Here is a 109,191-nt window from a genome sequence, read left to right as displayed (position 1 = left end):
AGAAACCAAAAATATTTCTTGAAGCAATGTTTGTCATAATCCAAAACTGGAAGCAATCTACATGTGTCCTGCTGTTTAAAAGGTTGGGGAGGTTTGCGTATGCCGACCTGAAAAATCTCCAAGATGTATTATTAAGAGAGAAAAGCAAGCACAGAATGATATATACAATAGTATATCACTTATTTAAAATAGTATCATCACTTATATGATATATACAATAGTATATCACTTATTTTAATAGTATATCACACACAAAAAAATCTTGGTGTCTTCTACAAATCTGTATAAATTTGTGTGGCTGCATAGAATAAGAATTAGACAAGGTTTCTCAACCTGGGCACCACTTGGGGCAGGATAATTCTCTGCTGTGGAGGCCGTCCTGTGCTTTCAGAACGTTCAGCAGCATCCCTGGTCTCCACCCACTAGATGCTGACAGCACCACTCCCCCAGGTGTGACACCAAAATGTCACCAGGCATTGCCAAATGTGCCCTGGGGGGGCAAAAGCACCCCTGGTTTAGAACCACTGGAATAAGATCTGGAAGAGCCCATTTCAAAGAAATAAGATCAGTTACCTCTGGGGGGTGTGGGAAGGACTGGGATGGAGATGGAGGTTTTTCATTCATCACTGATTCATTCATTCATCTATTTCATACATTCTGATTCTTTGGTGGAACCTGACTGATTCAGGAAGGATAAATGAAATAATACTTAGAAAGTCTGGCACATAGTAAATGCTCAAGAAATACCAGCACCATTGTGGTGGCTTCTGTCACTCCTCTTCCCTCACCTAAAAGGGCAGATCTCGTCTTGAGGTCATTCTGAGACCAGCAGACATGGCTGAAAAAGCACTGACCTGGGAGCCAGAGGACATCAGCTCAGGCTCACGCCCGCCCCCTTCCTAGCGAGATCTCCTCTGAGCCTCAACAGCCTCCATCTGTAGAATGTCAGTAATCTTACCCCTCGCAGGCTTGCTGTGACTAGATGCCACCCTGACTGTATAACACCTGGGACACCAGAGATGGCTGATTAAGCTTCGTGGTTTCCAGGTGTGTTTATTTACTCGGCATATCACAGGCACGAATGCATTGTACTAGGTATTGTGGGGGATTATAACCCACACAGAAGCCGGGGTGTCACATGGCTCAGTCTCTGAAGGAAGACACATCTTCACCCTGGAGATGCTTGGACTTGAGGGAGCCAGGAGGGAGGGGAGCTGCAATGGGCCTGGATGAGTCTGTGGTGGGGATCACGATGACCCAGTAACTTTCCTCCAAGATCAGTGTTCTTAGGATTAAGTCCTAATCATCCATCCACCCACCCACCCACTCTCCTTCCCTCCTTCTCATCCATCCATTCATTGAACATTTATTGAAGACCTACTGCATGTCTCCACTGTGAATAAGGGACAAAGTGGGGACCAGACAGGACTTTCTCAGCCCCATCCTCCCTCATTCCTGCTTCTTTCCTCTCCTTCTCCGGAAAATCCCTGTCCTGGGAGATCCAGGGACTAGGAGGAGCTGAGGGGGTGCTGGATCAGGGCTCATGGTGTCTCTCTCAGAAGTCCTGGCCCCTCTCACCACGTGGAAAAAGTGAAAACCTGTGGTTTTCCTCCCAGGACTGAGGCCAGTGGGGCTGGGCTCCTGGAGCATTGAAAGTGAAAACGTGGGTGGTTGGGACTTCCCTGGAGGTCCAGTGGTTAAGACTCCACGCTTGCACTGCAGGGGGATGCAGGTTGGATCCCTGGTCAGGGAACTAAATCCCGCATGCTGCGTGGAGCGGCCAAAAAACCCCCGAAAACAAACAAACAACCAAAAAAAAAACATGGGTGGTGAAAACATTTCCTCCGGGAGCTTCCGGGTGGGAGTGTCGGGGAGAGATAGCAGAGAGCCTCACACTGACCCCAGCCCCCTGTCTGCCCAAGGGGCTGCCTGGGCCCACCTGCTGTGTTGGAAAATTCCTGCAGGTACAGTCAATGATGGGTTCCAATCCCGCCATTGTGCATGGGGTCCCCCAGTGATGTGTCCCACATCCCCCCTTCCTCCTGCTACCCCATCCTCCAGGGAATGGATACTCTGTAGTCTATTTAGCCTCTGGCCTCTCCCCAGTGGAAGGACATTCTGGTCACACATCCCCGTGACTGAGCCCCAGCTATGCCTCAGGCGACTATAATTCATCATTCATTTCATGTCACCACCAACGCCCTTGGGTGGTAGACACCCATGTTGTCTCCATTTTACAGACTTGGAAACTGAGGCACAGAGAGGCTAAGTCCCTTGTCCAAGGTCACACAGCAGGTAAGCAGCAGTGCTGGGACTCCAGAGCCACATGTCACCATCATCTTAGTGGAAGTAAGCTCATAGAGTAGGACGGGTCTCAGCAAGGTGTCCACGATGGACACGAGAGGAGGAAGGGGGACTTTGGGGCTCTGGCTTCAAACCCTCGCTCCGTGGGAAACAGCTACAACTTCACCTCCTCCCTCCCACGTCCCCGGCCTGTCACCACCCTGTTCATCTACATCTCTCCCGAAAGCCCAGGTTTTCCTTGTTGCTCACTGTGGCTCCAGGAATTACATCAGCCCATGAAGGCAGGACCTGGTCTGTCCAGTTCAGGGCCATGCATGGCCCAGGCCCATGTCAGAATTCAATACATTTTGGGCAAAGACCTTTGGGATCAGTTGTCAGTTAATCAGTCAGTTGCGGTCAGTTGCAGTTGTCAGTTAATCAATCAGCCCCAGTGCTGACTCTGTGAGCCTAGTAAACTACATTCCCCCACCACCCCCCACGAGCCTCCCTTCCCTCATCTGTAAAATGGGCAGTGTAAAGCTTACCTCTTAGGTCCTCCTACAAATACTAAATGCTCAAGCAATGGGCTGGAAGGGCCATAGGGTCCAGGGTTGTGAACTCAGACATCTCAGCACCCCAAGACACAAGTGAGAAATGATGGAGTGGGCTGGCCGCAGACTATGATAGCCCCTAGTCAGCTCCAGTCACCAGCTGCCAGATCTTCTCATTTCTCAAGAGAAGCCAGAAATCTAGAGCTTATGAGAAGTTTCCCAACTCTTAAGTGCTGGCAGCTAATCTAAAACATTTAAACGCTTCTGCGGGAAGGATGTGACTGCAGGCTGTCAATTTGAGACCCCTGATTAATCCAACCTCTTGTGCCTCAGATGTGGAGATTGAGGCCCAGAGAGGGTGAGCCACCAGCCCCAAGTCACAGAGCACAGGAAGTAGAGGGGAAATGGCAACCTTTATCCCCCAGCTGCAGCCCAGCTGCCCAAGCCTAGGGTGTAGGCGGGCCTGCTCGCCACGATCCCAAGGGAGGCAATGCAACCTTCACCTCCCAGGCCTGGCAGTTCTGGGGTGAGAGAGAGAGGTCACGGTATCTCTGCCCAACCTGCCTAGACCAGGCTGTATCAGGCTATGAGATCCAGAGAATAATTCCAAGCAACAGGCTGGCCCAGGAATCAAGACCCGGGGTGGGTTGGGAGTGGAAGGAAGTATGTTCCTTCCTCACTTCAGTGACTTGGAAACCATTTCAGCCTGGGCAGAGCCAGGCAAGGGGCAGGTCTCGGTTCAGCTCCTGTCTGGAGAAGTATGTTCCGCTGCTGAGGCTGGGACCTTCAGCCTAGCACTGCCCTTAGAGGTCTTGCTGAGAGGACAACAAGATGTGCCAGGCCCATCTCACCAGAACTCACCTGACACCCCACGATCTCCCTGAGCCCCCCTCCCTCCATCCTCCCATCACAATGGCTGCCCTGCTGTGCCTGCAACATACCAGGCATGCTCTCAGCTCAGGGCCTTGGCACTTGTGGGTCCCCCCACCTGGCACACGTTCCCCCATTATCCATATGGTTCATCTCCTCACCTCTTTCAGGCCACTGTTAAATGTGACCTTCTCAGGGAAGGTCACATTTTAAGCAGGTTGAACCTGCCTGTTCACCGTGCTTAAAATTGCAAACCATCCCTACATTCCTTAACCTCCATCTGGCTTTATTTTTCCCCACAGCACTTATCACCACCTAACATATTATATGTTTCATTTGTTTATCATGTATTAGTTTCCTGTTGCAGCTGTAACAAATCACAATTTGGTTGCTTAAAACAATACAAATATATTATCTTACAGTGCCGGAGGTCAGAAGTTCAAACTGGATCTCCTTAGGCCAAAATCAAGGGGCAGGGTTGACTTCCTTGGGGAGATTCAGAGAGAGAATCTGCTCCCTTGCCTTTTCCAGCTTCTACAGGCTGCCTGCATCCCTTGGCTCGTGGCCCTACCCTCCAGCTTCAAAGCCAGCAGAGGCAGGTCTGGTCTGTCTGATGCCGCATCCCTCTGGCTGTGACTCTCCTGCTTCCCTCTTGTACTTACAAGGATGCTTGCAATTAAATTGGGCCCACTGGATAATCCAGGACCATCTCCCAGCTCAAGGTCAGCTGCTCAGCAACCTTAATTCCACTGCCACCTTAACTCCCTATGTAACTAGCATATTCACTGGTTCCAGGGGTTCAATGGACGTGGATGGGGGTGGGGGGGCATTATTCTACCTACCACACACACACACAGACACACACACACACACACACATGCCAACAGAGCTCCAGGAGGGCACAGATTGTTATCCGTCTGGTTTACTACTTTATGCCTAGTGCCTGGTGCTTAATCAGTGCTCAATAACATTTGGTGACTGGATGGGTGGACAGAGCAGAATGTGGTGACTGACGGAAAGGGAGGCCCAGGAGGTGACTCAGACACCCCAGGGGTACTCCCCATCTTACTCATGGGACCTTGGCTCAGAGGAACCCAACACGCCTAGGGCTGGGGCGCTGTGATTTAGCCCCTGGCCTCGCTGTACCCGCCAGAGCACGTCCCACTCTGTCATCCTGAGCCCACAGAAAGAGGACGGATGTGGGTGGTCCCACTCTCTCACCACTTAGCTCATCCCCTTCCTGGACTGAGCTTTCCATTTCTCTGACAGGCCCTGGGCTGCATGTGAGAGGCCCAGAGAAAAGGCCTGAGCTCTGGGCGGCTCCAAGAGGGGATAGTCCCGGCCCTGACCCCCTCTCTGCCGGCGCCCCCCACCCTCAAGAGCTCTCCTCCCAAGGCCGTGCCAGGTGGCGTGTGCAGACAGCTGCCCAGCCCCAGCCTGTCCATCTGGTGGGGGGGGACCCAGCAGGACCTAATTAGTCACGTAACAGCTGGAGCTCTCTCCTCCTTCCAGCGGTGCAGGCCCTCCTGCCTTCAAAGGAGACAGGCTCAGGGCCCAGGTTTTCTCATGGCAAAAAAATGTTCCGCCCCAAAGGACATGAGCAAAAGGCCTGCTAGGAAGGCAGTGGAGATAACGGTGTTTCAGCGTAGCAGGAGACACTCATCCCCAGCAACACGCAGAGACCTTGGAAACAGAATGTTGAGTGAAAGAAGTGAGAAACAGAAGAACTTGTCTGTAAATTAAAAACACCCACGTGTAAAATAATATTACTTGTTTTACAAAGACACATACATACCCAGAGACAGATGTCACAGGCTTGGGCATTAAGGATGAAGGGAAAAAAATACAACAAAATATAACAAAGTAAAACCATGGAGTTCCCTGACACAAACCAACTGATAGCATGCTTAACTCAACAGATAAAAGGTGTCTGCTTCACTCTCAATTTAAGAAGAGAGGTTTAAACTATACTAAGATATCTGCTTTCATCTATTAGAGTGACCAAAAAATCCAAAAGTTCATAATACACAGTATTGGCAAGTTTGCGGGGAAAGAGGCAGCCTCACATATCATTGGTGGGAGAATAAATCGGTACAATCTCTGCAAAGTGCAATTTGATCATACAGATCAAAATGTAAAATGCACAAATGTGTCATAAAATCTCACACACAAAGAAAGATATTAAGGAGAAAGACACTTACTACGGTATTATCTGGTAAGAGCAAAAAGCTAGAAATAACCTAAGGGCCCAGCAATAAGTGAATGATTAAGTAAAATACGGTCCAGCCACATAATGGAATACTATGCAGCTGTGGAAAAGGATGATGCAAGACATCATCATCCTATTTGATGAATTAGGAAGATCAATAAGATGTGTCAAGAGGAAAAAGCAAGATGCAAGACATGGGTTGTATTATGCTTCTATTGGTGTAAATAAAGAGTGTCTGTGGTTGTGTCATGGTCCGACTTTCTCTGGAGGAGCCCACGTGAGACTGGAAACAGGGTTGCCTTGGAAAGACAACTGGGAGAGCTGGGAGTCAGGGTGGGGAAAAGACAATTTTCACTGCTTACCTTTATGCGCCATTTGAATTTTTATCATTTACGTGTCTTGCCTATGTTTTGAATGTAAATTTTTTACATGAAAAAGCAACACTCAATTGATCACAAAATTTAAACAATGAAATACAAACAGTATGAACCAATTGTCCCTAACCCTCCCCCTAAAACCACTACTATTAACCACTTTCCAGATTTAATATAAGATCTTAAATTTTGACATGCTTCTGTATTGTTTGAATTTGTACGACAGGCTGCATGACTTGAAATTAAACATGAAACTGCTTTCTTTTTAACTCAAGAGACCAGCAAGGAAGCAGCTGTAGTTGTAAAGGTGAGAAGAGATGGTGACCTGGACAGGCTGTGGAACAGTGAAGTGGCCGGTTTCCGGAGACGAGTATAAGAGTCAGACGAGAGGGCAGGTAGGGACAGGAGGGAGGATGTGCCATGATCTCATGTCCAAGTGGACACCAGTGTGTCGGTCCCAGACAGGACTGGGGAGACTGGAGGCAGAGTCAGAAACTCAGTGATGGGGGTCACGGAGTACCAGGAGTGGGTACAAGGGTCCCGGATTTTAGGGGCTGGGACTCTTGAGGTCAGAGCAAGAAGCATGGATAATGGACTCAGTTTCAAGAGTTAAACTCCATATTTACTTGGAGTTCTTGGGACTTCCCTGGTGGTCCAGTGGTTAGGACTCTGTGCTTCCACTGCAGGGGGCACAGGTTCAATCCCTGGTTGGGGATCTAAGATCCCACATGCCTCGTGGCCAAAAAACAAAAAAACAGATTTACATGGAGTTGTGGAGTCTGGATTCACTGCTGGGAAGTTTGGAGTGAAGTGATGATTATGATGATCCCAACAACAAGAGTAACAGAGGCCAACACTTTGTAGCACTTACTAGAAGCCACGTGCTTTACACGTGTTAACTCCTTTAATCCCACAGCCACCCTCTAGAGAGGTGCTGTCATCCCCATTTCACAGATGAGAAGACTAAGACACAGAGAGGTGAAGTAACTTGCCCAAGTCACACAGCTTATGGGCAATGGAGAAGGGCAGGGTGCACCACTGAGCAAAAAGGAGGTCCCTTCCCCCCAGAGTCCCAAATTCAACCTTCCTCAGTCCCTCCATCTCTCCTGCCACCACTGCATGGACAACTGCCACAAGCCCCTCCTCAGCCTCCCTGCTTCTGCCCTCACCCCCCCAGCCCCTTTTCCACCAACTGATCGAAGTTAACATAACCGATAAATGATAATGACAATCAATAATTATTTCAATAACTGGCCTGTACTCCTCAAAAATTATAAAGATTAAGGACAGAATCTGTCAGATTAAAAGAGACTAAAGAAACAACAAAGTCCTATTGTATAGCACAGGGAACTATAATCAATATCCTTTGATAAACCATAATGAAAAAGTATATGAAAAAGAATGTATATATGTGTATAACCGAATCACTTTGCTGTACAGCAGAAATTAACACAACATTGTAAATCAACTATATGTCAATAAAATAAATTTTAAAAAAAGAGAGAGAGACAGAAGAGACATGACGGCTAAGTATGACGCACAATCCAAATTAGACTCTGGATGGAGGGGGGCGAGGAATTGCTATGAAGGACACCACTGGGACAGTTGGCAAAATGTTTATGGGCTTTGGGTAGCATCTCTAGTAAAGCTGCTGAATTTGATGGCTACAGGGTTGGATAAGGGAATGCCATTGTTCGTAGGAAATACACACTAAAATATTTAGGGGTAAAGGACCATCATGTCTGCAATGTATTCTCAAATGATTCAGGGGAAAAAAAAAAAGATTTCTCCAGAAGAGAGAGAGAAAGAGTGAATGATAAAACAAATGTAGCAAAATGTGGTTAACAATTGGTAAATCTGGGTAAAGGGGTTTTTAGAGTTCATTATACCATTCTTGCAACTTTCATTTCTTTCCAAATTAAAAATCTTTTCCAAAGTCCCTAGCATCCCCCTGTGGTGGGTAAACCCTCCGTGTCATGAGCCCAGCCTACACTGTTCAATTCCTCTCTGCTTGTAGCCCCTGAAGGTTTATTTCCCTTCAATTCTGCGAGCCCAGCCGTCCCTTTAAAAGGCTCCTTGCCATGTTTTATCCAGAATCCCTAGGTGTCCTGGCGGAAGGGGGTCCCCATCCCTGACCTGTCCCAGTGCCCAGCCTCTCAGCACTGTGAGGGCAGGAATGCGTCTCTCTCACTCCCAGGCCCCTGGCACAGACCATGGGCTTGGCAAATATATGGCAAATAAACAAGCTTCAGGATACAGGCTGGGCTCAAATCACAGCTCTTTACTCACCCATGGGAAAGCCACTTCACTCCACCAAACCTCCCTTCCTTCATCTGCATGGGGACATGTCTGTGGTTTGTTTTGTTTTGTTTTGTTTTAATTTTTTAAATAAAACACAAATACAGAAAACCACACAGTACAGACATATACCTTAATGATTTATGGTAAGGCAACTAAACTTCCTTGTGACCACCTCCAGGTGAAGAAGCAGAACTTGGCCAGTTACCCCAGAAGCCCCTGCAGGAGCCCTGGCCTACTCCGGGACAGCCCCTCCCTCCTTCCAAAAGGAACCACGACCCTGACTTTTAGCGTTAACTCTTGTGTTTCTTTATAGTTTTATCACTTCTGTTTGTATCCCTAGGCTATATTTTTTCTCGCCCATTAAAAAAAAAAATATTGATTGAGAATTCCCTGGCGGTCCAGTGGTTAGAACTCCGCACTTTCACTGCTGAGGGCCTGGGTTCAATCCCTGGTTGGGGAACTAAGATTCCACAAACCGTGTGCAGTGTGGCCACTCCCCCCACAAAACTGAAATGTTTTCAGTCTTAATTTCTGTTTCCCCTGCCATTTGTTTCTTTTCCTTACAGTTCACCTGTTGCAGAACCTGGGCCGTCTGACCTGTTGAGTTCCCTGGGGCTGACTGTAACACAGCACACTCTAGCCTTGGCATTTCCTGCAACATGGCAGCCAGATTCAGATGCTTGATCGGGGATATTTGTGAGGAATGAGGACGGGAGAGGAGCCTGGCACCAGGGGGCAGCCCCTGAATGCAGGATCCGAGAAGGTTCGGGTGCCCATGTAACCTGACCACAGCTCAGCCAGGCGAGACATCCAGTCTCAACAATCCATCTTGGCTTCTCTCCCCGACTCAGACCAAGCTTCCCCACCTCAGGAAAGTTCCAGGACCAAGGCTGGCTCGTCCCAGTGGGAGCTGGCAGCAGAATGGCCCATAATTTTAGCAGTTCCTCTTCCCTAAAATTATTTCCCATCTGGAAATGGATTCCAAACCCCGCCCAGGAAAGAGTTGGTGGTGCAGGGAACATTTTTCTATTAAAAACAACAAAACGAGACCAGACACCGAACATTGAGTTATTGTAGGCCAGGCTCTGGAGGCCTGGCTGGGTGCCAGCTGTATACCCTCCTTGAGGGGCTCTGCCAGGGAGGAGCAGAAGGTGAGAGGGACAGTCAGGCTCTGTTCCCAGGATCCCCCATCCCACCCTGGGCATAGACTCTGCATGCAGGGCCTGGGAGGGCCTGGATGACCGGAGGAGAAGGGTTTGGGCTGGGGTCGAGCTGTGGGCTGTTCTAGGTCGCATGGGGCGTCAGGTGTCAGAGAGGAAGGCAGTTTTCCCCACAGGGATTCTCTTGCACTGCTCTGAGCACCTCAAGGAAAATGCTTCCTTGCTGCTAAACAGCTCCTTATCATCTAGCCGACCCTCTCATTCCTTCTAACCAAGCTCCAGCAGGCTCTGCTTCCAGACTGGGCGAGCAAGCAAGCATCCGGCAAGGATGCAATGGTGTTGTTTAGCTCTTACTGTATTTATTTTCATCATTATCTTCAATTCATTACATAGGTTTTCCATTTCTGCTAATGATATATAGTTTCCTTTGTACAGAAACAGGTTTAGTTTAGAAGAAAGGCAGGTGGGCAGTCCCTTTAAAATATAGATTAAGGAAGGCAGAGAGCACAAATAACACAAAACTCAGAGCCGACTAGAGTTTGGGAGACTCTGGTGCCACAGTTAAGAGGGCAGACTCCAGAGCCTGAGGGCCTGCGCTTGAATCCTGGTTCTGACGCTTGTGGGCTGTGTGATCTCGGGAAAATCACTTGCCCTCTCTGAGCTCTGGGTTTTTTAATCTGTAAAAGAAAGGAAAATAATAGCACTTCCATCACAGTTATTTCTTTCTCTTTTTTTTTGAGGAAACTTTTAGGTTATTTTAGTAATTTTTATTGGAGCACAGTTGCTTTACAATGTTGTGTTAGTTTCTGCTGTACAGCAAAGTGAATCAGATATATATATATATATAAAACCTTCCCATTTAGGTCACCACAGAGCATTGAGTAGAGTTCCCTGTGCTATACGGTAGGTTCTCATTAGTATCACAGTTATTTCTGAGGATTCAGTAAGACATTGCTGGGAAAACACTCAGCACAGCGCCAGGCACACGAATGACTCAATCTATTCATTCAGCCAAAATTCACTGAACGTCGCTCCTGAGTTCATGATGTTTCCTCAAAAAGCAGGTTCAAATCCCAGCCCTCGGCTTACCGGCCAAGCAAGTTGCCCCACCCCTCTGAGCCTCAGCTTCCCCATTTGTAAGAGGGGGACATTGATAGTCCTTTGAGGTTCCTGCAGGAGGTGGAGGGTGGCCTTCTGAGACCCCATGGCACACTGCGTGTCCTGTGTCTGTCCCTGCCTCTCAGTCGCAGTGAATTGAGCCCCAACATCTACCTCATCCTGACTCCCTGCCGATCTTTTCTTTTAAATTTAATTAATTTTTTTATTTTTGGCTGCATTGGGTCTTCATTGCTGCCCGGGGGCTTTTCACTAGTTGCGGCGAGGGGGGGCTACTCTTCGTTGTGGTGCGCGGGCTTCTCACTGCAGTGGCTTCTCTTGTTGTGGAGCACAGGTTCTAGGCACACGGGCTCCAGTAGTTGTGGCACACGGGCTCAGTAGTTGTGGCACACAGGCTTAGTTGCTCCGCGGCATGTGGGATCTTCCCCGACCAGGGCTCAAACCCAGGTCCCCTGCATTGGCAGGAGGATTCTTAACCACTGCGCCACCAGGGAAGTCCCCCCCCCACCGCCCCATCTTTTTGATGTTATTTTAGCCAGACTTGGCTACTGAGGTTCCTTGAGCCACCGCGGGGCCTTTGTATACACTGCCCCTTCTGTCTGAAATATCCTCCTGCTTCCAGATGGGTAACTATTGCTCCTCCGGAAAAATCAGGTAGGCTTCCTGCCCTCCCCTGAAGCATCCCCTGAGGCTTCCCCTCTCTGGGCCATCCCAGCTCCCCAGTCCTCCCACAGTTTCTGATTCTCTGATATGGAGGGTCCATGAATATTTTAAACAAATAATTATGCTCTTGGCACAATGTCTGCCTCCCTTTTTTCACTGTGTGGATACACTCACCCCCTCCCCAAAGGAGACCACGCAAATGTCAAATGTGTACAATCATAGCTTATGATCCAAAGGCTCGCGATCTGCCTCCATACACTGAAGACGCATTGTGGAACAGCGTCGCCTCTGCTAGCGACCTCAGCTGTCCGGCCTCAGTTACCACCTCTGAATAATGGGGCAATAACAGTGCCCGCCTCATTCAGGCTGTCCTGAGGGCTGAGTTAACGTATGTGGGAAGCCCTGAGCACAGCGCTCGATGCAGGGGAGGAGAAAGGCATCTCTTTGGTAGGACAGGACCTCTCAGACCAGGGCTGGGACTAGGGTGAGGCAAGCGAGGTGCCTAGGGTGCGAAATGTAAGGAGGCGCTCACTCGCAGAGCCACGAAGACCCAGTTCTCAGGAGCCTCAGAGGAGGCCCAGATCTCTGCTGCCCCCTGCTGGTCACTCTGCAGAATGACACTCCTTCCCTCTGCTCCCAAAGGTCCCTGACCCTCACCCTCAGAGCTGGACGGGTGGAGGGCACCTTGCCAGCTTCGAGGGACAGGTCCTGCTTCTGCACCTGTGGGAGCCTCAGTTTCTTCACCCATAAAATGGGGTAGGAGAGCCTGTCTTACGGTGCATGGCAAACAGGAGGCACTCAATCATCTATGTCCTTCCTTCAACACCAGCGTTTAAGGAGCACCTACTATGTGCAAAGGACAAAGAAGGAGACTGAGACTCAAGTCCTTCCCTTCAGGGGCTGAAGGGGTGGAGAGGGGAGGAGGAAGGAGGCCGGGAATGGCGACTGAAGTACAGGACGGCCTCTATTAAGCACCCACTGGGCGCCACACACTGTTCTAAACACTTGTGGAGGAACGCATTTAACGCTCTCAGAATGCAATGAGGAGGGTACTGTTTTTACTCTTGTTAGGAAACTGAGGTCCAGAGAGGTCAAGGAGCCTGTCCAAGGTCACACAGCCTTGGTGATGGAAGTGAGACTAAAACCCACGAAGTTCTAGTGCGAGGTGGGAAGGGTTGTGCAGATTCATCCATTCATTCATTCAACAAATATTTGTTGCACACTTACTGGGTACCAGGCATGGTGCTGGATGCTGGAGAGAGATCAGTGACCAAACAGACAGCCTCTGCCCCCAGGGAGCTGTTCACATAGAGGACATGGGCAAAATAAATATATATCACTTGGTGATTCTTGCTGTATATAAAAAATAGGGTGAGAAGGGGGGGAAAGCAGGCTGGTGTCTTTTGATTTTAAATAGAAGGGCAGGGGCCTTTGGGGCCATTTAGGGACTTTGGATTTCTCTGTGAATGAGAAGTGGGAACCATGGAAGGTTCTGAGCAGGAGAGGGACATGGGGGTGACAGACAGAGAGAAGTCGGAGACAACTGACTCCCTGAGTGTTTGGGGGAAGAGTTCAGTTTCAGATGCGTCCGTTCAGTTGCCTGTTAGTGTGGATGTGGAGTTTGGGCTCATCTGGATAAAACATCTTGCATTGACCTGGCACACCATGGCCATGGGCAAGCGCTTGCTCGATACTATTGGCATTATTATTACAGGAATGCTGGAGGGATCATTTCTGAAGTCTTGGCTCCTCTGGGAGCTGTTGCAGTGCCTCACGAGGCCACCAGGTGGCACCAGCGCACAGTAGGCAGGCCTGAGGCTGCTTACCCGGGGACACAGCACCCCAGGCCAGCATCTCTCAACCAGCCAGGTTTGGACAGGCTCATTCTGTAGTGGCGGCTGTCCTGTGCACTTGGGCGTCTTTGGTCTCCGATCAGTCGATGTCAGCAAGCACATCCTGATGCCCCAGAGTGACCACTAAAATTGTCTTCAGACATTGCCAGGTCGTCTCCTAGAGGGAAAAATCTACCCCTGCTCTTCTCTCAACCACTCTGTGCCAGACACATTGGCCTCCTCGAAGCTCCTCCCACTCATCTGCATATTCCTGCTGTAGGACCTTTGCACTTGCTGTTCCCTCTGTCTGGAACTCTCTTCCCCCAAGATATTGGCATGGCTCCTCCATTTCATCCAGGTCTCTGATCAGATATCACCACGTCAGGGACTTCCCTGGTGGTCCAGTGGTTGGGACTTCGCCTTCCAATGCAGGCGTGCGGGTTCGATCCCTGGTCAGGGAGCTAAGATCCCACATGCCTGGCAGCCAAAAAACCAAAACATAAAACAGAAGCAATATTGTAACAAATTCAATAAATACTTAAAAAAAAAAAAGACATCACCACCTCAAAGGCCCCCTGTCCCAAACGCTCTCTATCCAATTACCTGAATATTTTTACAGCGCGTTATCACTAGCAGAAAGGATACTGTTGAAATGTTAATTCCTTTACTGTGGATCTCCCACACACAACAGACATACCCCTGCCCTCTTAGAGCTCAAGTTCTGGTGAGCCAGATGGTCAGGAAGGGCCTCTTTGAAGTGGTGACATTTGAGTTGTGACGTGAAGGATGAGAAGGGACTGGTTGTGGGAGAAACTGAGGAAAGGTCTCTCCTGACAGAGGGAATAGCAAGTGCAAAGGCCCGGGGGCTGATGAACCCCTAGAGCCTGCCTTGGAGCAGGCCTGTCTGCTCACTGGATGGTGAGCTCCCAGGCCACGCACAGCTGAGAGCACTTGAGTCGTCAGGAAGCCTGATGGTGTGGACAGGGGCTACACCTGATCACACAAAGGCTCATTCACGGCCAGATGGGAAGGACACGGGGCAGCCCAAGTGGGTGGCTCCCTCTTGTCAGTTCCCAGGAAGCTCTGGCTGGAAACAATTGAAAGTCTGGAGCTTCCCAGGAGACTCAAGTTTCCCTGGGTCGGGGAGAGAAACATGGGCAGCCTGGTCACTTGGACACACGGCACGGGGCAGCTGTGTAAAGGCTTTGAGGTCCCACGGCCCCATTCTAAGTCCAGACCCCCACCTCTCGCCAGCTGAGCGACCTTGGCCACATCATCCCACTCTCTGGGCTTCAGTTCCCTTACCTCTAAAATGGGGTGAAAAACAGGACAGTGTGAGGCCACGTGGGAACCAGGTGTTATGCGGTAGGAGCTTGATAGCAGGTGGCCAGCCGTGGTGGTCGGCTATGGTGGTACTAAGTATGAAGACCAGCAGGGGAGCATGGCATGGGTTTCTGGTTCAGCGAGTCCGGGTTTGACCCAGATCTCCTGCTTTCCAGCCTGGGGCAGATGTGATCTCCCTGCTCCCTGCCTCGGTTAAGGGATAATGAGAGCTGTACACAAGATGATGGCTATAAAGACCCCAGCATGGGGGCCTGTGGTTATAGATGGGGGTCCAAGGCTTCAGAGGGCAGCCTCAGGAGGGCAGGTGGGAAGTGTAAGGGCATGTTCCCTACAGGCTGACAACAGGAAGGGTTTCTGGAAAGGCCTGGCTAAATGGCTGATATGGCAGAAGAATGATGCATCTGGGTCAGTCTGCTGGGTTCAAGTCCCCCGTACTAGCTGTGTGTCCTCGGGCAAGTTACGAAACCTCTCTGTGCCTTGGTGCCTTCTTCTGTGAAACAGGGGTAAGATCATCCCCACTAGGCCACGGGGTAGGTGTAAGGTCCTGATGGGAGAAGGTTCAGACAAAGAACGGCTGACAGGCTGAGGGTCCGATTTGATGACCCATAACTGAGCAGGCATCAAGGCTCCAAGGAGCTGGGAGGGGAATGGGGATGCGAGCAGGGCCTGGAAGGGCCGTGGGGCAGAGCAGGCAACAGCCGCGTGTTGTGTGAACACACTGACGAGCTCGGCCGCGGATCAGGGTGAGAAGGCATATCTCAGGCTGGGGAGCAGCAAGAGAAGAGAACCTGAGGCTGGAAAACTACACAGTGGCCATGGGTGCTTCAGGTCCTACTAGAAAAGCTGGCTGCACCCAGAGAAAGGAGAGCGGACATGTGGAGATAAGGGGTGTGGACGCGGCCTGGGGCACTAGGGAGCCATGGAAGGTTTGGGAACTGAGGGCCCAACTGCTCTTTGCATGAGACTTGGCATAGCTAGGATCCTCCGCTTCAGCGCTTCATCCCCTGCACCCTGCTTGGAGCCTGCCACACAGTGGGTGCCCAGGGAAATGGTTTTGAATGAATAAATGAAATAATGAGTGCATGGGGAACCAGCCACTTAACAGCTGGCCCTTATTTTGCTTTTCCCCACCCACATAGCACTACATACCTCGAGGGACTTATAGTTCTAGAAAAGATTATAGTAGCTAACACATGTAGGGCATCTACTATTGGGTTTTAGGAAGAGCCAAGAACTAAACAGGTCTAGTCCCTGCGTCTGTGGAGCTCACATTTCAGTGACACACCAGGAACAGGTAAACAAATAAATGTGAGTCTGACGTGATGTGCTCTGGAGTGGATGAAACAGGAGTGAGACAGAGTGATGAGGTGAGGGTCAGGCCGGCCTCTCTGAAGAGGTGGCTCTGAGGGGATAGTTGAAGGAACAGCCATGGGAGTAGCTGAGGGAAGGACACGCCAGGCCGGGGGACCAGCAAGTACAAATGTCCTGAGGTGGGAATGAGCTCAGTGAGAGGCGTGGCGAGGAGGCCCTAATGGCTGAGGAGGGAAAATGAAGGGACAGGAGGGCCTGTGGGACAAGGAGACAGGACTTCCCTCCGTGTGCAGCGGGCGCCCCGGAGGGCTGTGAGCAGGGAACTGGCTTGGTCTCATTCGCCTTTTATATCCTCCTAGTCAAAGGGCTTCACCATTATCCCCATTTTACAGATGAGGAGACCCAGGCTCCAGAGTTTGCATGATTTACCTTAGGTCATATGGCCAATAAGAGGCAGAGCCAGGGCTCAATCCCCCGCTCCCCACTCCCCACCCCGTCTGTCTCTGGGGCCTGCAGGGCTGGAGGCGGATTGAAAGACACCTGCTGGACCCCACACAGGTCTCCTGAGTCACCAGGTTGGGCCCAGAGCTAATTTCTAGCAGCCAAGAGCTTCCCCGGGGAGGTGTCCCTCGCAGGGTCACTCCTTGGTGTCCTGCCCCAGTGGCTGCGAAGTGCAGCCATGCCCTCTTGATCCCCCGGCAGTCCCGGCTACACTACCTCAGCCCTCAGCGTGCGTGTTGTCCTGTGTGGAGTCCTGGCCCATTGCTGATACTGGGCCCAGGCCTGAGGGCAGAGGGCAGGACAGATAAATGAAGGCAGTGGGAAGCCCCTGTGGACCCCACTAGTCCAGACTCCTGTGGGTGAAGCAGAGGCCAAAGCTACCTCATCAGAAGCTCAGGGGCCCAGGTCCCACACAGATAGCATGACCCAAGAAGAGGGAGACTCCTGTGGCAGAACTTAGCTTCTATAAGAGAAAGAGGGAAGGAAGAGAGAAGGGGAGGGAGTGAGGGAAGAAAGGAAGGAGAGAAGGAGGGAAGGGATGAAAGAAGGGATGGAGGGAGGAAGGAAGGATTCTAGTGCTATCATCTCATTTAATCCTCATAGCAACCAATGATGATGATGATACCCATTTTACAGATGAGAAAATTAAAACCCAAAGAGGAAAAGATTTTGCTCAAAGTCCCAGAGCCAGGAAGGGGGAGAGCCAGGATCAAATCCAGGCCCTTCTCATTCCAGAGCCCCTTTGACTGGGCCTGGTAGCCCCTCAGACTCTTAAGCTTTCATTTTCTTCCCCACAAAGTACAGCACTCTGGACTGAGCCTCCAGGGGCCAGCCAGGCCTGGCTGTGGACCTTGGAGCAGGGCAGCGTTGGTCAGTGCAGCAAGGTGGGCCTGGGGGAGCCTGGTGGCCTCCCTGGGGTTGTTGGCCATCATGCTGGAGGCCACTCTGTCCCTGGGACCCAACCCACCCAGGAGGAGCCCATCTCAACATAGGAGTCATCTGGGGCCTGTGTGGCCCATTTTGGGGTGGGAGGCCCAGAAGTTCCCTGTAACTTGCCCAGGGTCACACAGGGGGAGAGCAGACACAGCCAGGGAACAGGGGGTGCAGTGCCCTTTCCTCCTGCCCACTCAGGATATTCTTCCAACAATTGCCTCTTTTGTGCAGCCTCAGTTTTCCCCACTCCCAGGACCTCATGTTAAAAAACATAAAATGCCTTCCCTTGACCCCATCACCTTACCACGAGCGCCCCTCCCTCCACTCCCCCCCCGATACCTGGTGAGAGTCCACACTCCCTGGCCCACTTCCACACCCTACCCCCTCCTCGGTGTCCCCCAACCAGGCTTCCACCCTCTGTGCCACCAAATGGCTCTCAATGTCACAATCCTTGTTGCCAAGTCCAATCGTGGCATCCATGCTCATTATCATTTCTCAGCAATGTCCCCTCCGAGCCCTGTCTTTGGACCCCTGCCGGTGGCGCTCCTCCCCCTCCCTTGGTGACCTCACTCATTCTGCTGCCTGAAATAAACACGCGTGATGAATCTCACATTCCCATCAGCATCCTGATCTCTCCCGGGCTCTGGACTGGAATATCGAATTGCCAACTTGAAACATCCTAGGAAGACATCTTGCATTTCTCCAAACACTTATTCCTCCCCCAGCCCCACCCCAAACCTCCAGTCTTTGCTCCTGGTGACACCACCCAGTGGCTCAGGCTCCAAAGGCATCACTATTTTTTTTTTTTTTTTAATTGGGGTATAGTTGCTTTACAATGCTGTGTTAGCTTCTGTTGTACAACGAACTGAATCAGCCATATGTATACACATGTCCCCTCCCTCCTGGACCTCCCTCCCACCCCACCCCCCAGGCATCACTCTTGATTCCTCTGTGCCCCTCACCGCTACCTCCAAAATGTGTCCTGAATCGTCCACTTCCACTGCCACCACCTCGCTCCAAGCCACCACCATCCTCACCTACAACCTCCTTGCTTGTTTCTCTGCTGCCCCATTGCTCCCTACAGCAGCCAGAGGGAACTTTATTTAAAAAATTTTTCTGGCCACGTCGCGCAGCTTGTGGGATCTTAGTTCCCCGACCTGGGCCCTCGGCAGTGAAAGCGCCGGGTCCTAACCACTGGACAGCCAGGGAGCTCCCAAGAGGGAACTTTTGGAAACGTAAATCCAAACATGTCACTCGCCTGCTGAAACCTTCCAGTGGCTCCTGGTTGCCCTTCCGCAATCACCAAAGTCCTCACCACGGCCTGCAAGGCCCCGTCTTTGCCTCCTCCTCTCCCCTTCAGCTGCTCTGGCTTCCTTCTACTTCTTCCAACAAGCCAAGTTCTCTCCTGCCTCAGGACGTTTGCACTTCCTCTTTCCCATTCCCCTGTTCTTGTCATAACTGCCCTTCTTTTAACCCCAGCTGAATTGTCACCTTCCCAGGGGTCTCTTCCCGACCATCCAATTGAAGGAGCCCCACCCTGTGTCCTGGTCATTCTCGACCCCATCTCCCTGTTTATTTCCTTCACAGTTCTAAGCACAGCTGGAACTCAGTCATTTATTTGTTTGTTTATTGTCCATCCACCCTTCCTCCCCAGAAAGTTGGTTCCACGAAGGCAGGGATTTATATCTGTCTTGTTCACTGCTAAAGACGGAAGCCAGGTACCCAGCACAGTGTGTAGCACAGAGTAGATGCTCAGTAAACATCTGTTGGACGGATGGATGAATTCATAAGCAACCGGAAAAATGAACCTAAACTACACATTTAATCTTGCCACTCTCCCACTCAAGAACCTTCCTTGGCTCCCCACTGTCTACAGACTAGACAGCAAACTCTTCTTTGTGACATTCAAAGCTTTCTGAACTGGTCCCACATTGGGTACTCACTGCACCCCCAGAAGATAAATCATTCATACTGGCCTGTTAGGAAGCGGATCAGTTAGCTGTCCGTCTCCCCACACCGGGCCAAGAGCCATCTGAGAGTGGGGTCTTGGCGGTCTTCATCTTGGTCTATTGGCATTTAGCCCTTGGTCAGCAGCATCAGAGACGTTTGATGAATAAATACAAGAATTAGTGAGTGAGTGAGAGAAAGTGGCCTCACTGTGACTTGGGGAGCCAGCAAGGGAGAAGGCTCAGACGCAGGAAGCTTCAGACTCAGAGAGCGGCGCTTTCCAAATTTAGAATATGTGAGTAGTTTCACTGTTTCAGGTCACTGCTCCTGGTCAGGGTTTCAAAAGTATGTAAAGGAGGGGCTTTGTGGAAATTTTGAAAACTACCAGCTATCAGCCCGGCAGTGTCTCTCAGGAAGGGATAATTTGTTTTTCTTTTTCTTTTTTTTTCCCCTAAATTATTTATTTTTGGTTGTTTTGGGTCTTCGTTGCTGCGCGCGGGCTTTCTCTAGTTGTGGTGAGCGGGGGCTACTCTGTTGTGGTGCGTGGGCTTCTCATTGCAGTGGCTTCTCTTGTTGCAGAGCACGGGCTCTAGGAGCGCAGGCTTCAGTAGTTGTGGCACGCGGGCTCAGTAGTTGTGGCGCACGGGCTTAGTTGGTCCACAGCATGTGGGATCTTCCTGGACCAGGGCTCAAACCTGCGTCCCCTGCATTGGCAGGCAGATTCTTAACCACTGCACCACCAGGGAAGTCCCAGGAAGGGATGATTTGAATGATAATTATCAGATCCTCCAATTCTAAGAGCTGTGCAGCATCAGATTAGTAAAAACACACTCTCATGTGATTTTGACCAAAACCATGAAGACCCACAGCCCTGGCAGTGAAGGTTGTTGGGACTTACGGTCTTGCTGGCGTTCTTCTGGTCTTTGCACACCTCTCAGACCCTTTCAAATCTCTTGATTTGCAGGTGGGATGGGAGCAGAGCTGTGATGGAGGAGAAGCAGCTATGCGAAGCCACTGTGGCTTAGCAAACTTGTCTTAGGTTACGTGTTTATCTGGAGTGGCTTTGGAGGCATTGAAATTATGGGGAAGAGACAAAGGCACTTCCCACAGCCCTTGATGCCAGCCCTTGACACTACCACTGACCATGATAACACCCCAGGCCTGACGTGACAGATGCCAGCGCTCCCTCCTAACCTGGCCCCAGGACCCCACGCTACAGTGGGGGTGAGCGGCTCCTTTAACGGTCATGATGGCTAAGTAACGATTCATATTTACCATCACCTGCGAATCAGCTTCAAGGGAAACCTGTTAAGGGTAATTTATGCCACTTGTGAAATGAATTCTGCTCCCCATTCTGGCAGAAAACTTCCTTGGGAGGTTATGAGCTGTGCAGCTCAGGAGAGCACAGCTCTGCGTCCTTCTCTGCCTCCCCGCCACCTTGCCCTGCCCCCCTCAGCTGCCCACTACTGCTGCATGTGGCCCTGACAGGCGCTGTGTGATTGATCTCCGGGACATTGGTGGGTGGCTTGGTGAAGTAGCCAAATGCGAAAGAGGTCCCTGCTTCGTGGAGAGGCGGGGGGAAGGAATAGGGGAGAGGGAGATGTAAATCTTCTGCTCTTAATTCTAGAAAGAAGAGGGACTGGGAAAGATGCTCTATAGCTGGATTCCACTTCTACAACTAGCTCCCCAGCTAGAACTCCACAGCCTGGGGAAGTCATTTCACGTCTCGGGGGCTCCATTTCCTTAGCAGTGGTTCATATTTTTGTAAGAAGGACAAATTGAAAAGCCAAGAAGCCTGGGTAGCTGGGTAGGCATCTCTGTCTCTCTCTCTCTCTCATTCAACAAATATTTTAAGACCATCTACTGTCACACCCTACCCTGGACGGCGAGGAGACCTGAGATTCTTGCCCTCCAGAAGTTTACAATGTAGAGGGGGAAGAAAGATAATAAACCAGCGAACACATAAATGAACAAGCAGATTCATCTAATGATGTGGTATAAAGAAAAATAACACAGAACTGGGACAGTCGGCCGCTCCAAACTGGGTGTTTAGGGAAGACACCTGAAATGGATGGAGTGCTCCCAGCAGAGGCAGGAACAAGGGAAAACTCCCCAAAGCTAATGTCCCCAGCGTCACCTTTAAATGCACTCCAATTCTTGACTTACTACCCTACCTAAGATATGCCAGATACACCTACAAAATTTAATCTTTTAAACTGAATTAATTAGGCATGAGGCTGGCAAAATTTTTCCTGTAAAGGGCTAGATAGTAAATATTTTAGACTCTGGGGTCCATACGTAGTCCCTGTCACAACTCAACCACTTGATTTTCCCGTTGTAACTTGAAGCAGCCGTAGACAATATGTAAACCAACGGGCATGACTGTGTGCCAATAAAACTTTATTTACCAGAGGCTGGCTGGCCAGAGTTTGCCAACCTTTGTCAATTTTTAGGCTAAAAGGTCTTCCTTGGTGGTCCAGTGGTTAAGACTCTGTGCTTCCAACACAAGGGGTGCAGGTTCAATCTCTGGTCAGGGAACTGAGATCCCACATGCTGAGTGGCGTGGCCAAAAAAAGAAAAAAAAATTTTAGGCTAAAAATTAACAGAAATATGAATGGTGAAGGAAGATCACAGAACAAAAAAGAAGTCCAGGAAAAATAAAGCTAACAATGGGTACTGGCCAGTTTATCACCATGTAACACGTAATAGCAATCCCGCAGAAGGAAATCAAACCGCCCAACAAGAATAGACAAACATGCTAAGCTCTGTCAACACAAAGGAAAAGGAAGTGACAGCGAAGAGTGACAGATTACACAGAAACACGGAAAAGCAAGCCAGATAGTGAAGAAAGGGTGCACCACAGGAAGGATGTGCCGATTACAATATTAAACTGTCCATTCCTTGATCCTGGCCCATGGCTGGAGAGAACTAACCGGAGATTTAGAGCAATGGGGGACATGGTGCTTTTGTCTGTCATTCTGTCTTTATGTCTGCTATTTTATGTCTGACAAACATTTATGTTTGTCATCTGAACAGATGATCAAAAACAGAACAGAGGCAAAAGATTTTTTTTTAATTTACAAATGGATTCAACAAATATTTAATAAGGACCTACTATGTTAGGGGCTACCAAGACTTAAAGTGGGGAAAATGGCAGTTCCTATTGGATGGGGTTATTGAGAAGCAGAATTTTATAATTATTATTTTTAAAATTTTAATTGTGGTAAAATATACATACTGTAAAAATTACCATCTTAACCATTTTCACATGTACAGTTCAGTATTGTTAAGTATATCCACACTGTAGTGCAACCATCTCCAAAACTTTTCATCTTGCAAAAATGAAATTCTGTTATCACTGAACAGCAAAATTTCATTTCCCCCTCCCCTCAGTCCCTGGCAACCACCATTCTAGCTCTTGTCTCTGATTTTGTCTACTCTAGGAAGCTCATATAAACGGAATCATTGAGTATTTGTCTTTTTGTGAGTGGCTTATTTTACTTAGCATAATGGCCTCAAGGTTCATCCATTTTATAGCATGTGTCAGAATTTCTTTTCAAGGCTAAATAATATTCCATTATATGTACCACATTTTACTAATCCATTCCTCTGTTGATGGACACTTAGGTAGCTTCCACCTTTTGGCTATTGTGAACAACACTGCTATGAACATGGGAGTACAACTATCTCTCTGAGGCTTTCAGTTCTTTTGGATATATACCCAGAAGTGGAATTGCTGGATCTTGTGGTAATTCCATTTTAAATTTTTCAAAGAAAGACTGTTTTCCATACCATTTGCACCATTTTACATTCCCACCAACAGGGCACAAGGGATGCAATTTCTCCACATCCTTGTCAACACTTATTGGAGGCAAAACAGTTTAGAACTGAAACCTTAGCTGTACCCTGTCACTCCCTAACATGATATATTGATAGATACAATGAAGTGGGTTTTGTCTGTGTTTGTCTTTCTCCCCAACTGGATTGGAGAATATGGACTCTGTTTTTCTCACTGCTCAATCTCCAGCACCCAGTCCAGGACTCGTATACAGCAGGACCTAAGGTATCACGTAGGTGCTCAAAAATTTCCTGAATGAACGAAAGAATGAACCATCTCAATTCGACATGGAAAATATCAGATGAGATAAGATGAATGTAGAAAGAGCCAGACACACCCATCTCTGAATCCCACTCAGGAGCTTGGGGCCTTAAGTGAAGTCACATTTCTCTGGTCCTGTTTTCTCTTTTGCAAAAGGGAGGTGACAGTACTTTCCATATGATGTCATTGTGAAGGGTAAGTGCAAAGGCATGTGAGTTACTTAGCACAATGCTTGGCACATAATAGGTGGTCAGCCGATGGACCCTCTTTCATAGTGGCAGCTTCACCATGAAGCGCCGTGTATAAATCTAACGTGTTCTTACTATTAGTAAAGCCTAATTCTTTTTTTTTTAATTTTTAATTTTTAATTCTTAAAAAAAATTTTTTGGCCACACTACATGGCATGTTGGGATCTTAGTTCCCCGACCAGGGATTGAACCTGCACCCCCTGCAGTGGAAGCACAGAGCCCTAACCACTGGACAGCCCGGGAAGTCCCTAGTAAATCCTAATTCTTAAGACCAACTTACCCCACAGGAGAAGTAACTTGGAGCCAAGATTTCTAGCTGGTGACAAGATCACAGACATTTCTGTCAAAAGAAAAATTGTAATGGAATGAAATACAAAATAATACAACAAAATAGAAAGATGCCATCAGATTTGTTTGCCTATCATTTAGAGATTTGTCTTTTTTCATAGTATTTTGGTTGTGAATCCACTGACTAATAAAAACATAGTTGCAGGATCATGAGTTGGTCGCAGCTAGAGGGAATGGTTCATGTTTCCTCTGAGCAAAAGGATTTGGTAATTCTGGAGATTAGACTTAATACTGTAAAGGTACTAAGACTTCCCAAACTAATACTTCAATGTCATGTCAATCATAATCCTATATCGATTTTTTAATAGAACTTGACAAAATGAATCTAAATTTCACTGGATTAAGAAAATACATAAAAATAGCCAAGAAATTTTTAATAATAAACAATCATGAGGTTATATGGATATGTTCACTCTAACAATTCAAAGAGCTATTCACTAATGATTTATGGACTTTTCCGTATGTATACTCCACTTCTAGGAAAGCTTACATTTAAAAGTTCAAGGAGGATATGGAAGATGAGAGATACTTGTCTTTTGAAAATATACTATAGGGATAAATATAAACTATGTAAAGCAGAATGAGACAAAGAACTTGGTGGAATGCAAGAATCTTGCTAAAGGGGACTTCTCTGGTGGTGCAGTGGTTAAGACTCCGAGCTCCCAATGCAGGGGGCCCGGGTTCAATTCCTGGTCAGGGAACTAGATCCCACATGCATGCCGCAGCTAAGAGTTTGCATGCCACAACTAAGAAGGCAGTGAGCTGCAACTAAGGAGCCCCTGAGCCGCAACTAAGGAGCCTGCCTGCTGCAACTAAGACCCGGCGCAACCAAATTAATTAACTAAAAAAAAAAAAAAGAAGAATCTTGTTAAAGAATTTAATGTATGAGACATGGTATTTCAAAAAAAAAAAAGAGGAAATTACATATTATAATAAATACTATTGGGACAATTAGCAGTCCATTCAGAAAAAAATAAAAATGTGCACCCTCTCCCCTACCTCATCTCATACACAATATCAATTCCAGGGGATTAAAGATATAAAGGGCACGGTCATTCATAGATGGTAGAAGGGTTAATTCAGACTTCCTTTTTGTAGGACAAATTGGTGTATTCCATCAACATTTAAAATGTGCAAATTCTTCGCCCCAGTAATTTCACTTTTTGGACTCTCTCAAGTTGACCTGCTTACATATATGCACCCAAATTTATGGGCAGCTGTGTTCACTGTGGTGCACATAATGTGATAGTGGAAAACTGGAAACAGCCTCCATGTCCATCAGGAGTAGAATAGGTAAATAAATTACATCCATCCATACTACATGTGACCATTCAAAGGAATAATATAGGTTTGTTCATTCATTCATTCAACAAATATTCATTGAGCACCTACTATGTGCCAGGACTGGTTCTTGGCACTGGGGATAGAGCAGGGAATAAAACAGTCTCTACCTTCATGGCGATTACATTTGAGTGGGGCCGACAGTCAGTGAACAAAGAACGAATAACCATATAGTAGGATTCAGAGTAAGAAATCTTGTGAAGCAAAAGAAAGGTGAACGAGGGCTGACACACAGTAGACTGGGTGCCCATGGAATGCTTCCCGGAGGGAGTGACATTTGAACCCTGAGACAGCTCTTCATTCACAGAGAAGAGGTCACCAAGAAATAGTAATATACAAAGCCAAAAGTAATACAATTTAAGTTTCTTTAAAAGTATACATGTCTTTATCTCCCTATACATGCACATAGGCATATAGGTACATACAGACACCAGCTAAACTGCTAACATTAAAGGGAGAATTAAAACATTTTTTTCAGCAAGCATGTGCTCACATATTACTTTTATAATAAAAATATTTGTGAGTTGTGTTTGTGAACAAAAGCTAGTAAGAGCACATATGCAGAAAAAGAAGTTGCATCACAAGTAGCCTAGGGGTTAAGAGCATTTACCTTGGGGTAAAAATGACCTGGTGCTGAAATCCTGGCTGGCTCCATCGGCTAGTTTTGTGACCTCAGGCAAGTGGTGGCTTTGGTGGCTTCTGTTCCTCAGCTCTAGAGCAATGGTTCCCAATTGGGGATTTTGCTCTCCCTGGGGTCATATGGTAATGCCTGGTGACATTTTTGGTTGTTACAACTGGGAGGAGGGAGTGCTATGCTACCAGCATCTAAAGGGTAGAGACCAAGGGTGCAGCTAAATAGCCTACATTGCAGAGAGGATGCCAACCCTCCCCTCTCCATCCCGTACAAAGAATTATCTGCCCCCAAGTGTCAAGAGGAGAGATTGAGAAACCCCGCTTTAGAGAAAGGGGCAGGGTCTACCTTGCAGGGCTAAGGATTAAGAGTGCACAATGCACTTAATTAGCACAGCGCCTGACCCAGAAGCAGCACTCAATAAATGGGAACTACTATTTTTATGACTGGACTTACCCCAAATTAAAAAAAATTTTGAGTGGGGAGGAAGTGGTAGAACCAGAAATCAATTCGGCCAAATTCCGATTCTCGTGATTTACTAGAAAGGATCCTGGATCTTTTAACAGCAACATGGGTCTTCACGGGCTGTTTGCCAATTAGAGATGGCACAGGAAGGGCCCCTAATTCCTCCTGGGTTTTGCTTTGATCTCACCCCCTGCTACTAGTTCAGGAGCATTCCTGATGGATTATTCCTTGTCTCACGTATATTCAGCTATCTTTCTCTGGCGGGCATCTCCCTGGGGTTCAAAAACACACTGAAGTTTCTCTTGTTGGAAAGCCAAAATCAACACCCGCCCTGAGCCTCACACACTTCCTCCAGGTACCAGCCTTTTTTCATCCCTTTATAGGAAATTCAAGAAACGCCTGCACTCGCTGCTACTCCACCTCCTCCTTCTTTGGTCTTCTCCAGTGCGGCTCCCCTTGCACCTCCACTTCAGCAAAACGGCTCTAGCCTCAACCAGTGTCCTCCCCGCTGCTAATCCTTAATTTTCACGCCTCATCTGGCATCCCTTCTTTGCTGCATTCAGTGCTATTGACCACTCCCTTGAACATCTCTCCTCCCCTGACCTTCCTGTCCTATCCACTCCTGTCTTCCTCCTATCACTCTTCCTCTCTGCCCCACTCACTAAGCCTCTTCTTCCCAACTGTTATTAATGGAGATCTTAGAGTCTTGGGTCAAGGCCACCTTCTGTTCTCCCTCTATGCGTCCTGTTCTACTCCGTCCCTAAACAATCTCATCCACTCCTAGATTTTCACTTATCTCCTACCCCAGAGACTCACAAATCCATCTGCGGTCCCGACTATTCCCTTGAGTCCCCGAGCCAGCACACGCAGAACAGCCTGTTTGCTGTTTCGGCTTGGTTGTCTCAAAACCCCCTGAACTCAGCACACTCATGACTGATCTCATGATCTTCCCCATGAACCTGGTCCAATTCCATCCAGTGCCCTCATCTCATGAAAATGGCCTTGCCATCCACACAAGTGGCAAAGCTAGAAGCTTAGTGGATTCCTCCATCCCAAGAGCAATCCACGTCCAGGTCTTGTATTACGTCAGCAACCCTCCATCTCCTCTCCTCCGTCCTGCACACCACGCCCCACCATGACTGCATTCACCTACCTGGTCCTCCTACTCCTTTGTTTCTCTACAATCCGCCATTCTCCCTGCAGCCAGAGGCCTCTGTTCAAATTACTCTCAACTCACATCACACACAGCCCCACCTCCTGGAAGCGCTTGAATCCACTGCTCTAAACATAAAACCCGAAAGCTTTATCTTGGCTCACAGGGCCCTGCACTGCAAGGTCCAGCCCCGTCCGCCTCCCCAGCCTAACACTGCCCGCTGCGCCCCTTCGCCCTTTCTGCTCCCGCCTTACCGGCTTTCTGTTCCCGCAGCTCCCGGGGTACCCTGTTCATCTCCCCTCAGCTCACCCACCGCACCTCAGGGACGCCTTCCCTACCGTGCACTCATGGTCCGTAGTCACCCCTTTATAGCACTTACCGTGGTTGTAGTTAAATCATACCCTCCATCTGGGAGTGCAGGAGGAGAAGAGGATAGTAAGCTTTATGAAGCCACTGACCCTTTATTATTTTGCTAATCATTATATCCCTAGCACCTGGGCACAGAACTTTCCACGCAATAAATATTAGTGAGCGGTGAACATTCAACAAAAAGAAGCTACGATTATACTCCACGCAGTATCAGGCAGACGGCAAACTCTGGACTGGCCCCAGAGGACCTTCTGGAGGCAAACTCCCTCACCCCACCCCTTGCCCAGGTGTCTTATTCGACTTGATGGGCATCGCCTGGGCCAGTTCTTGAACGAAAACCCAAGTGTGGGCGGATGCCTGGTAGCACGGTGGGATTCGATGCTTTGGCTACATGAGCAGCGTTTTTCACTCAACTGGTCTGACTGCAGGGCTCGGGCTGGCAGTATTGCTCTCAGGACCACCTGGAGGTCAGCCCGGCAAACTGGAAGCCAAGGCTCTAAGAAGTCAAACTGTTCCAGACAAAGACAGACGACCACCAAGGTTTGGTTCTTGAATATGTATTTTTTACTGAAAAAATCATTCATAAATTAACATACAAAAATGTACAAACACATGAGTAAATAATGTAATGACAAAGGACTATTTTTTGTGAAAAGTGTTTTTTAAAACATCTTTAGATTTCAGTGCAAAAATATACCCCTGGCACCTCTTAAAACATAAGAGCAAGCTCAAAAAACTCGTAGTGATGGAAGTAAGCGAGCTACGTTCAATGTAATGGTCATCGGTGAGTGGATACAATCAGTACGTATGCTGTTGCTTAGCTCTTCATGTCTGTGGTAGAGAGGCTATCACAAGAGGCCCTGCAACGTCACAATGAATAGTTTTGCTGATAACCACCCCCCGCCCCCCAAAACAAAACAGCGTGAAAGGAAAACTTCTTCCTATACACAGCAATCAAAAGACAAGACTGATTTAAGGGGTCATTCATTGGTAGCGTTAAAGAATTTCAGCTGTCAAAATATATGCAAGGTCACATTTGGTTCTTATTGTTCTTTTTTTCTTAACATGAGAATTTCACACTATTAACAGAACACAGGCCTGGCTGTGTTTTTAACTTTTACCTTTCCCCACACGATACTCAGCTTGGTGGATAAATGACTTAACAGTGCACAGCAAGAGTTTTCACACGAATAAAACAAACTCACACATGACTGCAAGATGATTTAAATGACCCTACTTCGAGCCGTGGAAAGAGACTTTTCCTTTTGTCCTCAAATCAGCATTTTCTTTTTCAAATCAGGTGTTAGCCTTTTGCCAACATTTTGTTCTTGATGGTAAATGTGTTAATGAAAGGCTTCAAACAATATCATTTTACAACGCTGCCGAGTGTACACGAGCCATTCTTGACCAAGAATCAGTCTGTCCTGGCAAATTCTTCCAAATGACATCATAATTTTGTCACACTGAAAGCAGCTCACAGCCCTCAGAGAGAGAAGAGGCCAGGTCAGCCCAGAGGCCTGGGGGTGTGCAAAGGAAGGGGGGAAAGAAATCTTTATTGCTTTATGCACCATACATCGAAGGAAAGCCAAAAGAACTTCTGTGTGTCATGTTCCTCGTGAAGGTCTTTTAAAGCAAGAAATGCTCAAAACTCTTTTAAAACATTATGATACAACTACCAGCGTGTTCAAGGGCAGGAACCTGCTCTCTCATATGAGCCGGTAAGAGCTTTGCAATGCAGTTTATTTTCTAAATAGCATTCTCCTCTTCGAAAGAACAAAAACACAACAAAAAAACAAGGCCTGGCCAATCACTCCCACAGCCTGTGGGGATCATACGTCCGTGGGACCAACACACGCAATGGAAGAAACCCCAACCCATGTGTATATACACAAATACAGCCTCTACACACATCCATGTAAACCATGAAAATTAAGGAAGTTGAAGGCAAACAAGGCAATTAAAAAAAACATGAAGTACACTTCAGAAAGTACTCCTAATAATGATATATAAATATGTTTTATGGAAAAGGAGGGGAAAAACCTGGCATTTTTCAGAATTCTGCAGAAGCCAAAGGGGACTATGAGATGAGGGATTTGGCTCAGGCGAAAACAGAAAGGCACAAATTCACATGTGATTTAGAGTCTGACTTCAAAAAGCACACGGGGGCGTGAATGGAGCACTTGGGCTCCTGCGGCCGTCCGGCAGCTTTGTTAGTCTAACCCAAAGCTTGGAGTTGGTCTAACCTGGATCCCAGCTGACCCATAGCACACGAGTGTCACCTGCTCCCTGGCTGAATTCTTCATAATTCAGTTGCTCATTATTCTATGTCTTAGTTAATAGTGTTAACAACAAATCTTTCCAGAAACCAAAAAGGGAAATATTCAAAGGAATCGTTGAAGCTGGTTGGTAATTTAGGCACAGACTTCAGAAACTGTGGCCAAGTTCCATAAGAGCAAGCGAAAGAAAGAGAGAGAGAGAGACGGAAGTAGGAAAAACCAACACCCACACTCTCTCTTTATGATGATGAAAGGACAAGACAGAAAGTCCAGAGATCCAGGGGTGTGTGCACAGTGGGCCCACCTGAGGGGTTTGCTTCAAGCGGGGGAGCAGTTCTAACACGGCAGCTTCTTGTTCAGCACAAGACTGGGATGAGAGTGGACGTGCCCAGCAGGGAAGAGAATCCAGAGCCAAAGTCGGGAGCAAGACTTTTGGAAAAGGGAATGGGACGGGGGCACAAGAAGTTAGCTACCGGTGATAAAGACTGGACTGTTTTGCTCTTTTGTGACATGCCCTATAACCACTCCCTTCCAGAGTGACAGCAATTTGGGAGATGATGTTATTCCATTTTAGCTGAGTTCCTGCATCTGCCAAACAAATACGGATCTAATGTATAAACCCTCGGTTTGAATTGGAGCCAGCTAGAAAATTAAATTTAAAAAAGGCATTTTACATGGCTTATTTACAATTATACTTCTTCAAGAAGTGATTGTTATATGTCTATTTATCTTCCCCAATCCCTCCCCCCTCCCCCCTCAACCCCCACCCAAAGCAGGTAATTTTTTTTTTTTTTTTTTTAATGAAACCAAAGAGAACACCAGAGACGTAGAAGAATGGTTGTGTGGAGTTTCCTTTGCTCTTCCTAAAACACAGCTGCCCTGTGGTGGGTCTGCCTCTTTCCTCTGAAGGCCAAGAAGCTCCCAAGGCCATTCGTGGCGGGATGGTGGCGGATCACAGTTCCGGTTCTGGAGATTGTGGAGGAGATGGGACGTCAGGGCAGAAGATGGGGGAGAAGAGCAGCAGGACAGACGTGTCTTGTGAAAAGAGAAAGTCAGTTCCCGGCTGACTCCCTCAAGCCCAGTGGGTCCAAACGGTGAAGGCGTTATGTGCGTGTGCTCTGTTCACATTTTTTCCTTGAACCCTGTGATCCCTCACGGATCCACACTGGATTTCTGTTTTCTTCCTCTGCGGAGCCCCGAGACATGTCGTCAGGCTGCTTTCTTGGGGGCGGTGGGTGAAGCAAACATATATTCTCCCCTCGTCTCAGTACTCAGTCACCTGAGCCAGCTCGGGTGTCAAATTGACGGTAATGTTTTTATACAAGGCGTCGTATGTGATGTTTGCAAAGTAGTTCAAGTTGTTGAGGCCGTCCAGCCCTTGCCGTTCTTTGGACTTCCTCAGCAATGCATACCTGTTAAGCAGAGAACAGAGGGGTGGCTCTGAGCGAGGGTCCAAGCTCCTCACGGCACGGACGGAGCAGGGCAGACCACAGGCGGCGGCACAACCCAAAGCGATGCTCCTGGCCCACTTGGCGGGTGACTGGCCGTTCAGCTCCTCCAGGCTACACGTCGTCATTAGAATTAGAAACACGTCCTATTTCATGCGAGGTGTTTTACTTACAGCATTATTTCATTTAATGTGCCGGCCCCTTCGCAGATGAGGCAACCAAGGCTCTCAATATTAAATGGCTTGCCCAAGACCACAGAGTGGGGAAGTGGGAGGTAAGCTGTTAGACACACGGGATGAGAAAGTTCAGTCTGTATTCAGTGCCTGCTTACTCCCATGAAAAGAGAGTTCACGCAGCCAGATCGACTGTCTAGAGAATACTGCTCCCCACTACTAGCAAAAGACAGAAAGAGCCACTCCACCCACATGCCCCGCTCAGTCCGATCTGGAATTTCCTTATTGAACGTACAGAGGGTCATAGAGCAGCTGCAACCACACAAACAGAAGCTGAGGGACACCCTTCCAGAACCAGAGCTTGCAGAGAGGGTGCCAAACTTTTTGTCATGTGACTGTGAGTTACACAGAAACCTTTACCTGAGTGGATTCTTCCCCATCTCCCTGAAGGCTACAGAGGAGACGACAAAGCTTAAGACACAGAATGAGTGATCTCCTTAAAAGATCTTACTATCAAAAATTTTCACCAATGGTATGATTTTGCCCCCAAACGCCTGCCTCACACTTAAATTAAAATATATACAGGAACTCTAAAACAGCTGTCCGAACAAGACCTTGGAGGGGGTGGGGAGCAAGACAAGGGGCTGTAATGCTCGGGGACACCTGGAAATGCGAAGTATACAGGATATTTGTACAAGGAATAAATAAACTGCACCAACCTTCCAAGAAACTGGACTTCTCCTCGGTGGTGATGAGGAATGGACTTGTACTTCCCTGTGTCACCTTCCGGGCGACTCACAGAATAGCCTGCATTCTGTACTCTGTCCAAGACAAAGAGGATGGGCTTTTGGGTAAAATGATCAAGTCCCATAGGTGACCAAACCTATCCTGAGGCTGAAGAACCCCAGGTTGAACAACAGAACTTCTGCATCTAAATATTCACATTGCTTCCCCTCTGGATAAGTTCACGGTTTTAGAAAAGAAGTCTACAATACAAAAACGTTTTGAAGAAGGAAAGAAATTTGAAATTCAAAAAGAAATTAAAAATTCTTGAGGTTTGACACAGGGTCTCAGTGACAGGTACAACCACACTCCCTCTGGGCCGGCTTGTTTGGCTCCTATCAAAAACATGTTCTCCCCAGTGGGCACACCTGTCCTTCCATGACCTACTACAGAGCAAGTCAGCAAAGTCAGAGCCACAGTGTGTTCCCCCTAGAGAGACCTTATGTCTCCGCCCACCTCCCCCATCACCAGGGAGATGAACTAATTTATATGATGTCCTCCGATATAGATGTAAAACTTCACAATTTATGAAAAGTCACTATGAGGGAAGAAGAATTTAGAGGAGGTGTTCAGGATATTTATTCTTAATATGATAAATATAAGATTTCCCAGGCTGGGTTTACTGGAAATTTGATAGGACCCCAAGAAATACTCAATACATGGGGTAGACTCTGGATATCTATGCGATATTTATGATCATTTTCATATTTCAACATCCTCCTCGACTCCAAATTATACTCTCATTTTGATATATAGTCAGCCCTCAGTCTCTGGGTGGGGGACTGGTTCCAGCACCGGGCCCACAGATATTAAAATCTGTGGATGCTCGAGTCCCTTATGTAAAATGGCATAGTATCTGCATATAATCCACACACATCCTCCAGGATACCTTAAACCAAATCTAGCTTACTTATAATACCTAATACAATGCTATGTAAATAGGTGCCAGCATGTGGCAAATCCAAGTATTGCGTTTTGGAACTTCCTGGAATTTTTTTTTTTAATATTTTCATTCCGCAGTTGGTTGAATCCTCAACTTCAGAACCCATGGGTACGGAGGGCCGACTGTGTGAAGATGTGTTCTCACTCTCATTTGATAAATATGTATGAAATGCCTACTGTGTGTTTGGAATTGTGCGGGGCGCTGGGTAAAACCAGCTGTAGGTTCCTGCACTGAGGGGCTCCTTGCTGAGCTGAGGAAAGAGCAAGATGAGAGTTATGACAGATACCCTGGGGGAGCTCAACTGGATTCAAAAACCAGTCAAACCAGTTAAATGTCTGGAAAAGCTGTTCATCCTCACTAGGTTCCTAAGAAACCCAAGTTAAAAGGATGAGATGCCACTTCTACCTAACAGGCTGAGAAAGAACTGCCTGGAGCTGCTTTGCCTAACAGCAGCCACAAGCCACATGGAGCTACTAGAGCCGAAACACGGCACACATTTAAAAGGTTGTTCACATCCAATGTTGCTGGTGGTGTAAGAAAATTTGTACGCTAATGCGCTGTTGGTCAGAATATTTTTGCAATCTTTTCTGGAGGAAAATGTGACAATAACTATCAAAGATAGTTAAATTTAAAAGTGCATTTACTTCTTGGGACTTCCCTGGTGGCGCAGTGGTTAAGAATCTGCCTGCCAATGCAAGGGACATAGGTTCGAGCCCTGGTCCAGGAAGATCCCCCATGCCGCGGAGCAACTAAGCCCGTGTGCCACAGCTACTGAGCCTGCGCTCTATAGCCCGCAAGCCACAAGTACTGAGCCCGCATGCCACAACTACTGAAGCCCGTGTGCCTAGAGCCCGTGCTCCGCAACAAGAGAAGCCACTGCAGTGCGAAGTCCTCGCACCGCATCAAAGAGTAGTTCCTGCTCGCTGCAACTAGAGAAAGCCCACGCACAGCAACAAAGACCCAATGCAGCCAAAAATAAATTAATTAATAAAAAAATGTTTAAATAAAAAAAAAAAGTGCATTTACTTCTTGACTCTGCAGTTCTGCAACTAGGAATTTAATCTAAAGATATATTCACACATGTGAACAAAACATGTTCAAAATTAAACATTGTTCATCAACAGGAGAGAATTAAAATAAATTGTTGTCTGTCTACATAAAGAAATACCATGCAATTGTTAAAAATAATAAAGTGGCTCTCTAACATGGTTGGAAGGGGAGAAGGGATGTGTCTGGGTTGTTTATGTATGAATAGAAAGAAGTCTATAGAAAGAAACAGCTTGTTCAAATGGCTACTTCCTGGGAAGGAAACAGGATAACAATGGGGATTAAGACTTATACTCCCTGGCTTAGACATGTCTGTATCATCTGAATTTTTACCAGCAAATATTATTTTGTATTAACAACCAACACACCCTTTCTTTTTTTAAAGCTGAGATAGAAAGTGGATACAAGGTAGAAATTCTTTTGGTTATTTGTTCCTTATTAGGTTACTATTTACTTACTCTGTAAAAATACTATTTTACACTACTCACACACAGGATTGTTCATACAAACTTACATAATACAAGGCTGATCTGACGGCATGGATAAATCTGTGTACACATAACTAACATTTGACCTCTGGTTTGGGGAGGTTTCAGTAAAATGTGCTATGAGTGTAAAGTACATACCAGATTTCTATGATTTAGTCAGAAAAAAATGAATGTAAAATATCTCATTAATAGTTTATATTGATTACATGTTGAAATGGTATTATTTTGGATATACTGTGATAAATATAATTGTCAAAATATTTTTATTAATATAATAAATTAATTTCACCTTTTTCTTTTTTAACCTTTTTAAATGTAGCTACTAGAACATTGAAAATTACATACATGGCTTAATACATCAAATTCTTATTAGACAGTGATGGTCTGGAGAGTCTAAGGTAGCATTTCTAGAAGACATCAGAAGAAGGGTAGTACCTGTTCCACAGGTCGTCATCTTCTCCACCCCAACCCCAGAAAGCATTAGGAAAGCCATTGATTTTCCGAAACTGTTCCACTGTTAAGCCGCTCACCCCGCCAAAGAACTCGGTATAAGGAAGCCTAAAAGGAGATGTATGGTATTAATCATCTGTGCATTAAAGGGTGATTTTTTTCCCTAGAACAGGCCATCTCACTGGAGAACTAGGTCTCAAGTAAAACAATACTCTGTGCTACTGCCCTGAACCACCTGAAACTGTTTCCTCAGGACGAGACGCATCAATCTGAGTAGCTAATTGAACTTTTTCTAATTGATTTTTTTAATAACGGTTTTACTGACGCAGAATTGACATACCATATAATTCACCCATTAAAAGTGTATAATTCAATGGTTTTTACTATATTCATGGAGTTGTGCAACCATGGCCACCATCTATTTTAATTAATTTCATCACCCCCCTGAAAGAAGCCTTGTACCCACCATCAACAATCACTCATTTCCCCCTATTCCCCTCAACTCTATGCAACCACTATTCTTCTTTCTGTCTCTACAGATTTGCCTATTCTGGACATTTCATATAAATGGAATCATATAATACGTGGTCTTTTGTAGTTAGCTTCTGTCACTGAGCATAATGTTTTCTAGGTTCATCATGTTGTCACATATATCAGTACTTCATTCCTTCTTATTGCCAAATAGCATTCCACTGTATGGATGGATATACTACATTTTGTTTATCCATTCATCAGGTGATTGCCATTCAGGTTGGAGCTAATTGGATTTTGCCATCTTTGCATCTCTCACCATCCTTTTAGATTTAACCTCTTTAATTAAGAGGAAATGATACTCACAGATACATATACTTATCCAGTTTAGTTGCAAAGTGCCTTGGCATCTGTCCACATCCATAATAGTTACGATTGCTTTCTGGTATATGATCCACATCATGAAAAATAAGACAGTCCCAGTCCAAGTCCTTCATTGCTTCTTGAAAACCCACATTAAAAAGCATGGCTCGATTAAAGGGCTGGGTGCCAACCTAAAAGAAGCAGACCTTTATTTTTAAAAGGACTCTTGAAGCACAATCTTTGCTGCCTCAGCCCTGCCTAAAGGAGAGCTTATTGAGAGATCACTGGGCCAGAAGGGAGGTGGGTCCTGCCCAGCTCATCAGTGACTCACAATCCCTTGACCTCTGGCCTTGACTTCCTCGGAAATAAAAAGGGGTGATAAAGATAAACCCAAGCTCCTCTCTCCCAAGGCTGTTGTAAAGGCAGACAGTCAGCCATGTAACAGCATTTAGAAGGGTACCCAGCCCCATATACGGAAGGAAGAACAACACTGCCATTTCGACCTGTGGCTCCTTATCTTAAGGGGAATTTCCTGGGTCTGGAGCCTAAAGACAACACTTAAAGCAGCTCTAGCAAAACCAGCCCACAAGAGGCCTTTGTTCAAGGGTAAACAAAGTTCCACACTGCACTCAAATCTGCTGATATTGAGCAACATCTCAAACCAGGAGCAGGACTGCTCTCTGCTCCCCTTCCTGCCACAGGGCGACTCAGTCGTGAGCTTTCAGTTTTACTGGATCTTTACACCAAGGATGCATTAGCTTGAAGCTCTCTAAACTGCTGTCTCAGAAGAGAAAGAAGAGAGAAGAAAGGACCACTTACTTGCTCCACCACATAAAATGCAAACTGTAGGCGCTGGCGCTGGAGCATGGGAATCAGGTGTCGGAGCAGGACCGGGAGGTGCTCATGGCGGTTCCGGAAGGGGATAAGGATTGCCACCTGCAATGGGTCACAGCAAAAGAGGCCGCCCTGTTAGTCCCCTCATCTGTTGCTTTGCAGCAGGGCACTTCTGCAGAATCGGGGACCAGCTCTTGGGGAGTTCTGGGAGCCGTCTTATCCTCAGCTTCTCTAAATGAAGACCTGTGGTGGCAAGTCGACCCTTGGAAGTAAGTGGACCTCGTTCTTACATGTGCCATACCATGTACATAGTGGGCCTGCAAATGAATTCGAGACCACAACCCAGAGAAAGACATACATTCATATTCACTGTGACCCAGTACACAAATATAGAAACATACAACTAAAACACGCTTCACAAAACAGTACTTCCCCTTAAAACATGCAATGCACTTTTATATATATATATATATATATATATATATATATATATATATATACACATTTTTTAAAAAATGCTGGTCATTAAATTGATTTTATAACCCAGTGATGGGCTGGAAACAATGATCTGTTCCAGACATGCTTGGATCACTGCTGCACCACAGCATCTCACAGGGCTGGCACAGAACAGGCACTTTACTAAATACTTGTTGAAAGAATGGACTTAAGCCAGTGTCATAAGCTTGATCCACACTACCGATGTCTCCTGATTAGAGTCACGCAGAAAAAAACTAAACAATTCTCAGTGTCAGGCTAGATAACTCCACTTTTTATTCCGCTAGACTCATGGCAACAATGCCAAATGAGGCATGAAGCACTGAATTTGTGAAGATGGCTTCTGCAAATGTGTCACAAGAGACCTACCACCCCCCACCCCCTGCTTAGCCAATATTCCTGTAAGAAAAAGGGTCCTGGCTCAGTCATCAGAACAATGTGAATTTCTGTGGCTACAGAAGAGTCCTCAGGGAAATCCATTCCTCCAGTATGTTCCCATCAAATGCAAATACTTTGCATTAAGTAGTAAGTAGGGTGCAAATTACAAAAGGTCAGAGTGAAACCCATGGTGATTCAGATGATGGCAGGTAGGCTTTCCAGCACTTGGGGTCTGACCTCACCCCCTACCTTCCATCGAGGAATGCAATCCGATGGCTTCCAGTGACCTCCGAGCTTGATGGTTGGGTCTTTAGAGAAGAGTTCATGGATGGCATCCATTCCAATTTCACTCATGTTTATGGCTATGGGGCCCTCTGAACAGAGGAGGGAAAAAAATAATAATTAAGAGACCAGAAAATGGTAGTCTTATTCTTATGTTCAGGGTTGTAATCTCTGGAGCAGTTCAGTGCTTTTTCAGTGGGTTGTGTTTTTAACAGGAATGGGGGTCCCTTCCTCTGCTTTCCAACTCATTGCATTTCAGCAAATCACTATTACTATTACTGGGTAAAGCAGCAAATCAAGAAATTGAGCCTTTGAGTTCTGCTTCTGCCAAGGGTGTACAGCAGCTGAACTTCTCAAAATGGAAGGAGAAAAGTAGCTGAGCTTGGCACTGTCGCTGTGTGCTCCTGAGGCACGTATAGACACACTGTCCCAATTCATTGATCAGTGACCCCGACTGGTCACATCCAAACTCAGAACTCTCATCATCTCGGACTCAAGTCAAGAAGAGGACTGTCCAAGAAGCCCCAAAGTACAGAAAAGGTGTAACAGTACATTGTCATTGCTTCAGATTATACATGAGATTCTAAGAAGGAAAGGAAAGGAAAGGAAAGGAAAGGGGAAGAGGAAGGGGAGGGGAAGAAGAAAAAGGAAGAGAAAGAAAAGATCCAAGAATTTTCTACACTAGCACTTTGTTAAGAAAATAACTTCCCTCATAGCGAACAAGTCATATAATCAGTGTGATTTATACTAAAAGACAAAGCTGGTTGCCTACACTTTCTCTAGGACATCTTAACAGACCCCGAGTTACAAAGGAGGGGGCATGTGTAAAGCAAAGAGTGAAAAATGTGGTAGAAAACGGCACCAGGAACACAGGCCACCCTACAGAAGTGCTGAAGAGGAGCCAGGGCACAAGTAACTTTCATAATCCCTGTTTCCAACGGCCGGGAGGCGTTTACAATCTTTGTATAAGTAGACATATTGAGAGCTCAAGAACACTCTCCCTTTTAGTTTACTCAAATAAGAAGGCAACAGTTTTAAAAGCAGAGGAAGATAAGGAAGAGCTCTACTCACTCATGGAAGGGAGCCTTTCGGGGCAGGTATGGTTTGCAAAGTAGGTGAAGTCTTCAGGAAGAAAAGTTGTGGTTTGTAGGAAGGTTTCGCTGTGGTTCAAGTCAAGAGGATAATCTAGAGAGGTAAGAAAAAAAGGCAACTCAGACTGGTACATGCCATCACTCCTGCAACTCTTCGATGCCTACCAAAGGAGTATTTTTCTTAGATATCATCTTTTGGGGAGGCAGGCCGCTGGTCTAGCTCTTCAGCGAAAATCTGAACCCGTCAATAAAAATGTTAACCAGATGATACTAGTTCACCAGTGTTTCTATTCTTACTGTTGTTATAGCTTTATATGCAGGCAGTTCACAGTCAAATAACCTTACAACGTAATTTAAAAAAAACACAGGGCCCCCTCCCATGTCTTTCTCCTAAAGGCACCGCTCTCACTTCCTCGCCACCGACTACCTCAGTATTTATCTCCATCAGCCTGCACACCCAATCTCGATGCTTCGGTTTTAGATCCATCTGTTGACTTCTCACTGCGGGGGCTGAAGACTGCGCTCCCTCCCTCCCCTGCCCCCACCACACACATACGCTTTCCATCCTCCAGTCTCCCTACAGTCAAATATGATAATTGTGGTTAGGACAACCTTCAGTATTTATATTATGACGATTCGATAAATACTCATTGTAGCTGAGAAATGTGGAAAGTTATGATTACTTTTCCTTTCCTGCATAATTTTTTTTCCTGGAGCGACTGTCTTGTTTTTTCCTGTTTGCTTAGTTTTATGTGAAATGATGACAACTTGACATCGTGCCCTTTACCACTTCATTTCCCCTGAAGACACAGGCATCAGGTCTTCCCTCAATTTCCTCTTCCTTAAGAAGGTCCAGCACCTCCCGATCCACTCCAGTTTGGACAGGCTTTCCTGTGAGCCTGATGTGCACATGCTACTCTGGGATCTCCCTTCCTCAGTGTCCTGGGGAGTCCCTTCATCTTCCTATAGTATCGAACCTCAGTTTTCCTAAGTTCAGCTTCTCCCTTGTTCTCACTTGGTAGAGCACATTCTTCCAGTGGCTTCCTAAGAAGGGGGAAAGGGCAGTGATTTTGAAACCCTGTAGAGCTGATTATTTTCATTCTTCCTCATTTGATACACGGTTGGTTGGTTTTATAGAATTCAAGGCTGGAAATAATTGTAAAGGTGCTATGCCACTGCCTTCTAGATTCCCCAGTGCCTGTTAAGTCCGAAGCCATTCCCATTCCTTATCTTTGTGAAAGGTGAAGTAATTTCTTTCTGGAAGTGTAAAGAACTTTCTCTTTGTTCAGGAAATTTCATATTGGTGTGCCTGGCCCACCGTGTTGACCTTTTGGTGGGCTTTTAAAGTTTGGAAATTCATGTCCTGTTCTAAAATTTTGGGGTGGGGAGGAGGTATTATTGTGGTGATGATTTCCTCCCTTCTGTATTCTGTGCTATCTTTCTGGAGAACAGAAAATAGGACTCAGATGTTGGACTTCTTGGCCCTATAATTTTCTCATCTTTTCTGACTTTCCATCTTGCTATTTTTCTGCTCTACCTTGAGAGATTTCCTCAATTTTACCCAGTCCTTCTTTTAATTATCATTTTCTGCTGTTATAGTTTTTATTTCAAAGTGTCCCTTTAATTTTCTGAATGTTCTTTTTTTTTTTTTTTTTGAATGTTCTTTTTTTTTTTCAATATCTTGTTCCATGTTTGCAATCCTTTTCCTCTGACCCTTGAGAACATATGTGATAGTTTTCTCCTCCCAGCATATTCTGTTTCTTCCAATTTGCTGCTTTGTATTTGTTTTGATCTCTAGCACAGTGATGCTTGGCCATCTGCTAATATTTAAGAGTGGGGAACGAAAGCTGACTGAAGGGTCTGGACTGAGGTTCTTCACTGGAGGGTGTTCTGGCCAAAAGTTTGGTTTGGAAACCTCCAGTGTCAATATCTTTGGGTCTTTCCTCTTGGTCCAGTCAGGTTCCCCAGAGAAGTCTATTCTAATCTCCTGCCAGAATCATATGGTCTTTGCTGCAAGCACCCTAAAACTGAGGAAGAGGAAAAGGCTAGGGCACCCTAAACCAAGCCAGGTCCCCCCAGTTGAGGTACCCTCTATTTTACCATCCTGGAGGTTATCAAGTCTCTAGTACTTTGCCAGGATCGGGGAAGGAATCTGGGTATCTGACTGCTTTTTAAACAGCTTTCAACCAACCTTTATCTTAGTTGCCACCTTTATTCTTATCTCCAAAAGTACTAGATGTTGCTGATTCTTGAGCTTCTGAGGGATTCTGGGGTATAAACTGCAGTGGTTGTTGGCTTTCCTTGCTGCCACATTAGCAGTCAGTTTTCTTGGGTCCATTAAGTCCTTTATCACTGGTCCATCTGCTTTCCAACTTCCAAAATTTTTTGCTGTGGCCTCCTTTCTTGTTCTCATTTTCAGGGGTTTACGCCATTAAACACACACACACACACACACACACACACACACACACACACCCTTATCTACTGTCATTTTAGTGACGTGTTAAAGAGTAAAGCAGAGGCCTTTTTCTTAGGGGGAGGTATGAAGGGGGTCCTCCAACCTCTTTATCTTTTGACAGATAAAGAGAGTGAGGCACTGTATACGCAACTCGTACAAGGAGACCTGGCTAGTGCATAACAGAGACCCGACTAAACTCTGGGTTAGTGATCTTTCCATTACACTGCACTATTTTTTCAGAGTATGAAAATCTCTTTCACCAGTCCTTTTGGATTCATGCTGATTCTATGAAAATTAAAACTTCCTATTCACATTCACTTTGCACCCTGGAATTCTAGAATCTTCAACAAGGATATTTTTTAAAAAGCACTATGAAAGGGCTTCCAAGAATCAAATGGCTAATACAGTGAATCCTTTTATACAGACACATGGCTGCCTATTCTACAAGTACTCAGAGGACGAAACTCAATGAGAGGCAACTTGAAGAGAATTTGAAGTCTCTTTTTTTTTATATTATGAGTATTTATTATAAATATGGCTGAATACAAGGATTCATATATATATAATAGGTTTCATATCATCTCATGAATACAATAATATTTAAGTCTCTTAACAGGGGAGGAAAGGAACAGAATGCTTTCTGTCCTTTTTAGTTGCAGCTTTCCTGAAAAACAATAAGCTTGCATTTATATAAAGACATAAACCAAGTCAGCATGAACACTAAAGGTAAAATTACATTTACACAGAAATTAGCCCAAAGTCCTCAGTTCACACATGCAAATCCATCCTAAATCGAGCCCTTTCTGAAGGTATTAACACTTCAAAAAGCTACGTCAAGAACCTCCAATGCTAATCATTACTCTGGGTGATTCTCATTTTGCTTAATTATATACACATATATATACACACACATTTTTTTGTACATAAAATGATTCTTTTTAAGAAAATAAATTAGCAGTTTTCACGTGTTCTAGAAAACGCGTAGGTCTGTGATGTGCGCATGTGTGGAGGGAGAAATTGGTTAGAAACGGCATCACAAAAATTATAATCATCCTCATCAGTTCACTCAGTCCCATGTAAAATATACAAATCAATTTTCACTGCAAAGTAAAGGAGCTGTTACAGTGGAGGATTACTGGACTGAATGTCAATATTATGACATAGTATGAGTGTGTTTCGTGTTTGGTAATTGCAATCATTGTTGCTTTTGCTTTGGTCATCCATTTACAACGCTTGGTGTCAGTTTATTTACGTCTTGTAAAAATAAAATACAGTGTGTGTGTGTGTGTGTGTGTGTGTGTGTGTGTGTGTGAAAATAAATAAATAAATAAATACTTTTTAAGGAAAAAAAAAAAAAGAAACGGCATCATAGTAATCTGGCAAAGAGATTCCCAGAAGTATTACAATAGGCATTTTCATAAGCAAATCAACAAAAACAGAATAATAATTCTGGGCAAAGACAGAACCAAGCCTTAGAGCTACAACCTAAGTAGGGAACAAGAAGTTAAAAAAACATGTGGGAGAGGAGACAAGACACGGTCTAACCTTAATGATCCTACTTTGGGGGTCTGTTTGAGGACACAGATAAATTCCTTTCTACTTCCTTCCAACACTGATGTATATAATAGGCCTGGTAGTGAAACTGTACAACCCAGATTGGGACTTGAACCCACTGTCTTTTTTTTTTTTTTTTTTGGCCATGCCCATAGCATGTGGGATCTTAGTTCCCTGACCAGGGATCGAACCCGCACCCCCTGCATTGGAAGTGCAGAGTCTTAACCACTGGACCGCCAGGAAGTCCCATGAACCTACTGTCTTTTAACTGAGATCACACACCTCGTCTCAGGACTTACTGAAGCTCAGGTTATGTCTCAGCACAGAAATTCAAATTCAGTGACAGACAAAGTGATAGGTAAGAAGTGGATTTGTTTAGAGATACACATTCCATAGGCAGAATGCAGTCCATCGCAAAAGGCAAGAATGGCCTTGGAAGAAACACACACCACAGACAGAGTGTGGACCATCTCAGAAGGTGCGAGGCCTCGAAATATGGGGTTGTTAGTCTTTCTGAGCTGGGTAACTTCATAGGCTAACTAGTGGGAGGATAATTCCAACTTTTTGGCGGAAGGGGCAGAGATTTCCAGGAATTGGGCCACCGCCTACTTTTTGACATTTTATGGTCAGCCTCGGAACTGTCACACGCCTGTGGGTGTGTCATTTAGCTAATGTATTACGGAGAGTATATAATGAGGCTCAAGGTCTACTGGAAGTCGAATCCCGCCACCTTGGACCTAGTTGGTTCTAACCAGTTTATGTCGTATCCCAAGGGCTATGTCATTCTTTTAAAGGTTGTGCCCTGCCCCCTTCCCTCCTGTTTCATTAGCAGCTAGCATGAAACAAAACACCACTTATTCTTTTCTTCTGGTTACTAAATTAATAATGTCATTTTTAAAAAAGAAAACCTGAAACACACAACTCCTAAGTGAAAGTTCTCCATAACCTTGCCCTACACCGTGGAGAACACCCACACCCCAAAAACACTAATTTCCTCATTTCTAATTTTAAATTCTTTACATAAAAATTTAAACAAAATCTACCTTTCCACTAGTAGTAGAAGCCTTTTAAACTAGAAGAGGCAGAGGAAATTAATTGCTCACGACCTGGTAAAACTGTGCCTGGTTATTGTGGAGTCCTAGCTCTCCTCCAGCCGCCTAGAAATGGGAGGACTATACTGCATACTCTCCTCAGGGGTTCCAAACACCCATTTCTTCGTCTTCTAAAGCACGACCCTACTGCATGAGGGAACTGCTGAGAGAAAAAGCCAGTCTGCTGAATTTCTATGGTCACGGTTTTACTTTTTAATTTAAATCTAATCCATTTCGAATCAGGACATGTTCTTCCAGCGAGGGAGGCAGACGGCAAAGAAGGCAGCTGCCTTTACATTTATAACATGGGACCACAAGAGACATCCTTCCTACCTGCAGATTCAAATGGCCTGCTCGGTCAACTTTGCTTTGCATCAGTGGTTCAGCAGCCTTGGCTGCATATTAGAATCATCTAGGAAGCTTTTTAAAAACCCTTATGCCCAGGCTATACCCCAGACTAATTAAATAAGACCCTCTGGGGGTCAGGGGTGGGGGCAGGCATCAGCATCTTGTAAATTTGCCCAGGGGAGTCCAGTGTGCCTCCAGGTTGACATGGCTACCCCAGTACACGGCGGTGGTAAAATTCTGCTTTCTCCCTCAAATTACCAAATCCAGCTGAGCGGGGACTGAAAAGCGCTGACTAACAGATGCCAAGAAGAATCACTACTTTCTCCTCCCATTTGAGAAAAGGCCAAACCCTTGCCTCTCTGACTGAAAAAAAGTGGAAATATATACATATCAGAAAGACGTCATCAGGACAAGCATTTGTAAAATATAAAGAATTTGCATTCTTCGAGAGTTAGCACGCTTAAGGCTGACTACCTGCTGGGAGAGGAGACGTAAAGACAACTATGGACTGAGCAGCCAAAAACCAGAGAGAAAGAGCTTAAGAATATCGACCTCACTGAATAAAGTACGAAATGTACTGGCAGTGACTCTGTTCATTTTATTTGTCTACGACAACAGACCTGTTTTGAAGAATGTGGGCAACAGAATACTTTTCTGAGTATGTGACCAGAAGGGGACTGAGGCCATCAGCGCGGGGAGGTTGGTGTGCATGTGCACGTGAATACACAGGGAAGAAATCTCCCTCTGGGTAAAAGTGACTGCGTAGAATGACACCTGGAAATTCGTACTTAAGAATGAGAAACGCCAGGCCACCCAACCACTCACCTCAAATACACAGCTAAGTGGCTGGGCTGGATGAACCCGGGAATTCTCTCCTGATGCCAACATTGTCTTGAGCGTCTCCCCCCAGTGCTCTGAGTAAATTTTACAGGACTCACAATCTCGCATACCAGCGGCTTTCAGTGACAAGAAGCTTCTCCAGGTCATTATCTCGGGCTTAGTTCCAGGTCCCAGTCCTGATCCCTCCAAGTACTTTCTTTTTAGGCAGCAGCCATTTGAGCTTTCAAGCATAAAGAAAGCTAGCATTACTCAAACGACACACTAGCTTTTTCACCACCCTTGGCCTCCTGAAGGACTTTGAACATGGGCGTGTGCCACAGCACTTTTTTTCCAGAGCGGGGCAACACAGTTCATGAACTACCTCAGTCCAGGCTACTCTTACCCAACCCACGGCGCTCCTGGCGGGAGTGGCCAGGTCAGCGGTGGTGGTCATCTGGCTGTCTCAGCAGCTTTAGGCCCCAAATGCTCTTTCTGACTGTGCTAGGCAGAAAATTACTTTGAAATGAATAAAAATAGTTGGTTTTTACTGGATAACTTCCAATGAAATGATGTTTCCTCTTCAACACTTACTCACCAAGGATGTGCCAATAACATAGAAGCCAATCAAGATGGTAATCTCAGAACTAAGTTACAACGCCTAAAATGTGTTTTCTTGTTAAATCTATCCACTCACACACTCAAAAATCATTTACTCTATGCCTCCTATGTGCTAGGCAGTGTACCAGGTACCAGGGGTAGTACAAAGGCAACACAGGCAATGAGGAGCGCTGCTGGGGTTCAGAGGTCAGCAAATCCCAACCCCACTGCTGCAGAGAGTCCTATAACTCCGACCCCTTCATCCCTGAAAGGGGGACACAGTCGTTATCTTACTGAGTTCTTGTGAGGAGCCTATGAGATAATGCAAGTAAATCATCTACCCCAGGGCGTTTATGCCGACGGAGCGGAGCCAGCAGCGCCAGGATGGTGCCGCTGGAGAGCGAGCAGATGATGGTAGAACTAATAAACCCATTCCAAGGAAGGGTTCTGTGGAGGGCTTTGAGCCCTCAGACGACAAGTGTCTGTTAAGAGCTACTGATGGGAAAAGGAAGATCAGCACTGTGGTGAGCTCCGAAGAAGTGATTAAGTTTCAGACGGCTTATTCAAACCTACTGAGAGCTACCATGGATGGGCGGGAGAAGCGGAACAAAAAGAGCAAGAGTAAGAAGAGCAAGGCAGCGCGGTGAAGGGCACCAGATCGCCCGCTTTCACCAGCTAACCACTGAACTGCTATTTTTCCTTTGGTTTTTACTTTGGGCCACAAAGCTGGGTTTCTGATTCCCCTACAATATAACCGTTTTCACGTGAGATTAGGGTCATTTTTGGATGGAAGAAGGGCTGAAGTGTTTACAGGGTAGTTACAAGAAGCCAGTTTATTTTAGATCTGGCTAAGTGGTCTGTGTTGTATGGTTGTAAGTTTCTGGATAAGAGTTTATAGTCTCTGTAGCTGTCTGTGAAGAGCACTGTATCATTAAACCTGTATTTATCAGCACTGACCACCTTTTATTCCTTTTCCCACCCCATAAAAACTTTCTGGCAATAGCTCCTCATTCTGGAATGATGTGACTGTGAATAGGCTTTAGGCCCTGTCTTATGGGTTACTGGAACTGAAACCTGACAATGTTATAAAAAGTTGTGTTATTTCATGGGTATTTTTCCCAACTTGCTGTATAATTTTATCATCATAGTTCCTTTAGCAAATTTGAAAGAGTTCTCATAGCCAAATTAGAGTTTGCTTAACCAAACTAAGGGTAAGCCTATTACAAAATCATCAAGAATAAAGATTCCAAGTTAAAAAGAAAAAAAAAATCATCTACCCCATCACAAGCAGGCCCCGACAGCAAGGACTTCCAATTTATGAGGAAAAGAGACACATTAAACACAAAATGGATGATTAACTAGTCCAACCAGAGGGATGCTGGGAAGAATTATTTTAGTGTATGATAATTTGAGGATAAACACATGCAAATTCAAGTAACAATGGGTCCCTGGATAGGCCTTGCAAGGGTGCAACTCACTCTCTGCTCAACTTCCAGGGAAAACAACCCCTCAGGGAATTAGCGTGACCTGTGTTGCAAGACCAGCAGTGGTGCAGGGATGGAGACCTGCTGCGCACCCTCTAACTTTGCGAGAAAACAGACTACCTCACCAATGGCCCAGAGAGAAGCCCCAGCATCCTCTAACCTTGGAGAGGCATGAACACTTGGACTGGGTAAAGGTCATGACACCACACATGCTCCTTTATCTGGAGTGATACAGGGGAAAGAGCTCTGAATGGCAGTCAAAGGACTCCCGAGTTTTATCACCCAACTAGAAGCAGGTTCGGGCAGGGTTTAGGGAAAGTCACATGACCAAGCCACTCCAACACCCCCAAGATTACTTGTACATGTGAAAAATGGAAGTAACAAAATCCTGCCTACCCGATGGAGCCATATCCGAGTCAAGTGAGACAATGTGTGTGGGATCATCGGTTAAAACCGAACACCACACAGGATGAATTAGGAAACAAAAATGTGCTTGGCCTCCTCCCTTGACTTCAGAAGCTGCAGGGACTCCTCTTCCAGGTACGGTACAGAGCTCAGGCAGTTTGTCCCGTGAGGCCACAATTTGACTGAAAAGCTCTGAAAAGTTGATCGTTGGCTCTTTGTGAACAAGAAGAAAGGAAGTACCGAAGCTTATGGGTTTGCTAACTGTAGCGCTCGGTTGCTGCTAAACTGGCCAGCAGGACAGACTGATAAATTAGGACGTGGTCAGTTCTTCTCAGGATTTAACTTCCCTTTCAGAGGCAATGCTTTCTCTTGAGATCCCAACACCCCAGAATAATTCTCACCTGCAACGGTTGCAAAGCAATTTCACATTCTATGGTGAGCTCTGGACAATCTTAGAACTTACTAGAGAAGAAAAAAGGATTGATTTGGAGGAAAGAATATTTTTAAAAATATACATATTTTATAATACTAGGCTTGAGTGAAATCAGTAAGAAGCCACGGGGAAAGCACATTAGTCCTCAGTTAAAGAAATAAGTGGCAAATCATGAATGCGAAGCAAAATGAAATCTCAGAATCTATTTTCTAAATAAAAACCACCCCTGGCTGGAGACTGGAGAGGCCTCACGACAGACCCATTTAACCATCTGGAAATACTGCCTCTGTTCAATTTTTGGAAGAGTTAAAAAGAGAGACATAAAAAAGACAGCCTCCTCTCAAAGGTGAAGAACTTGCTATGTACAGTCTTTTGTAAAAGTAGTTAAAGTCAAAACCACGATTCAGGAACAAGTTCTTACAATATAATGTTAGGCAAGCCACCTAACCTCGGTGTTCTTTTTCCCTCTTTATATACTTAGTGCTTATAAGATAATAAAAGTTACAGGTAAAAGTTCCAAAGATCGAGGCAGAAATGTTCACTCCTGGGTCCATCATTACCGCTTAGCTGAACTCCTGGGAGGAGGCCCTCTGAGCAGACCACCTCTTTACTAAAAATATACCTGAGTCATTCACGCTGCTGTTCCTCTTGGCGTAAGCGCTCCGAACCACCTGCTCGTAAACCTGAGCGCCGATCGTTCTCATGTTGTCCCGGATGAGAATGCCTTGAGCCTGCATCATGAAGAGGTAGGTGTTCACTGCAGGAAACAGACGGGAAGGGAAAAGAGGTTAATTCAAAAGCAATCAGTAACATAAAACACATAGAAAACCCCACGTAACTTTGGGTTTCTTTCTTTTTTTTCCCCCTTTTCTTTTTGAAACCTCTTTCAGCTCTAAACCCCTACAAATGCCGTAACTTCTATTTTCCATACTGGGTTCTATGTTTTCAGGACACCAATATTCCTTGGGTAGCTAGTAGAACTTAGGGGTATTTCTGTCCATATTCAGCAGTTTTAGAAAAACCATAAATGAAAAAAAAAATTATATTCTACCTGGTCTTCAAATACCCAAGCTGTATTCTAGCACTGTTATGATCAGAAAGACCTTTATGGATCAGTTAAAACATTCTGAAAAAGATCTCTGCTCTCTTTAAGTTCACATTCTCAATACTCAATCGCTATCCTCAGAGAAAGGAAACCACCAACTGCCCTGCCTTCTGGAAACACTCAGATGTAGGTCTGGTCCTGGCTATCTTTTGAAAGTGGGGATGAAGGTTCCAGCTATTTTTCTTTGCGCTATTTGGAGAGAAGAAGAAAATAACGAAAGAATGTTAGCAGTCCTCACTACCCACCCACCTCAGTCCCAAAGTTCGAAGCAATGGGAAAGGAGCAGGGGGCTTGGTCCAGGTGTCAGTTAAAACATATTCCCTTCATGATACATACAAATATCCAATCATTATGTTGTGCACCTGAAACTAAAATAATGTTATATGCAAGTTATATTTCAATAAAAACAAAGCAAAACAAAAAAACCCATATTCTTAACATATTAACTGCCCAATCATTGTCATCTTTGGAAAGTGATCTCAGGGGTGGCACATTTATAAGTCTAAACTCTGGCGTGTGCTAGGGATCATCTGAACACTTGACTGACCTCCAACCAGGCCCCAGGCAGGTATGCAACAAGAGAGGCTGGGCCACTCCTCCAGACTCAATACACACAGCCTTGGGCGGTCCTGGTTCTTCAGCAAGACATATTCTGTGGACACTGTCTCATCATTATTATCACAGTGTCCTGCACATAATGGGCAGTAAATAATGACTAAATGGATGAAGCTTAGAAGTCTATTTACTTTATTTCAAGCTATTGTGTGTGGTGCTTGTACTTGTGATGGGGGTGGGGGCAGGGACAAATCAACTGGCACAACTCTCAATGTGGAAAACATCAGGTGGCCCACATTAAACGGGGACATAAACTCTTTCGAAAGATTTCTAATCATCTCTAAGGTAAATCCAGAGCCGTAAAATAATTAACAAAAGAAATCAATGTTCAGAATGCTTTTAGAAATGAGGGAGCAGTTTCAGATTAGGCCTGGTTGTGACTGGAAGACAACTGCATGCTTAACTCCTGGCATTGGCTGAGAATAGATCACATACAGTGTTTACTCTCTGTAGCAAGAAAAAGTTACAGGAAAAAAAATTAGCTTCAAATCCTTAAAGAAAGTATCATGCTGTGAAGCCTCTGAAAAAAACAGTAGCACCTCATTTTCTATTTACAGCAGAGAGCACTGTGCCCGGTCATAGTAGGTAGGTAGGCAGTTAAGCCTAAGATTTAAACTTCTTCCAATATCATATTTCTAATGTGGTTCTGTACCATTTTTTTAATCACTTAGACTTATGTATATTATACATATTATATTAAATCTTCCTTCCATCCCCAATATACTACTAAACCAGCTGTCTTCAATAATATAGAAACAAATATTTATTGAACATTGTGTGTAAGGCTGTCAGTTAGGCACTGCAAAAAAACACTACCTCTTTTCTCCCGAATTTCATCTTCTCTGAGCTTTTTATCTTCTACACTGTAAAGGGCACTGTTGTTAGCCCCTCTTTTAAAAATTCCCTCCCTTTCTTAGTTCTGTAGGATTCCTCTAGGGCAGTTCTCAAATCTTTCCCTGCCTATTGCCTGGAGAGCTTTCTGAAGCCTGCTTCTATGCCTCCCACCCCCAGAGACCCTGATCCAGTAAGTCTGAGTGGGGCCCATGAATCTGCACTTGTAACAAGCTCACAGGTGATACCAGTGTGGCTGGTCAGAGGACCACATTTCCAGAACCAAGGCTCTAGGGAGACTTCACCTACCTAATAAATAATAGTGAGTAACATTTACTGAGCACTTAATTACCTAATTCTTTATCTCATTTAATCCTCATAACCTAAGAGGCAAGTAATACTATCCAACTTAGAGTCAACTTCTAGGCTTCGGTTTCTCCACCTTGCTTCACCAAGGTCACTGAGGGATGGATTTGAACCAGGTGTACCTACGCTCTAACCACTGAGCTTAAGAACTTGCTCATCCATATTCTAGCCACACCCTGTCCCCCAAAGATTTCACACACCCACATGACTTAAATGATTGCTCTTAAGGAGATAGCTCTCAAGTCTTTATCTCCTACACAAAGCTGCCAGGTGGATCTTTCTTAATTACAGATTTAGCCACACTGCTCCTTCTCAAAAGCCTTCTACGTCTCTTGTCTGCATGCCTGGGCTTCTGCTGATCTGCAATGCTTCTGCTCTCCTTTCTGCCATCCAAATCTCATTAATCCATCAAACCCCAGTTTATATAATTCTCCAGTCTTCCCCTTCTAGCATTTCTGTGGTACTGTTAAAGGTTGTCAAAAATTTGTCTTTTGTTTACATTTTGTCTTAGTTTGCTAACAACTGTGTCGTGTGTTAGTCTTGTCATTCAATTAACAAATTTACACAAACCACGTATTATCAATGCTTTTTCTAATTATCCACAGGAATTAGCACAAGGCTGAAAAAACAAAAGGCTGAAGACACAAATTTTGTCAAACAAAAGAAAATAATCACAAATTCACAGACTCAGGGTTGGATGGGATTTTAAAGAACACTTTTCAATACCTCCTCATACACCACCCAAAAACTATGCCTTCCAAGAACACAGAGTCAGTAAGTAAAATAAAGCCATCTTCAAAGAAGATTCTACTTTGGGTTGGGTCCAAAATGTTTTCCAGTCACTTTTACCCACTGGTTCTCATCCTGCCCCTTGACAGAACATTGAAGTCCCTTTCCCACACTTCAGATATTGGAAGACAGGCATTTTCAACCTCCCCCCACCCTCACCTCTACCCCACCTGACCTCCTCCTGCAACCCCAGGCTAGACAGCCCCACTTCCTCTGTGAGCCCCCTGCCCTTGCAATCACCACACCTTCCCTCCCCATCCCGGCTGCTCTCCTCTGAATACCCGCCCAGTGGTCTACACTTCGACAAAGAGTGGTGCCCGTGCTGACAGTGGTCCAGGTGCAGTCTGATGAGCCCAGAAAGAAGCAGAACTACCAGCAGCCATATTCCATCTGTTACCAAAGCGCTGTCAACTCAAGCCCCCTCCTGGAGATGCAAATGCACAATAACTCAAAGCCAAAGAAATCCTACAGCGGAGAGGCTGAATAATCTAATCCACCATTTCCCAAACCAGCCCCTTTTCCCCCACATAATATAACTAGTAGCATCAAGTGATTCTCTGCAGAACTCACTTTGTGAAATTGTTTTGGGTGTTTTTATTAATAGAATTTAAAACTTCCATTACATGGTAGATAATCAATCGATAATTGCTGAGTGTTGTTGGTAAATAGCAGTCACACCATATTACTGATTCACATTAAGCTTGCTAGAGGCAAAATACTCAATCCTTTTAGCTGCTAAGCTACACTTCCTCTGTTCTGTGCTCATGCAGTTGGTTATAGAGATCAAACTGTAGGACCTTACAAGTGTCCCTATTAAAAGTCTTGTTACTAAATTTAGCCCATGGTTCTGGCCTAAACTAGGAAGTGTATATGCACGCTGCTTTCAATCTAAATGATCTCATTTAAAATTCACATCTTTGTGAAGTAGATATCATCTTGATTTCCTATTTAAGATAAAGATGTCAAGTCCTCCAGAACTCATTTACCCAAGGTCACATAGTTAGTGAAGTCAAAAACAGAGAGAGGTGAGGTTAGGCATTCCATACCACTTTGATGGACGTTCTTTGAAAAATGGTACTTTCCAATAATGTGTTCCTGATCAACTGTAGCTGAATCACAGGTAAAAAAAAAAAATTTTAATTGGCACATGGTTCTTAAGTCCTCAATTGTGTCAACAAGTACCTACTGAGCCCCGACTTTCCCGTGAGCTTTTTATTTTTTTACACACAGTACTAGGCCACTGTGGGCCAAGGATGAGCAGGACCACACAGAATAAGGTACAGACACAATTAAATAAGAAGGTATAATGCAGTGTGATAAATGCTAAAATAACATTTACTACAAATCCAGGCTTACTAGTAGCTTTTTTACACTTTCACGAGAAATGGTAATTATTATCCAGCCCCTGTTTCTAGACTGAGGCATCTCTTATGATCATAACTTAGCTGAGAAAAATAAGCCCCATTCAGGTTTATATAATTGGAAATTTCCATCCAGATGCCAATGTAAGCAGCCTTGGGCCGTGGCTTTAACTGGAGAGTTTCCGGGAGCAAAGCACCGGCCTCCTAACAGGAAGGCATCCTCTCCTCTCTCCATCTGAATTCCAGTCAGCCTCCATATCCCTATGAATCAAGTAACACGATTTTCACTTGAACACACACATTAATAAATGACTCTGACTCATAAAAAATTCCTCACTAGATAATGAAATCTGACATTCCAGATTAGCAGAATCATTTGACACAACGAACCCAGGAGGAAATGACAATTAGAAGATTCTATAAACTTAACAGTTCACAATTTGTTTTAACCTAAACATGTGTATCCTTAATGTTTGTTACATCTGGCTTGGTAAGCTAAAACAGCATTAAGAAGTAGAAAAAGAAAGCCATTCCTTTCCTGACCACTGTCTAAAATCTGTCTTAACACCAACACCCAGACACGTGTGCGTGTGCACACAGCCCCACCTGCAGCCTCCTTCCCGGCTTTATTTTTCTATTACACCTTTTCTCATTTGTCTTGTTACCACCCTCTAGAATGTGAGCTCCGTGAGGGCAAGGATCTATGCCCCTGGCGGCTAGAACAGTGTGTCTGGAACACAGAAGATGCACAATGAACACCTGAATAAATGAGTATCTAAGTCGGGACAATGAACAGCGGAGACTTCTAAACTCAGCTGTGCCCAAGAAGGCGTGGATATGGGATTTCAAGCCTTTCTCTCTCCTTTACGAGAGGAACTCAAAATGTTTTGAGTTAACCAGCTTCATTGCACGAACCTGTTCTTAAGAAAAGTTCAGCAATTCCTTTTCACCAACTGAGCAGAGCTGCCAAATAGATTAGCTTTTCCCTAAAAATGTTCTCTGGTACTCTCACTCATGAAGTTGTTTGGTTTTTTAATGTTCCTTAATATAATGCACAAGTTTATTCAAAACCTTGTGCAGTATTATTTGTAATAGGAAAACACTGGGGAAAAAACCTAAATGTCACCCAAAGGAGACTGGTTGAATAAATTACTGTACATTCACATGGATGGAGTACCGTGAGGCTACACAAAAGAATGAGGAACCATTCAAAATAGCCCCAAACTGGAAAGAACCCAGACGTCCATCTATAGTAGAACAGATTAAAAATGTGTAGCCTATTTGAATCTTGGAAAACTATACAGCAACCAGAAGAGACAAACTGCAACTATATGCAACCACATGGATGAGTCTCACACATCACATGGAACAAAGACACCAAAGGGCACAGATGGTGTAATTCTATGTACACGGGGCCCCAGAAGAGGCACAACTAATCTGTAGTGTCAGAAGCCAGGGAAGAGTTATCTGTGGGGCAGGGGAGGAGGGTTGGAAAGGGGGCTTCTGGTCATCTTTTATTTCTTGACCTGGATACTGGTTTCATAGGTAAATTCATTTTGGAAAAAGTCATCAAGCTGCTCACTTCCTTGTGCACATTTTAATATGTACGCTGTACTTCCATAACATTTACCAAAAAAAAAAAAAAAGAGGAAAATCTATGAACTAATTTCCAGGATATATTAACTGGAAAAAAGCAAAGAGCAATAGCGTGTGTGTGTGTGTGTGCACATGTGTGTGTTATGCTGGCTGTTCAAGACATAAGGTGAAATTTTATACACATATTTTTATAGGAAGAAACAGGGGAAAGGCAAACCAGGTAAACATTCGTCATACACCTATTGTGTGCCAGGAACTGCCCTTCACTCTGTGAATAAAATGATAATTATAAATAAGATACAGTCCTTGTCACTATCTTCAGTCAAAGAGCCAGACAAGGAAACTGTAGCCAGTGTTGTCTGTAAGGGGGCACAGGAGAGTGGCTGTAACTCATACAGTGACGCGGGGGATCAGAACATACTCTCAAGAAGAGGTGACTCTAGGATATGGTCCTGAAAGACGAGCGCTGAAATAGGAAAGGGAAGGGCAAATGAAGGGGCACAAAGGGAGAAAATACATTTGAGGAACTAAAAGCAGCCGGGTATGGCTGGAATGAAGGGTATGTATGGCCAAAATGCGAGGACGCGGTGGGGTGGGGATGGAGTTAGAAAAGCAGAGGGGAGCAGAATGACAAAGGGCTTTAGGTGCTATACTTAGGGCCGTGACATGGAAGAAACAGTCCAGGATCACATTTCAGGTGGGCCAACTAGTAGGAATCAATCAAAACAAGTGAATACACCCCTACTCAAATTCACGGCTCCAGATAAAAGACTGAGTTTTTTAGTATCCAGACCTAAGTTCCTTAAAGGGAGAAACTTCTTTGGATGAACTGAATAAGGTGCTGTATGTAGAATCCCATTTGGTTACTACAAGCTGGGTGCCAAATCTTACCAAAGACTGTATTTTCGCTCTACATGAAGCAGCAGCAGGAATACCCTGTCTGCCAAATCTTGGAGCAAGCAGATGGAGTGAAAGACATCAAGATATAAAGCCGGTACTACTGATACACAGCCGGGGAGAGCTGGGGCAGGGGCGGGCAAAGGTGGGCCTAGCGTTCAGTGGGCCCATCAGACTAGGTGTTCTTTCCCGGGATTGACTCACATCTGGTATCTTTGTTCTGAACACCCACTACAGGCCAAACAATGTATGATTTCTAACAGGGTCAAGTACATTCCAGGAAAACAATGGAACAAATCGATGGACCAAGGATTATACCCCACTCACATTCATATGATTTCAAAATAAAATAAAGGATGGGGAAAGGGAGAGAATATAAAGGGAACAGAAGTAGAAAAGGAATAAATAGAAGAAAACAGGAATGCTGCTCACTCTCTCTTCCTGCCCCCATATATAAAATACACCAATGAGGGCTTCCCTGGTGGCGCAGTGGTTGGGAGTCTGGCTGCCAATGCAGGGGACACGGGTTCGAGCCCTGGTCTGGGAGGATCCCACATGCCGCGGAGCGACTAGGCCCGTGAGCCACAACTACTGAGCCTGCGCGTCTGGAGCCTGTGCTCCGCAACAAGAGAGGCCGCGATAGTGAGAGGCCCGCGCACCGCGATGAAGAGTGGCCCCCACTCGCCGCAACTGGAGAAAGCCCTCGCGCGGAAGCGAGGACCCAACACAGCCAAAAATAAATAAATAAATAAATTTAAAATACACCAATGAGATATAATAAAAATCAAGGGGAAACAACAAAGAACAGAATATGTCATAGGAATGTTGAAGTTTGATTTCTGCCATGCTAGAATATCTGCAAAACCTGCACGGCTTTTTTGGACCAATATTGTCTGAGAAATACCAGAACCTGAAAAATAACTGATCTCTACTCCCCAAATCAGAGATTATCAGTGTTCACTGCTCCGCACAATAGGTGTTCTGTAAAGAATGAATCCACTTATTCTGCTTATAAAGAGACAGATTCCTGTAAAAAGCAATGCATTTCTTGAGTCCCCTACGTGCTAGTGCCCTTCTAAATACCTTCTGCGTTATCCCATTTCATCCTCACAATAAACTGAGAGGTAGGTTATTACTCTCATTTTATAGATGAGGGGACTGAGGTCTGGATATAAGTAACTTGACTACTTGGAGCCAAGGTTTCCCAACAGGTCTTTGTCTCCAAAGTCCAGGTTTTTAACAAATATGTTCTATCATCTCCCAGGTTCTGGATGCCCAGGAGTCCTGTGAACCCACAGCCGTCATCACCACACTCTGCTCGCTGATTCCTTTCATCTGAATCTTTACCTTGAACTCATACATGATTGGCCAATATTCCACTTCAGTGGTGGTGCCAATGATCATGGTATAGTCTGGTACATCCCTAGAATTTTATTAAGTTTTATTAAAATTTTATCAGTTTGAAGCTTTAGTATGAATCACGAATTTTTGCATTTCAGATCTACTTAAAATGCTGGATACTCATGCTATACAGAGAGATGAAGATCCAAGGTGTGGGTACACAGTGACAAACATTGAAGAAAAAAAGAAAGCTGTTTGGGTTTTTTTTTAAGACGCAAGGAGTTTTTTGACAATAAATTTACACCCTTCGGCACATCTATTTTAACGTTCTGGAGCAACTGTGTGACAGTTTTCACACTCCTCTGTACGAATGCTCTCTGGTGACACCTGTTCATACTAAGCTTTAATGGCTCTTTTCATGGCTTTTCCTGATATCATCCCACCCCCAAGATTAGAACTGTCTTGACTCTTTCCCAGCTGATACGTAAACTCTTACCATGACCCCTATAAATGTGAGCCTATCTCTTCCAGCAGGCTGTAAACTCCTCAGGAGTACAGACTGTCTTACTCTTTTTTTCATCTACAATATCTGACAAACAGTAGACACTTAGCTACTTATTAAATTACTGAATTACAGCTCAGCACACAGCATGCTGTTATGGCCGTTTGGTGGAGGTGAACCTTGTTTTCTCATATGAGAAGCAGACTGGTTTTTCTGCAACCATATAAGAAAGATTCTATAAGCCAGAAGACAGCATAGTGAAACTGATACTTGACTAACTTTTCTGGTGTAAGTGTAAAGTATAACCTTTTGGGAAAACTATTTGCAAATTCAACAAAGAGCCATAAAAATACTCGTATCCTCTGATCTAGCAATTTCAAGGAAATTATCCTAAATATGAGGACATTCTATGCACGAAGTTTTAAATTAAATTATTCCTAAAAACAAAAACTTGGAAAACAACTCAAAAGCAACAATTAAAGAACAGATAAGTTAACAGTAATACATATTCCTGGTAGAATCTTATACAACTTTAAAAGCAAAAGCCATGAAACCTTATAAACAGAATAAATGTGGAACACCTAGCATAGACTACCATACTCTTAACAATATGAAAAAAAGTTCTGTTATATTATGGTAATTATTGCTAAAGAATAAGCACATGCATAAGGCAAAAAATGACTAGAGGCAAATTTACTAATATGCTTAGATGGTAGGGGGTAACAGTGATATGAATTGACTTTTTTCCTTCTTCTGTTTTTCCAATTTTCTCTATAACAGCTTTTTTTTGTTGTTGTTAATATACAGTAGGGAAAAATAAAGGATTCCTCCAGCCAGACTGAATTTATCTAACATGACATTTATAAACAAGATATTCACAATTCCGTTCTTTGCTTGTCAGGCTAATAGGAGAGGGGGTAGGTGGGTGTATAAAGTGTGCAGCTGCCACACTTGAACTATCTCCACATCCACATTCTGTTCTAGAAAGGTTGCCAATAATGGCTGCCACATTCTCCTTAAGTCCTCCCTACCTTGAAGGCCAGGAGAGCTTCTTAGCCCAGAATTGCCTACAGAAACCAAGAATTTACGCATGGACAAGGTGTTCTAGTTTTCTGTCTTGGGAGTAGAGTATATCTACAATGCACAAACAACAGACGTGAGGGGAAGGAGAAGAAACCCCTCATATTCTAAGGGAAAAAGGTAGAGGGTAAATTCCTAGACTGAGTAGGCCGACGACATTGGTTCAACTCCTGTCCCTGGCTGGCTCTGTGGTCCTCTCTGGACCTCGACCACCCCATCTGTACGATGGCATTACTGAACTGGATGCAGTTTCCTTATCCTATTCTACCAAGCCTGACCCCCATCACTGATATACATAGGAGATCGTCTGCAAATAAAAATGTTTATATTTACACTGAATATCTTCAAGACATAAACTTATATAATATTGAATGTGCTTTTGCAAATCACGCAAACCCCTGTAAATTCTGATTCTTCTCCCTTCCCTTTGGATCTTGAGAATCACTAGACTGCAAAGTCTCTTTCAGCTCAAAATCCCAGAATTATAAACTGTCTTCTCCTCTCTTCATTTGGGAAAAACTGACTTAGAAACACCTCATATTTACATTTGTCTACCTTCTCACTCCTTCTTTTCCATAGGGGGTAGGGTTTGGCTGTCCTTACACTGTCGGCCTTCCTTTCCAGAACAACGGCGCTTTAGCCCTCTTCATGATAAAGCTGGGAGTGGAGCCTGAATGAGATGGGAAAGCACATTCCCAGAGCCACCGCCTTCTCCATACACACTGGAGTGATCTAGAGGGAACATGGGTCCACACAGGGCTTCTAATTCCCTATATTTCCTCTCTTCCTCTCTGACCATGTTGAAAAATTGCATTTTCATGATGATTTAAAAGAAAACAATTCTATAGTAAAGAGCTGAATTTCTTTAACTCTGAAATGCTATCTGCCTACAACTCAGTTTCTTCTATCCCTTTGCAAATATATAACATAAGATTTTAGGATCAGGCTAAAAGTTGCTTGTCTAAATGATTCAAAAGACTGACAATAATGAATGTTGGTGAGGATGTGGCAGAATAGGCTTCTCCTACCTTGTTGAAGGGAACATAAATTGATATAACCCATAGAGGGCAACCTGGCGATGTACTATGTCAAAGTGAAATGTTCACACTCTTTAAACCCACTTTCAGGTATTCATCCTAAAGAAATAACTTGACAAATACGAAGTATGTCCAAGGATGTTTATCTCAGTATTATTTATAAAAGCAAAACACAAACCTACCTAAATGAGCAACAAAAGGACTAGAGGAAAAAACTGTGGCAGAGTCATAGCATGGAAAACTAAGCAATCATTACTTCATGAAAAGAAATCATATTGTGTAACAATGTATACAGGACATCACATTTGTGTTAAAGTAAAAGACACAGAGTTAAATAAATGTATAAAACAATTTTGGAAATTGTACACCAAGAAGTTCACAGTGCCATTTCTGCTCAGTAGAATTATGGGTCTCCTGTACTTCCTTTGCTGTTGTTACAAGGCAGCATTTCCATGACAGTCAGAAAAACCCTGGTATGATAAAGAGAGTGTCTGTTCCCGCAGTGGAAATTCTTGCAGTAACCAAATCTGTTTGAGTTGATCCAAAATTTCAAAGTTTCCAGAATTACTAAGAATGCCTTTTTCACACAGCACCTATTTAATATCTAGGAACAAACTCTAGGAATGCTGCCTTAGGACATGGTCCTTTTCTTTTCATTTTTTTAAACAATGATGTTTTCATTTTTTTAAACAATGATCGTACATTTTTATATGGGGGGGGGGACACAAAAACACAACCAAGCTTTTGCCTTCTTAAGGATTCCCCCCTCTTTACTGCTCCAGACCCAAATAATTACCCCAACCCCAAACCATTATTCTACTTTCGCCTAACCCCAAATGATTCATAATTATCCTAAAACTTCTGGTGCTTCTAGTTATAACTTCATCAAGCAAGTTTTCTCCATCCATCCCATGATCCCAAAGTATTTTTCCATAGACAGCTCTTTGGTCTCCCTCCTGATCCTCTTTTGGAAAGGAGATTATTCTCCATGTCCTATGGGGATAATATATGATAATCGTATTATTTTTAGCCTATTAGATTATAACAGACTAATAGGGTTATCTACTCTTTGGGAACTTAAGTGTTTCCAGAAGGCATCATTCTAGCTGAAATTAGCAACCCAATTGTCAAACACATGAAATCAGAGCCATGATTTCTACAAAAAGACAAAAATTACTAAAGAAAGCACTTGAAAATGTCTTGACTCTGAGGCATAAACACTCAGCAAAACAAGGTCTTCCCTTAACACCCTGTGGGTATGAAACCCTCCCTCCAGACCAGATGGCTTGTCTTTAGCAAACATCAAACTGTAGTCCTAGAAAGGGGTCTTCTGAGCCACTCATTTGCTGTCATCTATGATATCGCTTTGCCTTTCACTTGATCCCGAATGATCAGACGATAACTCTTCTTTCTTCAGCTAAGTGATGCTCACATGTTACAGCAATGCAAGGCCCACCAAGTCCACAGAAACAGAAGGGCCAACCTATTCTACAAGGGAATGCTGTAAAGTGTAAATCGTGTTCAAAACTTGTAAGACTACTCTGGAACATTAAAAACAAATTCTGCCCACAGATTACTTGATTGCAAAGGGCAAAGTACACATTTACAATGGGGAGATCAGACAGGCGTCCTTGACCAAGGGATCAAACTGGGCATTGCTAACATTAAAACAAGGTAACATTACCTTCAAGAGAATTCCTGCCAAAAAACTTTTAACCTACATCTAATCAAGATTTTAGATCTTCTGGTTTACAAAAAATACAGGGGATTAAGGAAGACATCAAACTCAAACCAGGCAATTCCAGATTGTAGGACAGTCTATGAAACAATTGGCCTGGACTCTTCAGAAAGTTCCTGGGGGCTTGGAGGACGGGGCAGGCAGCTACAGACTAAGAGACCAAAAAGACATAATCAAATATAATGATATAATAATGTGAGTTGGGGGGAGGAAAGCTATAAGTAACATTTTCAGCACCACTGGGGAAATTTGGATATGGACTGGATATTAGAAGATATTATGAAAGTACTGTTAATTTTGTTAGTTGCAATAATAGTACTGTGGTTATACAGGAGAACATCCTTATTTTTTAAAGAGATGCCTGCTGAGGTATTTAGAGTTAAATATCTTGGTGCTGGGAATTCCCTGGCAGTCCAATGGTTAGCATGCCACACTTTCACTGCCAAGGGCGCAGGTTCCATCCAGGAACTAAGATCCCGCAAGCCGCACGGCATGGCAAAACAAACAAACAAACAAAAAAAACCTTGATGTCTACTTACAATTTAATTGTACATGGCTCAGAGGAAAAAGAAAAAAGAAAGCCAGAGTTAAAATAAATAAAGCGAAGTGGTAATAACTGTTGACTCTAGATGGAGGGTAATATGTTCACTGTGTTATTCCGTTAACTTTTCTGTATGTCTGAATGTTTTCATAATAAAAATTTGGGGGCGAAGTCTGATTTTGGATGTATCTCAACTGCCAACTAAATCTAAATTAAAGTATACTAATACTATACTAAGAATTCTGTAAATGGGTCAAAAATTATAATACAGGGAGTAAATACCCTTAGTGATGGTCACATAAAAACTTAAAGCATTCAGTGGCTATTCTATGCCCCCTTCCCCAATTCTTTATTTTCTTTTTGGAAACAAAAGTTGCATTTACTCTTTTCCTCAGGAAAGCTGAAGAGAAATTATAAATAAATCTTCCTGCTCCCTCACTTAATCTTTGAATGGCTTTCTACCACCTTCAAGGTCAAGTTCAAATTCCTCATGCTTATCATGACTTTTGAGTCCATAAAACCTGTCCCCTGTCTCTGCAATTTCTGATCTTGCCACTCCCCAATTCCAGCCACAATGGACATCAGCAGTTCTCCAGGATCTCAGACAACTCTGCTCCTACTGCCTGGATCTTAAAGGCACGAAAACAAGGAAAGCTTCCCAGGAGAAACCAACTATCACAGAAAAAGCATGTGCTTGGGATGAAAAGGGAGGGGAGGAGAAAAGATTCCAGTGAAGACCAAACCCAGCTGTGCCTCCCTCTCCCTTCACATATTCCTTAGGTTGGCTTGTTTGCAGCTCTCTTCAATTACAGTTGTAGGTTGGCCAAAAGAAAAATGGCTAATTCCTGAGACTGCATTTATTATCAGACAAAAGACAATTCCTAGGCCTGCACACCCCACAATCAAAAACACTGCAGTACATCCAAAGACCTTATGACACTGACCCTCTGCCGGCAACCATACAGCACTGAAATGTCAAAAAATTAAATTACGGTCCTTTGTAATAGATTTCGCACTTTATTTTTAAGTATTAACAAGACTGCCAGAGGGAGTAAGTTTATCAAGGGATAAGAATCCTAGCAGAGGCCAATTAAAATTTCTCACCACGCCCAACAACTCTGGTCTCCAGGCGTTCAAAGTTGCTTATGACCCTGTGGGTTTGTCAGCAGGTGCCTCTGACCAATAACCTATTACAATGAATGTACTAGGGGCTCAGTGTACAGGGAGGAAAACCTTAACGATAAGAGATAACTACCTGAGCAAATTTAGTATTGCCCGGATTTTGTTTTTTTGTCCTTTGCTGACAATCCACAATCTAACGCGGCCATTTGATTTTTAGTCTCTCTTCTCACCTTGGTTTTCCCTTCTCACAGTTATTTTTAAAATCAGCAAATGCCAGGACTTCCTGGTGGTCCAGTGGTTAAGAATCCGCCTTCCAATGCAGGGGACACGGGTTCGATCCCTGGTCGGGGAACTAAGATCCCACATGCTGTGAGGCAACTAAGCCCGTGCACCACAACTAGAGAGAAGCCCGTGCTCCACAACAGAAGATCTCACATGCTGCAACGAAGATCCCGCGTGCCGCAACCAAGACCCAATGCAGCCAAATAAATAAATATTCAAAAAATAAAATAAAATAAAATCAGCAAACGCATAACATTCATAAACTGTCAGTGGCCATCTGTGCTTTTCACAATTAGATCACTATTAAAGAGGAGCAAAATTTTCAGCTCTAGACTTTACTTCAACGATCGAGCAAATCATTAAAGGGGTGAGTGAGTGACTCATCTTTAGAGTAGGGTCGCTGTACTCTGAGGCCACCCTAAAACAAACCTAATTCTTGAACTCAACTGTAGGCCCTGAGTCTTCTGGCTAGAGTTTTATTACTGCCTCTCCCCCGCACCCCAACTCTAGCTCCCCAAACAAAGCCTGGCACTTTCTGGATCCCTGCTCATAAAATGACTCAGTCTACTGATGGGGTCATTGGCAAATTTTTAAGGAATTGAAATATTATCAGGTTAAAAAGTGAGTTAAAAAAAAAAAAAACTGTTCTAGGAGAGCTGTGAAGTACATAAGAATAATAGAAAAATTCACCTAAAAGAAAAAAAAAAGAAAGATCGGGTAGCACCAACTATAACCTTCTACCCACATGACCCCTCTCAGTGGATCCACAGAAGATTTTCTTGAAGTGTCTTTTGCTAATTTGTGGTTAGAGCACAACACAAGAAAATGATGCTCACAGCAGGACACTAATACTAAGTAATTTTATAAGATTATGCCTGCCTTTGTGCTAAATAATTTATGCTGGGAGCAGTAATAAAAGCGGAGATGAAGTTAAGCTATTAATTGAAGACAGTACCAACCTCATTCTTCCCCCCAACCAAAAAGAGAGAGAAAGAGAGAGAAGGATGAATGAGTCCCTTCAAGACCCAGTACAAATGTACCTGCCAATTGATCTCTTCCTTCTTTAAAAAGCCCTGCTGCTCTTATGGGCACACTTTTTGCACTTGGCAGTTGTGCAGTGGCTGTGAAGTCTGTGAAGGCCTCCTGGTACTAGGACTATAGGCTGGCACACATAAAACGAGTAGGAAGCCAGGTGAAGGGAGGGGAGGCACAAGGGACAGAAGACTGTGAACGGCCTGTCCTGGCCCATCTCGAGGGAAGGACAGAGAAAAAGCTACACAACAATAGTTTTCACTCTTTAAAAGAATAAGGTTCAATGACATTCGTTCTCTGTGTTTACGATGACTAGCCGCTGCTGCTTTCTGGTGAGTAAGGAAGGGGAGTCATCCTGAGAAACAGAGTTACTTCTGTGTTCCTCTACAACATAAAAGCCATCATCATTCTAATTATGGGACTTGGGTATCCTAAAACCAGCCTATGAGGTGTGTGTGCCTAGCTTTTAAAAGGTGCTACAGTGTTGATGACTTCTTTGTTCCCGGGGGCATTTCTGCAGTCTTTTCAGAAGAACCTTAGAGTATTAGCCAGGAAGCGCTACAACTTTCTGATGTCAGTCAGGGAGCGTGGGCTAGACCGGGAAGCACAAGGCTTCAAGGATGACCACAGCCTCACCACCTATCATGCAAAGATGATCCGCACTCAAGTACAAGTTCACCCTGAGTATGAGAAGTCTTAAAGTAATCTCCCTCCCCAAAGTCTGGCCCTAAGATCACACCTTAGACACTGAATAGGGTAAAATGCTCACAATCTCCTTCTACCCCGCCTCCCCCCTCAGCACCACACCTCCACTCCAGTTTCCCCAAAGCAGCATTTCCAGGACAGCACGATTCTTTAATCCACTGAAACTTCAACACTGGCTAAAGTGTACTATTATTTCTATTTTTTTTTAATTCCCTTTCACACCATTTAGACTGTAAACACACAAATCTCTAAATCCCAAATGCTAGGTGCAAACCCTTGGTGATTATGTTAAAGTCAGGCTTTTTAAATTCTATTTGATCTTTATCTGATTTCTGAAGTGGAACTCTCTGCAGAGGAAAAGAGTTGAAACTGCTTTTTTTATGATGCAGCTGAACAGATAAAACAAAAATTAAATACAACCAGAACACAGTACAAGAGTCATACCCTCCAAAATTACATACGGATTTGGTTAATGTGGTAGGTGAAATATCTTTTAAATCAAATGTTAGCATGTGCTCTAAAGACATTTTCCATCTTAGGACTCAGAGTAAACAAATTTTATTTCTTCAGAGCAGAGGAGAATGGCAAGGTAGAGAATCAGATGACATTGGAAGAGAGCCTAGATCTCACCCCTCCTCAGATGCCAATCAGATACAGCCTAGGGCTCCTGGGCTAAATTAGAAGATGAAGGTCAACTTGGTTACTAATTTCCCAGAGACAGCCCAAGGGAAGCAAGACAGAAAAGCAGAACCAACCCTGGGACTCAAATAGGATTGAATGCATATCATAGCATTATTTATAGCCCAGGACAGGTGGGTAATAATTTGGCTGGACAAGAATTTAGGCCCTTTCCTGAGTTATTCACCTACTGTTCAAAGAATGCAAATGCCTTCCTATTGTAGCCACAAGCTAGACATCAGCCAGGAGTCCTTAAGTGGATACACCCTCTGGTATAGGCAGGCACTACCTCTGAAGGGCAAGACTTATAATCAGCTGGCCATGAGGTCTTGAAAAATGCCTACCAATGTATACTTGATAAGATACATAATCGCTGAGCCCTGGAAGCCATCCAGGAGCTCACCAGGTCTTTGAAAGGGCAAAGTGAGACAGATATAACAGTGTAACAAGGACACTCCTCTCAAACTTCGTCCTAAGCACAAGCCTTGATCAAGAAGAAAATTAAGAGACAAGGGGTTTCATTTAATTTTGCTGAAGTAAGTATTATTATTTCCATTTTATAGAAAAACAGGGCTTCCCTAGTGGCGCAGTGGTTAAGAATCTGCCTGCCAATGCAGGGGACACAGGTTCGAGCCCTGGTCCGGGAAGATCCCACATGCTGCAGAGCAACTAAGCTCGTGCGCCACAACTACTGAGCTTGCACTCTAGAGCCCGCGAGCCACAACTACTGAGCCCGCATGCCGCCATTACTGAAGCCTGCATGCCTAGAGCCCGTGCTCCACAACAAGAGAAGCCACTGTAATGAGAAGCCCTCGCACCGCAACGAAGAGTGGCCCCCGCTGGCCACAACTAGAGAAAGCCCACGTGCAGCAATGAAGACCCAATGCAGCCAAAAGTAATAAATAAATAAATTAAATAAATATTTATTACAAAAAAAAAGAAAAAGAAAAACCACTTGGGAGTTAATCACTGCTTTGACCTGGCTTAAAAGCTCCCACTAAGCTTGTTACTAAGACCTTGGAAACCCTTGGCCTCCAAAAATACTTTAACACAGACACTGTTACTGCTAACAGGGGCAAAAATGGAAAGTTCTCAGGGTTCCTGGAGCCCAAAGCAGAGTCCTCTCCAACCTCCCAGACACACTAATTTCATCCCTTGCCCACTAGATGATGACATAAAAAAAGAAAAAAGAAAATTTAAAACCTAGGGGACTTCCCTGGTGGCGCAGTGGTTAAGAATCTGCCCTGGTCCGGGAAGATCCCACATACCGTGGAGCAACTAAGCCCGTGTGCCACAACTACTGAGCCTGCGCTCTAGAGCCCGCGAGTCGCAACTACTGAGCTTGCGTGCCACAACTACTGAAGCCCGTGCGCCTAGAACCCGTGCTCCGCAACGAGAAGCCACCGCAATGAGAAGCCCGCGCACTGCAACAAAGGGTAGCCCCCAGCTCGCCGCAACTAGAGAAAGCCTACGCGCAGCAACGAAGACCCAACGCAGCCAAAAATAAATAAATAAATAAATTTATTTTTAAAAAATTAAAAAATAAAACCTAGGGCCAAGATCCAAAGCCAACCACAATTCAAAAGGAGAGAACAATGGATACTTTGATCTTCCTTTTCAACTCTCATCACAGCTGACTGTTTTCAGCACTGCTGGGATGGCTCAGTGAACTATGGGAAATGACCTGAAAGGTCCACTGGTAATGACTAAACGGGGACTGCGTCTTGAAAAAGACTTCTTGCCTCCAATTTTGTTAATTTATTTATTTTTTTAACTAACAAAGGTTTTTCTGCAATTGCCAGTCCCAAAGTGAAGCTGAACATTAATTTTCATTCTATCCTTAGTCATTCTCTCACTCCAGGCAGGAACATCACTGAGCCTTGCCTATGAGACCGAATGTTGGTTAAACAAACGACACCTTGTTCACCTGTCAGCTAAGCTTGCAGCAGACTCAATCCCCAAGCCCAAAGGAGAGCCAGATTTTTCCTCAATGCACTCACTGCCATAAACACTGCTGCTATCAAGCAGAGTGAAGAGATTATTTAGGAGATGTGGCAAATAACACTGTAATTGCTTTGAAGGGAGAGGCAAACTTACAGGACTTGCCCCTAAGCTCAGCAATTTGTCAAATGAGCCAGCGTAAAATTACCCTCCCCCAAATACCTCTCCGCCCACTACCAGAAGGAATCTATTCTGACTTGGTTGCTGCCTTTAAGCTGCCACTTTTTCAGGTTTTCTATCTATTCCAAATGAGACAAGCTTATCCTCTGATTAAACATGCCATATAATATCAGAAAATCCATCAAATCATGTAGGCCAGAGAGTAAATCATCCAGCTCCTCAATATCATCGTCACTGTTTTACTAGTAGCACAAATAAGAAAGAAGGCTGCATGGGCTGAAGAGGCACTTCACAAACTCTTAAAGCTTTCCAGACACACAGACCATGAGTATTTTGGGACACGAGGCTGGGTTATTGAGGTTGCTCTGTAGCAAAGAACTCCTCTTAGAAATAAGACTCAGTATAAGAGATATTAATTATTCAAAGAAGTTTTAAAAAGTAATAAAAGCAGACACATGCTATAACATGGATGAATCTTGAAAACATGCTAAATCAGACACAAAAGCACAAATATTGTATGATTCCACTCACATGTGGTACCTAGAACAGGAAAATTCATAGAAACGGAAAGTAGAATGTGATGACCAAAGGCCAGGAGAAAGGGGCACTGGGGAATTGTTGTTTAAGGAGTGCAGTTTCTGTTTGGGATGATGAAAAGGTTCTGGATATGGACAGTGGTGATGGTTGCACAATATTGTGAAGGTACTTACTTAATGCCACTAGATCGTATACTTAAAGTGGTTACAATGGGAAATTTTAAGTTTGCTTATGTTACCACAATTTTTTTTTAATTCATTTTATTTATTTATTTTTTGGCTGTGTTGGGTCTTTGTTTCTATGCAAGGGCTTTCTCTAGTTGTGGCAAGCGGGGGCCACTCTTCATCGAGGTGCGCGGGCCTTTCACTGTCGCGGCCTCTCTTGTTGTGGGGCACAGGCTCCAGACGCACAGGCTCAGTAACTATGGCTCACGGGCCCAGTTGCTCCACGGCATGTGGGATCTTCCCAGACCAGGGCTCGAACCCATGTCCCCTGCATTGGCAGGCAGATTCTCAACCACTGCGCCACCAGGGAAGCCCCTACCACAATTTTTTAAAAGCTGTATGTAAAAACTAGAATTATAAAAATAAAATTACAGGTGATAAATAATAAACCTAACCAAAGGGGCATAAAAGTTCTGTATTTAAAATCCATTTAAGATAACCAACAAGGACCTACTGTATACCACAGGGAACTATACTCAATATTATATAAGAAAAGAATTTCAAAAAGTATATACACACATGTATAAATGAATCACTGTGCTGTACACCTGATACCTACATGATATTGTAAATCAACTACACCTCAATAAAAAAAATCTTTTTATTAAAATTAAAATAAATAAATAAAATCCATTTAAGAGTCAAAAAATCAACACTCCCAAAGTGCCAAAACAGTGCAGACAAAGCTACCGCTGCTCCCCTGCTTCTCTCATCCAGTCTCAGGACTTCACGTACCACATCTATGCTGACAACTCCCAGGTTTGTAAGTCCAGCCTGGACCTCTCCCCAAACACCCTGTCTGTATAGCAACTGCATCCTCCACATCTCCACTTGGATGTCCGACAGTCCTCCCAAACTTACCTGGTCAAAAGCCAAATCACTGTCCTTTCCGCCCACAGACCTGCTCCACCTGTAGTCGTCCTGTCCTGCTTAGTGGTAACTCTACCCTTTCACCCTCACCCCCTTTACAGTCATTCTCAACCAGGCAGCCAGCAGCATCCTTTTAAAACAGAAGTCAAATGGTCTCACTCCTTCCTCTTCAAAACCCTCCAATGAATTCTCATCTCTCTCAGAGTAAACTTAAACTCTGGACAATGGCCTACAAGGCTCTAAATCAGGAGTCAGCAAACGTTGGGGGCCAGATCCTGTCCACTGCCTGTTTTTGTAAACAAAGTATTATTGGAACACTGCCACTCCTACTGGTTTATGTATTGTCTGTGGCTGCTTCAGCGCTACAAGCTACAGGGCGGGCGGAGCTGAGGGGTTGCTATAGAGACTATAAGGCCTAAAACATTTACCGCTGGCCCTTTACAGCATCGGTCTGTCCTCCCCTGCTCGCAATGATTTGCACCTCTCCTCGCCCCTTTGCCGGCTTCTCTTTCCACTGTCTGACTCACTCACTCTGCGCCAGCCACCGTGGCTTCCTTGCTGTTCCGCGGGCACCCCAGGCAAGCTGGCACCTCAAGGCCACCGCCCACGCGGCTCGGCGGGGCTGCTCTCCCGCAGACAATGGCACGGCTTTGCTTGTGCAACTAGAGCAAGACCTTCCCTAACCAAACTATATTTCAAACTGCAGCCCTTGCCCCACCCTCCAAAAAACCCAGGTAGCCACACCGTTCCCCCTGTTTATCTTTCTCCATAGCACCAATCACCTATTATGGTACGTAATTTTCTTTTTTGTCTGACTTGACCTCAATACATTAGAATATTAGCTCCATGAGGGCAGAGATTTCTGTATGTTTTGTTCATGTATCCCAGTGCCTAGAACAGTGCCTGGCATACTGTAGCAGCCCAATAAATATTTGTTAAATATAGTTGGAAGAGTATGCATGGTATAGTTTGTGAGCCTAAGGCTAAATTCAAGATTTCTATTCTAATCGTAGGGGGTAAAAATCAAATAATTAACAAAAGAGATGGGAAAAACTAGGATCCGTACTTTAAAAGAATCTGAAAACACAATTTTGGCTTCTAACACATCCAAATACAGACAAATACTTCCAAGTTAAATTTCTCAATTAAAAAATCAAACACCAGTCTAGAGTTGCAATTAAGTAATAAATATATGTGCTCACAATGCGAAACCTGTTTTAAGCTGTAATCTCCAATTTATTCATATCCTACTGAACTTTATTTTTAATCTTCAAAAATCGACATTTTAATTAATATTCAATACATTTCCTATTATACTATTCCAATATCCCGTTAATACTGCTTTTCATATTACCCTCTTAGCTGAAAAGACCAGAACTGGTAAAAAAAACTCCTGCTTTGATGAAGTAGGTTAAAGAAATGATATGTTTGCAAAAAAAAAACAACCAACCATGTGCTAACAAAATTGGCAACTCTAGTTTTTCTAAGCAATATTTTAAAGAAGAAAAATGTATCATGCAAGTAAAGTCAAGGACGTTAGAATGATAGTAAATTGTTTGCCCCACTATCAAGAATACTAAGGAAACCTGAAAGGAAATCTGTAAGAACTCCAGGTTTTGAATTTACCAAGTAACAAACCAGCCCTATAGGCAGAGGGTTTAACAAATACAATTTTGATATTTAACAACACTAGTATACCTGAAATGACTCAGAAACTAATAACACATTAGTTTTTGTTTAGAAAAAAGCTTAGAAGAACATGCAGCAGGCTGTTTAAATAGCGGTTACCTGGAGCAACAGGTGGGATTATGCAGAATTTTTGACTTTTTAAGATTATATATTTCTATAATGTTTGCATTTTATGTAACCTTATATTCCTTTGTAAGAGAAAAATAAAGATATAGAGAAATGATATAGAAATAAGTTTGTATACAGCAGGTAAAAACTCTCAACTGAAAATGATTAATGAAGCAGTTATCTTAGAAATAAATTGTTTTCATCTCACAAATAGCTAATGTTCAGATGAGAAGTTGCAAACTACACACAAATGTGTTTTGTTTGGCCTATCAGGTGTCTTCCGGTTTTCCTTTCACTTTCAAACTGTGAATTAACTTCCAGAGAGTTTAGTGGTTAAAAGTATCAGTTTTGGAGCAGAACTACCTAGGGATAAATCCTAGTCAGCTGAATGACCTTGGGCAAATTACTTAACCATTCTGTGCCTCAGTTTCTTCATCCATAAAATGGGGATAACAATATCCCTACCTCATTTAGGATTAAATGAGTTAATATTCGTCACATACTAAGAATAAAGCCCAGAATATAATAAGCACTATATTTATTTAAATATTTGCTATTATTATTCACATAAAAGTCCAGATTTCTAGATTTTCTTGAAATATTGGAAGATCTAGCAAAATTGGGCATGCAATTCCCACCTTAATGCAATCATCAGGTGCTGAGTAGCCTAGTGGCTCTCTCCTTTTAACAGAATACACCTTTTTAGTTGACTCTAATCCTCACCAGGGCCTGTCTAGTGCTTATAGACACCAGCATTTGAGTTTATACCCTCTGATCTAAACTGAAAAAGGAAAATACTTTATAAAATCAGAATTTCATTGTTTCCACCCACCAGGGAGTTGCTTTTATATTCATTAATTTATTAATCTAACCACCCATCAACATTTAAGTGTCTACTACGAAGCAATGGGGATCCAAAGACATTAAAATGGGACTACAGCTTAGTGTTTGAGAGCCTGGCCTCCAGAATAAGACTACCTGGGCTTGAGTGCTGGCTTCATCACATGGTAACTGAAGAACCTTGGTCAGGTTACTTAGACTCTCCGTACCTCAATTTCCTCACCTATAAAATGAGGGAAATAACAACACCTACATCATCGGGTAAGGAAAATGGTAACAAATGCAAAGCTCTAAGACCAGGACCTTGTGTATGGTTAGCACTCACATGTTAGCTTAGAATTAATTTTAATTAGAAAAGAAAAAAAGAAAAAGTTGGTCCCTGAACTGATGGAGGCCACATACCAAGAACATGAGCATGCAAATCAATTATGTGCCACGCAATATTAATGGCGCTAAAACAGAAAGAAATCAAGGCTTATGTGTAGACTTAAATGACGCACTGAAGAGTCACTTGTTCAAATAATTCTATCCCCATTCCCCTATAAACAGAGAGGAAGTGAAATGGGGTAGGATTAGTCTTTCATTCAGATAAGACCAAGGTCTGAGTCTGGACCCCGCTCAGCAGTGTGGTCTTAAGATCAAGACTGAACTTCTCACAGTCTTGTGAAGGTTGGATATAACAAATGTCAGACCCAAAAGTTAGTGATTAGAACAGAGTGGCCCTTTGCTGAGTCACAGTTATTATTTTCATAAGCCTTTTATTTTAGAATAATTTTACAGAAAAATTGTGATGATATTACAAAGAGTTCCCATACAATTATTCTTTTTTATCCATATTGTTATTCTGGTGGTGAAGAGAGGTAAATAACTTCTAGGCTACCTTTAAAACCCATGGCAACAATGAGGACTATCACTCTGGGAAAATCCCGATTTAAGCACTCAAAGCACCACAGCACATCAATAAACTGATTTAACAAGTTTGTTGAGATGTGTCATGGTTTAAAGGCTGACCTGAGTAAGAGGCTATGACGCTCACCGCAGACCTCGCTACCCCTTCTCCACGTGACCATCTCCAACAGGAGCTTCAGCAGGCGTGCGGGGTATCCCCTCAACCCGTACCACAAACCCAATGGCTTCAAAAATTCCTTTTTTCTCCAGGGCCCATCCTAACACGGTTACTTCCTAACCAACCAGAAATAAAACTCTGTGGCCCAAACAGACCTGCATTTGAAAACAGCAGGGACAGCAGCGTCTGGGCTCTTGAAGGTCAGACTCTGAGTGGCCATCCAGAAGGCTGTGGGCTGGCAAAGGCAGGGGAGAAAAATGTTGGCTCCAAGCCTGGGCCCTAGTGCTCACCGAGCAATTAATTACTTGTTCTATTCTCTTATATCTGACTCCTAGCAGCTGCCTATCATAAAGGTAATGTGAAAAATATCATTTTAAATTGTACAAAATAGAAATTAGGGAACTCAGAAGAGACATATCCAGACAATAGCTAGAAAAGTGGGAAAACAACAGCTATTGTCCCAGAAATCGAATGCAGTTCACACTAACATTCAGACCAATTTTTTTTTTCTTTTTTCAGACCCGCTTTTAAGAGCTCTCAAAAACCTTATGTCATAGACATTTCTGGATAGTTTTTAAAGCCTTTAAGAATAAGAAAAAAGTATCCTCTGAATTGAAGCTTTAGAGTAATAAAGGTGGAAAAGCTGCTACAAGATATGTGTGCCTGAAAGATGGCAGCATTTGAGCACTGCAGTGGGGTTTCTCCTCTTCACCGGTGCTGAGCTGCTGCTGTAACAATCTTCTCTGACTCAGCACCTAAGAGGCACGATGGGAGTACCATCAAAAAGCCATGCATTATTAATAAGAGCCTTGGCATCAAAGCAGAATGATTTGGAAAACAGGGAAATGTCTGCAGAGAAAGAGTAGCAAACAGTTTAAATCATTTTTGCCAGTGTCAGAAATGTCCACTCCAACTCACTTTTCTTCTAAGCTGTCTTTTCCACTTTTAACCCTTAGTTTTAGCCCTAATTCTGATCTCTTTATGCCCTGTGTCCCTTAAATTCCCAATGGTTATTTACATTCTGAGTGGACTTCTCTGTGTTAATTTGCTCCTGTCAAGGTTAGACTGTACATGTGTTAGATCACCGTGAAACCAGAGGGCAACAGTACTGCTCTGCAGAAGCCCAAGGAGACACCACACACGGGCTGGACAGTTACTATCACCTGAAAACCAAGTCTGTCTTCTCATGTGACCTAAGCTCCAAATTCACAGCAGGCAAGCTAATGGGGACAAAATCTATTTACTCTTATAACAGTTTTAGGGCCCCAGTGTCTACCGTAAAATGAGCAGGCAAGAATGAAGCTGGAAATTAGTCCAGTGGTGAAAGACAATAACGGGTAACTCAAAATTCAATTCCACTTCTCTGGTAATATATCAAATTAGGAAAACTAATCCCTCCTCTTAGACCAGTGGCTCTCAACCAGGGGTGATCTTGCTCCCCAGGGGACAGCTGGCAGTATCTGGAGACATTTTTGGTCGTCACAGCTGAGGGACGGGGGTGCTATAGGATCTCGTGGGTAAAAGGCCAGGGATACTGCTAAACACTCCACACTGCACAGGACAGCCCCCAGCGACAAAGAATTACCCAACCCAATATGTCACTAGTGCCGTTACTGAGAAAGTCTGCCTTAGACAACTCATTTAACTTGTTTGTGCCTAACACTTACTTTTAAATTAACCATTAATATTTTTAGACAAAAAGCATAGTAGTAATGTATAAGTATGTTTATTAATGTCTAGTTCGCTCTTAGATTTTTTTTTTAATTAATTAATTAATTTATTTTATATTTGTTTGGCTGCGTTGGGTCTTCATTGCTGTGCACGGGGTTTCTCTAGCTGTGGTGAGTGGGGGCTACTCTTCGTTGCAGTGCGCAGGCTTCTCATTGCGGTGGCTTCTCTTGTTGTGGAGCACGAGCTCTAGGCGCGCAGGCTTCAGTAGTTGTGGCTCATGGGCTCTAGAGCTCTGGCTCAGTAGTTGTGGCGCACGGGCTTAGTTGCTCCGCAGCATGTGGGATCTTCCAGCACCAGAGCTTGAACCCGTGTCGCCTGCACTGGCAGGCGGATTCTTAACCACTGTGCCACCAGGGAAGCCCCCACTTTTAGATTAATAAACAGATCATATTTCTTTTCAATTCCCTTTGAACTGAACATGTCTTCCTTTATAAATGAAGCAAAGACTAATACCATCTTTTCTACAACATAAGGAAAAAACACATGAGCAAGATTTATATAAAGTAGTGTCTGCTTCTGACTATTACTGAGTAGCTTACTGTAGACCAGGGATTCCTCAGAGAACAACTAGAAAAGCCAAATAAAATACAAAAAAAAAAAAGTTTGAAGACTTTGGAGAGTTGTTGAGGCAACCAGGACTCGAGGAGACAAAATCCTGGAGAAGGGAGAATCCCTTGGCAGTGAGCCACACACTGCAGTTGGTTTGTTCCTCCAGGTATTCGCCAATTCTGGGTACCAAGAACAAGGCTGAAGAAGCAGGCAAACAGTCTGGGCACGGGACTGAAGCCACTACTAAGAGGCAGAGAAACCAGGAGAGCTTTTTGGCAGTTACCTCAGGTCTAAGAAACAAAAATGGAGACTTAAGGGGCCAGGATCCTAATGAAAAGAACTGAGCCAGTTGTCCCTTTATGAGATTTTGTAGAATCCCAACGCTGCATAGGTCAGGGGGCTAAGAAACCAAGCCGAAAGCCTCTGAAGAGCACAGCTGGGGTTTTTTATCCATCCCATGTGCTGAGGAGACAAAGATTAAAGTTCAGGACACACCATGGAGGAAGGGCCATGGTAAACAGCCCAGGTTCTCAGTTGGAACTCCTGCAGGCCTATTCCCTAAGAGCAGGCAAAGCAGAAGTAAATGGAGCCTTACAAAAACCACACCCTAGCTTTGGTCCGCCCAATAGGATAAATGGGATCAGCTCTCATCCTATTTGCGTAGCAAGCGAAGTGAGCCTTCTCTAGAAAAGAATAAAATCATGTAAGGCCAACTACAATTTTTTATACACAACATCCAGTTTTCAATCAAAATTACCAGGCATGCCAAGTGACAGGACACCAGATGACTGAATATCAAAAGAAGAACCAGACAATAGGAAAAGACCCACAGGTGATCCAGGTATTGGAGTTATCACTCATGGGCTTTAAAAATAAGTACAGTCGAGAAAAGAGAGGAAAAAAATTAAGAAAAAAGATGGGGAGAAAAAAGAAGAATTTCACCATAAATGGAATCTATAAAAAAGTATTGGGACTTCCCTGGTGGTGCAGTGGTTAAGAATCTGCCTGCCAACGCAGGGGACATGGGTTCGAGCCCTGGTATGGGAAGATCCCACATGCCGCGGAGCAACTAAGCCCGTGAGCCACAACTACTGAAGCCCGCGTGCTGAGAAGCCCGTGCACCGCAACGAAGCGTGGCCCCCGCTCACCGAAGCTAGAGAAAGCCCACGCGCAGCAACGAAGACCCAACGCAGCCAAAAAATTTTTTTTAAAAAGTATCAAATAAAAATTTGAGAACTAAGAAATTAAGAATTTAGTAGACAAGTTTAATACTGGATTAGACATAGCAAAAAAAAGGAGAATTAGTGAACTAGAAGTCAGGAAAATAGAAAACATCCAGATTGAAGTTTGTAGAGTAGGGGAGGAGAATAGAAAAATACAGGTTTGTACTGAGCACTAGCCTTAGAAAGTGCCTTGGCAAAGTAGTGTTTATGGACCCACTGGATATTGTATGTAGAAACGAACACAGGTGCTACCTTTGACAATTATACAGGATTTATGTTACTTGCTCACATCCAAGACAGTACAATAATCAGAAAAATAATCTTTGGGCTTAATGAGAAAGACTGTGAGAGCCTTAACACAGTAAAGATGGAGAATCTAACAATTCTTAGCTTGCTCTCTATCAATCTCAAAGTTAAAATGATCAAGTCAGTGGTCAGATTCAAATGGCTCCATTTCTGCCCTATGGTAACTAGAACCTTAAAGATACTAATTTATGGGACTTCCCTGGAGGTCCAGTGGTTAAGACCCTGTCTTCCAATGCAGGGGGCACAGGTTCGATCCCTGGTTGGGGAACTAAGATCCCACATGCAGAGCAGTGCAGCCAAAAAAAAAAAAAAAAAAAAGATACTAATTTGTAAAATTTTTAACCAATATTTTACTATGAAAAATTTCAAACATACAGCAAAGTTGAAAGAATTTTACAGTGAACACCCATATACTCACCATCTTGATTCTACTAAACTTTTTTTTTTAATTGAAGTATAGTTGATTTACAATGTTGTGTTAGTTTCTGGTGTACAGCAAAGTGATTCAGTTATACATATATACATATTATTTTTCATATTCTTTTCCATTATGGTTTATTATAGGATACTGAATATAGTTCTCTGTGCTATACAATAGGATCTTGTTGTTTATCCATTCCATATATAATAGTTTGCGTCTGCTAATCCCTAACACCCAATCCAACCCTCTCCTGCCCCCCCTTACTCTTAACTTTCTCATCACAAATACATCCATCTACCTATCCATCAATTCATCTTATTTTTTCATGCATTTCCAAGCAAATTACAGAGATCAGTATATTGCCCTCTAAATACTTCAACATACATATCATTAATAAGAGATCGATATCTGCATAAATACTCCCCCTTTGGTGTAAAATTCCATAAAATGAACAAGTATACATTTGCTGAGTTTTGACAAATGCACACACCTGTGTAACCCAAATCCCTATCAAGATATGAAATACAACCATCACCCCGAAAGTTTCTCAAGCCCCCTCCTAGTCGGTCCCCATGATCACTTCCCCCTCCCAGAACAAGTGTTACTTTTAACCCACTATGTTACAGAACTGCATTTTAAACATTTTCAAGTCTCTAGTGTAAAGAGTCAATCTTAGAAAAGTAATGTTTAAAAAGGACAAGCATTTTCATTATAAAATATTAAATGGAAGCACATTCCTGAAGTTAAATTTAATGTATCTATACATGTAAAGTAGGAAAGAGACATCTTTCAATTCCTATAAACCACTTAAAGTGTGGTATTAGTAATAGCTAATTTACTGCCAGTATCTTTCAATGTGATAATATTTAGCTCCAAAGAAGGCACATTGATTGGTATGTCCAACATATGTACCCATTATTTAACAACTGTTCTTGTTTTCTGAAATTCTACTTTTATGAATTCATGGAAGCACAAAATATTCTAGGGAAGAATCCTTACTTTCAGACTTCCAATTTATCTGTAATTTATATTCCTTGAATATTTGCTTTCTTTTCTGCATATGACCAAAGTGAATCTTTCTTGGCAAGAATGGATTGCTCTCTCTGCTGTGAACTGTAGTTACCTGGCGTTATCTAGCAACCAGTTAATTTAACATAAATTAACAGATTATGCCTGTACTCTGGTCCTAGAATATTATTAGACAGATAGCAGCTAAGACCTAAGTAAGTAAGCGATCAAATGATGCTAGTTGAACCCAATGATGCTAGTTGAACCCGGCAAAACTTCCTTGAGAATTAATTACTATTCTTTTCATTTCTGAGACTTCCTATAGGTGGGGAAATATGAGTCATTCTGATAAAAGTGAAGGTGCGGCACAATCAGCCCGCTTTAGGCATTACTACTACATGAAACACACACCAAAGAATGTTCTTCTATGGCATAAGGTAAAGTCCAGATTTTCTTACAGGACTGAAAACGTGACAGTCACTTTGCCTCTAGATTGTTTTAACACTTTAAGTATATAAAACTGTACATAATGTGAGCTCAATTATGTTTTTGAAAAATTACACACATACCAAAAAAAAAAAAGAGAGAAAGAAAGAAAGAGCACCAAAATGTTAACAGCAAATTATCTTTGGGTTGAGATTTTAAGCTATCTTTATTTTCTTTATGCTTTGCTGTACTTTCCAAATTTAAACAGTGAATGTATTCGTTTTATAATCCAAAATAAATACATACTTAAAAAAATAAAAAATAATACAAAACCCCTAGCAGCAACTGACCTGTAATGATCCCCATCTCACTCTGATTACAGACTTACAATGCTCTTTGTACCTGTTTTATCTTTCTGCTCACCCCAAAGATGCACATAACCTGGTTTTCCCAGCAGCAAAGCACCTTGACATCCCACTTACCCCATGTTTGTAAGGACAATAGATGGTAATTCAACTGTTTTAAACCTATGCCCCCTACAATCATGCTTTCTCACTATCTTTGGTGTATTCCCACCTGCCAAGTTTTTTTTTTAAACTTATTCACTGTAGTCTGCATTATAAAAACAATAGGTATGTTGAGTGTGCTTTTTCTATTTATACACAAATGTCTCTCTATCCCCAACCAAAAAAAAAAAAAAAAAAAAAAATCCTGGTATCATCATACCATCATCATTCAATGCCAACTTTATAAGAATCCCTGATAAGACTGGTGAAAATCCCTGGTATTACAACCAGACTGGGAATCAGCTCTAGGCTTGGTATTGCCTGGGAGACTGACTAAATCCTGTAACATCTCTCAGATTCCATTTCCCCACCTGTACAATACAGAGTTTGTTCCAGTAACCCTGAATATCCTCTTCCTCTCTTAAGTTGTGATCCTGTATGTGTGACTTAGTCCTGAAAACACATCTAAGATTACAATCTCCCAATAGGCAGACTATCAATCATAATAGCAGCTAACATTTATTGGGCATGCTCACCATTGCCGGGGACCTTGCTAAGCACTTCACTATGAGGTAGGAACTGATATTATCCCATGAGGAAACTGAAGTAAGTACAGAACGGTTCAGTAAACTTGCCTGACGTCACAAAACCAGCAAACTGCAGAGATGGGACATGAGCTCAGGTGTGACTCCAGAACTCATTGCGGGTTTACATCTCACAGGGGCAGGCGAATTCCCCTTATCCTAAATAGAGCACAACGGCCTTGTCCTAAATAGAGCACAACGGCCGGTACAACATAACTTGTATTTCTAAAAGGCCTGTAAGCCAGATGATTGATTGACGGATAGAGAAAGAGACAGGGAGGCAGGGAGGGAGGAAGGAAAGGGGGAAAGAGAGAGAGATAAAGGAAAGAAAGAATTCTATACCTCTGATTTTTAGGACTCTAGGAATTCTAAGTATAAACATCCTTACTATTCTCATGGTTATACATCATCAAGAAACAAGTTTACTTTCCTCACCAGTTTCAAAAAGCCTGACTGACTTGACTGTGTTTATGCTCAGATATGATTAGCTCAGCTCCATGGTTAGAGAGCAGTGCAAATGCAGTCCTGCAGCTTTGCATAGAGAACAACTCTTTGCATAAGGAGTAGCCTGGGGGGAAGTTCCCCAATTCCTGACAGCTACCTCATAAATACCTAACACCAGTCACAAGGGAGAGCTGCTGTAAAGGGGGACAAAGGCACAAAACAATTCATCTCTGTACCTGGAAAATAACTCAAAACCACATGATGGAAACCCACTTTCAACATAACAATGAGAACTTCCCTGATGGCGCAGTGGTTAAGAATCCGCCTGCCAATGCAGGGGACAGAGGTTTGATCCCTGGTCTGGGAAGATCCCACCTGCCAGGAAGCAACTAAGCCCATGCACCACAACTACTGAGCTTGTGTTCTAGAGCCCGCAAGCCACAGCTACTGAGCGCGCGTGCCTACAGCCCATGCTCCTTCCAACAAGAGAAGCCACGACAATGAGAAGCCCACGCACCTCAACGAAGAGTAGCCCCCCCAACTCCCTACAACTAGAGAAAGCCCGCGGGCAGCAACGAAGACCCAATGCAGCCAAAAAAAAACTACGGGAAAGCAGGAAAAATGATGTATGAACAAAATGAGAATATCAAAAAAGAGATGGAAAATTTTTAAACAAACCAGGCAGAAATTCTGGAGCTGAAAAAAAAAATAAACCAACAAAACATAACAATTAGCCACATCATTCCGTTCACCAAAAAATGATGGCACTGAGATAGGCTGATAAATAAGCAGAAGTCTAAACTGCTCTTCCTTAAAAAGCAACAGACAGCTTAAGTATACTTTTTTTTTTTTTTTGATGTGGACAATTTTTAAAGTCTCTACTGAATTTGTTACAATATTGCTTCTGCTTTATGTTTTGGTTTTTTTGTGGCATCTCAGCTCCCTGACCAGGGATTGAACCTGCAACCCCTGCATTGGAAGGCGAAGTCTTAACCACTGGACCACCAGGGAAGTCCCTAAGTATACTTTTTAAGAACTTAATTTTCACATTAGTTTCCCAAAAGAAGTTCAAAAAGCTTTGATCCTCATACTTCAAAGTGCCCTTTCTAAGTACAAAGAGATGAACTGTGCCCAGATCGGGGGGGGGGGGGGGGGGGGGAGAAAAAAAGGGTTTATCTAGGCTTCACACCTACCACTTCTTTGGGCCTATTCCAGTAATACAGTCATTTAAGTGTCAGTATTTCCACACAGCTAATGGCATCTATTTTTCTTCTCCCAACTATAAGTTTAAAGAGTTTACACTTCTTCTTCCTAAATCAAAAGGAATCAAAAACAGTGACTGAAAAAATATAACCAAATTTATCTTCATACTGTAGAGGTAGCATAGGCTTATTCAAGAGCATAGGTTCTAGAGAAAAAGCAAGCTTGGGCTCAAAACAAGCTCTGTGACATTGAACAGTTTAACTTCTCCAAGCCTTGGTCTCCTCATCTATAAAACATCTAGGTCTCACAGAGCTAGGGTGTTAATAGGATAAAATATACAAAACACTTCTAGAAAGGCTCAACAAGTGGAAGCAGCACCTGCTGCCACTGTCTCGTTGGGAGACAGAGGAAGACTGCTGAGCTGGAAGAAGGGGAGATGGAACACAAACTACTCACTGAGATAATCACTTCTGGGAAATAGGGTTTCTCAAATACCAGTCCCTACATCATAAGAAAGACTCAAGAGGGAAGGAAGAGTCATCATAATTATGTGGGCTAAATGTCACTTTGTCACCCTCTAGTTAGTGAAAAATGTAGAGTCTATAGGAAGAAATCAAGAGTAACCTGTGCATCAGGAGACACAGAAAATAGCCTAAAAAGAATTTCAGACAGCTATGGTGACTCCACTTTCAGAATGCAAAACTAGGTGACATGGTCAGGGCAAATAAATTTTTCCCCCAAAATGTGAACTTACTTATCAAGAAGTTTTATATAATGCCTTCCCCTTTTCCTTTCTTTCTGGAAAAAAAAAATTTTTTTTTTTCAGTGCTGAAGGAAGCCATTAGGTGGGACCAAGCTAGGTAGATGTCCGTGCCAGGGGTAGACAGGGGAGACACGGAGGTATGTCTGAGCACAGCAGGATGGGGGCTGGCCTGCATGCAGTGTCAGAGCCAGAAAGGGTGAGGAAAGCATGCAACAGGGAAGAGGGGATGCCAGGGTGGAGTTCCAGAGTTGAAGCAGGGGTGAGAGGAGGAGCCACACAGGGAGGACGGAGTAGCCTGGTGCAGGCTTGTAGGAACCCAAGTGGGATGAAGAGGGAAGACAGCCCAGCTAAGAGAGCTGAACTATATTTGGGGTGAGAAACATGTCCAACAGGGACTGGACAAGAGCAGCATGGTTATGCATGGGGAGATTAATCAAATAAGTAAATACAGTAAGGAAAAAGGGAGTTAGGATTCTCACTGTCAGAGAAAGGAGTTACAAATATGGAAAGGGAAAAAACTAGAATGAACCCCTTAGCTGTCAGATTTAAATTGTGGGTACTGGTGTGAACTCACCATTTTCTATATACATAAATGGAGAAATAAATATAGATGTAATGTGTGGGTGTGTAAGAGTGTGTGTATACATACATATATTCCAGAGCTCTATACATTGATGAGAAAGCCTAGAGGTCACAACACTCCAAAAGCAATGAGCACATCCAGAACCAGGATCTTGGCTTCTAATTAGCCATTCTCCACCAAAAAGGATCAGAGTTTTTTGGAGAAATAGCTGATTCCAGGTCCGGGATTAAAAAAAAAGCATAAAATGTGCCTAGAACACCTTGTTATTCCAGAGAGTAAGGAAGCGTTCAAGAATGAGAGGGACAGGGACTTCCCTGGTGGTGCAGTGGTTAAGAATCCGCCTGCCAATGCAGGGGACATGGGTTCGAGCCCTGGTCCGAGAAGATCCCACATGCTGCGGAGCAACTAAGCCCATGCGCCACAACTACTGAGCCTGTGCTCTAGAGCCCGCAAGCCACAACTACTGAAGCCGGTGCACCTAGAGCCCGTGCTCCGCAACAAGAGAAGCCACCGCAATGAGAAGCCCGCGCACCGCAACGAAGAATAGCTCCCGCTCCTGCAACTAGAGAAAGCCCGTGCGTAGCAACAAAGACCCAACGCAGCCATAAATAAATAAATAAATAAATAATTTTAAAAAAGAAAAAAAAAGGAATGAGAGGGACAAAAGGACAGATGCCAGGGCAAAGGGGTTCCCATTGGCCTAATGAGGACAGTTGAGCATGAAGATAATGATAGTAAACAGATTAAAACCACAAGCCCATGCTGGTAATAATAAACTCTTTAAACTAAAAAGCATGGGTATAAATAAATAAATACACTGAAAAGTCTGATGAAGAAAAAGATATTTGTATAGTTTTAAAGTACCTCTCCACAAAATACATACTGATTACAGAAGGGAAAAGAGTCACTTTATGGTGGAAACACTAGGCAGATACCTCCTCAGTCAAGTGATCAGAGCAAACATCATCAGCAATGGGACAAATCACAATCCTGTGTCACCTGACATGCATTGGAAGGATGTAATACCACTTCTGTGATTTTGCTGCCAAAGATGCATAACCTAATCGAACTATAAGGAAACATCAGACAAACCCAAAGTAAGGGACATGCTACAAAAGAGATAGCCTGTCATCCTCAAAAGTGTCAAGGTCATGAAATTCAAAGAGAGACTGAGGAACTTTTCCAAATTTTCCTGAAGGAGACTAAAGAAACATTACAACAAACACAATGGGCGATTCTGAACTGGATCCTTTTGACATAAAGGACATTACTGGGGCAACTGGCAAAACTTGAATGGAGGTCAGAGGATTAGATGGCCATAAAGGTGAAGTATCAATGTTAACATTAATGGTTGTATTGTCCTTGGTTGGAATATCCTTCTCTGTTGAAAAACACACTCTAATATTTGGGGGTGAGGGGCATAATGTCACCAAATGGTTCAAGAAAAAGTCACGGTACTACATGTGCAACTTTTCTGTAAGCTTGAGATTTCAAAACTTTTTTTAATCATTTTTTTTAAGTTTCACATATTTATACAAATTACATCATATTTTGTCTCACAGTCAGTTCCGCTATAACGCTTATTTTGAAAGTACACATTTGTTCCAACACAACTGACATATTTGGGAACAATCTGAGCGTAACTGGATTTGCATCTGCTTATGTGCAATTCCACCCATGAGTGACACCCAGAAAACTACAACTCGCTAAACAGACACACATCTATGCACACACTTCAAACATCTACCAGCGACCTCAGTTCACCAAGTGAGTATCCCATACACATCTGGATGTTACAACATCCAGTATTATTTTAGCACAACTCTCCTTCCTCCACTTCACAATAACTCACAAGTTGCAATCCTTCTGATGCCCACTTCCACAAGCAAACTTCAGGTCTTTATCAACATAGAGTGCCCTACTTATGGTGTTTCTTAACCATTTAACATGTGTAAAACTGTACTGGTTCCACTAGGTTCCTTTTTTTTTCTTTTTTAATATGACACTAATTTAGTTTTTAAGTGTTATGTGCTTAACCCCATTTTTCCCATAAGCTCTAGGTTTTTATTCAACAATTTTGTACAGCACAGTGATTTTTAGAAACACTTAAGTCATGTCAGAGCAGAGCTAATTGCATTTGATATAATCACCTTTACAGAAAAAAATGAATTGCATGACATCAATGGTGTCCCCCTTCTGTACATATAGGTATGGGGATCTCCCAGGTGGGATCTTCCAAAGGGCTAAAGGAAGCCCAGGTCAACCTAGAGAAGGCCACACAAATTAACTTTACATATTTAATTCCTTTAACTACAGATTTAGAGGGCAAGCTGTGTCACACAGCTTACACTTGAAAAACAAAGAAAATAATGGCAATAATGTACATGATTATAGTGTGGCCAGGGCAGTCCAACCTACCCACTTTGGTTTCTGCTCAGTTGATCTGATCTGTCTTTGAACAGTTTCTTACTCATTCAAAGTTTAGTTACTCTTGACAAACTGGAGAAAAAAATACTAGACTGGAGAAAAATAACCACTAAGTACAAATAGGTTTCTGAGAAAGACTTTATTTCTACTTTGTGGAATCCAATCAAGGGAGGAGACAGATCAAATACTACACTCTCACATTAGATTAGCCACACTGCTATAACATTTAATAAAAATTAAGGTTCTTCTATTTAACTTTATTAATAGTATTTAAGAATGAGATTAAATTGACTTGACGCCACAAGGGCTAGAATTTCCCATCAAGTTTTCCACATATTGGTAAAGAAAGCAAGTAGGTTTTCTTTAGAGCTTTCATTTCAAGAGTCCCTTGCCAGAAACAATCTTATATCAAGACACTACGTTTAGACTCCCTCTTGCGAGAACACAAGAATCATAACTAACTGCTGAACAATCATCGAAAGGAAAACACTGGAACTCACCAAAAAAGATACCCCACATCCAAAGACAAAGGAGAAGCCACAATGAGGTGGTAGGAGGGGTGAAATCACAATAAAATCAAATCCCAGAACCTCTGGGTGGGTGACTCACAAACTGGAGAACATTAATACCACAGAAGTCCACCCACTGGAGTGAAGGTTCTGAGCCCCACATCAGGCTTCCCAACCTGGGGTGCCGGCAACAGGAGGAGGAATTCCTACAGAATCAGACTTTGAAGGCTAGCGGGATTTGATTGCAGGACGTCGATAGGACTAGGGGAAACAGAGACTCCACTCTTGGAGGGCACACACAAAGTAGTGTGCACATCGGGACCCAGGGGAAGGAGCAGTGACCCCATAGGTGACTGAACCAGACCTACCTTCTAGTGTTGGAGGGTCTCCTGCAGAGGTGCCATTAGCCCCACCAAAGAGCCGAGTAGGCTCTAGTGCTGGGTCGCCTCAGGCCAAACAACCAACAGGGAGGGAACCCAGTCCCACCCATCAGCAGACAAGCAGATTAAAGTTTTACTAAGCTCTGCCCACCAGAGCAACACCCAACTCTACCCACCACCAGTCCCTCCAATCAGGAAGCTTGCACAAGCCTCTTAGATAGCCTCATCCACCAGAGGGCAGACAGCAGAAGCAATTCTGCAGCCTGTGTAACGAAAACCACGTTCACAGAAAGACATACAAAATGAAAAGGCAGAGGACTATGCTCCAGATGAAGGAACAACATAAAATCCCAGAAAAACAACTAAATGAAGTGGAGTTAGGCAACCTTCCAGAAAAAGAATTCAGAATAATGATAGTGAAGATGATCCAGGACCTCGGAAAAAGAATGGAGGTAAAGATCGAGAAGATGCAAGAAATGTTTAACAAACACCTAGAAAAGTTAAAGAACAAACAGAGATGAACAATACAATAACTGAAATGAAAAATACACTAGAAGGAGTCAATAGCAGAATAACTGAGGCAGAAGAATGGATAAGTGACCTGGAAGACAGAATGGTGGAATTCACTGCCGCAGAACAGAATAAAGAAAAAAGAATGAAAAGAAATGAAGACAGCCTAAGAGACCTCTGGGACAACATTAAACACAACAACATTCTTATCATAGGTGTCCCAGAAGAAGAAGAGAGAGAGAGAAAGGACCCGAGAAAATATTTGAAGAGATTATAGTCGAAAACTTCCCTAACATGGGGAAGGAAATAGCCACCCAAGTCCAGGAAGTGCAGAGAGTCCCAGGCAGGATAAACCCAAGGAGAAACACCCCATAGTAATCAAACTGACAAAAATTAAAGGCAAAGAAAAATTATTGAAAGCAACAAGGGAAAAATGACAAATAACATACAAGGGAACTCCCATTAGGTTAACAGCTGATTTCTCAGCAGAAACGCTACAAGCCAGAAGGGAGTGGCATGATATATTTAAAGTGATGAAAGGGAAGAACCTACAACCAAGATTACTCTACCCGGCAAGGATCTCATTCAGATTCGACAGAGAAATCAAAAGCTTTACAGACAAACAAAAGCTAAGAGAATTCAGCACCACCAAACCAGCTCTACAACAAATGCTAAAGGAACTTCTCTAAGTGGGAAACACAAGAAAAGGACCTACGAAAACAAACCCATAACAATTAAGAAAATGGTAATAGGAACATACATATCGATAATTACCTTAAACGTGCATGGATTAAATGCTCCAACCAAAAGACACAGGCTCGCTGAATGGATACAAAAACAAGACCCATATATACACTGTCTACAAGAGACCCCCTTCAGACCTAGGGACACATACAAACTGAAAGTGAGGGAATGGAAAAAGCTATTCCATGCAAATGGAAATCAAAAGAAAGCTAGAGTAGCAATAATCATGTCAGATAAAATAGACTTTAAAATAATGTTACAAGAGACAAGGACACTACATAACCATCAAGGAATCAATCCAAGAAGAAGACATAACAATTATAAATAGATATGCACCCAAATAGGAGCACCTCAATACATAAGGCAACTGCTAACAGCTATAAAAGAGAAAATCAACAGTAACACAATAATAGTGGGGGACTTTAACACCTCACACCAACGGACAGATCATCCAGACAGATAATTAATAAGAAAACACAAGCTTTAAATGACACAATAGACCAGATAGATTTGATATTTATAGGACATTCCATCCAAAAACAGCAGATTACACTTTCTTCTCAAGTGCACACGGAACATTCTCCAGGATAGATCACATCTTGAGTCACAAATCAAGCCTCGGTAAATTTAAGAAAATTGAAATCATATCAAGCATCTTTTCTGACCACAACACTATGAGATTAGAAATCAATTACAAAGAAAAAAACGTAAAAAACACAAACACATGAAGCTAAACAATACATTACTAAATAACCAAGAGATACCTGAAGAAATCAAAGAGGAAATCAAAACATACCTACAGACAAATGACAATGAAAACACGACGATCCAATACCTATGGGATGCAGCAAAAGCAGTTCTAAGAGGGAAGTTTATAGCAATACAATCCTACCTCAAGAAACAAGAAAAATCTCAAATAAACAATCTAAACTTACACCTAAAGGAAGCAGAGAAAGAAGAACAAAACAAAACCCAAAGTTAGTAGAAGGAAAGAAATCATAAAGATCAGAGCAGAAATAAATGAAATAGAAACTAAGAAAACAATAGCAAAGATCAATAAAACTAAAAGCTGGTTCTTTGAAAAGATAAACAAAATTGATAAACCTTTAGCCAGACTCATCAAGAAAAAGAGGGAGAGGACTCAAATCAATAAAATTAGAAATGAAAAAGGAGAAGTTACAATGGACACCACAGAAATACAAAGCATCCTAAGAGACTACTACAAGCAACTCTGCCAATAAAATGGACAACCTGGAAGAAATGGACAAATTCTTACAAAGGTATAACCTTCCAAGACTGAACCAGGAAGAAATAGAAAATATGAACAGACCAATCACAAGTAATGAAACTGAAACTGTGATTAAAAATCTTCCAACAAACAAAAGTCCAGGACCAGATGGCTTCACAGGTGAATTCTATCAAACATTTAGAGAAGAGCTAACACCCATCCTTCTCAAACTCTTCCAAAAAATTGCAGAGGAAGGAACACTCCCAAACTCATTCTATGAGGCCACCATCACCCTGATACCAAAACCAGACAGAGATACTACAAAAAGAGAAAATTACACACCAATTATCACAGATGAATATAGATGCAAAAATCCTGAACAAAATACTAGCAAACAGAATCCAACAACACGTTAAAAGGATCATACACCATGATCCAGTGGGATTTATCCCAGGGATGCAAGGATTCTTCAATATACACAAATCAATGTGATACACCATATTAACAAACTGAAAAAGAAAAACCATACAGTCATCTCAATAGATGCAGAAAAAGCTTTTGACAAAATTCAACACCCATTTATGATAAAAACTCTCCAGAAAGTGGGCATAGAGGGGAACTACCTCAACATAATAAAGGCCATATATGACAAACCCACAGCAAACATCATTCTCAATGGTGAAAAACTGAAAGCATTTCCCCTAAGATCAGGAACAAGACAAGGATGTCCACTCTCGCCACTATTATTCAACATAGTTTTGGAAGTTCTAGCCATGGCAATCAGAGAAGAAAAAGAAATAAAAGGAATACAAATTGGAAAAGAAGTAAAACTGTCACTGTTTGCAGATGACATGATACTATACATAGAGAATCCTAAAGATGCCACCAGAAAACTACTAGGGCTAGTCAATGAATCTGGTAAAGTTGTAGGATACAAAATTAATGCACAGAAATCTCTTACATTCCTATACACTAACAACAAAAGATCAGATAGAGAAATTAAGGAAACAATCCCATTCACCATAGCAACAAAAAGAATAAAATACCTAGGAATAAACCTACCTAAGGAGGTAAAAGACCTGTACTCAGAAAACTATAAGGCACTGATGAAAGAAATCAAAGATGACACAAACAGATGGAGAGATATACCATACCATGTTCTTGGATTGGAAGAATCAATATTGTGAAAATGACTATACCACCCAAAGCAATCTACAGAATCAATGCAATCCCTATCAAATTACCAATGGCATTTTTTACAGAACTAGAACAAACAACCCAATCCAAAAATGGGCAGAAGACCTAAATAGACATTTCTCCAAAGAAGACATATAGATGGCCAAGAAGCACATGAAAAGCTGCTCAACATCACTAATTACTAGAGAAATGCAAATCAAAACTACAATGAGGTATCACCTCATACAGGTTAGAATGGGCATCATCAGAAAATCTACAAACAACAAATGCTGGAGAGGGTGTGGAGAAAAGGGAACCCTCTTGTACTGTTGCTGGGAATGTAAATTGATACAGCCACTATGGAGAACAGTATGGAGGTTCCTTAAAAAACTAAAAATAGAATTACCATATGACCCAGCAATCCCACTACTGGGCATATACCCAGAGAAAACCATAATACAAAAAGACACATGCACCCCAATGTTCACTGCAGCACTATTTACAATAGCCAGGTCATGGAAGCAACCTAAATGCCCACTGGCAGACGAATGGATAAAGAAGATGTGGTACATATATACAATGGAATATTACTCAGCCATAAAAAGGAACGAAATTGATGGATCTAGAGACTGTCATACAGAATGAAGTAAGTCAGAAAGAGAAAAACAAATATCGTATAGTAACATATATGTGGAATCTAGAAAAATGGTACAGATGAACCGGTTTGCAAGGCAGAAATAGAGACACAGATGTAGAGAACAAACGTATGGACACCAAGGGGGGAAGGTGGCGTTGGGGGTGGCGGTGGGATGAATTGGGAGATTGGGACTGACATGTATACACTGATGTGTATAAAATAGATAACTAATAAGAACCTGCTGTATAAAAATAAATAAAATAAAATTTAAAAAAAAAAAAAAGACACTATGTTTAGTTGTAGTGAGGAGAACAGAACTAACCAGGAAAAGATGTTACAGCAAAGAGACTGTACAAGATTATTCTAAATCAAACACTCACAGCGTTTACTAAATTGCTGCCACCCTTATAACGTCAATTCTCTCAGCCTAGCAATTTCTAAGGTACAAAATTTTCAAATTTCTGTGTGTGTATACAAAGATGAGAAGGAAACAATGAAATGAAAACACCTGTGATGAAAAGATGATTATGAATAAATTACTGTAATTTCCTTTATTATCCTTAAAGTTGATTTAATAGTTTAAAAATATTGCTTAACAGAACAAGGGTGGTAACATTTGTTAGATCCTAACTAAACATGATTCATTCTGGAATGCTTCTGATGACACAAGCTTACATAAATAATCTACTGGTAAGTTTGTTCAAAATTCACAATGAAGAGAGTCAGTTTTTCACACATACAACCCAAAACTATAGCTTCAATCTATGCAGACTGTTTTACTTTTTTAATTATAGAACTAATAAATTAATATAACTAATAATACTAAAATTAAATCGGTGGTGTTGTTCACTTGTTACTAAACACAAAGCACAAAATCTGTGCCAACACAGATCCTAAAAGAGGTATTTTTGCCATTCTTTCCCTTGCAAGCTTGGCACTTGGCTTTGGTCAAAGCTGATGTAAATCGTGACAGAATTCAGCAATATATTCTCAGAAAAATAGGCCAAGAGAAGCAAAAGAACACAGGTGTTACACACTCGAGCAGTAATCATCTGCTCCCAGGGCACCTCCGAGACTTCAGCATCCTCAGCCAGAGCACCTGCTCCTCAAGCTAAGGAGTGCCTTAGAGGTACCACCACAGTACAGAAAGGTTTATTCTTGGCAAACATCTGACCCTTGTTTTTCCAGCTCTAAACTTCAAGGGTTCAAATGAAGGACGGGGTAATAGAAAAAATAAATAAATCCTCTGGAAACTTCGCTGTAATCAACTCTCTACCGTGTACCAGTTCATCCAAGTGTCCCTTCCCCTCTCTACTCCAATTGACCACTGTGATTGAGGAACTGTGAAAGGGCAAGGGGACATTTACCTGTTGAGCATCTAACTGGTACCAAGCCATGCAAACATCTGACAAATACTCTCTCCTTTAATCCTCACAATAAGCCTATGTTTATATACTTTTAGTCTTCCCTTTTTACATATTAAGAAACTCTCATTGAGGTAAATGGATCAGCAAAACATCTGAACAAAAATGAAATCCAATTATCCAAAGGTTTTAAAAATACAGGTTATTAATTAGCCTAAGCTTGTACTTTTGTTTTGTTTTGTTGGGGGAATGGGGGCTGTCTTTGGGCCCTTTCACATTTATATTTTTCACAAATATAAAGGTCACATCAAAATACCTTTGTTCATGGGAGTCCAGTATACTATTCACTCTACTTTTGTATATGTTTGAAATTTTCTATAATAAAATAAAATAATTAAGGGAAAAAATTATCTTTAACATAAAGCCAACCCAAAAAGTAGCTCTTACCTAAAGTTAATTTCCCGTAGTGCCAAATGAAATTCAAATAAATCCAAATCTTCTAATTCACACATATCTTAAGATTTCTGAATACTTAAAAGCAGAATGAAAAAGCCAGGCATGCCAAGTCAACAATGAAACAGAAAAATCAAGCCAATACCAAAACCAAACATTTCACTTCCTCCCACTCACATTCACACACACACATACACAAAATGAAGGATTCCAGTTGTCCCTTCCAGACAAAGCAACTGATGGGTGCCAGCCTAGCACGAGTCAGCTCAAAAATAATCTCAGCAACAGAGGCAAGGTTATTTCCACCTTCCATCCAACAGCGTAGAGCACAAGAGACTAGCTGTTTATGAATAACAGACTTAATTTCCATACCATCCATATGGACTTCCAATTCCAGAAACTGTTTCTTCCTCATTGCTCCTTGGAAGAAGTAAAATATACAACAATTTCTCATTTCCTAGGCAAAGACTACCTCTCAAAGACTGACAAGCATATTCAAGACATAAAAGTATAGCTTTTATCATAAATTTGAAAACACCAAAACCATTAACCTAAATATCTGTCTAATTAAAAATTAGACACAATGTTCCTAGCAATATATAAGAATTATTGTACCTACTTCTTCCTAAATCAGGACTGTTTTCCTGTTTATTAATTTTTATTTTATTTTTATTTATTTTTTGGCCACCCCACGCAGCTTGCAGGATCTTAGTTCCCCAACCAGGTGTTGAACCTGGGCCCACAGCAGTGAAAGCCCCGAGCCCTAACCACTGAACTGCCAGGGAATTCCCTGTTTATCCATTTTTTCATCTAGATTTCAAATTGAGGAACAAGACTAACCATTAATACATTCATTTGTGATCTTCAATTTCAAAACATTATCATACACATACTATGTAAGATACAAAAAGCACTTAAAAGGGTTAAAATCCATGTTGAATCTTAAGTGGGTAAAACTTTAAAATTCCTACTTGTCATCTGCCCACCAAACCAGGCCCCCACAAAACCAAACATCTGACTGGATTGGACATAATTAATCTGAGACTGAACTAGGAATCATACTTTCAATTACAATTAATATTGTTACAAATCCATTGTGTTTTTATTTGATCCTTTTTAGTTCTTCACCTTGAAGTCCTGGTAGTTAGCACAGCAACCTTCAACATACCCAAATGAGCAGGGAATTGGCTAGTTGTACTTTTCAGGACCTCAGATCTGTCCACCTCCACCTTACTTCCCTATTTAACAAATAAGTATTCATTGAGCACCTACAGTGTGCCAGACCAGCGTTCCAGGCAGGGATACAACAATGAACAAGAAATGAGGCCCATGCATTTGCCACTGATTTAGAGGTCTGAGGATGGGCAGGAATATTTGAGTTAGCTAGTGAAAAGCTTAAGGAAAGAGCCTAGTCTACACTGGAAACCAGGTGGGGAGGCCCTTGTGTCTGGAGGGAGAGAAGTGGCATAAATGAAGCTGGAGAGGGAGGTAGAGGTCAGATCACAAAAATTCTTATAAACTACAATAAGGAATCTGAACTTTATCCTAAAAGCAATGAAAGCCACGGAAGGGTAGAAGACAGACTGATCCTGTCTGACAAATGCTCTCTGAGCACCTGCTCAGTGCCAGACCTCTATTCTAAGACTGACACTCTTCCAGGTGGAAGGGAAGAGGCCTCAGCATATAAATGCATCCTTCCGCCACTGGTCCAGAGAGCATCTATGTTACTAAGAAACCTCAGGTCACTGTTCACCACCATTGCCATGACTCTGTTCAGGAGATAAACAGCAAAAACATTCATGTAAATATGAATACCACCAAGAACATGTACAGCCAATGGGCCCAGTGGGGTAAAAAATTAAACTAAATGCCTCTTCAAGAATTTCTTTAAAATTTTTTTTGCTGTCTTAAATGTCTACAATTAAAATACATTCACTGTTATTCCTGGCAATTAAGGTACGTTAACATCAACTGAACTGACCCTCAATTAAACACATCTTCTGGGAATATAAAATCACTCAAAATTCTGAAAATTTTTTCCTAAAATGAAGCCATGCTCCCTTGCTGAAGACTTAAAAAATAACAGAGGTACGGTGTCCACATCATTCATCACTGTACCCCCAAACCTAGCACACTCTAAGGGTTTAACACATAGAGATTAAGTTAGCTCTAAGAAAACAGCCAAATCAGGCAAATGCAAAGGCAAGTTTGTAGATTTTTTCTTTTATCACAGGCCCCAAAACACAAAAATTTTCTAAGCACCCACCTGTCTTTAATCACTACCATTATCACTCACATTTAGATAAATACATTTGAAATTCAGCTGATACCAGGAAAAAAAAAATCAAAGTGCCAAATTTTACCATGTCACAGTTGCAGAAGTCCAGCAGGTTTTTTACACGTTAGACTTTTCTGTTTCCTCATTCTTTAACAGTCTCTTCACTTTCTGATAATGTTATAAAGGGAAAATGTTATAAAATAATTTTAAAAATTAAAAAAATGTGATAAAGGGAGAAAACAAATCCTGTGTTCACATCACACACCTCCTAGTCAGCCAGGCAGCATCTTAGCAGGCTGCTCCTCATCACTACCTGCCATCCTGTGCCTGTGCGGGGGAGGTATGGGGAAACAGTGCTCTGTTTCAAACATTCAGAAGGGAAAAAATCATACTTAACACCGAACTCAAAGTCATGCATCCGGGTCTACATTCTAAGTATCACCACTTATTAAACAGCAAAACATAAAAGGTGCTGGTTAATGGAGATTGGAGGCTAACAAAATGCCAAGTGATATTTACTTTTCCCTGTCTTCAAAATCATCATATACTTTCATTTCTGTATGGAAAAAAAAAATGAGCCCAGTGTTTCATGGACTATATTCATCAATCTATAATATTTTCTAAATTTCTCTTCTATATCATATGTTTAATCAGTAAACTGTATTGTCCCCAACACCAAAAATGTGGTGTGCCAACTTCTGGCCCTGTCTTACACGGACTTTCAGAGAACTGCAATTAGAAGCAGAAAACATTTAAATTTAAGTTACATTTCAGTCCTACTGAACAAAATAATCAACAAAGACATCAATAAGATATGGATCCCTCCCTTCATCAGAAGAGTCACAGGACTCTTCAAACACTTGAAATATTCAATGGAATCTGCAGAGCATGTCAAGTTTGGCAAAGAGAGTAACCATTTTAAAGACCAAGAATCAGGGCTTCGCCGGTGGCTCAGTGGTTAAGAATCCGCCTGCCAATGCAGGGGACACGGGTTCGAGCTCTGGTCCAGGAAGATCCCACATGCTGCAGAGCAACTAAGCCCGTGCACCACAACTACTGAGCCTGCGCTCTAGAGCCCGCGAGCACAACTACTGAAGCCCACGTGCCACAACTACTGAAGCCCGCACGCCTAGAACCCGTGCTCCGCAACAAGAGAAGCCACCACAATGAGAAGCCCGCGCACCGCAACGAAGAGTAGCCCCCACTCCCCGCAACTAGAGAAAGCCCATGCGCAGCAATGAAGACCCAATGCAGCCAAAAATAAATTAATTAATTAAAAAAAAGAAATCAAGAAACCAGCATCAAACTTAAACAAGTAAGAGAAAGATAAACCAAAAAACCTTGCCTCCTGCTTTCTCAGAAATCAGCTCAATAATAGCTTGTGTAAGATATGCCTATTAGTAACTTACGGAAACCTTTCACGGGCAGAAAAAGTAAATGACTACAATGCAGGGAGCAAAAGTTCAGTCATAAAACTTACCAAGTAGTATATTTTTTAAAGTACAAACAAAAGAAAAATATAAATAAATTGAACCTCGTTAAAGTCAAAAGCTTTTGCACATCAAAGGACCCCACCAAGAGAGTGAAAAGACAACCCATAGGATGGGAGAAAATACTTGCAAATCATATATCTGGTAATGGTATAATATTCAAAAATATAAAGATCTCTTAACAACGGACAATCCAATTTAAAAAGGGCAAAGGAACCTGAATAGACAGTTCTCTAAACAAGATACACAAATAGCCAATAAACATATGAAAATATGCTCAACCTCATTAGTCATCAAGGAAATGAAAACCAAAACCACGATGAGCTACCATTTCACACCTACGAGGATGCCTACACTTTAAAAAAAAAATGCACACTCAGAAAATAAGTGTTGGCTGCAAGGATGTGGAATATATTGCTGGTGGGAATGTAAAATGGTGCAGCCACTGTAGAAAGTCTGGCAATTCCTCAAAAAATTAAATAGAATTACCATATGACCTAGCAATTCCACTCCCAGGTAAATACCCAAAGAATTGAAAGCAGGGACTCAAACAGATACTTGTATGCCCACATTCACAGCAGCACTATTTACAACAGCCAAAAGGTAGAAGCAACTCAAGTGTTCATCAACAGATGAGAAAAAATGTGATATATACAAGATAGAATATTATTCACCCATAAAAAGAATACAGTTCTGACACATGCTATGACATGAATGAACCCAGGAAACATTTTGCTAAGTGAAATAGAGCAGACACAAAAGGACAAACATTGTATGATTACACTTATATGAGGTACCTAGAGCAGTCAAACTTACAGGATGGAAAGTAGATTAGCAGTTGGGAGGGGGGGCGGTGGATGGGGAGTTATTGCTTAATGGGAAGAGACTTCCTGTTTGGGGGCAATAGAAATTTTTGGAAATAGTTGTAATGGTTGCAAAACATTGTGAATGTAATTAATGCCACTGAATTGCACATTTAAATTACCAAAATACATGGCAAAGTTCATGCTATATTTTACCACGAAGAAATAGAAAGGGAAAAAAAAGACAAAGTAGTTTTGGGCAAAATGAATTCAAAATCACTTCAAAATCAGGATTAACAGAAGAAGCAATCCTTCCCCCAGATTAAATGCAATCCAACAATAAAGAGGCTAGCTTGACCAGGCAATAGTTTCTTCATTCATTTCAATAAATATTTAAGTGCATATAATGTGCTAGGCACAAGGACATTACAACCCAGAGAACTTCCCTATCATTACTCTATAGATTATGATGATATGGATAAAATGAGTTTTTCTTTAAAAGTTAAACGATTAAATGGTTTTATTTAAAATATAAAGATTTATAATAAGTACATCAAGAATGCTAAAGTCAGTCTACTATCATCTCTGATCCATCTGGTTTAACTTCCCTAAGTTGGCAATGTTTTCATTTTTCTGCAATGGAATAAAGGATTTTTTTTTTTTTAACTACACAAATATGACCCCAACACAGCATTTAGGAAAATACTATTTTCTGACCCTCAAAAGCCAATGGTCTACCAATCTGAAAACGCATACATTACAATCATGAGCATAATTTAGGCTTAGTGCCTAAAAGCACAACTCCTCAAAATGGGGTAACTAGTTCTATGAGTAAAAAAAATACTTCTGCTTTTCCATTTTTCCAAGCATACAGCTGTTCAACACATGAGAATTAAGCAAAAAGTTTAAATGACTATTAATCATACTTTTAGAGGGTGAAAAAAGTTCCCTCTTTACTGGTATTTAAATGTTTTACAGCTCTTTAATAAAAATAATAAACAGCTGTGCTCACTAGCACACTTCTAATTTAAGTTTTAAAACACAACACTGAGCTTTCCTACAATCTACATTTCCCTGTACGTGACACTCCACAACATTTTTCATAATCATAATTATGCCACTAATAACCCTCAGAGAACTGTTCATAATTGATGATGGTAACTAAGGTACCTCAGAAACAATGCCCAGCTTCCCTTCTAGTCATTGCAAAGTACCTGGCTATCTTTGTAACCTGGGAAGGAGGCGGAACAATACTTATAGTCTAATAATTACTCAAACTAATAAAAGGGGTGGGGGGAGGGAATCTAAGAAGAGACAGCACTTTAAATTATTCAGTGTGATTCCCAGGCTTGGGAAAACACTGGATTCATGGGATCAGTAGAGGAGGTATGAATGCTCTTCTATATAAGCCACAATATTAAAAAGAATTACTGTACCGTGAGAAAACCATAATTCAAAAAGAGTCATGTACCACAATGTTCACTGCAGCTCTATTTACAATAGCCAGGACATGGAAGCAACCTAAGTGTCCATTGACAGATGAATGGATAAAGAAGATGTGGCACATATATACAATGGAATATTACTCAGCCATAAAAAGAAACGAAATTGAGTTATTTATAGTGAGGTGGATGGACCTAGAGACTGTCATACAGAGTGAAGTAAGTCAGAAAGAGAAAAATAAATACCGTATGCTAACACATATATATGGAATCTAAAAAAAAAAAAAAAAGTGGTTCTGAAGAACCTAGGGGAGGGACAGGAATAAAGATGCAGATGTAGAGAATGGACTTGAGGACACGGTGAGGGGGAAGGGTGGGTAAGCTGCGATGAAGTGAGATAGTGGCATGGACATATATACACTACCAAATGTAAAATAGCTAGTGAGAAGCAGCCGCATAGCACAGGGAGATCAGCTTGGTGCTTCGTGACCACCTAGATGGGTGGGTTAGGGAGGGTGGGCGGGAGAGGCAAGAGGGAGGAGATATGGGGATATGTGTATATGTATAGCTGATTCATTTTGTTATAAACCAGAAACTAACACACCATTGTAAAGCAATTATATTCCTATAAAGATGTTAAAAAAAAAAAAAAGAATTACTGGGTCAAAATGTAATATTCATTTCTCATTTAACATCCAATTACCTAGAGGAATGAAGATGGGGCAGGAGCTAATGAGTCCAGGGCTCTATTTCATGCTTAAAAGCAAAAGTGTGAGGCTAGAGGAAAAGACTGATTTAGCAGATTAAAACTTAAAAGGATTACCCAGGGGACAAAAAGCAGAGAAAAAAAGAGGAAAAAAAAGTCTTAACATCCCAAAGATATTTCCATAAAATTCTTTTAGTTTTTTTCCTTTGACCAAGACAACACAAATTTCTTTTTTGTTGTTGTTGTTTCTTTGCCACAATGATTTCAAAGACAGACTTCAGTGCAGACATTCTACGTCTGTCTCATTTTTAGGGCAAATGTCCTCAAACAATAGCATTGCACAGTCTGAATTTCTCCATTCACCCTACAGAGTGAAACTGTTAAGTCTGATGGTTATACACCGACACTTCACAGAATCCATGGCTCAGTATTTCACTAAAGGTAGGAAACTAAGTGAATGGGAGATCTGAATTTTTTTAAATGGGGTGTCTTTACTTGACAGAACTCATTATTCCTTCTCCTTCAAGGTTCAACTCACACTTGCTCAGAATCGTGGAACTTCAGATCTGAGAGGGACCCTAGAATCTGTACTTTAGTCCATTGCTTCATTTTACAGATGAGAAAACTGAAGTAAAGGTTTCCATCTAGTTACTGGTAAAGCTGGACTGGAGCTCAATCCTCCTCTCAGTTTAGCACTAGCATTAGGCCAAGAGGACATCTCCTATGGTTATAAATAATAATTATTAACATATGGAGCTTTGTGTCAAGCTCTGTGCTAAGCCCTCTTACATGCATATCCCACTCAATTCTCACAACAACCCTGAGAAAGATGGTATCCTCCACTGGGCAGATAAGAAAATTGAAAATAGTGTGCCCACTCAGTCAGAGTTGATTCAAACCCAGATCTGGCTGATTTCTAAGTTAATGCTCACTCCTATCCTACAGCCCTTACCATGGCCTATAGGGTCCTACATGGCCTAACCCCTACCATCTTTCTAAGCTCATTTCCTACCATTTCTCACTTACAAAAATCCAGTCAACCTTCCCTCAAGTACATTTCTGCCTCAAGACCTTTACATATGCTTGACACCCGCATCACCATCCCAATCCCCCGACCTGTGACCTGTTCTACCCCTTCAAGCCAAATAGCACCTCATTAATGAAGCTTTCCCTAACTACCCTATCTAAAACAGACCCTCAGGGACTACCCTGGTGGCGCAGTGGTTGAGAATCTGTCTGCCAATGCAGGGGACACGGGTTCGAGCCCTGGTCTGGGAAGGTCCCACATGCTGTGGAACAACTAAGCCCGTGAGAGCCACAACTACTGAGCCTGCACACCATAACTACTGAAGCCCACGTGCTCTAGGACCTGCATGCCGCAACTACTGAGCCCATGCACCACAACTACTGAAGCCCGCGCGCCTAGAGCCTGTGCTCTGCAACAAGAGAAGCCACCGCAATGAGGAGCCCACGCCCCACAATGAAGAGTAGCCCCCGCTCGCCAGAACTAGAGAAAGCCAGTGCGAGGCCACAAAGACCCAACGCAGCCAAAAATAAATAAATAAAATAATATAAATAAATAAATAAATAATAAAATAGACCCTCAGTCACTCCTACCACTATCCGAAATTATATTGTATATTGGCTGTCTCCCCATCAGAATAAAAGCATCACAATGGGCAAAAACGTCCCACTAGAATGAAATCACCAGGATGGAAGAAACGTTCTGCCTTACTCTTTTCTAGACTGCCCGATACCCAAAAGAGTATCTGACAAGAGGAGGCACTCCAAAGAAACTACCTATTGAATAAAGGAATGAGTGCCTGTGTCTGAATCTCCCACCTCATTAAGGATCAGTATCATACAAGTCAGCAATTGATTACATACTATTTTCTATTTTCTCTAGTTATTTCTTATGATTAATCTTGTATTTTCAACCATATAGTATGTGCTGCAGAGGTATTTTATCTTATTTATTTATTTATTTATTTATTTTTACAGCTATTTTATAATTCTCAACTTTGGGCAAGTTAATGACTCAACCTGGGCTTATACAATCATCTGTAAAATGAAAGAAGCAGTCAAAAGTCTAGAATCCAAATATCTCCCATAGCTGGTAACATGATAGGAAGATGCTCAAATACTGGATTATTATCGACCCACAGATCTTAAATTCCTTTAATTTTCTCACAACTTTCTACAAAAATACACACAGTGTGCAAAGGAAGGCATACTCTTATTTAGCTAGTATTAGAAACTAAAGAATAACTGCCCTTTCACTAATAGTACACACAGGCCTGCCTCTTCTCACGATAACTCCTTTAACTTCTTTTAAGCCAACACCCAATCTGTTTGCTTCTGATTAACCTTTATCTTGACCAATGTTAACCACTAGTTTTCTCTAGTTCTTTGACAGGCCTTTGCAGCATCACATTGCCTACTTCTTGCTTACTAAAGTTCTGTTTGCTTATATAGTTGGATGTGTACAACGTATCTTCCATGATCTAAAACGCTGCAAAATTAGGGAAGCAAGTAAGTCAGTAGCACTTCGGCTTCTACGGCTTTCTACTCTCCTGAAGAGCTCTAAAGAGTCATGGCAACACAAGAAGACCCTCCTTCCTGGCGATGTTATACGCTGCTCTCACTGGCCTGTCACGCTCTGGGGGGAAATGTCAGGGTTGGAGCAGAATTATCTACTGGCTAGAGTAGCGATGCCCTGGAACGGCAACTGATACTGGCCAAACGGCTGCTTCCAAAGACTGTCCAAGACTAGCACATTTTCACTGTTCAAGAGACTTCAACTCCAAACCCAAGACTTTGTTTCCGACATAGCAAACTGCTGCAGAAAGGACATAAAACATCACCAAAATCCTGGTCAAAAGTGGTGCTGTTCAGTTTTATAACTTCAACCTGTTCTCCAAATATGGTTTCCTTCTAAGACTGACACAATGCAATACTCAAAGGAAACATCTGAGTGAGTGAGTGAGTCCGTACAGGCACGCGTGGGGAGAAGGGGGTCCTTAAACAGGGTGAGGCTTTTTAATTTTCTAAAATAAAATAACCCACATTCAAAATACGACGTATTTCACTCCAGAAAAGCTCAGAAGCTAAGCGCACTGAAGCATTTAGAGGACACTGTCATGTGAGGAACAACAACAACAAAAAGGCTATTTTCATACTACACTTAACGAGATGGGGGATGGGACTTCCCTGGTGGCACAGTGGTTAAGAATCCGCCTGCCAAATGCAGGGGACACGGGTTTGAGCCCTGGTCTGGAAAGATCCCACATGCAGCGGAGCAACTAAGCCCGTGCGCCACAGCTACCGAGCCTGCGCGCCTTAGAGCCCGTGCTCCCCAACAAGAGAAGCTACCGCAAGGAGAAGCCCGTGCACCGCAACGAAGAGTAGCCCCCGCTCGCTGCAACTAGAGAAAGCCCAGGCGCAACAACAAAGACCCAACGCAGCCAAAAATATATATATATATATATATATTATATATATAAATATATATATATAATATATATATATATTTAAAACAAGGGGGGAATCTGAAATTTTCCTGGGGTTATTAGAAAAAGTTGCATTCAGTTATATAAAACATGTATCCTATCTAAAATCTTAGGTCCAAAATTTGCATAGAATGTGAATGAATTATCAACTTTCTATACGTAAAAACTTCTCACTACAAGTTTGGCTAAGATGCAGTTCTAGTTTTTCAAACAGCTTTGTTTTCTGGCCAAGTATAAGATCAGAGAATCAAGTGACTCGCTCAAGGTCATTTGGTCACATTAGAATTACTGATTCCTGTCTTCCAAAAGCCAGCCATGAATCAAACTTTTCTTGGAACCAAGCAGGCCAAAAGGGAAAAATCATTCCCCATTTCCTTTCCTCAATAATCAAGACAAAAGAAAAATTAATTTAAATAGTGGAACTTTAATAAAATTTCCTCAGTATATAGACTACTGCCTCTAACCATGCACCGGCATCTCTCTCAAAATCAGTAACTAAACAATTTGCAAAGGTCAGTAACCTCTATACAACCTTGCCATGTGACAGCACCATAAAGTTAAGAAGATTTTAAAAATCAGCCCTTCAAATGTACGTCCATCCGTAAATAGTTCACTTCTCTTATCTTCTAAAAGACCTGGTCAGACTGGAATATGGAGGTACTCCGAGCTCTTAGATTTTTTAAGTTAAAGGATCATAAATAAGTTCAAAGTTCTCTTCGGAACCCTGAAAGGAATAGGGATATTTCAACAGTGCAGGTAAAACAAGTGATGAAATAAATGATAATCCCTCAGGCTGTGGAGGGCAGGGGGCTACAGAGAGGAGGCACGTATGCACTTTTATAACCATATTCCCTTCCTCTTCCTTTCTCAAATCCACCACCTCCCTCACACTTTCTGCCCCATCCTTTTCATTTCTACTTTTAAAATGCTGATATAAAACACTACTTTTGATTTAATAACAAAAACATAATGGCCAATGAAGTCATATTTTTAAATTACTTAACTGGATTGGCAGGGGATTATTAAAGTAGCTAAGCGCACTTTGTATTTTGTTACAAACACATTATAGTCATATTTAGTAACATTCCTCACATCCAATTTTCTAAGTCAAATGGTACCACTACCTCCATTTCAGATGACCCTCAAGTCCAGGAAAATTTCCCTTTGCTGTTAGACTATGGGACACTAACATTAAGAGCTGGCATTAGATCTCAAAAATACCAACAATAGTTAGGTTGAAATTGTAGCTAGGCTATATTACACATGAGCAACTTGAAAACATTTATAACTAACATGGTTTTTCTCATATCTCAAATTCAAGTCTACCTAATTCCGAATATAGCTGTTAACACACTCTCGGGTTGATTTCTCTTTAGCCCTAGAGCACAGCGTGGCCACAGGGTATACAAAGTAAATCAAAAGCAGGACTGGAAAAATATTAAACCTGGAAGGAAATACAAGTCTGACACTTCCCGTTATGCCAGAAAACAGGATTGTCATTATTTGGAAATGTATTAGGTTGAGCTATATCAAACTGCCAATATACAACTGGTTTTGACCTGCAAAAAATGGAAATTTCATGTGGTTCAACCCAGTATTATTTTCTAAGCTCATTTTAACAATTGTCTCAAATAACGTCTTCATAATCCAAGGCATATAAAACCTTCTATTTCTCTAGACTGCCTTAACCTTTTGAAAAGATTTGCCACCCCTTGTCCAAAGCTGATTATTTAAAAAATTAAGCTGGTAAACAGGAAAGCCAAGATAAATAAAATCACCAAACTGCTCAATGTACCCGTTCTAAAAGCACTTCACATCCTTCCCACCACTCCCCTTTCCAACTAACAGAACATGAATCTTAAGTAGATCTGCCCTTTAGAAGACCCACATTTAAGAAGAAATTAGTGAATATTTAAGTGCTTTGCATCTTTCTCAGTTATCAGTGATGTAGGAATCTAAGTGTGGTAGAAGCCCATTGCTTTATTTATTTTATTTTTAATTTACTTATTTTATTTATTTATTTTTGGCTGCGTTGGGTCTTCGTTGCTGCGCGCGGCCTTTCTCTAGTTGCAGGGAGTGGGGACTGCTCTTCGTTGCCACGCACGGACTTGCCATTGCGGTGGCTTCTCTTGTTGCAGAGCACAGGCTCTAGGCATGCAGGCTTCAGTAGTTGTGGCTTGCGGGCTCTACAGTGCAGGCTCAGTAGCTGTGGCACACGGGCTTAGCTGCTCCGCGGCGTGTGGGATCTTCCCAGACCAGGGATCAAACCCGTGTCCCCTGCATTGGCAGGCGGATTCTTAACCACTGCGCCACCAGGGAAGCCCCAAGCCCATTGCCTTACACTGGGGTTCCACTGACCTAAAAATCTACTGCTGAAGAATTTTAATTAAGTTGTACGTTCCATTTGTTTTAGAATCTGGCTTCTAATCTTTCTAATCAAGAGGGTGATTACTATCCCAGTGGGATATATTTTTCCATTTAGACATAGCTGATTTATGCACCCGCACCAGAAAAAACCCATCACTTTCACAAAAGGGGTTATGGCTTCAAGACTGCCTCTAGGTTCAAATCCATCATTTCACACCCATTTTTATTACAGTCTAATATCCAATATGCTAATGAACTCTTTTCTCAATTAATTCCACTAATTACTCACCTGTTCTTATTCTGCCCAGACTCCTATCCCCTCATCCGATCCATCAGGCCACATACAACACCTTCCCAGAGGGATGCTTTTCCTAAGACATTTCATAAAATGTTACAGCAGTAGGATGTTACCTGTTCTATCTTTGTAGTACAAACTAGATCTAGTTTGTACTACAAATCATCAATATTAACCATCAAATGAAATATGCTCTTAAAAAAAAACAATCAGGAGAGGACTTCCCTGGTGGTGCAGTGGTTAAGAATTCGCCTGCCAATGCAGAGGCCACGGGTTCAAGCCCTGGTCTGGGAAGATCCCACATGCCACAGAGCAACTAAGCCTGTGTGCCACAACTACCGAGCCTGCGCTCGTGGAGCCCGCGAGACACAACTACTGAGCCTGCGTGCCACAACTACTGAAGCCCGCATGCCAAGAGCCCGTGCTCTGCAGCAAGAGAAGCCACAGCAATGAGAAGCCCACGCACCGCAAAAGTAGCCCCCACTCGCCCCAACTACAGAAAGCCCGAGCGCAGCAATGAAGACCCAACGCAGCCAAAAATAAATAAACAAAATTAATTTATTTTTTTAAAAAATCAGGAGACAATCTCCGGCTCTATCGGGAAATTTCTCTCTTCAGCTAGTTCAGTGTTGACAGGTCAACAGAGAATGGCACTAATCATTACTACAATCCTAAAGGGTATTTCCCTAGAGTTAAACCATCAACCCTTTCCTAACATCCAAATGATCCAGACTTTTTACAGCAAAATTTACTCTCCTTGCCCCACCCCCAACAGTATTTTCTGATCATTTTTCACCTTAAACTGAGGTTTCCTCTAGGGCCTCATGGTGATGCCAAGTCAGGCAAATACATACCTTAAACCTTCCATCTACTCCCTTCTTTCTTGAAAGCTACATATAATAGCTTTTTTTTTTTTTTGAAAACTCTCTAAGCATCAGGTATAATGATAAGTGCTTTAAAAGGGAATTTATCTACTTCCATCCTTAAAAACCTATGAGGTTAGGATGAGTACCCCCATTTTACAGAGGAGAAAAGGTGAGGCTTAGTAACTTGCTCAAGGTCATGAAGGGCAGGGATTAGAATCCAAGTCTGACTTCCATGTCCTCTGACCTTAACCCTCATGCTGTTATTTCCTTCTAATCTTTCTTCACGTCCTAAATGTCTGCTCTGTGCTCTTAGACAGCCTATGCTTGGGCAGGGTTCAGTTTCTCCAGGGCTGTCTTTCCTTTAAAGGACATGCCTTTGAGAAGAATGAGTACCCATTCCACCTTTTCTCCATGCTCTTCCTTCCCACCTGCACCATTTCCCCAAGGCCTTTGTCATATCTCCTCCTCTAGGACCAATTTAAATGCACCCCCCCCCCGCCCTGGCCCCGTAGGATACTGAAGGGCCACCTTCTACCCTCAAGGCTAGGAGAGGGCAGAAGTGAAAGAAAGGGGAGAAAGGAAGAGCCTAGACAGCACCCCTTCCCCAAGTCTTCAATCAGAAAGAAACTGTGGCTGATGACCAGAGCGGGGTGTTGAGGATTCGGGGGAAGGATAGGAGATAAGGGAGCGGAGATGACAGGGAGTGCCCTTGGGGGTAGGCGGGGCAGGGGGAGGGGATGGAGAGGAGGCGTGGGACGCTCAGGGGTTCGTAGACTGAATGGAGGGGGTGGACCTCCCTGCGGGGGTGGACCTCCCTGCGGGGTGGGGGATGCCACCCTGCTAGGAAAGGGATCTGGCCACTTGGAAGAGGAGAATGTGTGTCTTGGGGAGGAGGACCTGAAGGTGGATGTAACAAGGGAAAGTCGAGGGAAAAAAGGGTAGGAGGGAGAGCAGGAAACGGTGGAGTCACCGGGGAGGAGAGAGGGGAAGGATGGATGGGAACCGGGAAGGTGGGACTCCTGGAGACCCCAGCACAGGGGCTCCGCGAGGAGGGGCGGGCGGGCCGCGGAGGTTCGGGGGCCGCGGAATGCCCGGAACCGGGGCTGGAGGAGACCCCGGAGGAGGGGGAGCGGGAGTTCTCGAGCCGAGGAGCGGAAAGTGGGGGTTCTAGGGAGGCCAGGGCAAGAAAGGGGGCGTCCCAGCACGTGTGTGTGTGTGTGTGTGTGTGTGTGTGTGTGTGTGTGTGTGTGTGAAGGCATGGTCGGGTTCCCGCGGGGAAGGGGTTAAAGGAGAGCAGGGGGTGGGCGGGAGGCTGGCGGGGGGAGGGGGGTTCTGGAGCCCGTCGGGGTGCAGGGCACTGGAATGTCCTGGAGCCCCCCGAGGGCCAGGCGTGGGGTCTCCCGAGGGTCGGGCCGGAGTCCCCGTAGTCTTCAGAGGGCCAGGCTCGGGGTCGCCTCCCAGCCGGGTGTCTTCTGAAAGGCGGGGTCCCCTCAGGGCGGGGCGGGGGTTCCCGGGGTCCCCTCGAGGCCAGAGCGGCACCCCCGGGGTCCCAGGCCCCCTTCCTACCTATGCCGGGCGCCACATAGACGAAGTAGAGCAGCGAGGACGAGAGCGAGAAGAAGAAGAGCGCGGCGAGCAGCGAGCGGCGCGGCAGCCGCAGCAGCCCCCGGCGGACGCGCATGCTGCAGCCAGGCGGCCGCTCGAGGGCCGGGCCAGGCCTGCTCCCGCCGCTCTCCGTGCGCCGCCTCCCGGGCCGCCGCCGCCGCCTGGGCCTCGGCCACCTCCCGGGCCTCGCCGGCCGCCGCCCGCCGCCGCCTCACCGCTCCCAGCCGCCGGCCGCCGCGGGCCGGGCCACATGAAGCGGGCGGGGGCCTGAGCGGCCCGGTAGAGAGCGCAGCGGCGGGGGCGGGGCGGGGCGGGGCGGGCCGGGCCGCGGGGGCGGGGCGGGGGCGGGGCTAGCGCCGCCGGGCACCGTCGCAAAAGACCCGCGCGCGCGCGCTCACAGAGCGAGCCCCTGTTTGGCCCCCGCGGCGGCGCAGTGGCCCGCAGGGAAAGTCGCCAAATGGCGACAGCCCCTCTACCGGCGCGGCCACCGCCCTGGCTTTTGGGGAGCGTCGCTCAAGTGCCCGTCGGTCCGCTCTTGGACGCCCCCAACCTGGGAGCCAAGGGACCGTATGCGATGTCTGACTCGGCTGGCCACCCACTGCGACAGAAAAGCAGGGATTGTAGGCAGGAGGGCTCGGTATACACCTCCATTCATTCATTCATTCAGTTCACCATTTATTGAAAGCCAGACATATGCCAGCCACCGTTCTTGGCGCTGGGGATGCTACATAGAACAAAACAGACAAAATCTCTGTCTTCTTGAACCTAACACTCAAATGGGAGGAGAAAAACAAATCATAATGTCAGGTACTGGTAAGTGAT

At 43.3% G+C, this 109,191-nt stretch overlaps 1 protein-coding gene and 1 long non-coding RNA gene across 7 annotated transcripts; one reads left to right on the top strand and one right to left on the bottom strand.

The window, feature by feature from the left end:
• Nucleotides 1-16,718: 16,718 nt before the first annotated feature.
• On the top strand, nucleotides 16,719-23,852 carry LOC309645433. Its single transcript, XR_014254888.1, has 2 exons — nucleotides 16,719-19,910; nucleotides 19,957-23,852. It is a non-coding gene; the product is annotated as an uncharacterized lncRNA (long non-coding RNA).
• On the bottom strand, nucleotides 21,779-108,655 carry B4GALT5 (beta-1,4-galactosyltransferase 5). 6 transcript variants are annotated; one of them, XM_082430490.1, is made up of 10 exons: nucleotides 108,331-108,654; nucleotides 49,383-49,517; nucleotides 39,552-39,665; nucleotides 38,448-38,572; nucleotides 37,311-37,427; nucleotides 36,495-36,682; nucleotides 35,643-35,765; nucleotides 32,666-32,767; nucleotides 24,023-24,082; nucleotides 21,779-23,484 (listed from the first exon to the last, which is right to left on the bottom strand). In XM_082430490.1, exons 1-9 carry the CDS (start codon nucleotides 108,443-108,445, stop codon nucleotides 24,055-24,057), a joined length of 1,047 nt encoding a protein of 348 aa, XP_082286616.1. In that variant the 5' UTR covers nucleotides 108,446-108,654; the 3' UTR covers nucleotides 21,779-23,484; nucleotides 24,023-24,054. The 6 variants fall into 6 exon arrangements, with proteins under 6 accessions (XP_082286616.1, XP_082286615.1, XP_082286614.1 ...); XM_082430489.1 differs by having other exon boundaries at nucleotides 21,779-21,948; XM_082430488.1 differs by having other exon boundaries at nucleotides 21,779-24,082.
• Nucleotides 108,656-109,191: the final 536 nt, after the last annotated feature.

This window comes from Balaenoptera physalus (assembly GCF_965194825.1).
Source record: "Balaenoptera physalus genome assembly, chromosome: 16".
Lineage (NCBI taxonomy): Eukaryota > Metazoa > Chordata > Mammalia > Artiodactyla > Balaenopteridae > Balaenoptera > Balaenoptera physalus.
This window is presented reverse-complemented; position numbering and strand designations above follow the sequence as displayed.

Excerpts from the sequence above, each read along its gene's own strand:
- B4GALT5 (XM_082430487.1), bottom strand. The coding sequence starts at position 108,445 with ATGCGCGTCCGCCGGGGGCTGCTGCGGCTGCCGCGCCGCTCGCTGCTC. Across the intron at positions 49,518-108,330 it reads CTATGTGGCGCCCGGCATAG|TGAACACCTACCTCTTCATG; the intron begins GTAGGAAGGGGG and ends TGTTTCCTGCAG. Across the intron at positions 39,666-49,382 it reads CAGCAGCGTGAATGACTCAG|ATTATCCTCTTGACTTGAAC; the intron begins GTATATTTTTAG and ends TTACCTCTCTAG.